The sequence below is a fragment of the Delphinus delphis genome, chromosome 16 (genome assembly GCF_949987515.2).
Source record: "Delphinus delphis chromosome 16, mDelDel1.2, whole genome shotgun sequence".
Taxonomy (NCBI): Eukaryota; Metazoa; Chordata; class Mammalia; order Artiodactyla; family Delphinidae; genus Delphinus; species Delphinus delphis.
This window is the reverse complement of record NC_082698.1, coordinates 62,969,151-63,091,046: the sequence shown is the minus strand read 5'-3', so window position 1 is coordinate 63,091,046 and position 121,896 is coordinate 62,969,151. Positions and strand designations below refer to the sequence as shown.

The window sequence follows — 121,896 nt, the reverse complement described above, 5'->3', positions numbered from 1 at the left end:
TGTCGACGTCTTCACAAGATGATCAAGAATACACATCTAGCGAGTCTGCGCGTGAAAGGACCTTACAAAAGAGAGCAATCTAATATAAAGCACTGAAGGGGCGCTATTCAAAAGCAACTAGAAAGCTTCATTTATCAGGCCGGGGCTGGCGAGAATCTGGGCAGGGTGTGAACGAGAATAAAGCCAGCCTCTGGGTTTCCTACCCTTCTGTAGGTGCCTTTTAGTCCAGGCGCCTCACTCGGCTAATTCAGTGAGTCCAGCCACCTAGAGTGGCAGCTGCTCTGGAACTACCACGTGCGCCCCAGCCTCTCGGCACTTTCCGCTTCCGCAGGATACGCTTTGCTGCCGGAAGTGACGAAAGCTGGGTGGGCTAAAGAGAAACCTGGGCATTTTCTTCCTTTCCACGCGGTAGACGAAAGCGGTCGGCCTGTTCTGCTTGTCCTGAGTGATGCCGGGGAAACTTCTTAGTGAAGCGGATTTGGAGTCGGACACGGCCATGGCGAAAGTGGAGATGCCGCGAAAGCGAAATGAGAAGGTACCGCCGGGGGCCGAGAGACTTGGGGCAAGACAGGACACGGAGTGGGGGGACGGCCGCTAAGAGGAGGGGCCCGGGCTGGGGGCGCGTGGCGCGCCGCGCGAACCCGGCTCGTCCCGAGACCCGCGTGAGTTTCGGCCAAGGGGCGTCCGGGGGTGGTCGGTGCTCTCCGCGGGCGGTGGGCGCGCTGCCCAGAGGTCCGGGCGGATCGGAACTGGAGAGCGGGCCGGGTGTCCCACGTGGTCCCTGAGTCTGGGCGTCCCGCACCCGGTGCACAGAGTAGGACGGTCATGGTTAGGCCCCACGTTTTGCCCCAGACTCAGACCTACCGGCTTTCGACTAAACTGGCGAGACCATAAAGCCATCCGCACACGTGGGCGGCGTCCGTGGTGACATTTTTTTTACCTTAGTAGTGGGAGTACAGTTTTCTGGGAAGCGACCCTTAGACGATAAAGTAGTTCAATTGCTCTTAAGATTTATTGGCCATATTTCCCGTGGAAATGTAGACATGTTGTGGTGATAACTGCGCACCATATTTTTTATATAGGCCGCCAGTGTGCGGAAGTCTTAAGTTACTTCGATAGCTGTCTGCCTCCTTGCTGTTACTTCCTTAGATAGCGATTTAACTTGTGACTGAGTCTGTTCTGAGATAAGGTCAGTGAGAACAAAGATTGTCTCAGAACTTGTGTTGTACGTGACTTAGAATTTTCATTCCTTGCTGTTTCTGGCAAGGAATATTTTGCTGTTGTAGGAAGCCGAGGTAGCTCAGACTTGTCCCCACAGGTGGGGAGGAAGTGGTCTTGGTTTTACCTGCCTTGCATTAGTCAGCGTGTCCTGTTGTGAGATGCTGAAATTAGAAGGGACATGACCAACAAACTCCATTGTATTCCAAAGACCACCGGGATTGGAAATCCACTGATTGGTGGAACCAAGGGATGAAAGAATTGAAGTCTTGGGATGGGGTGGACCAGATTGGTTTTCAGATGTCTGAAGGATGGGTCATATGGGAGAGATTATCGTTCATCCATGATTTAAGAGCAGAGGCCAGGCCTGAAGTTTCATGGAGGCAGACAGTAATAGTAGCTCAATGTAACAGTCCCCATACTTCAGGAATTGGCCTGAGGCTCTGCCACAGAGGTCTTAACAGAGGGTAAAACACGTTTTCAGTAATACTAAGTTTTCAGAAATACGAAAAATTGGAGAGGGTCAGACATTTCAAGTAGGAGCTGTAATCTGGTTTGGTTCTGAGGTTTCACCCATTCCGTTTTCTTGCAACTTGTGCTCTTTGTTTTTCCCTGTAAATTAGGTACACCTTTTTTACACATGGGGTGATAGACTGTGGGTTTTTATAACTTTTTGGTTCATAACATGTCTTTATGTAAATTTATGTGCGTTTGTGAGATTAGCAAGGCAGATACTATGAATTCCTGTCTTACTTGTAGAGGAATTCTAGCAGAGAAAGAAATCTGCTTAACACCATCCGTCTGTGGGTATACATGGTCTTATTACTCTACCAGAATTAAGTTAAATTGTTCTTGATCACTTCCTATATAGTGTGTGTAGTTTACAATATGTTGGAGCATCCCATGAGCCACTCCAAGTCCCATATGAAAAATTGACTTTACAACTAGTTCGACCACCATGAATTGAATAATTACCAAGAAGCGCGTTTTTTTCCAAGCTAATGAAGTTATTGATATATTCTTCTTTCCATATAGCCAAGAAATGGTATTAAAAAACATACCGTTTGATTTTTGCCTTATTTCAAGATGAAAGTACACATGTTGAAAATGCCCCCAAATTGTATTCTTCATAATTATGTGATCTTGAATTAATGCAGAATCGATATATTATACAAATGTATCAATGTTTTGTTCATTGTTTGTATTGTCTTTATTAATTTTTTAGAAAGGTAAAAAAGAGAAGCCAAAATCTAATAAGACTGAAGAGGCAGCAGAAGAAAAGGACGAAACGATTTCTCCCAAAGCTAAAAAGGTTAAAAAGAAAGCAGGGCCTTTTGAGGCTGACATGAGTTCTCCTAAATCCAAAAAGGCAAAAAAGAAAGAGGAGCCATCTCAAGATGACATTATTTCTCCTAAGACCAAAAGTGCGAAAAAATCAAAGGAGCCCCGTGAAAAGACAGTTGTTTCTCCTAAAACCAAAAAACTAATAAAAAATGAGGAGCCTTCTGAGAATGACTTGGGTGCGCCTAAGTCCAAGAAGATGAAGAAAGAAAAAGAAATGAATGGAGAAATTGGAGAGAAAAGCCCCAACCTGAAGAATGGATTCCCTCATTCTGGACCTGACTCCGACTCCAAGGAAGCTGCCAGTGAAGAAAGTAACAGTGAGTTAGAGCAGGTAAAGTGGCATTTTAATATGTAGAATGTATCTTTCGATGTTGTTTCAGGTAAATAAGTACGTAATTATTAAATGAATTATTTAATAATGGGAGGAAATTTGATGTGTCAGCACTTCATGGGGGGGGTGTCCCTTGAGCTGCAGGGTGAGACTTCATCTTAAAAACTGCAGTGTTAGAATGCCTCCTTTGCAACTGAGCAGATCTGTTTAAGTTTTGAGAAAGTCTTCTCTCCACACATGGTCTGCTTATTTGCAAGTCAGAAATCAACAGGAGGGATCTGGTTATGCAAATATGCTCCAGTTTCCCTCTGAGGGGTTTCACCTAATAAATCATGATTAAGTGGAACCACTGAAAAGGTGTTTGCTTGATTGCATAAGTCTTTTTGTATAGGCCATAAACTAACTTGAGTTGAATAAGATACTTAAATGTCCCTTTGGAAGCTAATACTGCTATCTTTCAGAAACTCAGTCATCAAAGAAAAATCCTAAATCTAATAATTTTCTCTTTGCTGTAGGTCATGATCAGCATTTAAAAATTTTTCCTGATTATAAAAAATATATACAGCTTTTTAAAAATCTGATTATGATTGTACTATATGCAATATTGTAGTTTGCCTTTTCCTATCTTGCCTATATTTTTATATAGGCATTTTTCCCACTTTTAAATATTAAATATTTTAAATGGTTACATAATACATCATATAAATGTTTAGAAATTCACTTAATTATTCTTTTGTTGGGCATTCAGATTGTTTATAATCAAATAGTGCCAATGTGATCATTTTGTCATAAATGTTTGTTCCTTACTTTCTGTGGATGTATATATGAAAGATGTTGCTATGAGAAGGGGTTAATAACCTGTTCAACAGTGTATTATTCATTTGGAATGATTGTGGAAAAGTTCTTAGTCGAGACTGAATCTGCTTTCACTAGCTACACATGGTATATATGTGCTGTATATATTTGCTACAAACTTTTCTTTTGTTAGAGTTTTACCTATTACTATGATCTATTTCCATTTCAAATCTTGATTTACCTACCAAAGTTTTTGTGTCTTTTTAGTTGATTTAGAAGAGATGTTTTGGAATAGTTTTTCTCAGAAGGCTTTCTGTATTTAGCTTGTAGGGTAAAGTTATTGATTTCTTTCTGTGGCCCTTTACTTGACAGGAAATAACTGTGGAGCAAAAAGAAGGAGCTTTCTCTAATTTTCCCATATCTGAAGAAACTATTAAACTTCTCAAAGGTAATGTTCTTGGAAATATTGAATAATGTTAGAACATATTATTTGGAAGCACTCCACTGTTTCTGTTGAGATGAACCGGCACATGTTCTTATTGGAGGATGATATAGGCGACCATATAATGAAGTAGATCTGTATATTTGGTATAGGACTAAACTAGTGATGGCCTTTGCTACCTCTTAAACGAGTGATTAAAATTTATTCAATACAATATATATATTCAGAAGTGTAATGACTGATCGTGCTGGTGAAAGTAAACAATGGATACCATGTTGGTATTTTCTTTTTTACCTTCTTCCACTTCTTGAGGCATCTCTAGGTTAATGATACCAGCCTGACTCAGAACTCAGCATAGTGCCTGTGAACCAGGTAGGAAGTCACAGATGCCCAACTTAGGTGTTTTCTGAATCAGGTGTGGCAGTCAGACAGCAAAACACCTGATTTTCAGGCTTATACTGGCCTTTGGATGAGATTTTGTGACAAGGGGCTTAATCTCTTAAGATAAGTATTTACTATAATTTGGTGCTTTAAAATTTATTGATATCTTTTATTCAAGCAGATTCTTGCCAGAATATATTTGAACTTGACTTTGTAGATGTGACCAGAATGTAGAATTCCATAATTCTGCAGGACCAGAAGCATGGCTATGCTTTCATTCTCCAGTATGGCTGGGACTTTTAAGAACTGCAGTGTCAAATAACATGGTTCATTTGTTCACAGCCCGTGGGGTGACCTTCCTGTTTCCTATACAAGCAAAGACGTTTCACCACGTCTATAGTGGGAAGGACTTGATTGCACAGGCACGGACAGGAACTGGGAAGACATTCTCCTTTGCTATCCCTTTGGTTGAGAAACTTCAGGGAGAACTGCAAGACCGGAAGAGAGGCCGTGCCCCTCAGGTAAGTATCTTTAATGCAGTCCTTAGGGGTTCCAAGTCTGCACAGGAAGAGACATTGCTTGAGCATCATTTACATACCCTGTTGTTTTTTATTGGGTTCTCCTTAAGGCCTTTCTCTGGTATTTATTGGAGATCTTTATCTGAAGGTAAACCAGGATAATTCTTTTAAGACTGTTGACTACAAACCTTATATATTTAAATATTGTAATCTGCCCCCATGGTTGTGATCACCGGTATTATTAAAGCTCGCATATTTCTTTCAGACTCTTAGATGTCCCTGGGGCTCACAGGTTTGGTCAGGTTTTGCCTAAAATGGAGAAAGCATTTTTAATAGAGATGCCTGAATAGGAGGGGTATCAGAGGTGAAGAGGCCAGGCCCTGTGATCAGGATGGTGCTCATTGAGCTCATTTCTGGAGAAGCTGGCGTTTGACAAACCTTAACCTCATTGAAATGCCTGTGTTGTCACCTTGGCTTTGGGTTCTTTCACCTAACTTTCTGGTCTCATCTCATTTATTGGCTTTCCAGTGTCCATGCTCCCTCCTAATTAATTGATTTGTTTACTGTTGTATTAATCTACAGTTACAACAGCAGTAAACAAACGAATTATTCTAGCACCTGGAATAGTGCCTGACACATAGTGGATGTTCAGTAAATATCTGTTGGATGGTTATACTAAGTTTTTTTTTTTATTATTTATTTTTACTTACTTTTTGTTTTTTGGCTGCGTTGGGTCTTCGTGGCTGCACGCGGGCTTTCTTTAGTTGCAGTGAGCAGGGGCTACTCTTCGTTGTGGTGCGTGGGCTTCTCATTTCGGTGGCTTCTCTTGTTGCGGAGCACGGGCTCCAGACACGCAGGCTTCAGTAGTTGTGGCATGCGGGCTCGGTAGTTGTGGCTCGCGGGCTCTAGAACGCAGGCTTGGTTGTTGTGGCGCACGGGCTTAGTTCCTCCGTGGCATGTGGGATCTTCCCGGACCAGGACTCGAGCCCGTGTCCCCTGCATTGGCAGGCGGATTCTTAACCTCTTTGCCACCAGGGAAGCCCCTACAAAGTTGTTCTTAAATCATACTTGTTTCATGCTGTTAGCCTATTTGAGGACCTGTAGTGGTTGTGTCGTGTGTCCTGTTAACTGCTGTAGGATTCAAAGCCCCTCACCACGTTGGCCCTGCCTTACTCTTCTGACTTCCATTCTACTTCAGATTCAGTGTAGTGCAGAGGTTCAGACTCTAGGTTTTGTAGCGTGGCTACCTGAATTTAAATCCAGGCTCGCCTTTTGGTTTTAGAGATCTGTTGTATGTTATTGTAGATATTATAATACAATTGTACAGTGTAGTTGTAGGTAACTTCATTGTGAGAAATAAAAATAATGCATATTAAGCATTTAGTAGCTCCTGACACATAATAAAAGCTCAAATATTAGCTGATATTATCATCAGCAGTATTACTCTTTGCTCAAGTTGTTCTTTTCCTGGAATGCTGTTCCTTAAGTACTAGTAGCTCCATGAAACTTATCCCAATTCCTCCAGCTTGCTGTGTACAACCATCCTAGAGCACCATAAATTTGAGTACCTGTTTCTCTTTTGATTGGTAAGATCACAAGCTTTTCTAGTGGGTAGATTTGTCAGAAACCATATTATATTTACTATTCTCCCACACCACAGTGTATTGCAACGCACATAATAGATGTTTTGAAAATAATTATTAGGATAAGTTGAACCTCCTGGTGCATTCCAGATTTGTTAAGAAACAAATACTGCATAATACTTTGGATTCCATTATTAGTTTTTCCTTTTCAGGTACTGGTTCTTACACCCACAAGGGAGTTGGCAGGTCAAGTAAGCAGAGATTTCAGTGACATCACAAAAAAACTGGCAGTGGCTTGTTTTTATGGTGGAACTCCCTACGGAGGACAAAGTAAGTAAATCCAATGTGAGGGAAGGAAAATGCCATCTCCTGTTGGGTGCCCTGATTGGATTTCTTCTGACCTTGACGTCTGGCTTTACCTACCTGATCTAGTCATTTATGGTGGTTTTCTTTTGTTATTATTGTGTAAAGATGGTCAGGCACATGGTCCTGCATGATGATGTATCAAATCCTGTATGTGGTTCTTAGGACTTTTGTATTATTTATCTGTATTTATCTAAAGGCTGCAGTGGTACTTTACTGAGCCCAAGAGGACAGAGTCTAGGAACTAGAAAGTCAGAATTCAAGGTTATTTTTACCTGTCAGGGACCTTGGGTCTCTGCCTCTTTTTACTGTAGACAGGCTTTCTTTTTTCTGGTCCTGCGGGCCAAATCTTGTAGGCTCTGCTGTAGTATTCCATTACTTCCCAGTTCAAGACCTTGAAGCTTTATTTTGTAGATTAGATATGTAATTTGGGAAGGGATTTAAGCATTTTAGAAGTCTTAGCATTGGACAGATAAATGGGTAAAGAAGATGTGGATATATACAGTGGAATATTACTCAGCCATAAAAAAGAAAGAATGCCGTTTGCAGCAACATGGATGCAACTAGAGTTTATCGTACTAAGTGAAGTAAGACAGACAAAGACAAATATCACATGATATCACTTATATATGGAATCTTAAAAAATGATACAAATGAACTTATTTACAAAACAGAAACATACTCCCAGACATAGAAAACAAACTTATGGTTTCCAAAGGGGAAGGGTAGGGGGGTGAATAAATCAGGAGATTGGGATTAACATGTCCACACTACTATATATAAAATAGATAATCAACAAGGACCTACTATATAGCACAGGGAACTCTACTCAATACTCTATAATAACCTACATGGGAAAAGAATCTGAAAAAGAATAGATATATGTATATGTATAACTGAATCACTTTGCTGTATACCTGATACTAAAACAACATTGTAAATCAACTATACTCCAATATAAAATAAAAAATAATATGAAAAGATAAAAGTAGAAGTCTTAATATTGGCACAGAAGGCTTGTGATTGTCTCTTTTCAGCTTTGGTGGAACTAACATAGGCTTTGGCATCAGGACGGCCTGGGTGTGAATCTAAACTCTGCTCACAGAGTAACTGATTTTTCAGTTCAAGTTGCTTGATTTTTTTGTACTTTAGTTTGTTTATGTATAAAGTAGGGTTGCTAAACTCACCCTGCAGTGGTGTTGTGAGGATGAAACTGGGTAAGTAGAGTGCCTAGCAGTAGATCTCTTTTTTTTTTTTTATAAAAAACTTTTATTATAAAAACGTGTATATTATTTAAAAATGTAGCTCATGGTGCGTCAAAGTATTACTTGCTTTATTCTTGCCTTTTCTCGTTAAATCCAGTATGTGGTGAACAGGCTATTTCCTTTTTATTCTTAGGTTTTATAATAATATATAAAGTTACTATTCCATTTGTTCTTTCTGCTCCATATACTACATAGGTCTGGAAACAATAATTTCTTTTTAACTTTTAACCGATTTCATTTCTTTTTATGGTAAGGAGCAGTAATTAGGTCCCCTGATTTAAATTGTTCTAATTTATACTTAAATCGTAATCCTTATACAAACAAACTTTTTTAATTTGCTCACAACTCTCTCTCTCTCTCTCACACACACACACACACACACACACACACACACACACACACACAGTATTTTATTTTTACAAGAGATAAATAAACTGACACCAAGCATTGTAAATGTGACCACAACAAAAGCAACAGTGATTGCAATTACCAAACACGAAACACACTCACACTATGTCATAATATTGACATTCAGTCCAGGAATCCTCCCTAGCAGTAGGCTTCTTTACTGCAGTAGTAACCCAATAGAAAGTTGCATCATTACCATCTCATCCTAGTTATATTGAACTCCATTTTTCTGAACATCTCTGTACCTTCTTGGAATATTTGCCCTTCTATCTTGTCATTCTCCCTATACCTGCTTACCTTATAGAAAGTTCTCATTTCTTTTAAGATTCTTATTTTCACTTTGTGAAATCTTGATACCTTCCTCCAGCAAAGGAAATCATTTCTTTCCTGGTGCTACCATCCCCCATTGGTGCATTTTTCTGTTTTGTCATGTAATACACTGGACTGTCACTTCTTACATGTTTCCCCAGTAGGTCAAGGAGTGCCTCGAGTGTCTTTATCTTCAGTAGTTAACATATTACCTTGTATGTAGTTAATAAATATTTTAGAATAAAAATGTATCTAATTTGGTATCCCAGATTAATAAAAGGAATTAAAAATCCATAATATTTTATCATTGGTGTTCTTATAGTTGAACGCATGCGGAATGGGATTGATATCCTGGTTGGGACACCAGGTCGTATCAAAGACCACCTGCAGAATGGCAAGCTAGAGCTCACCAAACTTAAGCATGTTGTCCTGGATGAAGTTGACCAGATGTTGGACATGGGCTTTGCTGATCAAGTGGAAGAGATTTTATGTGTGGCATACAAGAAAGGTAAACTCCACATTCAAGAACTGGTATAAGGGATTGGAGGAAGGGTGGTGATTAACTATCTCCTGAAAGTTAAATGAAGCCTTAGGAAAGTTGGTAGGTGGCTTATTTTATTCAGGAAAACTTAAATTAAAAAAAATGTCCGGGACTCCCCTGGTGGTCCAGTGGTTAAGACTGTGCTTCCAATGCAGGGGACATGGGTTTGATCCCTGGTCGGGGAACTAAGATCCCATATGCCGCTCAGCGCAGCCAAAAAAAATTTTTTTCCCCCATCAATTGCACATAATTACAATAGGGAAAATAAAAGAAACCAGCTTGGTATACTTTGCTTTTGGTTTATTTCTTCCCGATTTGTGGTATTGTGTGTATGTGTGTGTTAATTGTAATCTTACTGTACATATAAAACTCTGAACTGTTTGTGCCATGATTTAATCCATCTATATATTTTAAGTTTTACATAATATAAATCTGCTTGCAGACATTTTTATGTAGACAGCTTTCTTCAAACATCAGTATTTGGGGGCTTCCCTGGTGGTGCAGTGGTTAAGAATCCACCTGCCAATGCAGGGGACACGGGTTCGAGCCCTGGCTCAGGAAGAGCCCATATGCTGTGGAGCAGCTAAACCTGTGCGCCACAACTACTGATCCTGCGCTCTAGAGCTTGCGTGCCACAACTACTGAGCCCATGTGCCACAACTACTGAAGCCTGCGCACCTAGAGCCCGTGCTCCACAACAAGAGAAGCCACTGCAATGAGAAGCCCGCACGCCACAACGAAGAGTAGCCCCTGCTCGCTGCAACCAGAGGAAGCCCGCACACAGCAACGAAGACCCAACGCAGCCAAAAATAGAAATAAAAAATAAATTTATAAAAAAACAAAAAAAAATAAGTATTTGGCATCAGTTCTTAAAGATAGATTTCCAGAATTGAAATGACTGAATTGAAAGGTATAAATAGTTCATGTTCTTCAATATACTTTGTCAGCTTACTCTCCAGAAGGGTTCTGTCAGTTACGCTGCCATTTGAAATATATGAAAATGCAATGGTATTCTAAGAGCAAACGAAAAAAAATTGGGGTTGGGGAGCTATTTTTAGTACCTGACCTCAAAGGATGAATAGACTAGAATTCTAACCTTAAAGTGTTGAGGAAATGCTAGGGAGTATAGATGACTATAAAATCTGTTCTGGAAATGCTAGGGAGTATAGATGAATAGAAAATCTGTTCCGGTGTTTATTATAGATTATTTATTTAGTGATTTAAGTTGGTTGGTTACTGGGCTTGATTAATTGTTTTCCACTTAGTAGGTCTCATTATAAAGGACAGATTTCCCTCGTGGTTCATATAGGCCAATGGTTAGAAAGCAAAACAACTTGAAAGTACTCTGAGTATTTCAAGGATCCTTTACATAAATTATTTAGGCAGCATTTCTTTGTCCATTGGGTACTTCCCTGTTTTGCGCTTTTTTTTTTAATTAATTTATTTATTTTTGGCTGTGTTGGGTCTTCGTTGCTGTGTGTGGGCTTTCTCAAGTTATGGCGAGCGGGGGCTACTCTTCATTGTGGTTCGCGGCTTCTCATTGCAGTGGCTTCTCTTGTAGAGCACGGGCTCTAGGCACACGGGCTTCAGTAGTTGTGACATGTGGGCTCAGTAGTTGTGGCTCGTGGGCTCTAGAGCACAGGCTCAGTAGTTGTGGTGCATGGGCTTGGTTGCTCCGCGGCATGTGGGATCTTCCCGGACCAGGAATCTGACCCATGTCCCCTGCATTGGCAGGCGGATTCTTAACCACTGCGCCACCAGGGAAGCCCGTGTCTTCCATTTTTGTGTCCTTGATGCCTCGCTTGGCCTCAGGTGTTTTCTGTAGAATGCTGACGAACCCTGGAAGAATTGGGTGAGGTGAAATACTGTGTAGGCTTGTTTGACTTATTCATACTGACTTTTTTTTTTCCCCCCGCAAAGATTCAGAAGACAATCCCCAAACATTGCTTTTTTCTGCAACTTGCCCTCATTGGGTTTATAATGTTGCTAAGAAATACATGAAATCTACATATGAACAAGTGGACCTGATTGGTAAAAAGACCCAGAAAACGGCAATAACTGTAGAGGTAAATGATTCATTCAGTTGCTGGCATTAGTAATAAATTGTATATAATTTTTTTTACCTGTTGGATAGTATTAAGACTGGCAAAAACAAACTTCTTTTCCAAATAAATACTAAATCCATGTCAAAAGCCATGTGAAGTTGTATTTCTATTTGAATTGTATATGGTATCTGTGTTTTCTAAATTTCATCATCTGGTGGCCTGATTGCAGAATCTTTTGGAACCTAAATCTGTCTGAATTAGTAAGCAGAGTGACATTACACCTAGAGTTTATACACTAGAGGGCAGTAGAGAATCCTAGTGTTTATGTTGAAGCTGTTTTTATCTTAGGGTCTGGTACCTAGATGAATTCGTTGCACCCAAGGAATAGACCTGTACGGAAACTGACTACTGACTGCATTTTTAAGTGGATGAAAGGACAAAACACAGAGGCTTTTCTCCTGTCAGTTATTTGGTTTCCTGTAGCAATCTAGGGAATGGTATTTCTTTTCCTACATTACCTGTATTAGGTCAGAAAATGGATAAAGAAGCCAGATGCTCTTTGGAGAAAGGGGAAGGGCTCTCTTCTTTAGTGGTTTAGTTTTTTCCTCTAAACAGTGGTGGCAGAAGTTTGCTCTAGTCAGGCTTAAACAATTGCCTCTAGTATCATTAGGGTTGAGCAGGTGATTTTAGATTCCAGCTAGGCTTTACTAAATAATCTTTTTTTCCTTCTTTCCTAAGCATCTGGCTATCAAGTGCCACTGGACTCAAAGGGCAGCAGTTATTGGGGACGTGATCCGAGTGTACAGTGGTTATCAAGGGCGCACTATCATCTTCTGTGAAACCAAGAAAGAAGCCCAGGAGTTGTCACAGAATGTGTCCATAAGGCAGGTTGGTCCATCCCCTCTCTTCCCTTTTAGGGAGAAAGCATCTTTCAATTAATAGAGTATACATCTTAGCGCTCATCTGATCTGCCCATCTCATCTCACAGATGAAGAAAGGGTAGCTCAAACCCAGCGTTACCCTGACAAAGTAGGTTTGATCACTCATGTTTGGTGTTCTTTATCTTGTAAGTATAGTTGGATACAGTTGATTTCATGACCAAGGGTTGGAAATTTGAGGCTTGTCCATGTAAGGCACGTTTTCCCCTTTGTATTATTTTCAGCAGAAATGTCACCAAAATATGAATGTCTTTATAGGCCTAATTGGTGATTTTAAAAGTACCTGTATTGTAGGATCTGGTATTCTTAAATGAGCTTATTTCTTTGGCAGGATGCCCAGTCATTACACGGAGACATTCCACAGAAGCAAAGGGAAATCACCCTGAAGGGTTTTAGAAATGGTGATTTTGGAGTTTTGGTTGCAACCAATGTCGCTGCACGTGGGTTAGACATCCCCGAGGTTGATCTGGTTGTACAGAGTTCTCCACCAAAGGTAAGTGTTTTACACTTAGATTTTACTTTGTTGTTTCTTTTGGGTGCTAAAACAAATTGGAAGTTGTATCTCTTCCTTTCCCATGATTAGTAATAGCTTTCTCTTGGGTGTTATGTTGCTAAGGGTGATTTTAAAATGAACCTCTTGGGGCTTTCCTGGTGGCACGGTGGTTGAAAGTCCGCCTGCCAATGCAGGAGACGGGTTCGAGCCCCGGTCCGGGAGGATCCCATGTGCCATGGAACAACTGGGCCCGTGCGCCACAACTGCTGAACCTGTGCTCTGGAGCCCGTGAGCCACAACTGCTGAAGCCTGTGCGCCTGGAGCCCATGCTGTGCAACAAGAGAAGCCACAGCAATAAGCCTGCACACCACAGTGAAGAGTAGCCCCCACTCGCCACAACTAGAGAAAACCCTGCGCAGCAACGGAGACCCAACGCAGCCAAAAATAAAATAAATGAATGAATAAATAAATTGAATAAATAAATAAATAGAATGAACCTCCTCAGAACTGACAGTTGAGGGGAAGTGCGGTGAGTGGCCAGAGGTTGGCAAGGTAGTTTCTAGTCAGAGGGAGTCCTGAAAGGCTGCATGGGTGGGGGTAGTACAATTTTGAACTGGACTTTGAAGATAGATAAGACTTAGATGGGGTGGTGGTAGGGTAGATAAACTTGTGAGCTAGAGGACAGAGAAGGGAGAAGAGGCCTGTAGTTAACAGCCTCTGTAGTTAAAACTGCTTGGGTTTGTATATGATAGGAACTGCCCAAACTATGCCCTGAAGCATAGTTTATATGGTGTGGACAATGCTTCACTTACATATAAGTTAGTCTGAAGGAACTTGTTCCCATCACTTCAAGCGTGAAGATGCTATTACCCCCAAATTTGGCAAATCCCTCAGGATTAATGTTCACAGTGATGGAAAAACACATTACTGCGAAGCCACTGTTTCTTGTAAAGAAAGTCCCGTACGTGTGTGCCATCGACTTGTTTAAATAGCCTGTGTACCTGTGCTGTCCAGTATGGTGGCCACAGCCACATGGGACTCTTCAGCACTTGAAAGGCAGCTCGTCTGAATTGACGTGTGTGCTGTAAGTATAAAATATACAGTGGAGTTCTAAAAATTTCAAACTTTCTATTATGCACAGTGGATTTTGAAGACTTGTGGAAAAAGAACGTATAATATTTCATTGATAACTTGTTTTGTAGAGATAGCATACTGAAATGATAAACTTTTGGATATATTGGGTTAAATAATAATAAAGTTAACTTTTTTTAACTTTTTAGTGTGATTACTAGAAAGTTGCCTATTAAAATTACATATATGGTTCTGTTGGACAGTACTATTTAGATAATGCTTTTTGCAGATTTACCCACAGGATAAGGACCATTCTTCTAGAGGTTTTTAAAATGTTTTTATAGTTCTTTAATAAATAAATTAATTTTATTTTTGGCTGCGTTGGGTCTTCGTTGCTGCGCACAGGCTTTTCTCTAGTTGCGGCGAGCGGGAGCTACTCTTCCTTGCGGTGTGCAGGTTGCTCATTGTGGTGGTTTCTCATGTTGTGGAGCACAGGCTCTAGGTGCATGGACTTCAGTCGTTGTGGCATGTGGGCTCAGTAGTTGTGGCTTGTGGGCTCTAGAGCGCAGGCTTAGTAGTTGTGGCGCACGGGCTTAGTTGCTCCGTGGCATGTGGGATGTTCCCGGACCAGAGCTCGAACCCGTGTCCCCTGCATTGGCAGGCGGATTCTTAAACACTGCACCACCAGGGAAGCCCCTACAGTTCTTTAAATTAAAGTGCTTGGGAGCCTCCCCCAACCCCGGTCTATAACCACCACACTTGCCTCTGCCTAGGCTACTCAGGTCTATGTCTCTCTTTGTTGTTCGCTGTCACTGACGTATTTTACATCAATAGGATGTGGAGTCCTACATTCATCGTTCTGGACGAACAGGTAGAGCTGGAAGGACTGGGATTTGCGTCTGCTTTTATCAGCACAAGGAAGAATATCAGTTAGCCCAAGTGGAGCAAAAAGCGGTAAAACTATTTTCTAAGCCTTCACTCAGCAAACGTTGAGTTTTAAAGTCAGTCTTTGGTCTCTTTATTCAGTTTTTATTAACTTGAAATTTTTATTTCTAGCACATGGCCATGACTGAAAGATTGTTGTTAGATATGTGTTTTATATGTTGTCCTATGATATACAGCCCATTTTGAATACTTTGCATTTGAAAACAGTGGTTTTGTCTTCATATTTATAATGACAAGAGGTCTTTTTTATGTTTGAGAGGTGGTTTTCAGTTTTCAGATACACTGTGAACGCACAAGAAATACTTAAGTGTAGATTTAGGGGGTTATAGGAATTGCTTGAAAACCAAAAAGATGAGAATATGTTAAAAGGATAAATTTTTAAATGGGAAAGAAGACATTGATTTTTTTTACAGAAGAATTTTGTAAGGAAATTCTTATGCTGGTACTTCCTCCTCTGGGAAGTAGAGTTTAATCTCCCCGCTTCACTGTCAGTGGACGGTACTTAGTGACTTGCTTACAAAGAGCGGAGTAGGGTCAGGGGGGAGGACTTTCCAGGGCAGAAGGCAGGCGAACACTACCTGGCCAGGGGATCATGGTCAACATCAGTGATAAGCAGGTGCCCCTGGTATGCAACGAAACCAGTCATCTTCCCCCCAAATCCATAACCGCAGTCTAAAGATGTAAAAAACTGATGTTCACGAATTGAGGGACATTCTACAGAATACCTGACGAGCACACCTTAAAACTATCAAGGTCTTGAAAACCAAGGAAAGACAAATTACAGATTAGAGAAGACTAAGAAGACATGTTGACTAAATGTAATGTGGTGTCCTAGGAAAAGGATATTAGTAGAAAAACTAGTGAAATTCGAATGAACTCTGGGGTTCAGTTAATAGTAATGTAACAATGTTGGTTTCTTAGCTGTGACAAATGTACCAAAGTAATAACAAAGTAACAGGTGCAGGTAGACAAGAACTCTATACTATCTTTGCAACTTTTCTATAAATTTAAAACCTTTCTAAGATAAAAAGTTTATCTTTTAAGTATGTAACAAATATGTTTGGTAAATATTAAAAAATTGGGGGAATACTAATCTCAATGGAAACAGTTGATGGCCTCATTGTACATTAAGTTATCGTTCATTTTCTTATAGGGAATTAAATTTAAGAGAATAGGTGTTCCTTCTGCAACAGAGATAATAAAAGCTTCTAGCAAAGATGCCATCAGGTATGTTCCCTACCACTGCTATGGTCTGTTTTAGTGCTTGCTCTATTTATTACATGTTTTTGTGTAGTAATGAGATTTAGCCTTTTAAAATTTATTTTATTTATTCATTGTTTTAAAAATTGATAATCTGCTTGTTAAAAAAATAGGCTGTGCTTAGAAAACAAAAACTCTTGTTTCTACTCATCCCTACCCAATCCTGTTCACCAGAGGAAACCACTATTAGTAGTTTGGTTTGTCTTGGGCATTTTAAGTAACTGTACCTTATATATCGTGTAGGAAAAAGTTATGGTAAATATCTAGATGGTGAGGATTAGATTAAGAGTGTCGTTGGAGGTGCTGCTGGCATGGGGGCAAGAAAATTCTTTATTTTGTGCAATTGTCTTACAAGTTGAAGAATATTTTTTATTGAACTATAGTGATTTACAATATTGTATTAGTTTCAGGTATATAGCAAAGTGATTCAGTTTTGTGTGTGTGTTTGTGTGTGTGTATAATTTTGCAGATTTCTTTTCCATTACAGGTTATTACAAGACATTGAACATAGTTCCCCGTGCCATATAGCAAATCTTTGTTGTTTATTTATTTTATATATAGTAGTATGTATCTGTTAATTCCATACTCCTAATTTATTCCTTCTACCTCTCACTCCCCACCCCCAGCCTTCACCTTTGGTAACCATGTTTGTTTTCTATGTCTGTGTGTCTATTTCTGTTTTGTAAATAGGTTCATTTGCATTACTTTTTAGATTCCACATATAAGTGATATATTTGTTTTTGTGTTGCTTACTTTATTTGTATGATAATCTCTGGGTCTGTCCATGTTGCTGCAAATGGCAATATTTCATTCTTTTTTATGGCTGAGTAAAATTCCATTGTATGTATGTACCACATCTTTATCCAGTCATCTGTTGCTGGACACTTAGGTTGCTTCCATTCTTGGCTATTGTCAGTAGTGCTGCTATGAACGTTAGGGTGCGTGTATCTTTTTTTTTTTTTTTTTGCGGTACGTGGGCCTCTCACTGTTGTGCCCTCTCCCGTTGCGGAGCACAGGCTCCGGACGCGCAGGCTCAGTGACCATGGCTCACGGGCCCAGCCACTCCATGGCATGTGGGATCTTCCTGGACCAGGGCACGAACCCGTGTCCCCTGCATCGGCAGGTGGACTCTCAACCACTGCGCCACCAGGGAAGCCCACGTGTATCTTTTTGAATTAGAGTTTTCTCCAGATATATGCCCAGCAGTGGGAACTATCACATGGTACTTCTATTTTTAGTTTTTTAAGGAACCTTTGTACTGTTTTCCACAGTGGCTGTACCAATTTACATTCCCACGAACAGTGTAGGAGGGTTCCCTTTTCTCCACACCCTCCCCAGCATTTATTGTTTATATAGACTTTTCGATGATGGCCCTTCTGACCACTGTGAGGTGATACCTCATTGTAGTTTTGATTTGCATTTCTCTAGTAATTGGCATTGTTGAGCATTTGTTCATGTGCCTATTGGCCATGCATATGTCTTCTTTGGAGAAGTGTCTGTTTAGGTGTTCTGCCCATTTTTTGATTTGCAAGGATATTTAGCTGTTTAGCATCCCTGGTTGTGCAGTGTATTCCTGGGAGGTGAGTGACGTTGGTATTATGGAGACCAATAAGGTTCCGACTGTTTTCCAAATGTTTCCAGGTGGCGAGCTACATCCTCTGCTTCAGAACCAGAGTCTGAGCAACATTTTTAGAGTGCTTTCCACAATTACTATTATAAATATGTGAGATGCTTATTTAAAAAATAGACAGGGAGGATTCATTATCAAAAGAAATGCTAATAAGTATTATACACTGCATCAAAATGATGTTAGATGTATGCAAGATTTGGTTTCAAAGATATTGATTTATCTTGAGATGATGTTGTCTTGAAAATGAAATCTGTCCACTTTTGTCCTTTCTCCTAACAAATATATTCTCAAACCACAGGCTTTTGGATTCTGTGCCTCCCACTGCGATTGTTCACTTCAAGCAGTCAGCCGAGAAGCTGATCGAGGAGAAGGGAGCCGTGGAAGCCCTGGCAGCAGCCCTGGCCCATATTTCAGGTGCCACGTCAGTCAACCAGCGCTCCTTGATCAACTCAGATGTGGTAAGGGTCCCTGTCAAATTCCTGACACTTCACAATTTAGAGTTTGAGCAGGATTCAAAAGTGTTCCATTGAAACTTCCAGTTGTTTTAACTTTTTCATGAAGGTTGAGATATATACGTAAAAACACAAATCTGTAGGGACAGAAAGTAGATTAGTGGTTGCAGTGTCTCCTCAGAGGAGGGAATGACAGTGACTGCTAACGGGAATGTGGGTTTTTGTATTTGTTGGGGGGGGGGTGGATAATGACATGTTCTGGAATTTGAGATAGTGGTGATGATTGCAAATCTTGTGAATATACTAAAAACCCCTGAACTGTATACATTAAAATGGCAAATTTTATGGTATGTGAATTATATGTCAAGTTTTTTCATCCTAAAAAACCCAATCATGTGGACACATAAGTGCATATGATACATTTAGCCAGCATACTTAGAAACTTAAGAAGGTGATGCTTTTCTTTTTTTTTTTTTAAGTTGAAATCTTTGAGATAATTGTAGGTTCACATAAAGTTTTAAGAGTTAATACGGAGAGATTCCTTGTACACTTTGCCAGTTTCCCCCAGTGGTGACATTTTGCAAAAGTGTACTATCACAGTCTGGATACCAACGCTAGCAGTCCACCAATCTTATTCAGAGTTCCCCAGTTTTACTTGTACTAAAATGGTGGGGTGGGAGGGGTATGCTTTTAGGAAGAGCTTTCCTGTAAATATTTCAGAAACATGAGGACAAGTGCTTATCACTTACGTTTGTTTCTGAGACTTTAATTTTGTTCCCCTTTCTTCCATAGGGTTTTGTGACCATGATCCTGCAGTGCTCAATAGAAATGCCAAATATTAGTTATGCTTGGAAAGAACTTAAAGAGCAGCTGGGTGAGGATATTGATTCCAAAGTGAAGGGAATGGTCTTTCTCAAAGGAAAGCAGGTAAGGCTGGGGCTTCTTTTGTGACTTTGCCTTGGTTCGTTAGCTTCATGCTGGCAATAAAACACTGCACAGTAGCTTCTCCCTGTTCTATGGGGATGCTGTGTGTTTTCACTCTGTATATAGTCTTCTCTGGGCATTGTCATCCATGACCCTCAGTTACCACTTAGTCATTGACAGCTACCTTCTGTGTATCTCTAACCTGAACCATCTGCATGAAGTGCCAGACTTGAAGATCCAGCTGCTTCCCTGACATCTCCACCCAGATTGGGTTTATTAAGCACCTTAATACAAACTTACTCAAAATTGAATTCAGAATTTAAAATCTTGCCTTCCAAGCCTGGTGTTCTTTCTTCTGACTCCTGTTCTCAGTTAATGGCATAGACTAGCACAGCAATTCTCAAACATTTTGGTCTTATGACCTCTTTACATTCTTAACAAATGTTGGGGATAGCAAAAAGCTTTTGTTTAGATGGGTTATATCTATTGATATTTAGAGTATTAGAAATAAAGACTGAAATTCTAATAAAGCGTAAGAATATCATTTTCTGTTAGTCATCTGAGCAATATCACGTGTAATGTAGTGTCTGGTAAACTCCTCTCTACCCTTAATGAGAGTGAAAAGAACAGAAGAGGCCCGTGTACTGCAAAAAAAAAAAAAAATTTGACTTTGTGGACCCCCCCCCAAAAAAAAAATCTCAGGGTTCCAGGGGTGCATGGACTATACTTGGAGAACTACTGGCTTGTGAACCATATCAGGTTTATCTTCAACTCATTGCTTGTCTGACCGTGTTTTTCACCTCCTTAAGCAACTCCACATAATCTATGGGGTAAAGTCCCAACTTTCACATGGAGCTTCTTCACGAGCTGGCTTCTGTCCTCCTTACCAACTTCATCTGTCTCCTCACCACCAATGCCCTCCACTCCCAACAATGCCAAGTACATCTTGCTTTCTTTCATCCTTATGCTCAATCCACTGTTTATATAGTATTTCTTATCTCCATGGTATCCTTTATGACTTGGTCTTAAGTCTTTTTGGAGCTTCCCCTGGCCTCTACATATACTTCACAGTTCTTAAGGCATAGCTTTATTCATGTAAATTTTGCCTTGCTGTGCTTGCTTACTGACTGAGAGCCTCAAGAACACGGTGGCTGAGTCAAGGGCCAAAACTGTTTTCTAGACGTCTCTGTACTGCAATGAGTGCGTGGTATTGAGTACTTAGTAAATATGTGAATGAAGATTCCCACAAATGGCATTAGTACCTGATGCTACCTGTGGTTATAATTGGGTAAATTGTTGGGTGGAAGGGATGTTCCTCAAAGTTGTAATTAAAGACAGCCAGGGGAGAGGAGTGCCTGTGTCAGTTGCGGGGGGAGTTTGATTATTTTGTGGACGCCAAGAAACAGGATTTTTTTATTTTTTATTTTTTGTCTGCACCCCGCAACTTGCAGGATCTTAGTTCCCCAACCAGATATTGCGGACTTCATCGGAGACGATGGTACTGCTTGTTATCAAAGCTAGTGTCCTGTAAAGTATTTAATTTTTAAACTCTTTTCATAGGCGGCTGAATTATAAACATAGAAAACAATACAAGATCATTTATTTTTCTGCTTTTAGTTAGGTCATCCTCACTAGTTCAGTCTTTCTGATGGAAGGCAGTGTATTTTAATGTTTTTAAACCATAGGTATTATTTAAGAGCCATACTGACCAGATTTTTAAAAGCTGCTCTTACCAGCTGTGGGGCCTTCGACAAGTGAGTTAGCCTCTCCAAGCCTCTGTTTCCTCAGCTATAAAATGTAGCTAATAGCTCTGTGAGGATTAGCACAGTGTGAAAGCCAAGAATGATGTCTAGTCGGTTCCAAGTAGTTTTGAGTCCTTCTTTTTAATATCCCTGGCTTTTTATTATTGTGCTTTGGGGAGGTATTATGTGTTGAGGCTTGGTCTAAAGTTTATCTAAAATGGATACCTGGTTTGTTTGGGTTGTTTCTTTTACATAATACCTGGTCTTTTGGAGTATCATTTAAGGTGCATTTTATAATTCTTGTCAAAGTGTGGATTAACTGGCATTTGTTTTGATTTCTAGGGTGTTTGCTTTGATATCCCTACTGCATCAGTAACAGAAGTACAGGTATTCTTTTCTCTTAGATTTTGAAGTTAACATATCTAAACGGTAAAATATTTATTATTTAAAATATAGAATAATAGAACAGGAAGCAATAGCTCTAGTCCCTTTACTAAAAATAACTAAGAATTATATTTTAGTATTTTTTTTCTCCTACCCTCTTTATACTAATATTTTTCTTATTCAGCCTGCCTGTTTTCCTTTTTTCCTTTCTACAGCATTGTGAACAATATCCAGCTTTTTTCACAAACCCTGTGTATGTTACACGAGGTTTATATAGACATTGCTATATCTTTATTCCGTACTGCTGTGAGAAATGTGTTTGCAAGTGGTATATTTATATGTTTACTACCTGACAGCTGTGGATATCCTGTAGTAATTGAATTGAATAAATGATGAGGGTATATCTCATAGTGAAACTTATTTTATTTTTGACCAGTGATCTTTTAAGCACTTAGGTTATCAATCAAGTTTTTCTTCAGAAAAAGGGAAAAAATGTTATCTTTCTCATGCCTTTTTAAACCAAATTCAGTAAAAATCAGAGCAGGTAAAAACGAAACCATCTCTCAACAGGAAAAATGGCATGATTCACGGCGCTGGCAGCTTTCTGTGGCCACAGAGCAACCAGAGCTAGAAGGACCACGGGAAGGATATCGAAGCTTCAGGGGACAGCGGGAAGGAAACAGAAGCTTCAGGGGACAGCGGGAAGGCAATCGAGGTCTCAGGGGACAGCGGGAAAGAAATAGAAGCTTCAGAGGACAGCGATCAGGAGGTGGCAACAAAAGTAACAGATTCCAAAACAAAGGCCAGAAGCGGAATTTTAGTAAAGCATTCGGACAGTAATTTGAGGTAGAGGATTTATGTGGCAAAAACAGAACTATGTTCAGCAACAGGAAACTGAACATTATTTTTCATAACAAAGTTAAAAGCATATTGTATTTCCTTCCTGACCACTTGCCCAGTCCCCATCTCTTCAAGAGAGACAGGCTTCATCTAAATTATTTCATCTGATCATTGTCGTTTATAACTTTGTTGCTACTTCTGTTTCGGGTATTCCTTTGGAAAAGGTGTGTGAATTCAGTACATATTCTAATGCAGTGTCTATAGATTATAAGATAGAAGCAAGCATGTATCTGCTGATACTTGTGAAGTTGACCTGTCTTTATACTTAGAGGTGTCTCTTAATAGTGTCCTTCCTAAATACCATGGGGGAACGCAACAGTTTCTGGAGAAGCACTTTGAGCACTCAAGGCTTTGTTCTGTAATTGGTATTCCTCAACCACTTGTCTAACATTTACTCCTATGGTCCTATAATGTATCTTCTGAGAATTAACACTGAGCAATGTTTTGAAGCAAGATTCAATCTCAGCTGGGATGTAACACAGTTTATGCCAGCATATGCTCTAGATTTGGAGGTGGTGATACATTTGATAGGCGATAGTATATAGATTAGCCATTGTTATGTGCATTTTGATACATTATTAGCTTCTCAATATAAGGTGATTCATGCTTCAGTGAATTCTTCACAGATTTTTAAAAAATATATATGTACATATAGAAGTATTTTACTAGAAAGCAAGTATCCTTAAGGAATTCCAAGTGTATAGCATGGCCCAGTAACTTTCTTCATAAGTAAGGAGACAGGATAAATGGTGCTTGATGATAACATAGTCCACTTCCTATTGGAAGATTAACATTATTTACTAAGGAGGAACTAGAGGAGTAGGGGGCAGAGATTTGCATGGCTGAAGAGTCAAAAAAACCCCACTGAAAATATATTCCACATGCAAGAAGGAAACGTGTATTGAGAGCAAAGAAAAGAACAAGTGAAGGTGTGGGATAAAGCATTCTTTTAATGGTGAAAACTTAATGAGTCATTAATGTTTCTAGAGTTTAACTTCTAACAGGCAAGCTGGGAATTTTAGGTAGAATGATCCAGTTTAGTTTCTCAAGGCCTAGTTCCTATAGCCACGTATAGGATCTCTTTCTTTTTATTAGACGGCTGCTACTCTGTTGATAGGTTGCAGCTACCTAGAGACTTCCTTTTAAGACAAACTCTATATGGTTATTTTTAAGTTGTTACTTTGAGGGAACTGAAGAACTTAATATAGCCCCTGGCCCGATATTGCTCTGAGGTCTCAAGTATTATTTTTCTGGGAAACCTTGTGCAGGAGCTTACGAGTAACATTGTCTTCTTGCCTTAATTCCTAGAAATTCTGTATTGGGAATCTCAGGAAATAAACTATGACAGGAGGAGTTCAAATACATGGCCTGTCTTGTTTTCATTTAATTATTTTGAACAACTGAAATCTTTCTAGGCACTGGTTTCTCTGGCAGGGTCTTTATATCCAACTGGTTCTTAGTCACCTTTGCAGTAAGGGGCTCAGATAGCCAACTCAACTCCTTGATTCTTGAGGCAGCGTCCTTTTTCTATTTGGACTTCATTTCTGTCCTTGCATCCTGACTGGATGTTTCTCTGTTCTCAAATTCGCTTGGCTTTTGTTCCTTGATCCTCTTGACAATTTTATCGCTTGACCTTCTCGTGGTTTCCCATCAAGCCAGAGGCAGTCATGGGGAGGTAGGTATTTGATGACCAACAACTCGTGCCTTGTGGATCATGTTTTATTAAATTCTGGTTTTGCTGAGATGCTGAGCATACTTAAATAACAACCAAAACATTTAAGTTTGGGTAAGAATGGGTTACTTTATCAAGTAGATTAAAAGAACAGTGTACCTGTCCTTTAGGAAGAAATAATCAGGCATAAATCAAGAGTAAGGGGGAAGATTAATGGGAATTTCACTTTACACAACTTAGGACAACATGGCTGTTTTAGTAAATGAAGCTAAAGTTTCTCCTGGGTCCCAGAATTCAAACCATATTTATAAATGTATAATTCAGCTACTGTACGGTTTAAATGGGCTTGTTGTGCTAGCTTGGGAAATGTTAGCATTTTTACTATTTTCTACAGAGAAAATATTTTCCAATTTATGTATCAAACAACTCAGTGAACTTTTAAAATACCAATTTTTATGTTGGAACTATCTGTGCAGCAGTTTCTTTACAGTTATACATAAAGTGTTTTTACTGTAAAATTGAGTTAATGTATAAAAATACAGCTTTATGCCACAATAAAGTTAGTATTTACTATTTATGTTTTTGGTGACTTTTTCCCTAAAATTGAAGCTTGAAATTTTTGTTTTAAACATAATAAGTGATGGGTATAAAAATCCAAACATAGAAAAAACAAGCAAGTCACCACATATCCAACATATTTGTGAGCATCTCTTCCAGGAATTCGTTTACAAAACTGGAATCATTCCTTCAGTTTTGTGAATTGCTTTTCCCTCCATATGTGCATCCTTTACTGTAAGTACAGATCTGTGCCTTTTTTTTTTTCTTTTTTAAGTTCCCCGACCAGGCATCAGACCAGGGATCCAACTGGCACCCCCTGCAGTGGAAATGCAGAGGCTTAACCACTGGACCACCAGGGAAGTCCCTGTGCCACTTTTGATGACTGTGCCATCTCATAGTATCTCACAGTATGAGCATGTTATTTTATCTTTCATTATTATAAACAACCCTAAAATGAATGTCTTTGTGTAATCTTTGTGTATTTGTCTGATTGTCACTTGTAGGAGTGCAGGGTCAAAGTGAATGTATTTTAAATTTTGATGCAAGTTGCTCTCCAAAGCAGTTCCAGTTTACGTTCCTACGCTAAAGCCTAGGAGAGAACCTGTTTCCCCACAGCACTAACATTAGGTGTTGGCTTCCTTTTGTCACTTTGCTAGGTGCAAACTAATACATCGTTTTCATTTGTGTCTTTTAATTGAACGAGGATTAACATCTTACATTTATTGGTCACTTGCATTTCTTGAAAAGATTTTATTTTGAAATAATTTTAAGACTTACATAAATGTTGCAAAAATAGAACAGAAAGTTTGTGTATACTCTACACTGTTTCCACCAGTGTTAATGTTTTCCGTAATCATAGTACAATTATCAAAACGATATTAACATGAAGGGTGCCATCCTATAGATGCTTCTTTGAGCTTTTTTTTCTTAACAGTATATGCTGGAAATCACATCAGTTCATAGCAATCTTATTCTTTGTTTTACAACTGCATCATACTCCACTGTGTGGGTATACTGTAGTTATTCAACCATTTTCTTATTATGTATGGGCACATAGGTTGTTTCCAATATTTTTCAATTACAAACATTGCTGCAGTGAGGAACCTTGTTATATATGTATTTACATACTGTTGGAGGGGTATCTTCAGAGTAGATTCCTAGGAGTGGGACAGCTGAGTCAAAAGATAAGTGCAGGGACTTACCTGGTGGCTCAGTGGTTAAGAATCCGCCTCCCAATGCAGGGGACATGGGTTTGATCCCTGGTCCGGGAAGATCCCACATGTCGCAGAGCAACTAAGCCCATCCGCCACAACTACTGAGCCTGTGCTCTAGAGCCTGCGAGCCACAACTACTGAGCCCGCGTGCTGCAACTACTGAAGCCTGCACACCTAGAGCCCGTGCTCCGCAACAAGAGGAGCCACCGCAATGAAGAGTAGCCCCCGCTCACCGCAACCGGAGAAAGCCTGTGCACAGCAACGAAGACCCAATGCAGCCAAAAATAAAAAATAAATTTATTTTTAAAAAATTTAAAAAAAAAGATAAGTGCATATATAGTTTTTTGGGTTTTTTTTTTTTTTGATGTGGACCATTTTTTAAAGTCTTCATTGAACTTGTTACAACATTGCCTCTGTTCCATGTTTTTGGTTTTTTGGCCCAGTGGTATGTGGGATCCCAGGTCCCCGACCAGGGATCAAACCCACAACCCCTGCATTGGAAGGCAGAGTCCCAACCACTGGACTGCCAGGGAAGTCCCCATTTGTTCTGTAGATTCTGCCACATTCTGAATTTTGCTGAGACATCTCCATCTGTCACTTTACAAGCTCCTTGTCCCCCTGCATCTAACGTAATAGATAATTAGATCGAGAAGTGTACCCAGTGTCCAGTTGTCCCTCTGTCTTTTGATGTTAACAGCAAGAGGTGATCATTGCCTAAATGTCAGGTCACTGTGTTAATGGTGACCTGTACTCTGTGCCATTCATTGGACAATTTCCACAGGGACTGTTCCCCAAATGGCAGGCAGAACTCTCCCATCTTGAGTTTCCTAGTCCCATGTCTTTGTGTTTCTCAGGTGTGTCTGTCTAAGGATTTATCCTCACATTTATAAAAAATCTTTATTTTAATTTTCATCTGGGCTATTTCAGTTTTCATCTGGGCATTTTTCCAGCTAGGTCTTTAGAGGTCAGCACTGTGTATTGCAGTGGTTTATTGAGCTCCTACTACAAGACAGTATTGCATAATGATTAAAAGTGTGGGCTCTGGAGCAAAACTGCCTATTTATTGTACGTGACCTTTGATAAATTATTAATCTCTCTAGACTTCAATTCCTAATCTGCAGAATGGGAATAATAATAGTATCTCACAGAGTTCTGAGGATTAGATAATTTAAATATAGAATGTTAACTGGTTCATAGTAATGATATACCATTATTAACCATGTGCCAATCACTTTCCTAGTCACAAACAGATATATACTGAGCACTTACTATGACTTTTTTTTTACACTACTGATTTTTTAAATAAATTTAATTTATTTTTGGCTGCATTGGGTCTTTGTTGCTGCGTGCAGGCTTCCTCTAGTTGCAGCGAGCAGGGGCTACTCTTCGTTGCGGTGCGCGGGCTTCTCATTGAGGTGGCTTCTCTTGTGGCAGACCACGGGCTCTAGGCACACAGGCTTCAGTAGTTGTGGGAAGATCTCACATACCGCAGAGCAGCTAAGCCCGTGTGCCACAACTACTGAAGCCTGCGCACCTACGGCCTGTGCTCCGCAGCAAGAGAAGCCACTGCAATGAGAAGCCCGCGCACCGCAACGAAGAGTAGCCCCTGCTCGCTGCAACTAGAGGAAGCCTGCGCGCAGCAACAAAGACCCAATGCAGCCAAAAATAAATAAATAAATAAATAAAATAAAAATAGCAACCTTGTCTCACCTGCTAACGTTCCTTATCTCCTCCTTTGTTTCCATAACACTTACCATCTGACATTACTATATAGTTTATTTAATGTCTTTCCCTATACTAGGGCAGAAAGTTTTTTAGTTGCTGAATTTCCAGATCCTAGAACAGTGCCAGGCAAATAACAGGCATTTTAAATATTTATTGAATGAACGAATTAGTTATTTGAAGTGTTGTGGAAAATGCTCTGATAGGAAGCCAGACTGGCAGCAAGAGTACCTGTTAAAAGTAATTCAGAAGATGATGGTGTAAGTCACTGGAGATGAAAAGTAGACCAATGTAAGAGCTTTTTAGAAGGTGGACTGGAGGTGGCTAGTACTGGGTTTTATATTTAAGGATGAGAGAAGAAAGGAGAGTGAGTGTAGGAAATCATCAGCTTGGTGTATGGTGGTGTCACTCACTGAGATGCAGAACTTAAGAGCAAATTTTGGTGTGGGAGGGAAGGGGTATGTGAAGAGGAAACTGATTAGTTCCAATTTGAACATACTGATATACAGGAGTCAGTGGGACATTCAGGAGCGGTTGTTCCAGTTGAGAGATGAATATTACATTCTGGAGCTCCAGAGTGCCATCTGGCCTGGAGACCCAGGTTTTGGAAGTGAGCAGCCCATGTAATGAAAGTCTTGGAAGTGGGTAAGATCTCCCTGGGACAGAATTTAGGAAAGAATCCTGAGGAGCACTAACATTTATAAAGGACAGATGTTTAATTTCATTTATTCCTAATAATTATTCTGTAGAGGTAAGTAATATTATCATTTATGTTTTACTTGAGAAACCCGAAGCTTAGAAAATTAGAAGCTAATCAGTTTGAAGCTGAGATTCAAACTTTGTGTCTATGAGCCTCCAAAATCAGTGCTCCTTTGTGTATCTCAAAGCATTTTATATACCCAGCTCTTGAGAGTAAACCTTCTCCGGCCTGGCCCTCGCCCCTCGTATTTGACGATAATTTTGGAAAGTTATGTAATGAGAAAAGCCTTGCTTGAAGTGTCTTGTCACAGCTCTGGCACTTAACTCTTGTATTACTTTGAGATGTTGTACATATCCCTACAACCTGTATTTCAGGGTTGAAGTGAAAATACTTTTCGATCACTCAGTGCTTTTTACATTCTTTTTTTTTTTTTTTTTTTTGCCCGCGCCATGTGGCATGCGGCATGTGGGATGTGGGATCTTAGTTCCCTGACCAGGGATCAAACCCGTGTTTCCTGCATTGGGAGCGCGGAGTCTTATCCGCTGGACCATCAGGGAAGTCCCGAAGCTATGCATTAATAACAATACACGGATCCTTGTTACATTTTTATCCAGTGATGGGCTGGGTTATATACTGTCAAAAGGTTTCTGCCTTTCAGCTTATATCAATTAACGAGAGTACTTAACCAGCTATGTTTGTAAACAATATTTCCTTGTGATCTGCTGAAGTCAATCGTATTTTTAAGCATCTACAACTTCACCGGGTCAACAAGAGAGAGACTCACCACCGCAGAGGGCGGGGCTGGAGGTGGGACTATCGTCAGTACAGGTTCCTTTCCATGACAACGGTTGCTATGGTGACTACTGCGCCTTCCCATTGGTCACTGCCAAGCATATTGCCTTTCCCCTGGCGGACGTCATTGGATAGCGTTCTGCAGTGCGCAGGCGTAGGGCTCTCGGGGGCCGTAAGTGAAGTGTCGCAAAGCAGAAGGAAGGCGGGAGTCCTGTTTGCAAACACTGAGGAAACCGAGGCTGTGGAGGACGGTATGGCGGATGCTCCGTGGGCCGAGATTCGTGAGAAATTCCAGGCTGCGCTAGCCTTGTCTCGGGTAGAATTGCATAAAAACCCGGAAAAGGAACCGTACAAATCCAAATACAGCGCCCGGGCGCTGCTGGAAGAGGTCAAGGCTCTGTTGGGCCCTGCGCCTGAAGACGAGGATGAGCGACCTCAGGCCGATGACAGCTTGGGCGCAGGGGACCACGCCTTGGGACTGCCGGCTGAATTGGTGGAGGCCGAGGGGCCCGTCGCCCAGGGGGCAGTGAGGCGGGCGGTTATTGAATTCCATCTCGGGGTGAACCACATCGACACGGAGGAGCTGTCGGCGGGGGAGGAGCATCTGGTGAAATGCCTGAGACTACTGCGCAAGTACCGACTGTCGCACGACTGCGTCTCACTCTACATCCAGGCTCAGGTGAGAGCGAGCCCGGCCCTGGTGTTGGCTGGAGGCTAGTGGGTGGCGAGGGGCCCCAACTCTTGCCGAGACCAAAGGCAAACGTATAAGACACGATTTGTCCCCACGTTTTCGCACTTTTGTGATAAGCGGCTTCCAAACTTCCTCTCCACCCTCTTCGCACACTCCACCAGCATTACTTAATTGCTTTGCGTAGTCGTGGTCAACGCGTTGGTTTCCCGAGACCCTCCAACTCTCCACTATTCCAAATCCTGTTCATTCTGTTAAGAAAAATGCAAGGTAATTTACTTCTTAATTTAAGGTCTCAAGGAAATTGTAAAGAATGACCAGAGTACATTCTTAATTTGAAACAAAGTATCTAAAATCTTACGTTTCTGTTCTTGCCGTAGTCATTCGTTTGCTTCCCAGGGAATTCCTGCCTGTTCTTCAAAACCGATCTCAAGACTCACCTGATACTTGTATATAACTTTCTTTGGATCATTTTGTTCTTAACTGACCTCTTCCTCCTACCTTTGAATTCTTAAAATACTTGTTTCCTATTTATATGGTGCTTGGTTTATTAAGAAATAAGTCTGACATTGTGGTCAGGAACATAACAGTTCAGAATACAAATATGTATGAACTTTTTTTTAAGTTATTTATGTATATTTAATTTATTTACTTATTTATTTTTTGGCTGCGTTGGGTGTTTGTTGCTATGCGCGGGCTTTCTCCAGTTTCAGAGAGCGGGGGCTACGCTTCACTACGGTGCACGGGCTTCTCAATGCGGTGGCTTCTCTTGTTGTGGAGCACCGGCTCTGTAGTTGTGGCACGCAGGCTCAGTAGTTGTGGCTCACGGCCTCTAGAGCGCAGGCTCAGTAGTTATGGCTTACGGGCTTAGCTGCTCCACAGCATGTGGGACCTTCCTGGGCCAGAGCTCGAACCCGTGTCCCCTGCATTGGCAGGTGGATTCTTAACCACTGTGCCACCAGGGAAGCCCTTGTATGAACTTCTTGTGTCAGGTACTTTGCTTAAGTAAGCTCACAAACCCTTATATTCAGTAGTTCAAGTTCCTAGGATGTGTGATCCAGGGAACATTTACCACAATTGATCTTATGGTGAGTAGGTCTCAAAGAAAAACTTCAGAATTAAAAAGGAAATTGTATAGGTTATATTCTGTTATCATGGCCCAATTAAATGAAAAGTTACACATATAACAGGAACTATATCTCTTTTTGCTCACTATTTGTAATCTCAGTCCCTGGCACATAATAGGCCCATTCTAAATATTTGTTGAGTGGATGAATGATCTAATGAAATCCATAAGATATTGAATTCAAACAAAATCTCAGTTATTTGAAATTTTCTTCAACCATTTGGCTGCCTAAAATCTTAATGAACATTTAAAAAAAAGTACTTCAATATCTCAAAAATTGAATTAGAAACCTTCCTTAATGTAATATAGGATCTTCAGTATTTGCTGTATTTTATTGATTTTAATATGCATGTTCTTAAATATATTAATATCTCTGAAATCAGGATCCATCTTACAGCTGATTGATTTTGTGTCATAATTTTCTTGGCAGTGTTTTCTTGTTGATACATAAAATAATTGTGTCTTAAAACTTGTGACATCGTACGCTCAATGAATTACAGTATTTTGAACAGTAAGCCTTTTCTGAAGGGTGAATTATTAGAGATATTTTTACTAAAACCAGGAACAAAACCTTGATTAGATGTTCTGGCCGTTGCAATAGTATAGAAAGCAAATAAGAATATCAGTCTTTAAAAATAAAAATCATCTTTTTTTTTTTTTTTTTTTTTGTGGTACGCGGGCCTCTCACTGTTGTGGCCTCTCCCGTTGCGGAGCACAGGCTCCAGATGTGCAGGCTCAGCGGCCATGGCTCACGGGCCCAGCCGCTCTGTGGCATGTGGGATCTTCCCGGACCGGGGCACGAACCCGTGTCCCCTGCATCGGCAGGTGGACTCTCAACCACTGTGCCACCAGGGAAGCCCCCAAAATCATCATTTTTATATGTGATCCTTATATACCTAAAAAACCTAAAGTCATCAACTGTAAAAGTCTTAGAACTATCAGTCTGATAAAACAGGAGGATATAAGGTAAATATATAATATCAGTAATATTCTATATATAAGCAAGAACTTGTTAAAATATTATTTTTAGAAATTGCATTTACAAAGAGAGTATTGGGGTAATAGAACTGATAATCTTAAAAGGAATGATATACCATGTTCCTAGGTGGCAAGATTAAACATATCATTTTCCTGATGTTCATTTATAGGTCTGATGCAATTCCTGTTGAAATCACAATAGGCTTTCTTTTTTCTTAGAACTGGACAAAATGAATATGTTTATCTGAAAGAATAAAGAAAAGTGAATATAAAAATATGAAAAGAAAAGTAATGCACTGGAACTAGCCTGGGAGGTACAACAGTAGTATTTTAATTAGATTGGGCTTATGCTAGTCTGTTTCTGAACTCTACTGTTCAGTTGATCTGTTTATTCCAATGGCATTACCACTCTATAGCATTTTATTACGTTTAATATTTGCTATATATGATGAGAGATTTGACCTCACTACTAATAAAGCAAACTGAAAGAATGAGATAGAAAAATTGTATCACATTGGCAGAAATTATTAAAGATATTGGTTACGTTTATTGTTGGAGAAACAATGAGGAGATGGATACTGCCCATTAGCATTATCGCTAGTGGAAATATAAATTCATAGAACTTTCTGGAGATCAGTAGGTATCAAAACTCTTGAGTCAAGACTTTGACTTAGGGCTTCCCTGGTGTCGCAGTGATTAAGAATCCGCCTGTCAATGCAGGGGATACGGGTTTGAGCCCTGGTCCTTGAAGACCCCACATGCCACAGAGCAGCTAAGCCTGTGCGCCACAACTACTGAGCCTGCGCTCTAGAGCCCGTGAGCCACAACTACTGAGCCCACGAGCCGCAACTACTGAAGCCCGCGCTCCTAGAGCCCGTGCTCCGCAACAAGAGAAGCCACCACAATGAGAGGCCCACGCACCGCAACAAAGAGTAGACCCCGCTTGCCGCAACTAGAGAAAGCCCACGCGCAGCAATGAAGACCCAATGCAGCCAAAAATAAATAAATAAAATAAGTAGTTAAAAAAAAAAAAGACTTAAAAATTCCACATCAATATTCTAAAATAATATTGAGACAGGTATGCAAAGGTAGGTTAACATGGATGTTTGTCACAGCATTGTTAGTTTCAAAAAAGAATAAATTAAACATTAGTGAGATCTATAGTTAAATAAATACTGGTACATCCATACAGAAGAACAATATGCAGCCATTAGAAATAATGATTTATACTTGTTAACCAAAACTATCAATACTAAGAAGAGAGGGAAGACTAAAAGGCATGTTTGGAATTACATAGAGTGATTCTATTTTGGCAAAAGACTACCTGTGTGTGTGTATGTATGTGTAGGAAAAAGTTTGAAAGTATCAGTCCATGGGAATTTGTGATATTCTGACTCTTTTGTCTCAATCTGGTGTCTCCTTCCTGGGAAACTACAGATATACAGGACCTGGACCCACATTAGATTATCAAGGGAGACTGTCCCCATCTACCTTCCCCAGAAGAAGGGGGCCTTAGGAATGGTTTTTATCTGGTTTTCCTTCTAATTTGTGCTATCAGCAATATACACTTGCATTTCCTGAGTGAAATTTAACTTGACAAATTAGTAGATTATTCTCCCCACTGCCAGGATACATATATATAAGGAGGGCGGTTTTTGTGTGTTTATAGCTTTATTGAGGTACAGTTGATGTACAGTAGACTGCACATATCTAAAGTATACAATTTGATGAACTTTGACATCTTTATATTCTCATGAAACAGTTACTGCAATCAAGGTAATGAACATATCCATCACCACTAAAAGTTTCCTTGTGTCCCTTTGTAATTCCTCTCTCACTCCTTTATTCTGTCTCCCTTCTCCTTGCCCTCCTCCACCACATTTTCTAGAATTTCATAATGGAATCATATGGTGTATACTCTTCTTCTGGTCTGACTTCTTTCAATCCGCATCATTATTTCATTGCTGCATCTGAGATGATTTTTTTTCTTCCTTTTTTAGTCTGTTAATATGGTGAATTACATTGATTGATTTTCCAATGTTAAACCAACCTTTCTTTCCTGTGATAAACTCCACTTGGAGTTTTTGCCAAGCCAAACGAGTAAAATATTACTCTTTTATATATTGTTGGACTGGATTTGCTAAAATTTTGTTAATATTTTTTGTCTCTTTGCTCATGAAGGATATCAGTCTGTAGTTTTCTTGTTGTGTCTTTGGTTTGGTATGAGATGGGAAGTGTTCTTTCCTCTTTGCTTTTCTTGATGAATTTGTGTAGAGTTGGTATTATTTTTTCCTTACGTTTTTGGTAGAATTCACCAGTAGTACTTTTTTAGCAGTTTTTGTTTTATATTTATTTTTTTCATTACCTATTCTGTTATCCCAAGGGCAAGAACATGATGTTGCTTTGTGAATGATACAGTACTTTCTGATGTATTATGGGATTTATATTGTAAAAATAATTCATGTAGAATGTCAAAAGCAGTCACCTATGTGGAGTAAACACTGAAAAAAACATTAACACTATTAATTTTGAAAAATCAAATCAGTTCTAGATCCCTTGCATGGTCCTTAACTTCAGGACCTCAATAGGTTATGGTTAAAAAAAGCCTTTAGTCGTTTGTAGACACACTCTAGGGTCTCTACTTGATTTAAGATTTATCACACACCAGAGTTGTTGCTTTCTGTGGCACAGCCTACCCTGGATCTAGCAGCCTAAATGCATCACCATCCCGTCAAAATAGAGTAAATGTGGCTAACCAGTTCCTGGTAGTGGATGTGTCGCTAATCTGTCTAGGCTAGGTACAGTCTGCTGGGGTTGTGCTGGTGTCATGGCCAAATGGAGTATCTCAAGGACTGTTGTCAGAGGAAAAATAAGCTGACCTAGGGAGTGAGAAAAGGTGACTTGTGGATTCATTTCTAAATTCAAGAAATGAATATTAAGGGAGATTATATTCTCTGAGGCTAGGTGGGCAGAATAATCGGTAAATTAGTAGTGGGCCAGAGCCCTTTAAGCTTCCCCAGGGTACCGCAAAGGATTGCATAAGTAATATAGAGGAGAGAACTGCCCAATCTCAGTAATTTATCACTATGACCTACCTGCAGTCCTAGACACTGAGAACTGATCAAGTCACTTAAAAAAAATTATAGAATAGGTATATTACGTGAAGCCATGAGACCAGAGGTCTGTGTTTCAGGGCAGTGATCATGTCACCTTTAAACTGTAGGGTTTCTAAACATGTTTTTTTGTGTCATGTACCCCTTTTGCAATCTACTGAAGCCTGTATTTCATGAAACAGAATAATGATTTTAAATGTATAAAATAAAATGTAGGGGTTATAAAAGAAACCAATAACATAGAAGTTACTAAAATATTTTTTAAAACAAATGTATGATATAGTGATACATGAGCTTCCTTATTAACACATTAAATAACATCTGTGTCTAATAACTTCCATAATTTTAAAGTACTAATGAATATAAATGGTATTTTGAGATATCTGCAAGCTATAATATGAAGATTTTTTTCACTTCTATAGGCCACAGAAATCCCAGGTACTGTAATACTGTTTCATAGGACATAGTGAAAATAAGTTTGTAATAGTTCTCCATCTACATTCATAGACTCTGAATTCTCTTCATGGGTAACTTGTGGGTCCTTGGGCCCAGGTTAAGAATTTGCTTTAAAAACTTTGTTTTCCTTATTCTGTTCCCTTCCCTAGGGAGGTAAGCAAAAGATGTTGGAAGCCCAGCCTCAGAGGTATCCCTGTGCCTGAAAGCCTGTCACAAGCGTTGGGAGGCAGAGTAACCCGTCTAAAGGGGAGCTAGTCTTGAATTCTGACCATGTAAACAGGCCTGATTTTCCCTATACAGAGTCTGATAAAAAGAGTCCTGTGGCAGGGGAAAAACTGGCTTAGTTTTTAAAATGTAACATTGTACCCCTAAATGTAGCAGATTGAAACAACAAACTTTTATTATAACAGGAATCCAGGCATGGCTTAGCTAGTAGCTTCTGGCTCAAGGTCTCTCATCAGATTGTTGGCCTGCTTGGGACTGCACTTGAAGGCTCAGCTTGGGGAGAACCTGCTTACAAGCTCACTCATGTGGTTGCTGGCAGGATTCAGTTTCTTACAGGTTGTTGGTCTGAGGGGCCTCGATTCCTTGCTGGCTGTTGACCTCCCAGACCATGTGAGTCTATCCATAGGGTGGCTCAGAATATGGCATTTGGCTTCCCTCAGAGAGTACAAGCAAGAGGGAGCACCCAAAATGGAACCACAGTGTTTTGTAACCTGATGTTGGAAGAGACCTTCTATCACTTTTGCCATATTCTATTTGTTAGAAGCAAGTCACTAAATCCAGCCCAGACTTAAGGGGAAGAGATTATACTGGGCATGAGCACCAGGAGGCAGGAATCACCAGGGAATCCATCTTAGTGGCTGCCTCCCACGACATAAGGACAGTAGTATTATGAATAATTAATTCATGGTTAATCAGACTGTGGTATTGATACTATCTGATAGGTAAGTATTGACTTTGAAACTATGAAAACTACTTCATTGGAAGATTTATATTGTCATTATTTGTTTTTATTTTCCAGAATAACCTGGGTATCTTGTGGTCTGAAAGAGAAGAAATTGAAACTGCACAAGCTTATCTAGAATCATCAGAAGCTCTATATAATCAGTATATGAAAGAGGTATGTTGCATGTCAGATAAATTTTAATCTTTTTTTTAAAAAAAATATTTGTTTGGCTGCACTGGGTCTTAGTTGTGGCACGTGGGATCTTCATTGCAGTGTGCGGGAACTTCTGGTTGCGGCGTGTGGGATCTAGTTCCCTGACCAGGGATCCAACCTGGGCCCCCTGCATTGGGAGCCTGTAGTCTTAACCGCTGGACCACCAGGGAAGTCCCTAAATTTTAATCTTTGATTGAAACTAGTCAAGAATTGACATTAAGAATTCCTCACTCATAATATTGGAATATGACTTTTCAGTATACTTTGGGACCTCTCTATAGAGCTGTCTAGGTGGTCATCTAATAGCTGAAATTATTTTATATTAAAAACTTCAGAGTTCTTAAAAATAACCCTTGGATAAGGTCTAATGGCAGCCTTAATCCAAATATAATTGTGTAAGAAATATTATTCTAATATCCTAAAATACTGATATTTGCATGTTTTCATCTATAATCTAAAATTTCTGTTTTGATTTCCACTGAGGATAGCAGTGCTTAAAGGAAGGCAAACAACTACCTAAGCACAATATATGAAATATTGGAGGCACTGGTTCTCAAATTTCAGCATGCATCAGAATCACCTGGAGGACTTGTTAACACACAATGCTCATCCCCAGACTCTGATTCAGTAGGTCTGGGTTGGGACTTGAGAATTTGCATTTTTAACAAGGTGCCAGGTGCTGCTGCTAGTTTGAGTACTGCACTTTGAGAACCACTGCTTCAGGGCAGTGATTTTCAATAACTTTTTTTTTTTTTAACTGTAAAACCCTTCTGAAATACAGTATGTAAAAACTGATTGAGGTACTCTGGTTAAAAAGGTCAGAAGAACCCTGAGCCCAATCCACTACAGATACCTTCTTCCCTCCCCATTGTGGTAGTACAAAAGAGATGCTGTAGAACTTCTAGGGCTCTGGAGAGCCTAGATTGAAAACTTTTACTTTAGAGGGTCACGGTCCTACAAAGGTGAACTTTGTAACACCACTGTGTTACCGTTCATTTCCTTAGTAAATTTTACCTACCACTTGGCAACCTGGAGGAGGCTATACATGTTTGGGGGCAAGGAGGTAGATAGGAAATCTCTGTACCTTCCACTCAGCTCTGCTGTGAACCTAACACTGCTCTAAAAAATGAAGTCTATTAAAAAAAACTTGGCAGTCTTCTAAAATTAAAATGGATTTAGTTAATTTTGTTTTGAGGCTATGTGTAGCACTTCTTTCTTTTTTTTAATATTTATTTTTGGCGCTTTGGGTCTTCGTTGCTGCATGTGGGCTTTCTCTAGTTGTGATGAGCGGGGTCTACTCTTCGTTGCAGCACGCAGGCTTCTCATTGCAGTGGCTTCTCTTGTTGCGGAGCATGGGCTCTAAGCATGCAGGCTTCAGTGGTTGTGGCACGCAGGCTTCAGTGGTTGTGGCACACAGGCTTCAGTAGTTGTGGCTCACAGGCTCTAGAGCGCAGGCTCAGTAGTTGTGGCACACGGGCTTAGTTGCTCCACGGCATGTGGGATCTTCGCAGACCAGGGCTAGAACCTGTGTCTCTGGCATTGGTAGGCGGATTCTTAACCACTGCGCCACCAGGGAAGTCCCAAGCACGTCTTTAAATAACCAGATATTTTGAGGTTTTTCAAGCCCACGGTTAAGAATCAATGTCTTATCAAGTTCACCAGTGATTTATACTTTGCCAAATTTAGTGGTAAATTCTTAGTCCTCATCTTATTTGACCTATCGGTAGCATTTGGCATAGTTGATCAATCTAGCCTCTGGCTCAGTTGATTAGTCTCTCTTCCTTGACATACTTTTTAAGTTTAGCTGCTGCTTGTCTGTTTTTCCTTCTTTTCAGTCCTTGTTGCATCCTCCTTATATCCCCAACCTTTGAACAGTGGGGTACCCAGAGTTCAGTGTTCCGATGTCTTCTCTTTCCATCTGCATTCATTCCCTTGTTCTAAATATCATCTCTGTGCTGATGACTCCCAAATTATATCCGCAGTCTGTACCTCTCTAATTGCAGACTTGTCTGTCCAACTGCTGATTTGGCACTTGTACTTTTTATGGGGTAGGTATCTCTAAAACTACTAACACTGAGTTTCTGATAGCCTTCCTCTCCCTACCTTGCTTGCTATAAACACCAGCTTCTTTCTTCAGTTGTTGAGGCCTAAAACCTTGGAGATGCCTCTTCTCCTCACACTATCTAATACGTCAGCAAATTCTGTTGGTTTCACTTTTAAATTCTGTCTAGAATCAGACCACTGCTGTCACCATCATCTCTTGTTGTAGTCTCCTAGTTGGTCTTCCTGCTGTCATACCCCCTTCAGTTCAAAGGTATATTAGACCACATCACTCCTTTCCTCAAAATTTTCAGTGGTTTTCCCATCTTACTCAGACTCCAAAGACCCTTGAAGACCGGCAAGTTCGGCAAGTTCATTTTCTGATCTGGCTACTATTACTTCTCTGATTTCATCTACTATTCTCCCCTGTCTTGTTCTGTTCTAGCTATACTGGCCATCTTGTTCTAAAACACAGCAGACAAGCTCCCAACTCAGGGCCTTTGCCCTTCTCTGTTTCCTCTGCTAATGCCACTCTTCCCCTAGATATCTACCTGGGTCACTCCCTCATTTCTTTCAGATTTTTTTTAAATAAATTTATTTGTTTATTTTTGGCTGCGTTGGGTCTTCATTGCTGCGCGTGTGGGCTTTCTCTAGTTGTGGAGAGCGGGGGCTACTCTTCGTTGAGGTGCACACGGGCTTCAGTAGATGTGATCGCAGGCTCTAGAGCGCAGGCGCACGGGCTTAGTTGCTCCGCGGCATGTGGGATCTTTCTGGACCAGGGCACGAACCCATGTCCCCTGCATTGGCAGGCGGATTCTTAACCACTGCGCCACCAGGGAAGCCCCATTTCTTTTAGATTTTGACTCAGACATCTCCCATCTAGTGAGGACTCGTTGGCCACTCATCTGACACTGTAGACCACCCCTCCGCAGCACTTCCTATCCTATCCCCCTTTCCTGCTGTTTTTGCTTTGCACTTATCACTAACATATTCATTTTAATGATTTATTTATCACCCATCTTCAGTACTGGAAAGATAAGCTCCAGGACAACAAGGATATTTTTACTATTATATTCACTGCAGCATCTAGAACAGTATCTATTTCTTGATAACGAATGATATTCTGCCTTGTTCATCCAGATCAACCAAAAAAAGAACAGTGTTACTACCGTGTGAATGCTTGAATGAATTTAATGGAGGGTTTCAGTTTTAAAATATGTAAGGTAGTGTTCAGTTGGAGAAGTTTAATTGCTTATATGGTTTTCTGCTTGTTTGGTAACAGTCAATAATTAATAATTCTGAATAAAAATATTTTTAATATTTCATAAATTATTGACCTAATGGTGGCAGAAGTTAGAATGTCATTTTTAAAAATCTATAGATACAAAATGTAGTTCTAGATAAAGGAGAGATCTAAACAGTGTGGAGAATCACTGAATTTGAAGATAGGAAACCTGGGATTTCTAGTTTGACTTTGGTTGTAACGAACTGACTTGGGAGAATTCAAATTTTCTGTGCCACCTAGTCCTCATTTGTAAGATGGGGATACCCCTCCTGTCTCAACAATACAGAAGTGTTACGGGGATCAGATAATAAAGTAGTTAATGCAGAGTCACTAAAAATACACTATCTAATAATTGCAGAATGGTTAAATAAATTATGATACTCTTAGCAAGGGAATGTGATATAACCATTAAAATGATAAATATTTAGATCATCAATACATGGAAAAGGTGTATAATATGTACACCTTGATTACAACTATATTAACATTTTTCCTGGTAAGGCCCTGCAAAGATGAACTAGATGATATAAAACTAACATTTTAGTTTCATAAAACTAACATTTTAGTTTTAGACGATGTAACTAATAAAAACTAGTATTTATTGAGTGCTTAAGCAGGCTACATTTTATTCTCACAACAATACTATGAAAGAGGTACTGTTATTCTCATTTATAGGTAAGGAGTTTGTGATTCAATGAGGTTAGCATATACTATGTGACACAATCAGAATTTAAATATGGTTCATCTGACCCCAAACTTTGGTTCTTTCTACTCTACCATGCTACCTTCCAAGGTAATATTATAGTTAAATATTTAGTGTATTAAAGGGATTCTTTTTCTCCATAAAATTGCTCAAATATAGAATAATAAAAAAGAAAATGTAGTTGTGAAGAGTTATTTATTAGTAGGTTTTGGGTGGGGGGGTGGTAAAGAGACACAATCTTATAAGCCAGAGGGATTTTCAACATTGATTCATTCATTTATTTTCAGATTTGAGATATACTTGATGTATATACTACTGTGTACGTTTAAGATGTACAGTGTGATGATTTGATTCACAGATACATTGCAAATGATTACCATAACAGGGTTAGTTAACACCTCCATCACCTCACATAATTACCTTTTTTTTTGTTTTTGTTTTTGTGATGAGAATATTTAAGATTTACTATCTTAGCAACTTTTTTTTTTCAGGTTTTAAAACTTTTTATTTGCATATTAAAAAAATTGTGCATTCCAATAATTAAAATCATTTGAACAACAACAAAAAAAAATGGCACTGATTAAACTGCATTTTACAGCCCGCAGGACACCCTGCACCAGCTTGCTCTTTACTCTAGATTTCACTGTCGTCCCACCCAGCCTCCTTCACCAACATGCAAGTTCTTTTCCTTCCCTGCCAGCCAGACAGGCGGATGGGAAGCAGGCGCGGCCTTCGTTGTCAGTAGTTCTCCATTCTTTGATGTGAAAAAGGGCAGCACAGTCATTTAAACTTGATCCAACCTCTTTGCATCTTACAAAGTTAAACAGCTAAAAGAAGTAAAATAAGAAGGCAATGCTCGTGGAATGTACAGTGCATATTGGCGGCGCACGCCTCATTACGACTCGCCTGCTTGCTTCTCCTGTTCAGTCGTTTCTTGTGAAGGCAGTGGATTTTTCTCTTTCGTTTCTGTTTTCTTCAGTTTCGACTTATCGAATTTCTCAATCTCAGCCATATCGGGTTTGTCAGACATGGCTGCAGAGGAAGCGGAGCGAGTTACGAGCGAACGAGGTCCGACCTGCTCAGTGGTCGCCGCCGAGTCTATCTTAGCAACTTTTGAGTATACAGTACAGTATTTTTTTTTTTAAGATTTATTATTTATTTATTTATTTTTGGCTGCATCGGATCTTAGTTGCGGCACACGGGATCTTTGTTGAGGCATGCGGGATTTTTCATTGCAGTGCACGGGCTTCTCTCTAGTTGTGGCTTGTGGGTTTTCTCTTCTCTAGTTGTGGCGTGCGGGCTCCAGGGCGCGTGGGCTCTGTAGTTGTGGCATGCAGGCTCTCTAGTTGAGGTGCACGAGCTCAGTAGTTGTGGCGTGTGGGCTTAGTTGTTCTGCGGTATGTGGGATCTTAGTTCTCTGACCAGGGATCAGACCCGTGTCCCCTGCATTGGAAGGCAGATTCTTTACCACTGGACCACCAGTGAAGTCCCTACAATACAGAAGTATTAACTGTAGTTAACATGGTGTACAATTAGATCCCCAGAACTTATTAATCTTATAACTGGAAGTTTGTACCCTTTGCCAAACATTTCCCCATTTCCCCCATCACCTCAGCCCCTGGCAACCACCGTTCTACTCTGTTTCTAGTTCACCATTTTTTTTTTTTTTTTTTAAGATTCCACGTACAAGTGATACCATACAGTATTTGGAAGATGACCATTTTAAAAGCATTTGGCACACATTATAAAATTGCTTTCCAAAAAGACTACTAATGTATCCTTACTCCACTAGTGTATGAGAATTCTCGTCTCCTTCACAACTTTTCCTTATATAGCTTTAAAAAAAAGTCTTTGCTAATATAGGCAGAATGGTCTCATTTTAACTCAAATTTCTTTGATTAAAGAGATTAATTTTAAAATATTATTTTCTGTTTGTATTTTCTCTTTTGAAAGTGTTCATGGTTTTTTACATTTATTTACTCATTTGTGTTTTCTTGCTAATTTTTTGCTCTTTTATGTTAAATCTTTTAAAATTGAGTTATAATTGGCATATGACATATTAGTTTAAGGTGTACAACATAATGATTCAAAATATGTATATATTATGAAATGATCACCACAGTAAGTCTTGTTAATACTCATCACCACACATTTTACAATTTTTTCTTGTGAGAACTTTTAAAAGCCACTCTCTTAGCAACTTTCAGATATACAATACAGAATTAAAAAAAAAATTTTATTGGAGTATAGTTGATTTACAGTGCTGTATTAGTTTCAGGTGTACAGCAAAGTGAATCAGTTATACATATGCATATATCCACTCTTTTTTAGATTGTTTTCCCATAAGGGCCATTGCAGAGTATTGAGTAGAGTTCCCTGTGCTGTACAGTAGGTCCTTATTCGTTATCTATTTTATATATAGTAGTGTGTATATGTCAATCCCAATCTTCCAATTTATCCCTTCCCCCCACTTACCCCCTGGTAACCATAAGTTTGTTTTCTACACCTGCAACTCTATTTCTGTTTTGTAGATAAGTACATTTGTATCTTTTTTTTTTTTTTTTGGCCGTGCCCCACGGCGTGCAGGATCTTAGCTCCTTGACCAGGGATTGAACCCATACCCACTGCAGTGGAAATGGTAGAGTCTTAACCACTGGACCCATTGTGTGCAGGATCTTAGTTCCTTGACCAGGGATTGAACCCATTCCCACTTCAGTGGAAACAGTAGAGTCTTAACCACTGGACCACCAGAGAAGTCCTTGTACCCTTTTCTTAGATTCCACATATAAACAATATCATATAATATTTGTCTTTCTCTATCTGACTTACTTCACTCACTATGACAATCTCTAGGTCCATCGATGTTGATGCAAGTGGCATTATTTCGCTCCTTTTTATGGCTAATATTCCATTGTATATATGTACCACATCTTTATCCATTCATCTGTCGATGGACATTTAGGTTGGTTCCATTTCCTGGCTATTGAAAATAGTGCTGCAGTGAACACTGGGGTGCATGTATCTTTTCCAGTTTTGGTTTTCTCTGGATATGTGCCCAGGAGTGGATTGCTGGATCATGCAGAATTATTAACTGTAGTCACCATGCTATACATTATATCCCCAGGCCTTATTTATTTTATAACTGGAAGTTTGAATCTTTTGACTGCCTTCATTTGCCCTTTCTGACCACCCCCCAACCTTTTGCTTCTAGAAACCACAAACCTAATCTGTTCTATGTATCTGTGAGGTGGTTGGTTGAAGATTCCACACGTGAGATCACTGGTAGTATTTGTCTTTCCTTGTCTGACTTACTTCACTTTGCATAACATCCTCAAGTTCTATCCATGTTGCAAGTGGCAAGATTTCCTTCTTTTTTTTTTTTTTTTTTTTGTGGTACGCGGGTCTCTCACTGATGTGGCCTCTCCCGTTGTGGAGCACAGGCTCTGGACGCGCAGGCTCAGCGGCCATGGCTCACGGGCCCAGCCGCTCTGGACACACAGGCTCAGCGGCCATGGCTTACAGGCTCAGCCACTCCGCGGCATGTGGGATCTTCCCGGACCGGGGCACAAACCCGTGTCCCCTGCATCGGCAGGCGGACTCTCAACCACTGCGCCACCAGGGAAGCCCTATTTTGTTCTTTTTTATGGCTAAGTACCTTATAAATCATTTTTCAGTACAGTTTCGTGGCATGAAGTGCAACTCATATTGGGCAATTATGACCACTACTGCGCTTTCTGGGTAGCAGTCTACCAGTTTTCCTTTAAGGAACCACCGACCCCCAAGTCCCTGTCCATGTGGTTTGGTGGGGCTTCCCCTGTTTCAGCTCCAACGGTGCATATGAAATTCATGCCTGGCCAGTGAAAGTTGTCTCCCAGGCCAGAGTAGTTGGCCCAGGGACAGTCTTGGAAGGAAGCTGGGTGAATCAGAGTCAATGCTCATCATCCTGGGTTGTGCTAAAGTACTGGGAGAGGGGACTGCCATGCTGCTAAGCTGGCAGGATGTAAGCCTGGTGATGCGGGGTCCTGTTCATAGAAGGAGGTGCCTGAAAACCAAGAGAGGAAAGTAGATCCAAGAAGTGAAGAAAGACACAGGCCTCAGTTATTTAAGCCAATATATTTCTTTTCTTCTCCTTCTCCTCCCTCTCCCTCTCCTTCTCCGCTTTTGTTTTTGCTTTTGTTATTGTTGTTGTTGTTGTTTGCTTGCAAGGAGTTCCAACTAACTAGCCCAGTATGGCAGGCAGAATAATGGCCTCCCCAAGATGTCTCTGTCCTAATCATCCTAATCCTTGGAACCTGTTACCTTACATGGCCAAGGGCAATTAAGGTTGCAGATGGAATTAATGCTGCTAATCAGGTGATCTTAAAAGAGGGAGTGGCCTGGATTATCCAGGTGGGACCCATGTTATCACAAGCGTCTTTAAAAATGGAAGCCAGAGGCAGAAGGAAAGTTCAGGGTGATGTGGTGTGAGAAGGTGCGGTTTGCCTTTGCTGGCTTTGAAGATGGACTAAAGGGCCCCAAGCCGAGGAATGCAGAAGCCGGAAAAGGTAAGGGAGCAGATTCTCCTCTGGAGTTTCCAGAAAGAAAGGCAGCCCTGCCAACACCTTAGTTTCAGCCCGGTGAGACCCATGTCAGACTTTTAGCCTATAGAACTATAAGGGGACACATTTGGGTCATTTTAAGCCACCAAGTTTTGGGCAGTTCGTTACAGCAGCCACCAACAGTGTGGTGATTTGTTACAGTTAAGCTGAGAAAATTAAACACCGTGCGTTCTACCCGTTGCCTCCCAACGCTGCCCTGTGAAAGCACAGCCGGTGGTTCCACACGCCCGTGGGCCAAGCCCACAGTCCTCACCGGGAATTGAGGGCTTGCGTGGGCCGCCTGGCCGGCCTCAGCCTATTTTTCCAGACTCATGTCTCCATCCGTGCTTCTTTCAGTAGTTTCTTCAGCTAGGGTTACTCTTCTCACTTTCCTCTCCAGGCCCTTGGTGTTGAGTCTGAGCCGCCCCTCCTTTCCAGCCCTCCCCCCACCGATGATGCCTTGCTCTCCTTTCTGCCATTGTAGCACTCCGACACGCCCGTCCCTTCCTTCAGGGCTCAGCTCTCGTCGCACCTGCCCGCACAAACCCTCATTTGGGCCTGGACACTCCTGCCTAAAGCTGTGATAGTTTCAGATGTGCGAGGACTATGGGTTGTCCCCTTGGTGCTGTGTTCCTGGTCCTGGAGGGACCTGCCCAGGCTGGGCATCTGGTGCTCTCAGCACTTCCAAGCCCTGCTTCTTGGGAGAAAACGGGCTCTGAGAGGGCAAGCGATGCCCCCCAAAGCCTCCTAGCCTTCAGTCCATAGGTCTTTCCACTTTTCCCTGCGGCCTTCAGGCCCTCAGTAGAGATGTTGCACGTGTGATTGCTTGATCGTTTCCTCAATGCGGCTGGATGACTCACCAACCTCCACAGGCCAGCCATCCCTGCCTGCGTTCAGCAGGGCTCCCTCCCTCAATGTCCCCAAGCTGAAACCGCAGAAATGCGTCTGGGGTAGGGGGAGCCTCCAAGAACCTCCACTTTTTTATGTCTCAGGGCAGAAAGAATCCATCGAGAGGCAAAGTGATAGAAGTGATTTATTAGAATAGGACACTTGTGAGGCTTACAAGCAGGTGAGCAAGGGAGTGCTGTACCCTGAGAACGTAGTGGGCTACAGTTTTATAATCAAAATTGGGGAGGGGGAGAAGGCCACCTTCTTCCTCGTTCTTTTTTTTTGGGGGGCGGTATGCGGTCCTCTCACTGTTGTGGCCTCTCCTGTTGCGGGGTACAGGCTGCGGATGCGCAGGCTCAGAGGCCATGGCTCACGGGCTCAGCCGCGCCGGACGCGCAGGCTCAGCGGCCATGGCTCACAGGCCCAGCCACTCCGCGGCATGTGGGATCTTCCCGGACCGGGGCACGAACCCGTGTCCCCTGCGTCGGCAGGCGGACTCTCAACCACTGTGCCACCAGGGAAGCCCTCTTCTTCTTTTTTTTAATGGCTGAATGATGCTCCATTGTGTGTGTGTGTATACACATTTTCTTTATCCATTCATCCACTGACAGACACTAAGTTGTTTCCATGTTTGGCTATTGTAAATGTTGCAGTGAACATGGGGTGCAGATAACTTTTCAAGTTAGTGTTTTTGTTTCCCTTGGATAAATAAACAGAAGTGGAATTGCTGGATCACATGGTAGTTCTATTTTTAATTTTTTTTTTGCGGTACGCGGGCCTCTCACTGCTGTGGCCTCTCCCGCTGCGGAGCACAGGCTCCGGACGCACAGGCTCAGCGGCCATGGCTCACAGGCCTAGCCGCTCCGCGGCATGTGGGATCTTCCCGGACCGGGGCACTAACCCGTGTCCCCTGCATCGGCAGGTGGACTCCCAACCACTGTGCCACTAGGGAAGCCCTATTTTTAACTTTTTGAGGAACCTCCAGTTGTTTTCTATAGTGGTGGCACCAATTTGCATTCCAACCAACAGTGCAGCAGGGTTCTCTTTTCTCCACATCCTTGTCAACACTTGTTATTTCTTGTGTTTTTAATAATAGCCATTCTAACAGGTATGAGATAATATTTCATTGTGGTTTTGATTTGCATTTCCCTGATGATTAGTGATGTTGAGCGCGCTTTCATGTGTGTGTTGGCCATCTGTATGTCTCCTTTGGAAAAATTCAGATCTTTTGCCCATGTTCTAATCAGATTTCTTTTTTTTTTGGCTATTGAGTTGAATGAGTTCTTTATATATTTTGGATATTAACCCCTTATTGCATATATGATTTGCACATATTTTCTTCCGTTTGATAGGTTGCCTTTTCATTTTGTTGATGGTTTCCTTTGCTGTGCAGAAGTTTTTTTTTAAATGTTTGATGTATTCCCACTTATTGATACTTTATTTATTTAACAAACATTTATAGTAGCACTTGTGGACACTGTTACAGGTGATTTACAAATTTTAACTCATTTAATTCTCACGACAACTTAAGAGGTAGATTTTTTTTTTTTTTTTTCTGTATGCGGGCCTCTCACTGTTGTGGCCTCTCCTGTTGCGGAGCACAGGCTCCGGACGCACAGGCTCAATGGCCATGGCTCACAGGCCCAGCCGCTCCGTGGCATGTGGGTTCCTCCCAGACCGGGGCACGAACCCGTGTCCCCTGCATCAGCAGGCAGACTCTCAACCACTGCGCCACCAGGGAAGCCCAAGAGGTAGATATTTTTATTATTTTATAGGTGAGGGAACACATGCACAAGAGATTACATGACTTGCCCAAGTCCACACACCAGTAAGTGGCAAAGCTGGGGTTACAACCTATTGTTAACGTGGTCTGACTCCACACCACACACTTTTAACCACTATATCCTACTGCCTCCCTTAGTAGTTGGACTTAGTCTAAAACACAAGTATGAAGTGCTCCTTTAAGAACTGTGTAGTGTAGCGAGGACTCCATATCTGTACCAAAATAATGATGGCAGATAAAAGAAATGTGCTGTAAGCAGAATGCATAGACTAAGCGTTCCTATTTGCTTTGTCGGTTTAATTCACTAGACATTTATTGTTTTTACTTTGTGCCAGGTACTATGCATAATGCAGGGGAATCAAATATGAATAAAATATGGTCCTGACGCATGACAAGCTTCCCCTGGAGGAGAAAGATTGGAGCAAATCAACATGTTAATTACACCCACAAGAAATTTTAAAATGTACTTTTAGGTTTTTTTTTTTTTTGGTTGCGTTGGGTCTTTCTCTAGTTGATGCGTACGGGCTTTCTTTAGTTGGCGGTGAGCAGGGGCTATTCTTCGTTGTGGTGCCCGGGCTTCTCATTGCGGTGGCTTCTCGTTGTGAAGCATGGGCTCTAGGCGTGCGGGCTTCAGTAGTTGTGGGGCGTGGGCTTAGCTCGTAGGCCCTAGAGCGCAGGCTCAGTAGTTGTGGTGCACAGGCTTAGTTGCTCCGTGGCATGTGGGATCTTCCCAGACCAGGGATCGAACCTGTGTCCCCTGCCTTGGCAGGCGGATTCTTAACCACTGCGCCACCAGGGAAGTCCCTAGTTTTTTTTTTAATTTTTATTTATTAAAAAAAAATATATTTTTTAACATTTATTTATTTATTTGGCTGTGCCGGGTCTTAGTTATGGCATGTGTGGGATCTTTAGTTGCAGCATGCAGGATCTAGTTCCCTGACCAGGGACTGAACCCGGGCCCCCTGCATTGGAAGCGCAGAGTCTTAACCACTGGACCACTAGGGAAGTCCCTAATTTTTATTTTATACTGGAGTATCATTGATTAACAATGTTGTGTTAGTTTCAGGTATACAGCAAAGTGATTCAGTTATACAAGTATCTATTCTTTTTCAAATTCTTTTCCCATTTAGGTTATTACAGAATGTTGAGCAGAGTTCCCTGTGCTATACAGTAGGTCCTTGTTGGTTATCTATTTTATTTTTCTTTTTTCTTTCCTTTCCTTTTTTCTTTCTTTTCTTTTCCCTCCCTCCCTCCCTTCCTCCCTTCCTTCCTTTCTTTCTTCCTCCCTCCCTCCCTTCCTCTTATTGAAGTATAGTTAATTTACAGTTGTGCCAATCTGCTGTACAGCAAAGTGACTCAGTTATACACATATATACATTCTTTTAATATTCTTTTAATATTCTTTTCCATTATGGTTTATCACAGGATATTGAATGTATTTCCCTGTGCTATACATTAGGACCTTCTTGTTTATCCATTCTAAATGCAATAGTTTGCATCTACCAATCCCAAACTCCCAGTCCATCCCTCTCCCTCCCCACCCCCTTGGCAACCACAAGTCTGTTCTCTATGTCTGAGTCTGTTTCTGTTTTGTAGGTAGGTTAATTTGTGCCATGTTTTAGATTCCACATGTAAGTGATATCATATGGTATTTGTCTTTCTCTTTCTGACTTACTTCACTTAGTATGGTAATCTCTAGTTGCATCCATCTTGCTCTAGTGACATTATTTCATTCTCTTTCTATGGCTGAGTAGTATTCCATTGTATATATGTACCACCTCTTCTTTATCCATTAATCTGTTGATGGACATTTAGGTTGCTTCCATGTCTTGGCTATTGTAAATAGTGCTGCAGTGAACACTGGGGTGCATGTATCCTTTTGAATTATGGTTTTCTCCAGATATATGCCCAGGAATGGGATTGCTGGATCATATGGTAGCTCTATTTTTAGTTTTTTAAGGAATCTCCATACTGTTCTCCATAGTGGCTGTACCAATTTGCATTCTCACCAACAGTGTAGGAGGGTTCCCTTTTCTCCATACCCTCTCCAGCATTTGTTGTTTGTAGATTTTTTTGATGATGGCCATTCTAACCAGTGTGAGGTGATACCTCATTGTAGTTTTGATTTACATTTCTCTAATAATTAGCGATGTTGAGCATCTTTTCATGTACCTGTTGGCCATTTGTATTTCTTCTTTGGAGAAATGTCTATTTAGGTCTCCTGCCCATTTTTTGATTGGATTAGAATGTACATTTAGAATATGTGTTTATAGCCCTTAATACTTTTTTTCTGAGAAGTATATCCCCAAATTGCAGAATTTTAAAAGTCATGGATCTTCTACCTTGGCGTTTTAACTTTCCTCCTAAAGTGCTAAGAGGAGCAGAACACCACAAAGCCAGACTGAGATGTTAGTTGCCTTTCGTGACTTTAGGCTCACACTCTTACTCATGAAATTGTTAGTTTAAAATGTGAAGAGACCGAACACCTATAATATTTCATTAAAAACTGGTATAAAGGGACTTCCCTGGTGGTGCAGTGCTTAAGAATCTGCCTGCCAATGCAGGGGACACGGGTTTGATCCCTGGCCCGGGAAGATCCCACGTGCTGCGGAGCAACGAAGCCTGTGTGCCACAACCACTGAGCCTGTGCTCTAGAGCCCGCGAGCCACAAGTGCTGAGCCCGCGTGCCACAACTACTCTAGCCTGTGCGCCTAGAGCCCGTGCACCGCAATGAGAAGCTTGCACACTGCAACGAAGAGTAGCGCCCGCTCACCACAACTAGAAAAAGCCTGCGTGCAGCAATAAAGACCCAGTGCAGCCAAATAAACCTGGTATTATTATGGAAACATAAAACACATAGCAAAACTCTTTGTACTTAATTATACCTATATTTTAGTTAAGAGAGGAGACTATTTTGACTGTTAGTGTTACAGGATGAAGTGTGATGGTCATAACAGTGAAGTATGTACATAAAAAATACATTGATTAATTTCCCTCATCAAGATAGGGCTAAGCATACAAAACAGCCCTCAGACTTCTTAAGGAGATCTTTGAAGAACAGTTTATCTATTGTGTTTGCCTTGTGCCTTGCTTCCTGGCTTAGTCATTTTTACTTTTTGTGAATTCTAGGGACCCAAGTTGTGGTGTCCTTTTTTTTTTGTCTGCGCTGGGCCTTAGTTGCGGCAGGTGGGATCTTCACTGCAGCATGCGGACTTCTTAGTTGCAGCATGTGGACTCTTAGTTGCACCATGCACGTGGGATCTAGTTCACCGACCAGAGATCAAATCCGGGTCCCCTGCCTTGGGAGCTCTGAGTCTTACTCACTGGACCACCAGGGAAGTCCCCCAAGTTGTGATGCTTTTAGTGTTTGCATCCAGAATGTAAGGTCACATTTTTTTTTTTTTTAATGGAAACCATGGCTGCTATTTGGAGTTTAGTGAATTCAGTTTAAAGTTGAGGATCCTATCCTCACAGACGTAGAATGAGGCAGTGGTTGAGGCAGTGGTCAAGTAGTTCTGCTTTTTTGGAAGACCTCAGATGGGATTGTATGTGATATACACAACTTGCGGCGAGCAGGGGCTACTCTTAGTTCGGGTGTGTGGGCTTCTCATTGTGGTAGCTTCTCCTGTTGTGGAGCATGGGCTCTAGGCGCGTGGGTTTCAGGTAGTTGTGGCTCGCGGGCTCTAGAGCACAGACTCTGTAGTTGTGGCTCACGGGCTTAGTTGCTCCGCGGCATGTGGGATCTTCCCGGGTCAGGGATCGAACCCGAGTCCCCTGCATTGGCAGACAGGCAGATTCTTTTTTTTTTTGGCTGCGTAGGGTTTTAGTAGTGGCACGCAGGCTTCTCTCTAGTTGCCGCACACAGGCTTAGTTGCCCCGCAGCATGTGAGATCTTAGTTATGCGATCAGGGATCGAACCCGTGTCCCCTGCATTGGAAGGCGGATTCTTTACTGCTGGACCACCGGGGAAGTCCCGGCAGGCAGATTCTTAACCACTGCGCCACCAGGGAAGTCCCATCCTTATTTTATAGATGAGGAAACATAAGCACAAGAGATGGGGTGACTTGCCTAAGGCAATAAACAATGGAATCGCCCCTGTATTGAAAGGGTATAATCTGTATATCATCTTTTGTGCCCTTGAGAATATTAGAATATTAAAAACTTTGATTGGGCTTCCCTGGTGGCTGAGTGGTTGAGAGTCCGCCTGCCGATGCAGGGGACACGGGTTTGTGCCCTGGTCTGGGAAGATCCCACATGCCGCGGAGCAGCTAGGCCCGTGAGCCATGGCCGCTGAGCCTGCGCGTCCGGAGCCTGTGCTCCGCAACGGGAGAGGCCACAACAGTGAGAGGCACGCGTACAGCAAAAAAAAAAAAAAAAAAAAAAAAAAAAAAAAACTTTGATTTTTTAGATGTCATCCTGAAAGTGTCATCTTTTAAGAACAGGTAGCTTGTATTTTATGACATAAACTGGATAGAAAAATGCAGCCCAGTTTGCCAGTGTACTAAAGTGGTCAGTTTAGAACAGTATTGCTCTCAGGATGTATACATTTTTGGTTTTTGTCATGCTTATGTAGGTTTTCAAAAGAGCTTTTCTTTACCAGACAAAATTGAGACTTAAAATACTTAAAGAATTATACATCTCTAAAAGCAAAATGGTAGACTTTTGTGTGTGTGTGTATTTGAAGTTCACCTGCAACAGCAGTTAAAATTTTGTCAGGTGTGAGCTTGTAGGGAAGTCTCCTTTTATTTGTTTGACTCTGATTTTATGGTTAAGAAAATTACTTCTTGGATAATATGAAAGTGAACTAGTAAAAACTGAAGTAAAAATTAAAAATTTTTTAAAATTTTATTTCTCCTTTTCCTCCAGAGGAGGGCGCTTGATGTTTACAGTAAAATTTTAGAGTTTTGTTTTGCTTTAATTACAGATTGGGAGTCCTCCTCTTGATCCTACGGAGCATTTTCTTCCTGAAGAAGAGAAACTTGCTGAACAAGAAAGATCAAAAAGGTGAGTAGGTCTAGAAATCAGCCCTCACAGGTATTTCCACATAGAGTATTTGAGATGATTGCTCAAAAAAAGCACAGTGCTTTCTTTTTCAAGGCACTCAAAGGTTATAGAATGTGGATTCTGGCATGGATTAAAACCTTCATTTGCCACTTCCTAGATAAGTTACCCTGTTCAAATCTGGGGCTCAGTTTCCTTATCTGTCAAATAGATACAAGTCATACCCAACTGAAGGGGTTGGTGGGAGGATCAGTATATTTGAAAGTTCCTTACAAATTGTAAATCGTTACACAAATGTTTTTTCCTTCATAGATTTGAGAAGGTTTATACTCATAACCTGTATTACCTGGCTCAAGTCTACCAGCACATGGAAATGTTTGAGAAGGCTGCCCATTATTGCCATAGTACCCTAAAACGCCAGCTTGAGCACAATGCCTACCATCCTATGGAGTGGGCTATTAATGCTGCTACCTTGTCACAATTTTACATCAATAAGGTAAGCTTCTCAAAGTAGTTATCTAACAGAGTTACCAATAGTGTGTATAAAAATAGAACCAAAAGTACCTTGAAAACGTCATCTTTTAAAAACAGGTAGCTTGTATTTTATGATGTAAACTGGATAGAAAAATGCAGCCCAGTTTGTCAGTGTACTAAAGTCTGTAGCTTTTTGTTGCAGTAATCCTTTTGAATCTTAAAATAATTTTATCATAATTTTATCATGTCCTACGTTGCCTAAGACCAGTTCTTTTTTGATACAGACAGGCTATCTCTATTTTAGTGAGATGTTATTTTAAATTGCAGATTTTATCTTGTAGGCTTAACTATCTTTATGCAGTGACTATGAGAATTTGTCTGAGGAAGTTGACTGTTAAATGTGGGCTTTGATAAAAGCATGTGATGCATTTCAGTTATTCTTTAGAATTAACTCCTTCATAGTACTTTTTCTATGTTGGGAATATCTCTGCTTAATTTCTGAGTTGCAGGTCGTTATACTTTTTCTGGAGTATTACACAGGGACAAATTTGAGCTTCTTAGTTGCTTTCAGAATTCAGAATCATGTTGGTATATTCTTAATTGACCTTTTAAATTTTTTAGTCCTTAAGAGAATTTTTAATGCTAAAACACTTTAAAGCCACCTTTCCCAGCCAGATTTTCTATTAATTCTCAATTAGGTATCTCAGTGATAGAAATTACTTTTATTTGTATTTCTAATTCACAAGCTCTCTGAACTTTTAGTAATTCTTTGCTTATCAGAGTTTCTTCTTAGATCTCTGTTTACCTGCTGCTGTATCCTTACTGGGCCTTTATCCTTTCTAAGTTTTTTTGCTAGTGCTCGTTCTATAAATGCGCCCTATGTTTAAAGTATTGTCCCATGGAATTTCATTCAGAAAAGCTATTAGCAGGAGAGAAAGGGCTGTGGTGACTGCAGCATCGCTTCTAGGACTTTGGTCTAAGATCAAGCGTGTAAGTAACGCTACTGCATCTATATCAGAGCATTCAGTTAAATCTAAATCTCATGAATCCATTTCATTGTGATCATCATCAAAGTGTTACCTGGTGCTTCTGCTTGTGGCACCTTTTTATGGTTTTTTTTTAAAAATAGCTTCCAGAGGCCCTTTGTTTTGTTTAGCAACTTTAAAATTACATATTCACTGTAATTTTAATTAACATTTAAAACTCCATGGATTCTAACAGTACTAAGATATCTAGATATTAAAGTGTAATTAAAAATTTTAAGTTGTTAAGCACTGCTTATGCTGAGCATGCAGTAAATTTCATGAGTACCTCCCCACTCTGTGCTTTTATTTTTTTACCAAAATGTTTTATAAGTTGTGTTATAACTAGCTAAGTTATACTGCAAAAAGAGATTTGATCCATGTTTTTAAAAAATGCAATTGTCATTTATATCACTATCATCTTCATCTGGTTCCATGAGGTTTTGCTACTTAGTGAGTCCCTGCCTTGCAGGTGAAGTCCCACATTTACCAGCCACCTAGAGGGCACAGGGCACTCACTGTTTTCTAACAGTGATTGCTTTCAGATAGCCAATCTGGACAAAGCTGAAGTGATAATGATGAGTAAGGGATTATAGAGCAACAATTAAAACTTCTTTATGTAAGCTGTAACTTTCTTTTGGTTTGAGGTTTAACACCAACATTTTGATCTATAAATACTGCTGGGCTAATACTACACATGGTGCCCAGCTGTTCTCAAGATGGCTTCTGAATTTGCAATAATGGGGAGATACATTTAATGCTGAGATTTTAAAGTCGTAGTCAACCATTAAAAATCCTCTTAGCAAAAATCAGTGTTACTAATATGAAGTAGACATACTTAATGAGGGTGGCTTCCAACTAAAAGTTGGACGTGGTAATTCTGCTGAGTAGTCCTGTGACTTACATGACAAATGTAAAGCGTTAAAGTAACAAGGAGATGTTCTCAAAGTGTTTGAGAAGTTTACCGTGCCCCAGTTTGGATTATGAAGTCTTTAACTGTGTTGGTAAAGCAGTTCCATAGAGTTCATCTGTGGAAATCTGCTGACTTCAGAACTTGGTGGGAAGCCTCGTATTGTAAATTCCAAAGATTTTAGAAGACAGGAATCTCTATCAAAATTTATCCTGTTTGCCTTTGAATGGTAGGATGTAAAAGGGATCTCTAAACCTAAGAAAGATTAAATCTTCAAGTCCTCTGACAGAATGTAAATGGTCTAAAAATTGATCATGTGTGGAACTTTGGCTACTTAGCCTGCACCTAAAAGGACTGTGAGGTACTTTGAGTCTAGGATGATAGCCATTCTTGTATGCTGATTAAAAGTTAGCTCTCCTTCAGTAGTCAATCAGCAGTTGTTTTTCAGCCAGTTTGGATTAAGAGTTTGGGGGTATTGTTATTTTAATCTTTAAGGTAGTTTTTTCAACCAGATAATACTAAAATATATCTTATATACCTTCTTGTTTAGTTACTATACAGGATCTCCTTAGTGGTGGTTTCTACCTGATTTTGTTAAGACTTTATTCTTGTTTATTTCCTCAACAGCAATGCTTTATGGAGGCCAGGCACTGTTTATCAGCTGCTAATGTCATTTTTGGTCAAACTGGAAAGATCCGAACCACAGAAGACAGTAAGTTTAGGTGTGCGTGTTTAATTACATAGCTTTTTAAAATTTTTATTTTAAAATCATGTTAAACTTTAGAAAATTCAAGAACAGAACAAAGAACTACCATACGCCCTTCTAAATTTACCAGTTTTTAGTATTTGCCTCATTTGTAGTCACATTTTTTCTTTCTGAACCATTTGAGAGAAGATTGCATACATTAGGTTCCTTTACCCCCTAATACTTCAGTGTTTTTCCTAAAAATGAGTATTTTCTTATATTATAGAACAGGAAATATAATTGTTATACAATTCTTTTATCTATAATTCATATTTAGTAGCTGTCCCTGTAATGTCCTTTATAGCAATTTCTCTAGTACCAGAGTATCCAGTTCAAGGTTGTATTTAGTTGTCACATCTCTTTTTAAAATTTTTATTGGAATATAGTTGATATACAATGTTATGTTAGTTTCTGCTGTAGAGCAAAGTCAGTCAGTTATACATATATCCACTCTTTTAGATTTTTTTCCCATATAGGGCATTAGAGTATTGAGTTCCCTGTGCTATACAGTAGGTCCTTATTAGTTAATCTGTTTTATATGTAGTAGTGTGTCTATGTCAATCGTAATCTCCTAATTCATCCCACCCCCTCCTTACCCCCCAGTAACTGTAAATTTGTAAATTTTCTACATCTGTAATGCTATTTCTGTTTTGTAAGTAAGTTCATTTGTACCATTTTCTTAGATTCCACATTCCACGTCTAAGCAACATCATGATATTTCTCTTTGACTTACTTTGCTCGGTACAACGATCTCTAGGTCCACCCATGTTGCTGCAAATGGCATTATTTCGTTCTTTTATGTCTGAGTAATACTCCGTTGTATACATGTACCACATCTTTTTTATCCGTTTTTCTGTTGATGGACGTTTAGGTTGCTTCCATGTCCTGGCTACTGTAAGTAGTGCTGCAATGAACACTGAGGTGCATGCGTCATTTCGAATTATGGTTTTCTCTGGATATATGCCCAGGAGTGGGATTGCAGGATCATATGGTAGTTTCTGTATTTAGTTTTTTAAGGAACCTCCATACTATTCTCCATAGTAGTTGTCACATCTCTTTAGTCATCTTTAATCTGGAACAGTTCCTCAGCCTTTCATCACAGATATTTTTGAAAATATATAGGCCAGTTATTTCATAGATTTTTCCAATTGGTGTTCGCTGTTTCTTTACACTAATATTCACGTTATACATTTTTGGTTGGAGTACAATATGTGATATGTCCAAGTATCTAGTTTATAGTGTTTCATTTGGTTTTATAAATCACAGTTAACATGTATATTTGAGCACATCAAAACCACAATGAGCTATCACCTCACGCCTATTAGATTGACTATTATCAAAAAGACAAGAAATAACAAGTGTTGGTCAAGATGTGGAGAAAAGGGGACCCATGTGCACTGTGGTAGGATTGTAAATTGATGTAGCCACTATGAAAAACTGTTTGGAGGTTCCTCAAGAAATTAAAAATAGAGCTATGTATGACCTAGCAGTTCTACTTCTGGTACAGTCATCCCTTGGTATCCATGGGAGATTGGTTCCAGGGCCACCATGGATACCAAAAATCTATGGATGCTACAGTCCCTTATATAAAATGTCATAGTATTTGCATATAACCAATGCACATCCTCTTGTATGCATTAAATCATCTCTAGAGTATACTTATAATACCAAATACAGTGTAAATGCTATGTAAATAATGGGCAGCACATGGCAAATTCAAATTTTGCTTTTTGGAACTTTGTTTTTTTTTTAATTTTTTTGGCCACACTGCACAGCAAGTGGGATCTTCGTTCCCCAATCAGGGATCAAACCCATGCCTCTTGCGTTGGAAGTACGGAGTCTTAACCACTGGACTGCCAGGACGTCCCTTAAAATTTTATTTTATATTGGAATATAGTTGATTAACAATGTTATGTTAGTTTCAGGCGTACAGCAAAGTGATTCAGTTATACATATACATGTATCCTTTATTCAAATTCTTTTCCCATTTAGGTTGTTACAGAGTATTGAGCAGAGTTCCCTGTCCTTGTAGTTAACCTGTTTTAAATATCAGTGTGTACATGTCACTCCCAATCTGTCACCCTCCCCGCCCCCCCATAACCATAAGTTCCTTCTCTGTGAGTCTGTTTATGTTTTGTAAATAAGTTCATTTGTATCTTTTTTTTTTTTTTTTTTTTGCGGTACACGGGCCTCTCACTGTTGTGGCCTCTCCTGTTGCAGAGCACAGGCTCCGGACGCGCAGGCCCAGCAGCCATGGCTCACGGGCCCAGCCGCTCCGCAGCATGTGGGATCTTCCCAGACCAGGGCACGAACCCGTGTTCCCTGCATCGGCAGGCGGACTCTTAACCACTGTGCCACTAGGGAAGCCCTGTATCATTTTTTAAGCTGTATTATATGATATTTGTCTTTCTCCATCTGACTTCCTTCACTTAGTATGATAATCTCCAGGTCCATCCATGTTGCTGCAAATAGCATTATTTCATTCTTTTTAATGGCTGGGTAATATTCCATTGTATATATGCACCTCTTCTTTATCCATTCATCTGTCCAATACTAAGACTTTTAAAATGCTTCAAGTAGCTAACTAATGAGAACCCACTGTATAGCACAGGGAACTCTACTCAGTGCTCTGTGGTGACCTAAATGGGAAGGAAATCTAAGAATGGATATATATTATACATATGACTGATTCCCTTTGCTGTACAGCAAGAAACTAACAACATTGTAAAGCAACTGTATTCCAATAAAAAAAATTTAAAACTGAAAATGGATTAAAGACCTAAATAAGATTGGATACTATAAAACTCTTAGAGGAAAATACAGGCAGAACACTTTGGACATAAATCACTGCAAGATCTTTTTCAATCCAAATCCTTGGGTAATGGAAATAAAAAAAACAAGAATAAACAAATGGGACCCAATTAAACTCAAAAGCTTTGCACAGCAAATGAAACCATAAACAAAAAGACAACCCACAGAATGAGAGAAAACGTTTGCAAATGACACCACAGACAAGGGATTAATCTCCAAAATTTACAAACAGCTCATGTGGCTCAACAACAGAAAAAAACAACCCAGAAGACATAAACAGACATTTCTCCAAAGAAGACATACAGATAGCCAACAGGCACATGAAAAGATGCTCAGCATTGCTAAGTATTAGAAATGCAAATCAAAACTACAATGAGGTATCACCTCACACCAGTCAGAATGGCCATCATCAAAAAGTCTACAAATAAAAAATCCTGGAGAGGGTGTGGAGAAAAGGGAAACCTCCTACACTGTAGGTGGGAATGTAAATTGGTGCAGCTACTGTGGAGCACAGTATGGAAGTTTAAGGAACTAAAAATAGAGCTACCCTGTGACCCAGCAATCCCACTCCTGGGCATATCTCCAGAGAAAATCATGGTTCAAAAGGATACATGCACCCCAGTGTTCACTGCAGTGCTGTTTACAGTAGCAAAGACATGGAAGCACCCTAAATGTTCATCAACAGATGAATGGATAAAGAAGATGTGGTACATATATACAATGGAATATTACCCAGCCATTAAAAAGAATGAAATAATGCCATTTGCAGCAACATGGATTTACCTGGAGATTATCATGCTAAGTGAAGTCAGTCAGATGGAGAAAGACAAATATCATACACTGCTATATTTAAAAGAGATTTACCTACAGGGACTTCCCTAGTGCTCCAGTGGTTAAGCTGCCTTCTAATGCAGGGGGTGCAGGTTCGATCCCTTGTTCGGGAACTAAGATCCAACATGCCATGGGGCATGCCATGGGGCAACTAAGCCTGTTTGCTCTAGAGCCCGCCCGCCACAACTAGAAAGCAGCCCTGTGCACCGCAACAAGAGATCCTGCAGGCTACAATGAAGATCCCATATGCCACAACTAAGACCCAATGCAGCCAAATAAATATTTTTTTAAAAATTAAAGAGGACCTACTCGGTAGCACAGGGAACTCTGCTCAATAGTCTGTAATAACCTGATAGTTATAGTAAGGGACGCAGCCTAGCCCAAACCTGTCTTTTCCAGCTCGTTTGTCACAAAAGCAGTTATTTAAAAATCTGACACCCACCCCCTATCCCCATCTTACCACTTTGGTTTGATTCTCTACTGGGATATTTCAGTTCATTTGGTAGGGGACCAAAGTTCTGTCCCCCACCAAAACTAAGTTCTCAGTTTTGGGTTTTTTGGTTTTGTTTTGTTTTTTTACAGTGTGGAGAAGGGGCTCTTGTCATGTTGGTTTCTAGTGTGTGAGATGCTGTCTGCTGTGTTTTTTTTTTTTATTTTTTGACTAACTGTATGGAAAGTTGTTAGTAAAGCCTTTGTCATAGGATGGATTTAAAAAAAAAAATCTAATAACCTAAATGGGAAAAGAATTTGAAAAAGGATACAAGTATATCCTATGTATAACTGAATCACTCTGCTGTGCACCTGAAACTAACACAACCTTGTTAATTAACTATACTCCAATATAAAATAAACATTCAAAAAAATAAATAAGATCAGTAATATGTCCACCAGGACCTCTGAGCACATTTTAGTAAGGTATACAATCCAGTAACTTTTGCTTCCAAACCTTAAGTCAGTTACCCAGATCCATAAGCTATTTCTGAAAAGGAAAGATCAAGGACTTCATATGTAAGTGCAGGTTCCAAAATAGTCAATCCTCATTATTTGTAGATTCCATATTTATTTATTTTTTTTTTGCAGTACGCGGGCCTCTCACTGTTGTGGGCTCTCCCGCTGCGGAGCACAGGCTCCGGACGCGCAGGCTCAGCGGCCATGGCTCAGGGGCCTAGCCACTCCGCAGCATGTGGGATCCTCCCGGACTGGGGCACGAACCCGTGTCCCTTGCATGGGCAGGCAGACTCTCAACCACTGTGCCACCAGGGAAGCCCTGTATATTCCATATTTTTGAATTTGCCTACTTGGCACAATTTACTCATAACCCCCAAAATCAGTACTCGAGGCACTTGTGTGGTCATTTGCAGACAGCAGAGGATTTGAGGCACCTGAGGTGCACATTACCAGCTGAGGTTAAACAAGGTAATGATCCACCTTATAAACACGTATCCTTTTTGTGGTCTAAGTTACTCAGTGCCACATTTTTCACATTTTTTTTTTGCATTTTGTTGGCGATTTCATTGTTTAAAATGGCCCCCAAGTGTAGTGCTGAAGTGGTATCTAATGTTCCTAAGCACATGAAGGCTGGGATGTGCCCTCTGGAGAAAATACTGTGCTAGTTAAGCTTCATTTAGGCACAAGCTACAGTGCTATTGGCCATGAGTTCAATGTTAATGTCAATGTTAATGAGTCAATTATATATTAAATAAGGTGTCTTTAAACAGAAACACATTAAAATAAGGTTATATATTGATCAGTTGATGAAAATATTGTGACCAGAAGCTCATCAGAACGTAACCCTGTATTTTCCCTAGGAGTGATGTTTTAGCATTCCCAAATTCACTGTTCACAGCAGCTTTATAGAACATAACTACCAGGAACAATGAGAATCAGCTATACATTGTTTCCTTATAAGAGAATCCAGGTACAAAGTTTTACTGTTGGGATTAAAAACCACTTTTTCTATGGAACTGAATGTTCACCTGAAGGAGACAATCCAACTGACTGGTGACTTACATCAGTGTTGTGCTTCTATGTTGCTTCCATGTTGCTTGGGAGGTGAGCGACTTGATTCTTTCCCTGTAGAGCTGGGCGGTGCCTGCTGTACTTGGCATTTGTGTCACACCCATGTTGAGGGAAAAAGGAAGATTATAAAGGCAGAGCAAAGTACACAGATTAATGGCAATACTGCATTAAATCTAACATGACGACTGAAAATGTTACTTCATGTTACAAAGGATTTTTAAATACTAGTGAAAACCAAAATAATTTAAACCATGAAAAATTTAAAAATTGTTCTTTGCAAAAATAAATTCCTTCCACAGATGTAACAGTATTTTGGTAAAACTGGACGTGGGACTCATTACAAAATGAAATATTTGACCCTTCATTAAATCACCCCCATCATTCCAAACATTGTTTTGGGGGGTGCTTTCCACTCAGGACCGCTTTTAATTTATGAAAAATCCATTTCAATTTGGATTCTACTAAATTGGAATTTGACAGATTAATTAGGAGCTGTGCTAACCTTCACCTTGTTCAACACTATTTCTTCATTTACAGAGACCATAGCATAGGCGAGGTGGTAAAAGCAAGTGCTTCAACATTAGAGGAAACTGCTTTCAACAAGCTACCTCTTAAGAACCCGTGTATAGATTCGGGGTTGCCGGGGGGATGGTGTTGGGGAGGGTTGGATTGGGAGTTTGGGACTAGCAGATGCAATCTATTATATATAGAATGGATAAACAGCAAGGTCCTATTGTAACTGTATTCAACATCCTGTAATAAACCATAATGGAAAAGAAAAAAAAGAATCCAAGTAGACATGAATTATGGAATTCTTATCCTAAAGTATTCTAAAAACCTGTATGAGCAATCCTTTTATTAATCTAATTCGATTAATAATGGTATTAATCACCCACATATACCTGTTCTAAGGTCTAAGAAATTGTTTTGGGGTGCCACTAACTGTGTCCATATAAGATGGTGAACTTAATTGGTAAATGTGTGTTCTGACTACTCCACTGACTGGCTGTTCCCCCATGTCTTCCTCCCTCTCCTCCGGCCTCCCTGTTTCCTGAGAACACAACACTATTGAAATTAGGTCAGTTAATAACCCTACAGTGATCTCTAAGTGAAAGGAAGAGTTGCAAATCTCTCACTTTAAATCAAAAGCTAGGAATGATTAAGCTTAGTGAAGAAGGCCTGTCAAAATAGACCAAAAGATACTCCCTCTTGCGCAGGTTAGCCAAGTTATGAATGCAAAGGAAAAGTTCTTGAAGGAAATTGAAAGTGCTACTCCAGTCAACACATCAATGATAAGAAAGCAAAACAGCCTTATTGCTGATATGGAGAAAGTTTTAGTGGTCTGGATAGAAGATTAAACAAGTCACAACATTCCCTTAAACCAAAACCTAATCCAGAGAAAGGCCCTTTCTTCATTTCTGTGGAGGCTGAGAGAGGCGAGAAAGCTGCCAAAGAGAAGTTTGAAGCTAGCAGAGGTTGGTTCATGAGATTTAAGAAGCTGTCTGCATAACGTAAAAGTGCAAGGTGAAGCAGCAAATTATCCAGAAGATCTAGCTAAGATCATTAACGAAGGTGGCTACACTAAACTGATTTTCAGTGTGGATGAAACAGCCTTCTACTGGAAGGAGATGCCATCTAGGACTTTCATAGCTAGAGAGAAGTCAGTGCCTGGCTTCAAAGCTTCAAAGGACAGGCTGACTCTTTTGTTAGGGGCTAGTGCAGCTGGTGACTTTTAACTTGAAGCTAATGCTCATTTACTACTTTGAAAATCCTAGGGCCCGAAAGAATTGTGCTAATTATGCTTTATGCTAGTTATGCTACCTGTGCTTTGTAAATGGAAAAACAAAACCTGGATGACAACACATCTGTTTACAACATGGTTTACTGAATATTTTAAGCCCACTGTTAAGACCTACTGTTCAAAAAAAAAAATTCCTTTCAAAAGATTACTGCTCATTGACAATGTACCTCGGTCATCCAAGAGCTCTGATGGAGATAACAGTGCAATTAATGTTGTTTTTACGTTTGCTAATACAACATCCATTCTGCAGCACATGGATCAAGGAGTAATTTCGACTTTCAAGTCTTACTGTTTGAAGAAAAAAATCATAAGGCTATCACTGCCATAGATGTGATTCCTCTGATGGATCTGGGCAAAGTCAATTGAAAATCTTCTGCAAAGGATTCACTATTCTAGATGCTATTAAGAACATTCATGATTCATGGGAAGAGGTCAAAATATCAACATTAACAGGAGTTTGGAAGAAGCTGACTCCAGCCCTCAGGGATGATTTTGAGGGGTTTAAGACTTCAGTGGAGGAAGTAACTGCAGATGCGGTAGAAATAGTGTGAGAACTAAAAGTCGAGCCTGAAGATGTGACTGAAATGCTGCAATCTCATAAAATTTTGACAGATGAGGATGAGCAAAGAGAATGGTTTCCTGAGATGGAATCTACTCCTGGTGAAGATGCTGTGAAGATTCTTGAAATGACAACAAAGGAGTTAGAATAGTACATAAACTTAGTTGATGAAATAGTGGCAGGGTTTGAGAGGATGGACTCCAATTTTGAAAGAAGTTCTGCGTTGGGTGAAATGCTGTCAAACAGCATTGCACGCTACAGAGAAATTGTTCATGAAAGGAGGAGTCCATCAGCACAGCACACATCACTGCTGTCTTGTTTTAAGAGATTGCCACGGCCCCCCCACCCTTCAGCAACCACCACCCTAATCGGTCAGCAGCCACCAGCACTGAGGCGGGGCTGTCCACCAGCAAAAAAGTTTATGACGCTCTGAAGCCTCAGATGATGGTTAGCATTTTTTAGCAATAAAGTATTTTTTAATTAAGATGTGTACATTTTTAAGACGTGATGCTATTGCACACTTAATAGACTACAGTATAGTGCAAACATAACTTTTATATGCTATGGAAAACAGAAAATTCGTGTAACTCACTTTATCACAGTGGTCTGGAATCAGTCCTGCAATATCTCTGAGGTATGCCTGTATTCAAAATTTAATATACATGGTGACCTTAGTTTTTACCTATAGGTAATACATAAGAAAACACTAGAAAGAAATATGCAAATAATAGTGAGTACCTCTGCGTGGTAGGAATTTTTTTTCCCCCACTGCTTCAGTGAGGACTTGTTACTTTTATAATGGGGGGGGTAAGTAATACAAAAAAGAATGCAGTACACAATGAAAATTCCAATTGTGACCCTTAACTTACACAAATCATGTATCATTTTAGCTACTGAAGCTGAAGGAGATGTGCCAGAGCTTTATCACCAAAGAAAAGGGGAAATAGCAAGATGCTGGATCAAATACTGTTTGACTCTCATGCAGAATGCCCAACTTTCCATGCAGGTAATACAGTCAAAAGTGGTCTTTTCTTTCTTAAATAGCAGGATGTTAAGTAAAAGCTTAAAATGGGGAGTATGCTCATTGGGCTCACTGCATGTGTATTATTCAAGGCATGCAGAATGCTCATATGTATTTGTTTCTTGTTCTCCCCCATCTCAGCCTTTTCAAATCTTACTCATCAATCGAGGCCATCTCACATAACACCTCTTCCTTCAAGACTTCCCTTTGGATAGAGCATAAGCTCCATGAGAGGGAGTCTTCATCGTATTTGTATCATATACTAATCTCCAGACACAACAGGTTCTCAAAAATTATTTTTTTAAATTTATTTTTGGCTGCATTGTCTTTGTTGCTGCACAAGGGCTTTCTCTAGTTGTGGGGAGCACGGGCTTCTCACTGCTGTGGCTTCTCTTGTTGTGGAGCACGGGCTCTAGGTGTGCGGGCTTCAGTAGTTGTGGCACGCGGGCTTCAGTAGTTGTGGCTCATGGGCTCTAGAGCACAGGCTCAGTAGTTGTGGCGCACGGGCTTAGTTGCTCCGCGGCATGTGGGATCTTCCTGGACCAGGGATCAAACCCGTGTCCCCTGCGTTGGCAGGTGGATTCTTAACCACTGCACCACCAGGGAAGCCCCTCTCAAAAATTACTGAATGTATAATTATTCATCCCCTACAGATATCTTCTCCCTCCTTTAAATTCCATAGAACCCTACCTAAGTCACTTGACTTTGTATTATCCCTGTTATCCCCTATTCATATTCTTATCTTATTCCTTTTCCTCTTTTTAGACTATAAGCAACTTGATGGCAGGAAGTCTTACTAATCTTTACATACTTTATGGAGTAAATATATATTTAATAAAAATATAAGTATAAACGTATCTGCAAACAGCCCTGCTAGTTTGTAGCTGTGTATTCATGGCAGTTAACTTCTCTTTGCCTCAATTTCCTCACAAGTAAGATGGGGGTAATAATAGTACTTAATAGTGTTGCTGTGAGAGTTAAATGTATATAAAGGGCTCAGAAAAGTGCCTGAGACATAACCAAGTCCTCAGTAAGTTAACTATCATCATTGGTGTTGTTATTACTGATCCATACCTAATGGATTCTAGTTCCTAACCACTACAGAGGAAAATAAATCATTTGGATGCACCATACTAAGTGTAGATACATTGGAGACTTTCCTGAAGGAGTTATGCTGCTTTTCTATTTACATGCATTAAAGTATAATCAGTTTTAGTCAATATAGACCCTTGTGAAACTACTAAACAAAATAAAAGCAAACAAGCCACAAACTCCTGGAAGCATGGGTCTTTCAAAGATGAGAGCACTTCAGAGGTAGAGGGTAAAGATGAGGCATGTTTGGAAAAGAAAGGAAGTGGGGAGTAAAACTAGGGAGCTTTATGTCGAAAGAAGTTGCCAGGAAAATCTGTCAGCTTTCTTCTCAGAAAGCAGCCTAGAAAGCATGTAAACAAACAAGCAGCCAGGAAGCACATTAAGTAAACAAGATTTAGAGACTTACGGCCTGCATTTGAAGTAATTATGTCAAGCAAAACACCCTGTGTCATTTAACTCTTACCCTTCCTTTAGTTGATGTTTTCCAGACTGGACACTCGAGTTTATCACCTGGTTACTTTAAACTCAAATAGTTGCCATGCTACTAAATTACTCAGATTTTCTTAATCTGGCTTTGTTACTTTTAACTTTATCCTTTGATGATCTGTTTACCTGAAAAGCCTTCTTTAATTCAAGTTTAATAACATACAAATTTAAGTATTTCTGCCAGCTCTATGGTAGTCATTGTACTATGATGAACAAAATTAGACGGTGTTTTTTTTTTTTTTTACTTCGTATGAAAGTGCAATTTTAGTAAGTTCCACAAAGGAGAGATACATGATAAGAGAAGTCATAGTAGCAGGAAGTAACATCTGAACGAAGCTCTGGGAATGAGAAAGCATAGCATTCCAAGGAGCTGAAGCTGCACGTTTAAAAATTCTATGGCGGGGGCTTCCCTGGTGGCGCAGTGGTTGAGAATCTGCCTGCTAATGCAGGGGGACACGGGTTCGAGCCCTGGTCTGGGAGGATCCCACATGCCGCGGAGCAACTAGGCCCGTGAGCCACAACTACTGAGCCTGCGCATCTGGAGCCTGTGCTCCGCAACAAGAGAGGTTGCGATAGTGAGAGGCCCACGCACGGTGATGAAGAGTGGCCCCCGCTTGCCTGTGAGGCTAGAGCAGAGTGAGAGCACATGTGATAAACGATAGAGTTAGAAAGGGATAGAACAGGGACCTCCCTGCTGGCACAGTGGTTAAGAATCCGCCTGCCAATGCAGGGAACACGGGTGCAAGCCCTGGTCCGGGAAGATCCCACATGCCGCGGAGCAACTAATCCTGTGCGCCACAAGAACTGAGCCTGCGCTCTAGAGCCCATGCTCGGCAACAAGAGAAGTCACCGCAACGAAGACCCAACGCAGCCAAAAATTAATTAATTTTAAAAAAAGGATGGGATAGAACAAGCAGGGCCTTCAATGAATGGAAGCCTTGGAGAGTTTTTGGACTCATCACTTATGTAGCAGAATGGAGAATGAATTGAGGGAAAGCAAGAGTGGATGGGGGAAATTAGAAGACCATTGGAACAGTGGAGGTGAGATGTGAAAGGAGCTTGGTCTAGGGTGGTGGCAAAAGATGGTGGAAAAGAATGCATTCAGGAGGTATTTAGGGGGCAAAATGTAAAGGACCTGGTGATGGATTGGAAGTGTGGGGTAAAGGGGAGAGGAGAGGAGAGGAACATCTCAAGGGTGATTCCTCGACTGCTGGCTGTCCAGATCGATGGAGTGTCCTTCACTAAACTACTACTAGAATAGGAATGTGTTTGCTGAAGAGTAAGAGTTCCATTGTGGACATGTTGAGGATCAGGTGTCTGAGTCTTCTGAGAGAAGATGTTGTGTGGGGAGCTGTAGTTATGGGTCTGGAGCTTGAGAAGAGGTCCAGGTCATACCTGTAGATTTGTGAGTCCTCCTCCCATGGATGGCAGTTGCAACCGTGGGTATGGATGGAGTCACCTGTGTAGAGCAGTGCTGTCCAACAGAAATAAAATTACATATGTGGCTGGTATTCCACGTTTTCTAGTGGTTACACTAGAAAAGGAAAAAAGCAGGTGAAATTTATATTTCTTAGCCTAGAATATAAAAAGAAATAATCATTTCTATTTGTCATCAATACTAAAGAGTTGAGCTATTTTAAATTTTGTACTAAGTCTTGGAAATTGGGTATGTATCATTTTACACCGATGACATCTCAGTTTGGACATTTCAGATGCTCAGTAGCCATCCACACGCAGCAAATGGCTACTGTTTTGAACAATGCAGATCTAGAGAGACAACTTCAAATGAAAAGAAGAGAAGGCCTTGGGGCTGTCCACTGAGGGGTCTGATGTTTAATTTTCTTGTCTAGGAAGAAGAGAATGAGCTTAGCCTTTTTTTTTTTTTAACCATCTTAGTTTTTTTTTTTTGGTCCCAGGAGGTGGGGGAGATAACTTTAACTATGAGTAGATTTAACTCTCTTTATTTTAGTATCTTTGAGACTTAGAGCATTTCTCTGTAATATATTTCAGTAAATAACTTAACATAAACATGTTGTTAATTTTAATTGCATTGCTATACAATATTTTTAGGATGTAGATTTCAATCTTACTCTAATGTTAAAATACTACTACTAATGTATTAGATGTATATAATGTTTCACAGCTCTTACAGTTTTCATATGCATTTATCTTACCTTAAAAAGAGTAACTATAAATGAGTTAGTGCCCCAAAGAGGAAATAAGCAGTTTTACTTTTTTTCCTAGTTTCTTTCATTTTTAATATAAGTGGAATATAATTAGAAAGAAGTTTAAAAACATGTGATTTTATCACCTCCCTAAACCAGGCTGGGAAGAGGGTTTTCTTATCTTTACTCTTAAGTTTGCTGTAGTATTGACAGCAGGAGACCAGTGTCTGTCCTCAACCATAATTTATTTTTTTCTTTCAGGACAACATAGGGGAGCTTGATCTTGATAAACAATCTGAACTTAGAGCTTTAAGGAAGAAAGAACTAGATGAGGAAGAAAGTGTTAGGAAAAAAGCTGTGCAGTTTGGAACCGGCGAACTGTGTGATGCCATCTCTGCAGTGGAAGAGAAAGTGAGCTATTTGAGACCTTCAGATTTTGAAGAAGCCAGAGAGCTTTTCTTAATGGGTCAACACTATGTTTCTGAGGCAAAAGAGTTCTTTCAGATTGATGGTTATGTCACTGACCATATTGAAGTTGTCCAGGACCACAGTGCTCTGTTTAAGGTGCTTGCATTCTTTGAAACTGACATGGAGAGAAGGTGCAAGATGCATAAACGCAGAATAGCTATGCTAGAGCCCCTAATTGTGGACCTGAATCCACAGTATTATTTGTTGGTCAACAGACAGATTCAGTTTGAAGTTGCACATGCTTATTATGATATGATGGATTTGAAGATTGCCATAGCTGACAAGCTGAGGGATCCTGATTCACACATCGTGAAAAAAATAAATAGTCTTAATAAGTCAGCATTGAAGTACTACCAGCTCTTCTTAGACTCCCTGAGAGACCCAAATAAAGTATTTCCTGAGCATATAGGGGAAGATGTTCTTCGCCCTGCCATGTTAGCTAAGTTTCGAGTTGCCCGTCTCTATGGCAAAATCATCACTGCAGATCCCAAGAAAGAGCTAGAAAATTTGGCAACATCACTGGAACATTACAAATTTATTGTTGATTACTGTGAGAAGCACCCTGAAGCTGCCCAGGAAATAGAAGTTGAACTAGAACTTAGCAAAGAGATGGTCAGTCTTCTTCCAACAAAAATGGAGAGGTTCAGAACCAAGATGTCCCTGACTTAATAATCCTTGTTTTTAATGACAGAAAAAGTGCACTAATGGATTTTTTTCCCCTTATTCAAACAGGCCCAATTCCATTATGATGTCTACCTTCATAGCCAGATGAGTGCTGTTTGAACTTGAAATAGACCAATTGAGTTTTTGCTAGGACCTTAATCAACAATAATTTATACCTAACTATGTAAATAAATTGCCTTGTTAAAGTGACATGTGATTGGTATTTAGATTGCTCGTTTCCTATTTAAATATAAACCTTTCCTGCCTCATTTTCTAAAAGTAGGTTCTTTGTTGGCTAATACTTGATGGATTCATTATAAAGGAAAAATGCTGGGTAATATACCTGGTGGGCAAGCTGTTACTGTATTAAAGTTGAAAAAATAACTTCTTGTAGTTATTCTTCCCAAAATATTTGCTTTCCTAAATTCCCAAAGAAATTTTTCCCTTCTGGAATATTAAAAAAACTAAGTTATGTTGTAAAATATTGTAGTTTGTTTCATTATAGAGGAAGAAGGCCATGTTGGAAATATAATAAATTGACTTGCTTCACTAATAAAAGCTTCCATTTATTCTTTTGTCTTCTTGTAAGAGTTGGTTTATTTTCGATACTTCAAAGGGTATTAGCTTATTTGAAGCCAGAGAAGAATATTTCTTTGGTAACATTGTATAGAGAGAACACATTAAAACATTCATTGAATACACTTTTTGAAATACTACTATGTTCCAGAAAAATTTTATTGACTGCAGTTTCTCAGAGGATCCTAGTATATCTATTAAGCTTTAAGCACTGTTGAAAAGATATGCAAATAACAGTTAGTATATGTCATTTTAAGTGGTTGCAGAATTGAAATGAAGTCGCTATCCAGTGCAAAAATCAAGATCAGTTGTAAAATTTGATACAGAGAATAGCTTTGTATGTTGACCTAGTCCTAAGCCTTCCAAAGCCAAGTCTAAGATTCGGTAACATGTATGTATGTGTGGTAAATACCTTGCTTTTCCTTTGAGATCAGTTTGCCAGGAAAAGAAGGTCTTTGAGTATAACAGCAGCGTGTAATTCACTCAATATTTAATATTTATTAAATGTCTCCTGTGGATCGGGCACTGTTCTCGGTTTTCTAGGCTTAGAGGATACAATAATGAACAAGATCAGCAAGATCCTATTCTCATGGAGCAGATCAATAGATAAGAGGATTTCAAGTCATGAATGCTATTAAGAAAGGAACCAGAATCCGAGGTTTCATGGGAAGTGGTGCGACAGTGATCTGAAAGGCCGCTGAAAAGGTGGAAAGTGACAGTGAGCCGAGAACTAAACGGCCAGAAAGGGGCAGCAAAGTAAAGATTCTTAGGTAGAGTGTTCCAGAGAATGCTAGGCCCTCAGGCTGGCTCCAGCTTAGGAAGGAGTTTTGCATTTTAGAAGATGGGAAAGGCCAGTGTGGCTGGAGCAGATGAGGTGGGAGTAGAATGGGGTGGGGCAGGAGTAGGGAGTCCAGATGGACAGGGCTTTGTAGATTGTAGCGAGAAGGGAGAGGCACCAAAGGGGAAGCATGGAGACAAGCTCTATTAGGATTAATCCGAATGGTTTGGACCAGGGTCATCAAGTAGGGATGGAGAGAAGTGGATAAGTTCATTATGTGCTTTGGGAGTAGAATCACAGGACATGCCAGAGGATTACGTGGAAGGCATGAAGGGGAAAGGAGAATCAAGAACCATATGAAGTTGGAGTATGCAGGTGAAGCACATTTCTATGAGGGAGATGTGGGGTTAGAATTAAGAGTTCTATTCAGGTCATACTGAGTTTAGGATATTAAGATGCTTGAGATGGGATGATTGCTAACACCCCCCTTTAATCAAACTTTAAAAGGAAAGTGAAGAGGGTCAAGAGGCAAAGAGGGGAGGGAGGTTTGGGGGTAGTGAGATGGACTGATTCTAGAACAAGTCCCCCTGTTATGAGCCTTTCTTGATATAGCCATTTTGCTCTCAACCTTAGTCAACCTCATAACTTCATTTTAAAGTCGCTCATTAGCTTGCTTAACCAATACTGATCTCTTTCTCTATGCTGCTCACTGTGCTAAGCTCTAGAATATGGTCTATAAGGCACAGCCTCTTAAATCCTGATAGCTTTTCCTCTTCCCAACTGTGTTATTCAACTTGAGTTCAAGAGATAAAATTCAAGTGTAACAGGCATTAGTCTTAAAACCAATCTTTATCCTAATAACCATCAACATACTTTGCTGTTTGTCATTTGCTGTCTATAGTGACTTTTCATATTTTAAAACACTGTCTTTAGTTAACAGCAGAAAATCTCACTGGCTGCTTTGCGTCCTGCACTGTATTCATGTAGCCTGTTCCACAAACTGCTTTCCCTGAGCACGGCTTCCTAGAGACATCTGCCCTCCGAGACTTTGTTGCTTCTCTGGATTAGTAGTTCTCAAACTTTTTGGTTGCAAGGCCCCTTTGCACTTAAAATTGAGGATGCCAGAGAGCTTCTGTTTATGTAGGTTATATCTCTCGATGTTTATCCTATTTGAAATTCGATTTAAGGAAATTTTAACAATTTATGTTAATGACAAATCCATTGATTTAAACAATTTTACGAAAAACTTATTTTCCAGAAGTGGCATATTTTACACTTTTGCAAACATCTTTAATATCTGGCTTAATAGGAAACAGGTTGATTCTCATAACTGGTGTGATATGTCATGTAGCCTTTGGAAAACTCCACTGTACATTTATGAGAGTGTGAGTGAAAAAAATAATGTCTTATTATGAAGCTAGTTTCATGGGATCTCCTGTCCCAGTCTGAGGTCCCCTGAACCCCTACCTTAAGAACTGCTGCCCTACTTAATCTCCAAAATATACAAACAGCTCATACAACTCAGCAACACCACCAAAAAAAAATCCTAATCAAAGAATGGGCAGAAGACCTAAATGGACATTTCTCCGAAAAGACTACAGATGGCCAATAGGCACATGAAAAGATGCTCGACATCACCAATTATTAGAGAAATGCAGATCAAAACTACAGTCAGGTACTATCTCACACCAGTCAGAATGGCCATCATTAAAAAGACTACAAAAAAAAGTGTACAAATAACATGCTGGAGAGGGTATAGAGAAAAGGGAACCCTCCTACACTGTTGGTGGGAATGTAAGTTGGTGCAGCCATTGTGGAAAACAGTATGGAGCTTCCTCAGAAAACTAAAAATCGAATTACCGTGATCTAGCAATCCTACTCCTGGGCATATATCCAGAGAAAACCATAATTCAAAAAGACACATGCACCCCAGTGTTCATTGCAGCACTATTTACAATAGCCAGGTCATGGAAGCAACCTAAATGCCCATTGACAGACGAATGGATAAAGAAGTTGTGGTACCTATATACAATGGAATATTACTCAGCCATAAAAAGGAACGAAATTGAGTCATTTGTTGAGATGTGGATGGACCTAGAGACTGTCATACAGAGTGAAGTCAGAGAAACAAATACCGTATATTAATGCATGTATGTGGAACCTAGAAAAATGGTACAGATGAACCGGTTTCTAGGGCAGAAGTTGAGACACAGATGTAGAGAACAAACATATGGACACCAAGGGGGGAAAACTGCAGTGGGGTGGGGATGGTAGTATGCTGAATTGGGCAATTGGGATTGACATGTATACACTGATGTGTATAAAATTGATGGCTAATAAGAACCTGCAGTATAAAACAAAACTAATAAACCTTCTTTGGGTTATTTGTATGGAAATATGTTAATATAAATATTTCAGACATTACATGAAATTTCTAAAAATCTTATGTTCTGGTATAATGTTATAAGTCAATTCTAGTTATTACTTTAAAATGTATATCTCAAATAACTAAAATTTCCTTGTCAATTGCATTATTATCAACTTTCATCAAATCTTTAACCGTGGTCATTTTTAAGTCTTTTGTCATTTACAGACAGTTCTGGGTATACTCTGTTGCTTTTGCAAAAATGTTTCTATAAAAGGGTTTCAGCTTCAAGGAATTCATGGAAAAGACTCTGACAAGTACAGGTTTCTGGTAACTGACTATACTGCTGAACTGAATGAATAAGCATTTTCAGAACTCTAACGGAAAACTGATGAACTCATAAAAGTGCTAACAAAAGATCAAGATGAAAAAAAATTACATGGGACTGAGTGACCTAATGAGGATGATTATAATTTTTGTGACTTTCTGTTTGAATAAAAATAATAATTTTAAAAAATAAAATAAATCCCACAAGGACTCAGAGGCAAAAAATATACAAATCAATTTTCACTGCAAAGTAAAGGAGCTGTTACATTGGAAGGTTCCTGGACTGAATGTCAATATTATGACATAGTATGAGTGTATTTCATGTTTGGTAATTGCAGTCATTGTTGCTTTTGTTGTAGTCATCCATTTACAATGCTTGGTGTCAGTTTATCTCTTGTAAAATAAAATAGTGTGTGTGTGTGTGTGTGTGTGTGTGTGTGTGCGGGGGAAAAAAAAAGAAAAGCTACATATACCCTAATGTACATTGCAGCACTATTTACAATAGCCAGGACATGGAAGCAACCTGAAGGTCTGTCGACAGAGAAATGGATAAAGAAGTTGTAGTGTATATATATATCTATATACACACACACACACACACACACACACACACACACACACACACAATGGACTACCACTCAGCCATAAAAAAGAAGGATATAATGCCATTTGCAGCAACGTGGATACAACTAGAGATGATTATTATGCGAAGTGCAGTAAGTCAGCAAGAGAAAGACAAATACCATATGATATCACTTATATATGGAATCGAAAATATGGCACAAATGAACCTATCTACAAAACAGACTCACAGAACAGACTGGTGGTTGCCAAGGGAGGGCAGGTGGGGCGGGGGGAGGACTGGGAGTTTGGGGTTAGTAGATGCAAACTATTATTTAGAATGGATTAGGGACTTCCCTTGTGGTCCAGTGGTTTAGAGTTCGCCTTCTAATGCAGGGGGTGCAGGTTCGATCCCTGGTCAGGGAGACAAGATCCCACATGCCTCCCGGCCAAAACCACCAAAACATAAAACAGAAGCATTATTGTAACAAATTCAATAAAGACTTTATAATAGAATGGTTAAACAACAAGGTCCTCATGTATAGCACAGGGAACTTTATCCCAATCTCCTGGGATAAACCATAATGGAAAAGAATATAAAAAAGAATGTATACATGTGTCTAATTGAGTCACTTTGCTGTACAGCAGATGTAACACAACACTGTAAATCAACTATATTCCAATTGAAAAAAAACAAACCTGCAGCTCTATAGCCTGCACTGTGTTGGGCAAGGTGCAGCAGAGTGGATGCTGAGAGTTAGTTTAGGAAAGCAATGTGCCTGCAGTGGCTGGTCTAGGTCTCCCAACCAAAGAAAAAATTGACTTCTCTATTATTTAGTGCACATTGGTTTTGGGTGAGTCAAGAGTCATGGCAATGCCATGGCTTTATTATTTTATCATGGAATGTACTGGGTTTCTTGGCAATGCTGGGTTTTGTTTTTTTTTTGACATCTTTATTGGAGTATAATTGCTTTACATTGCTGTGTTAGTTGCTACTGTATAACAAACCGATTCAGCTATATGTATACATATATCCCCATATCCCCCCCCTCTTGCGTCTCCCTCCCTCCCACCCCTCCCTATCGCACACCTCTAGGTGGTCACAAAGCACAGAGCTGATCTCCCTGTGCTATGTCTCTGCTTCCCACTAGCTGTTTTACATTTGGTAGTGTATGTATGTCCATGCCACACTCTCACTTCGTCCCAGCTTACCCTTCCCCCTCCCCGTGTCCTCAAGTCCATTCTCTATGTCTGTGTCTTTATTCCTGTCCTGCCCCTAGGTTCTTCAGAACCTTTTTTTTTTAGATTCCATATATATGTGTTAGCATACAGTATTTGTTTTCCTCTTTCTGCCTTACTTCACTCTGTATGACAGTCTCTAGGTCCATCCACCTCACTACAAATAACTCAATTTTGTTTCTTTTTATGGCTGAGTAATATTCCATTGTATATATGTGCCACATCTTCTTTATCCATTCATCTGTCGATGGACACTTAGGTTTCTTCCATGTCCTGGCTATTGTAAATAGTGCTGCAATGAACAGGCAATGCTGGGTTCTTTAATACTGTTTTATCTGCTTGAATTCTGTCAAAGCTGTTTCATTGTTGTTTTCATCCCTATTACTGTAGAATCACTGAAAGGTAACAGAAGTTCTCCCTTACCTAGACAGTTGGTTCATTATTCTGGGATAGTTTTGCAAAATCTTACATGAAATACATATGCCCAGAACCCTTAGAAGTGTTGGCAGCATGATAGAATTTGGGCAAGAGGCATAGGGTTATTTTAAATAGACTTTTGTTCTTTTGCTCACTCCTAAAACTAATTATTGAGGCAAAGAGTATATACTGAGCTAATAAAAAGTGGGATTTTTTTTTTTTCTTTTTGCAGTACACAGGCCTCTCACTATTGTGGCCTCTCCCGTTGCGGAGCACAGGCTCTGTTCACACAGGCTCAGCGGCCATGGCTCACGGGCCCAGCCACTGCACGGCATGTGGGATCTTCCCGGAACAGGGCACAAACCCGTGTCCCCTGCATCGGCAGGCGGACTCTCAACCACTGCGCCACCAGGGAAGCCCAAAAGTGGGAATTTTTGATACAAGAGTCCTTTGCCATTTTCTTTTCAGTCTTGCTACATTTACATATATACAATGGACAATCACACAGCCATTAGAAAGAATGAAATAATGCCATTTGTAGCAACATGGATCGTCCTAGAGATTACCATACTAAGCGGAGACAAATATCATGTTATCACTTATATGTGGAATCTGAAAAAATGATACAAATGAACTTATTTACAAAACAGAAACAGACTCACAGACTTTGAGAAAAAAATTATGGTTACCAAAGGGGAAAGGTGGGAGGGAGGGATAAATTAGGAGTTTGGGATTAACATATATACACTACTATATATAAAATAATCAACAAGGACCTACTGTATAGCACAGGGAGCTCTACTCAATACTCTGTAACGGCCTATATGGGAAAAGAATCTAAAAAAGAGTGGATAACTTCAGACCTAGAGACACATACAGACTGAAAGTAAGGGGATGGAAAAAGATATTCCATGCAAATGGAAACCAAAAGAAAGCTGGAGTAGCAATTCTCATATCAGACAAAATAGACTTTAAAATGAAGACTATTAGAAGAGACAAAGAAGGACACTACATAATGATTAAGGGATCGGTCCAAGAAGAAGATATAACAATTGTAAATATTTATGCACCCAACATAGGAGCACCTCAATACATAAGGCAAATACTAATAGCCATAAAAGGGGAAATCGACGGTAACACATTCATAGTAGGGGACTTTAACACCCCACTTTCACCAATGGACAGATCATCCAAAATGAAAATAAGGAAACACAACCTTTAAATGATACATTAAACAAGATGGACTTAATTGATATTTATTGATACTTATTGATATTTCTCAAGTGCTCATGGAACATTCTCCAGGATAGATCATATCTTGGGTCACAAGCCTTGGTAAATTTAAGAAAACTGAAATTGTATCAAGTATCTTTTCTGACCACAACTATGAGACTAGATATCAATTACAGGAAAAGAGCTGTAAAAAATACAAACACGTGGAGGCTATACACTACTTAATAACGAAGTGATCACTGAAGAAATCAAAGAGTAAATAAAAAAATACTTAGAAACAAATGACAATGGAGACATAACGACCCAAAACCTATGGGATGCAGCAAAAGCAGTTCTAACAGGGAAGTTTATAGCAATACAATCCTACCTTAAGAAACAGGAAACATCTGGAATAAACAACCTAACCTTGCACCTAAAGCAATTAGAGAAAGAAGAACAAAAAAACCCCAAAGTTAGCAGAAGGAAGGAAATCATAAAAATCAGATCAGAAATAAATGAAAAAGAAATGAAGGAAATAATAGCAAAGCTCAATAAAACTAAAAGCTAGTTCTTTGAGAAGATAAAATAGATAAACCATTAGCCAGACTCATCAAGAAAAAAAGGGAGAAGACTCAAATCAATAGAATTAGAAATGAAAAAGGAGAAGTAACAACTGACACTGCAGAAATACAAAAGATCATGAGAGATTACTACAAGCAACTCTATGCCAATGAAATGGACAACCTGGAAGAAATGGACAAATTCTTAGAAATGCACAACCTGCCAAGACTGAATCAGGAAGAAATAGAAAATATAAACAGACCAATCACAAGCACTGAAATTGAAACTGTGATTAAAAATCTTCCAACAAACAAAAGCCCAGGACCAGGTGGCTTCACAGGCGAATTCTATCAAACATTTAGAGACGAGGTAACACCTATCCTTCTCAAACTCTTGCAAAATATAGCAGAGGGAGGAACACTCCCAAACTCATTCTACGAGGCCACCATAACCTTGATACAAAAACCAGACAAGGATGTCACAAAGAAAGAAAACTACAGGCCAATATCACTGATGAACATAGATGCAAAAATCCTCAACAAAATACTAGCAAACAGAATCCAACAGCACATTAAAAGGATCATACACCATGATCAAGTGGGGTTTATTCCAGGACTGCAAGGATTCGTCAATATATGCAAATCAATCAATGTGATACACCATATTAACAAATTGAAGGAGAAAAACCATATGATCATCTCAATAGATGCAGATAAAGCTTTTGACAAAATTCAACACCCATTTATGATAAAAACCCTGCAGAAAGTAGGCAGAGAGGGAACTTTCCTCAACATAATAAAGGCCATATATGATAAACCTACAGCCAACATCATCCTCAATGGTGAAAAACTGAAAGCATTTCCACGAAGATCAGGAACAAGACAAAGTTGCCCACTCTCACCACTCTTAATTAATATAGTTTTGGAAGTTTTAGCCACAGCAATCAGAGAAGAAAAGGAAATAAAAGGAATCCAAATCGGAAAAGAAGAAGTAAATCTGTCACTGTTTGCAGATGACATGATACTATACATAGAGGATCCTAAAGATGCTACCAGAAAACTACTAGAGCTAATCAATGAATTTGGTAAAGTTGCAGGATACAAAATTAATGCACAGAAATGTCTTGCATTCCTATACACTAATGAAAAAATCTGAAAGTGAAATCAAGAAAACACTCCTATTTACCACTGCAACAAAAAGAATAAAATATCTAGGAATAAACCTACCTAAGGAGACAAAAGGCCTGTATGCAGAAAAGTATAAGACACTGATGAAAGAAATTAAAGATGATACAAATAGATGGAGAGATATACCATGTTCTTGGATTGGAAGAATCAACATTGTGAAAATGACTATACTACCCAAAGCAATCTACAGGTTCAATGCAATCCCTATCAAACTACCACTGGCATTTTTCACAGAACTAGAACAAAAAGTTTCACAATTTGTATGGAAACACAAAAGACCCCAAATAGCCAAAGCAATCTTGAGAAAGAAAACGGAGCTGGAGGAATCAGGCTCCCTGACTTCACACTATACTACAAAGCTACAATAATCAAGACAGTATGGTACTGGCACAAAAACAGATAGATCAATGGAACAGGATAGAAAGCCCAGAGAAAACCACGCACATATGGTCACCTTATCTTTGATAAAGGAAGCAGGAATGTACAGTGGAGAAAGGACAGGCTCTTCAATAAGTGGTGCTGGGAAAACTGGACAGGTACATGTAAAAGTATGAGATTAGATCACCCCCTAACACCATACACAAAAATAAGCTCAAAATGGATTAAAGACCTAAACCTAAGGCCAGACACTATCAAACTCTTAGAGGAAAACATAGGCAGAACACTCTATGACATAAATCACAGCAAGATCCTTTTTGACCCACCTCCTAGAGAAATGGAAATGAAAACAAAAATAAACAAATGGGACCTAATGAAACTTCAAAGCTTTTGCACAGCAAAGGAAACCATAAACACCACCAAAAGACAACCCTCAGAATGGGAGAAAATATTTGCAAATGAAGCAACTGACAAAGGATTAATTTCCAAAATTTACAAGCAGCTCATGCAGCTCAATAACAAACAACCCAATCCAAAAATGGGCAGAAGACCTAAATAGACATTTCTCCAAAGAAGATATACAGACTACCAACAAACACATGAAAGAATGCATCTCATCTAACACCAGTCAGAATGGCCATCATCAAAAAATCTACAAACAATAAATGCTGGAGAGGGTGTGGAGAAAAGGGAACACTCCTGCACTGCTGTTGGGAATGTGAATTGGTACAGCCACTATGGAGAACAGTATGGAGGCTCCTTAAAAAACTACAAATAGAACTACCATATGACCCAGCAATCCCACTACTGGGCATATACCCTGAGAAAACCATAATTCAAAAAGAGTCATGTACCAAAATGTTCATTGCAGCTCTATTTACAATAGCCCGGACATGGTAGCAACCTAAGTGTCCATCAACAGATGAATGGATAAAGAAGATATGGCACATATATACAATGGAATATTACTCAGCCATAAAAAGAAACGAAATTGAGCTATTTGTAATGAGGTGGATAGACCTAGAGTCTGTCATACAGAGTGAAGTAATTCAGAAAGAGACAAATACCGTATGCTAACACATATATATGGAATTTAAGGGAAAAAAAAGCCATGAAGAACCTAGGGTTAAGACAGGAATAAAGACACAGACCTACCTACTGGAGAACGGACTTGAGGATATGGGGAGGGGCAAGGGTGAGCTGTGACAAAGCGAGAGAGAGGCATGGACATATATACACTACCAAACGTAAGGTAGATAGCTAGTGGGAAGCACCCGCTTAGCACAGAGAGATCAGCTCGGTGCTTTGTGACCGCCTGGAGGGGTGGGATAGGGAGGGTGGGAGGGAGGGAGATGCAAGAGGGAAGAGATATGGGAACATATGTATAACTGATTCACTTTGTTATAAAGCAGAAACTAACACACCATTCTAAAGCAATTATACCCCAATAAAGATGTTTTAAAAAAAAATTATTAGCTTCAACATATGGCAGAATCTTAAAATAGGAGATATATTTTGTGATTCTTTGATTCTGTCCTATCCCAGGTCATTATATTATAGCATGACAATAAAAAAAAGAGTGGATATATGTATATGCATAATTGATTCACTTTGCTGTACACCTGAAACTAACACAACATTGTAAATCAACTATACTCCAATATAAAAGAAAATGACATTTAAAAAAACAAAGAACTGGGGCTTCCCTGGTGGCGCACTGGTTGAGAGTCCGCCTGCCGAAGCAGGGGACACAGGTTCGTGCCCCGGTCCGGGAAGATCCCACATGCCGCAGAGCGGCTGGGCCCGTGAGCCATGGCCGCTGAGCCTGCGCGTCCGGAGCCTGTGCTCCGCAACGGGAGGGGCCGCAACAGTGAGAGGCCCGCGTACCGCAAAAAAACAAAACAAAAAAAACAAAGAACCATTTAGGTGGAGACCAGGCAAAAGTCTGTGAAAATTAAAGTATATAATTTAAATAATTATATATTAAATAATTATATAGTTTAAGTAACTGTTCAGGGAAAAGAGTAAGAAATATCCCAGGGTATTGAATGCTTTAACGACTAGGCAAATGACGATCCATGCATAACTTTTGGCTCGTGGGACCTGAACAGGCATTAGAAAGCAATGGAATTAATAACACTGCTGTATGTCGAATATGAAAGTTGTCGAGAGTACACCCCTAAGAGTTCTCATCACAAGGAAAAAATTGTTCCCTTTTATTTTGTGTCTGTATGAGACGATGGATGTTCACTAAACTTATTGTGCTCATCATTTCATGATGTATGTAAATCAAATCATTATGCTGTACACCTTAAATTTTTTTTTTTTTTTTTTTTACACAATTTTTTGGGTTTTTTTTTGGCCATGCTGAGACCAGGCCACATTCAATCCTGACCATGGGTCAAACCCGGGTCCCCCAGCAGTAGAAGCACGGAGTCCTAACCACTTGACCACCAGGGAAGTCCCCTGTACACTTTAAATTTATATAGTGCTTATGTCGATTATAGCTCAATAAAACTAGAAGAAAAAAATCTCCAAAAAAAATCTTGCTAGATTTAGACAACAGACTAAATGCATCATTCCTTCATTCATTCAACAAGTGAATGCCTACTATCAGAAGACTGAATTTTTTACCTGTCACTTCTGAGCAGTTATGTGAGAAAAACACTGACATTTGTCTATGAATTTTAGGGTGTTTCAGATGGTGCAGGCTATCTTTGGGGGAAAAACCTGGTTATTAAGGCTAGGTTTATTTAAATGCCATTCTCAATTCTTGGCTGTTATTCTCAGGGGCCAACACTGGGTGCAGGAGAGACTTCTTCCCTTGAAATTGCCTTGGGGGAAAGTTTTTGCAGTTGCCTGTAATTCAGTGGAGTTTTCTGGGTTATTTACACCATGTTCATCTCTGCTCCTCAGATCAGTTTTAGCCGGTGCTGTTTCTCCCCAGATCATGTGAGAGGGAGGGCTTGATAGATTTTGTATTTTCCTTTTTTCGTTTTTGTTTTTGACTAGAAAATAGCCACATCCCCATTTCGAATGCTACTTTTGTTTTGGCCAATTAAGTTTCTTCTCGTTGTACTTGGGGGTTGGCAAACTCTCTGTAAAGGGCCAGATGGTAAATATTTTAGACTTTTCATGCCATGCAGCCCATTGTAGCTATTCAATGCTGCTGTGAAAGCACCTGCAGGCAATACATAAATGAATGAATGTGGAATGAATGTGGCTCTTACAAAAATTTACTCTTGACAACAGGCGGCAGGCCAGATTTGGCCTAGGGGTGTGGCTTGCCAACTCTTGCTTTTACTGGTTTACTGTTGGAATTTCTTTCTACCTTATATATAAAATGTACTTATAAAAACTAACGTTATTGAGCACTACCTAGTCTATTCCAGGTACTCTGCTAAGCACTTTATATGCATTATTGCATATAACTGTCTTGAAAACTTTAACGTGGATACCATTATCCTCTTTTTTACAGAATGTGCAGCTGAGGCTTAGAGAGCTCCAGTGACTTGCTCAAGGTCATGCAGCTAGGAAGTGGCAGAGCAATTTGTTTTCTGGGGATTTTTTTTTTTTTTTTTTTGGCTACACCGCACAGCTCACAGGATCTTAGCTCCCCTACCAGGAAATAAACCTGGGCCCAAGGCAGTGAAAGCTCTGCGTCCTAACCACCGGACCGCCAGGGAATTCCCCAGAGCTCTTATTTGAACCAAGGTCAATATGAGTATCTTTCACAAAGTTAACAAGCTGCTGGTTCTATTAATTTTAGTTTAAATGGACTATAAGAAAAGACAACCATCCATAGACAGATGAATAAATAAGATGTGAGATATACACACAAATATTACTCAGCCATAAGAAAAGGATAGGAGGGTGGGAGACGCAAGAGGGAAGAGATATGGGGATATATGTATAGGTATAGCTGATTCACTTTGTTATAAAGCAGAAACTAACACACCATTATAAAGCAATTATACTCCAATAAAGATGTTAAAAAAACACCAAAAAAAGAAAAGGATAAAATCTTGCCACTTGCAACAACATGGATGGACCCAGAGGGCATTATGCTAAGTGAAGTAAGTCGGAGAGAGAAAGACCATACCATATGATTTCACTTACATATGGAATCTAAAAAACAAAAACGTGAATAAACAGAAACAGACTCATGGATACAGAGAACCGGTGGTCACCAAAGTGGGGGGGGGGTGGGCAAAACAGGTGAAGGAGATTAAGAGGTACACACTTACAGTTATAAATCACAGGGATGTAACGTACGGCATAGGGAATATAGTCAATAATATTATAGACATAGTATTACCATACAGTAACTTTGTATGGTGGCAGATGGTTACTAGACCTACCTATCGGGGTGACCATTTCATAATGTATATAAATGTCAAATCATGTTTTACACCTGAAACTAATATTGAATATCAGCTGTACATCAATAAAATTGTTTTTTTTTTTTTTTTTTTTTTTACACGGACCTCTCACTGTTGTGGCCCCTTCCGGACGCGCAGCCTCAGCGGCCATGGCTCACGGGCCCAGCCGCTCCACGGCGTGTGGGATCTTCCCGGACCAGGGCACTAACCCGTGTCCCCTGCATCGGCAGGCGGACTCTCAACCACTGCGCCACCAGGGAAGCCCAATAAAAAATTTTTAAAGGGCCAACTACACCTGAAGTAAAATTGCTGACAAGCCATTAAACCAGGCCGTTGAACCATTCCCTTCCTATAATAAGGGAAGATTAACCTAAAATTATGTTGTCCAAATCATAATTGTAGGTATATCTATGTATATAGACATAGATGTTAAAAATTACCCATTTTGTAGCTAAGTAGCTGTTGCAGTATTGCTAAACTTTTCATAGTTACCTGCATTGCAGGTCTGTTCTTGATTATCAGTCAGTCAGTTACTAATCATGAGATATGAAGGGAGAAAACTCAAATATGTTAGGACAACATTTTTTAAATGGTCCAGATGCATTTTTATAGGGTAAGTGTCAGTACACAACTGGGCCTTTTAATCATTTTGCACTTAAGAGAGATGTGATATTTTTGGGGGGAAAAAATCAGTTGGGGGTCATAGTATCCATTCAAGTTGTTTTCATCATTACTTATTTTGGGACTTTGAAAAAACCTAAAATAGGAAATAAATTCAAGAAAGCAACCAGGGGCTTCCCTGGTGGCGCAGTGGTTGAGATTCCGCCTGCCGATGCAGGGGACACGGGTTCGTGCCCCGGTCCAGGAGGATCCCGCATGCCATGGAGCGGCTGGGCCCGTGAGCCATGGCCGCTGAGCCTGCGTGTCCGGAGCCTGTGCTCCGCAGCAGGAGAGGCCACAGCAGTGGGAGGCCTGCGTACCGCAAAAAAAAAAAAAAGAAAAAAGAAAAATAGAAAGCAACCAGGAACTGTGTGTCAAGGAGAAATCCCAGAGAAAGTACAGTTCCCATAAAAAATCTCACCCATACAGCCCAGTCAGACTCTTGTGGTACGCGGGCCTCTCACTGCTGTGGCCTCTTCCGCTCCGCGGCATGTGGGATCTTCTCAGACCGGGGCACGAACCCGCGTCCCACATCGGCAGGCAGACTCTCAACCACTGCGCCACCAGGGAAGCCCTGGACTCTTGAAGCCAGTAACTTCTCAGGGAGGTCACAACCCAGTATTAACTTTTCATCTATAGAAGTGCCAGGAAAGCCTTATTACGTGCGTTGTATGAAATTGGGTTCAAGAATACAGTTAAGAAAAACCAACCAGAAAACCTGCTGGATGATAATGTGTTTCTGAATCTGACATGATCTGCAGCAGTCGTGCACCGGCTATCAGTACAAAGCTCTTTACCCCCTCTTCCTTCTGAATTTTCTCACTCACTTTTCCTCCCCTGGTTATCTTAATCACTTTGCCTTTCCTGTTATCACCCTAAGTCAGGTTTTGTTATCAAGAGACTCATCACCCTCCAAAGTCATCTGTGATCTCCTTTAGATGATGTTTATGCTTTTAATTTTCACCCCAAAGCTATTGCTTGGACCTAAGAAAATGGGGGCTTCCCTGGTGGCGCAGTGGTTGGGAGTCTGCCTGCCGATGCAGGGAACACGGGTTCGTGCCCCTGTCCGGGAAGATCCCACATGGCGCTGAGCCTGTGCTTCCGGAGCCTGTGTTCCGCCAAAAAAAAAGAAAGAAAGAAAATGGTACAATCATGTAAGAAATTATAAAAAATAAAACAGAGTAATTGCCAATCTGCTGATTATGCAAAACTATAGAATGGCTTTATGTTAAAAACGTATTGTCCTTTTAGACTGGGGTTTTGAACTTTGCTTCTGAATAGTTAATCTTTCATTTGTCTTTCTCTGCCTGGAGCCCAGAAAATCTAATTACATTCCACTTAAAAATAAGGAGAAATGATTCCCAAGCTCCTCTGGAAGAATACCTTAAGTTTCACTTACTGAGGATGTGCCAGAGTATCTGTTGCAATTTAATTCAATTCCATGGGCCTGCTTTTGCCTCTCTAATTTGAATATATATCTTATCACACAAACTTAATAGAGCATGTATACTAAATACAGAGGGTATGTTTGCAATGATCGGACTTGATGTATGATTACACGTTAGAAATGAAAGTCACTTTGAGATTGCTTGGTGTGCTTACAGAACTTGGCAGGCACCCTCCATAGCAGCTGATGTTAGAGGCTTTGCTGACCACTGTTCAGCAGAGGTGGCACTAAGCTGCCAGGGACGGAATACAAATAGCTTTCAAATATGAACTCAAAATTCAAGTACCGACTGCTAATTAAGCAGCTTCTCATGTGGGGCAACTCCGCTGTTCCAGGATCAGCAGCAGGAATTTGTTTATAAAATTAGTTAATGATAGTCAATGACTGTTGAATAATTTCGATACTTACACTTAAGATGTTTTTAATAAGTTGTGTTAGCATAAGCTGTAGGGCATTGTTTCCTAGAGTTGAGTCCCAGGGCCCACCTGCATCAGAATCATTTCAAGGCACTTAAAATGCAGATTCCCAGGCTCCAGCCCAGAACTAATCAGAAACTCGGGGTGGGAACCAGGGATCTACATTTGAGTAGAAGCCCATGCGATTCTTATGTACGTAAGTGAAAGAAGCTCTGCTGTAAGAATTAAGAGAAGGAAGCTAGAGCAGCTTCTGTAGGGAGAAGAGTCCTGAACCACAAAGCTACTCTGTGCCTTTGGTTCCCAGGGGGAACCAAGCCTGGGGACAGGGCATTCCCAGCAGCTTTAGGCAGCCAAGGAGCTACAACTCTCTCCTGGTAGTTCTCCAAGCACTTCCTCCTGTGCGAGAACGAGAATTCTGCTGCGTGCACCCAAGTAGGGGGGCTGAGACTGGTAACCACAACACTAGGGCTTTCAGGGCCCACGGGGAACCCTCCTAGATGAAAGCTAAGGATTCCCTAGTGACCCCTGAAGAATGTTCTAGAATACCTCAAGGGAGGTGAGGAAAAAGGAGGTTGTTCTGCAAGGAACACAGACTAGGCAAGCAGCAATTTTGGGGGGATTTGAATGGAAACACTCAAATTGTTGTCCCAGTGGCGTGGTGTTAACTACTCTGCCTAGAGAGCCAGGACCATCTTTCGGGAACTGGACAAGTTTGGGGTAGAGCAAATACTCATTCCCCCACTTTCACATTCCAAGACAGGCTGTGTTCTGGTGACATCTGGTTAAAATGAAAATTGAGTGCCTGCCTGAGGGGATGCAATCGTTTCTCCTATAGTAGAGCATCTCTTCCCTAGGGAAATCCCCAAATTGCAGAACGGAGAAATGCTTCTAACTTGGACCTGCCATTGATACTCTTCCTTGGGACTTCCCCCCTGGTGGCGCAGTGGTTGAGAATCTGCCTACTAATGCAGGGGTACACGGGTTCGAGCCCTGGTCTGGGAGGATCCCACCTGCCGCGGAACAACTAGGCCCGAGAGCCACAACTACTGAGCTTACGCGTCTGGAGCCTGTGCTCTGCAACAAGAGAGGCCACCCCAATGAGAAGCCCGCGCACCACAATGAAGAGTAGCCCCCACTTGCGGCAACTAGAGAAAAGCCCGCATGCAGCAACGAAGACCCAACAGAGTCAACAACAGCAACAAAAAACACTCTTCCTTTGGAGGGGATGAGAGTCACAGCCAGGTGGATGAGAGCTTGGAACCCTGCATGAGAAAAATGCAACCCTCCCCTCATAGTTCTGTAGCTACGCAGTCCAAGACACCAACACTGCATACAGTGCATATAGTCTGATATACCAATGTATGTGCACATGGCACATGGTGGACTTAACCATTGGCCAGAAGTCCAGGGACTTCCATGCTGCTCAGCTCAACGGAAACTTTTCAGTCCTCATTCACTCATTCATTCCTGACCTCTTGACGGCATGGCATTTGACAGACCGAGGCTCCCTCCTTGAAACGCCTCTTCGCTCATCCTTCCACAGCACAGCCTTCTCCCACTCTACCTTGCCAGCAACTTCTTGTGTTTCCTTTAAGGGCTTTTAAAATCACTTAAATATGTGATCCTTAGCATTCTGACCTAGTGTCTTAGTCTCTCCAGGCTCCCCGGGGCAATGTCATCCACTCTTAAGATATAGGTTACCACTGATATGCAGTTCTTGATCTTTTTAGTTCACTTACCCCCAAATTAGTAGAATTTGTTGACTGCTACTTAGACTCACAATTATTGCCTTCATTTCCTTTAAAAAAGTTTTTATTTTAAATACTAAAAAAATTTAAGAAATACCTTTGATTAAAGAAAAATAGCTTCAAGGAGTTTAAAATGAAAAGTAGCAGTTTCGAGTACTGTCTTTCCCTACACCTCCCCGCCCCCCGACCCTCCCTCGCAACCACTCCCAGGAGGGAGCCTGTTCAGACCTGTGTTTTGCTGGTTACCTGGTTATGTGGTAACGACATGCTCAAGTCACTACTTCTTGATTTATCAATTTAAAACATCTATTGACTTTTTCCAGTGATAGTAAAGGATATAGCTCACGACACCCTACTCCCCTCCTCATTTCTTTCAATATAGCTCCAATATTAAAATTGCTTTTGGTTAAAAAAATGTGTGTTCGGGCTTCCCTGGTGGTGCAGTGGTTGAGAATCTGCCTGCCAATGCAGGGGACACGGGTTCGAGCCCTGGTCTGGGAAGATCCCACATGCCGTGGAGCAACTGGGCCTGTGAGCCACAACTACTGAGCTTGTGCGTCTGGAGCCTGAGCTCTGCAACAAGAGAGGCCGTGATAGTGAGAGGCCCACGCACCGCGATGAAGAGTGGCCCCCGCTTGCCACAACTAGAGAAAGCCCTCGCACAGAAACGAAGACCCAACACAGCCATAAATAAATAAATAAAGCAAACTGTCAATAAGTAAAAATAAACACTATAAAAAATAAAATAAAAAATATGTGTTATATACATAATAGTATATAATGAATTTATATATAAATATGTAGGTATACTTATGTAAATAAAATATTTTATACGTGTATATTGTTCTATTTTTTCTATTGTTCCATTTCTTGATCATCCACTAAGGATATTAGTGTCCAAACCCTTGCCTTTAACTTTCCTCAACCTCACAAATCACCTATATTTTCATTTATACATTGGCAGTGTTGATAAATACATTCTATTATGTATACATTTTACTCTGTCATAATCAAATTTCTGTATCTTTGTAGAGGGATTCTAAAAGTTGATGACGAATAAGCTGTATTTACATTACAATGATTATATAAATACCACCCACTGCAGAATTAAGAATATATTATGATTATATTCCTTTCCTGTACAGATTTATATTCTTAGAGCTTCTAACTGCCCCCTGCCTCAGTATTTGCCCTTATATTCTGACTGTCAAATCCACCATCATAGTCATCTATTCGTCCTTTCCCCCCTCAAAGACCTCCCTCCAGGAGCCCTCCCTCCTGCTCTGATCTGCACTGATTGCTCTCCAGATCAGATGCTCCACTACCAGGCTGGGACTCCCCTTCTCTACTCTCCCAGTGTGTAGCTACTCTTTCCTGGAGCCTGTGTCTTCCTTTTTCTTGGTTTATTAAGATTTCTAATTTAAAAAGTATAACATGCTTGTTGTAACAAGTATATAGATATAAAAATCTCCCCTCATTCTCCTCCAACTTTGCACCTCTGAGGGAATCTAAGTTAAAGGTGTGGTGGGTCCCCTTCTACACCTTCATCTATGCTCAAATACACATCCTCGAACATATAAACACATATATGGGTTCCTTCTGTTCTTTTAAAAAATGGAATATTATACATCTTACTCTGCAACTTGCTTCCGCCACCCCTGATTTAATGATTTATCATAAACCTTTCTCCAGCTCAATACAGATTGATGTACGTTTTTAAATAATCTGCTTCAGGTTCCACAGTGTGGATGTACCTTATTTATTCATCTATTTCCTATGATGAACAGTTTATTTTCTGTTTTTATGTCACTGCAAATCAATAAAAATGCTTATGAGGGAATCCTGACATACTGATGCTTTTATTTTTGTAGGATAGATTTCGAAAAATCAAAATTACTGGGTCAAAAGACAAGCATATAGTATTTTAACTATCGGAATATAACATGTACCAAAAAGTGCATCATAAATGTAGTTGTTCATAAATGAATTCTCACAAATACAACACGCAACGTGACCAGTACCCAGATCAAGAGACAGAATATTGCCAGCACCTGAGGCGCCCACCCCATACACCTGTGTCAATACTCCACTCCCAAGGGTACCCTCTCTCCTGACCGCTGACGGCGTGCGCATTTTTCATTTGAAGATATTGCCACACTCTTCTCCCCAATGGCTGTAGGAATTCACATTCCCACAAGTAACGCGCAAAGGTATCAGTTTCCCCCGTAACATTAGATATTACTTTTTACAACTTTTGCTTACCTGATGGGTGAAAATGGTATCTCACTGTTATTCTAATTTGCATGTTTCCTGACTGACCAGTGACCGGTGAGCACTATGGCTCACATTCCTTCATTTACAGATGAGAAAACCAAGGCTCAGAGCAGAGCACTGACATCGCCCAAGTCAGTTTAACACCTGCTTTGCTTCTGTGGTTAGCACAGTATTGTGGGACTCAGCAAAGAATCACAGATCCCTCCCCCATTAGTAAAGTTCTCTAAGCACACCTTATTCAAACTCTAAAGGAAAGCGGGGAGAAGGACACACGCACATTCCATTTTACTCTGCTGGACTGGGAGACGAACACTGTTCGGCTCATAGAAAGCTTCTGTGATTTTGTAGACTTGGCCCAAAGACTGGTTTTGATAGCAATGGAGTAAAGTGACAAAGTAGATGATTAAATAGTTAATCCCACTAGAGGATTGTAAGTAGAGAAAAAGGTATGGGAGACTCCTGTAAGTATGATCACTCAAGAAAGCAGGTTTGCTTAACCACAAAGCCATGCAACAGAAACATGAGACATGCCCCCAAACAATAAGCAAATGGTGGAACGCAAACCACATCCTACCCAGTGAGCTCAGTAAGCTAATGATTCCTAGGATGTGCTCCTCTGTGCACACTAAGAACAAAAACATAAGGAAAAGGTGACATTATACTGAAACCTGAGATGATTTCTGTTTTTAGTATATGTTACCGCCTTTTTGCTCATTTCCATTGCTCCAAGTCAGTCCCCATTTAATCACATAGGGACAAGAAAACTCCCCCGCCTAACCTGGAGGAGGAGTTGATGATGGAGGCATGACATCAACTCAAGAAAAAGGAAGTGGGGCTTCCCTGGTGGTTAAGTGGTTAAGAGTCCGCCTGCCGATGCAGCGGACACGGGTTCGTGCCCCGGTCCGGGAGGATCCCACATGCCGCGGAGCAGCTGGGCCCGTGAGCCATGGCCGCTGAGCCTGCACTCCGCAACGGGAGAGGCCACAACAGTGAGAGGCGACAACATTGAGAGGCCTGCGTACAGCGCAAAAAAAAAAAAAAAATGAAGAAGGCGGCCTTCTCCCCCTCCCCAATTTTGATTATAAAACTGTAGCCCACTACGTTCTCAGGGTACAGCACTCCCTTGCTCACCTGCTTGTAAGCCTCACAAGTGTCCTATTCTAATAAATCACTTCTATCACTTTGCCTCTCGATGGATTCTTTCTGCCCTGAGACATAAAAAAGTGGAGGTTCTTGGAGGCTCCCCCTACCCCAGACGCATTTCTGCGGTTTCAGCTTGGGGACATTGAGGGAGGGAGCCCTGCTGAACGCAGGCAGGGATGGCTGGTCTGTGGAGGTTGGTGAGTCATCCAGCCGGGCTGAGGAAACAATCAAGCAATCACACGTGCAACATCTCTACTGAGGGCCTGAAGGCCGCAGGGAAAAGTGGAAAGACCTGTGGACTGAAAGCTAGGAGGCTTTGGGGGGCATCGCTTGCCCTCTCAGAGCCCGTTTTCTCTCAAGAAGCAGGGCTTGGAAGTGCTGAGAGCACCAGATGCCCAGCCTGGGTAGGTCTCTCTAGGACCAGGAACACAGCACCAAGGGGACAAACCATTGTCCTCGCACATCTGAAACTATCACAGCTTTAGGCAGGAGTGTCCAGGCCCAAATGAGGGTTTGTGCGGGCAGGTGCGACGAGAGCTGAGCCCTGAAGGAAGGGACGGGCGTGTCGGAGTGCTACAATGGCAGAAAGGAGAGCAAGGCATCATCTGTGGGGGGAGGGCTGGAAAGGAGGGGCGGCTCAGACTCAACACCAAGGGCCTGGAGAGGAAAGTGAGAAGAGTAACCCTAGCTGAAGAAACTACTGAAAGGAGCACGGATGGAGACATGAGGCTGGAAGAATAGGCTGAGGCCGGCCAGGCGGCCCACGCAAGCCCTCAATTCCCGGTGAGGACTGTGGGCTTGGCCCGCGGGCGTGTGGAACCACCGGCTGTGCTTTCACAGGGCAGCGTTGGGAGGCAACGGGTAGAACGCACGGTGTTTAATTTTCTAAGCTTAACTGTAACAAGTTACCACACTGTTGGTGGCTGCTGTAACGAACTGCCCAAACCTTGGTGGCTTAAAATGACCCAAATGTGTCCCCTTATAGTTCTATAGGCTAAAGTCTGACATGGGTCTCACCGGGCTGAAACTAAGGTGTTGGCAGGGCTGCCTTTCTTTCTGGAAACTCCAGAGGAGAATCTGCTCCCTTACCTTTTCCGGCTTCTGCATTCCTCGGCTTGGGGCCCTTTAGTCCATCTTCAAAGCCAGCAAAGGCAAACCGCACCTTCTCACACCACATCACCCTGAACTTTCCTTCTGCCTCTGGCTTCCATTTTTAAAGACGCTTGTGATTACATGGGTCCCACCTGGATAATCCAGGCCACTCCCTCTTTTAAGATCACCTGATTAGCAGCATTAATTCCATCTGCAACCTTAATTGCCCTTGGCCATGTAAGGTAACAGGTTCCAAGGATTAGGATGATTAGGACAGAGACATCTTGGGGAGGCCATTATTCTGCCTGCCATACTGGGCTAGTTAGTTGGAACTCCTTGCAAGCAAACAACAACAACAAAAAAAAGCAAAAACAAAAGCGGAGAAGGAGAGGGAGAGGGAGGAGAAGGAGAAGAAAAGAAATATATTGGCTTAAATAACTGAGGCCTGTGTCTTTCTTCACTGCTTGGATCTACTTTCCTCTCTTGGTTTTCAGGCACCTCCTTCTATGAACAGGACCCCGCATCACCAGGCTTACATCCTGCCAGCTTAGCAGCATGGCAGTCCCCTCTCCCAGTACTTTAGCACAACCCAGGATGATGAGCATTGACTCTGATTCACCCAACTTCCTTCCAAGACTGTCCCTGGGCCAACTACTCTGGCCTAGGAGAGAACTTTCACTGGCCAGGCATGAATTTCATATGCACCGTTGGAGCTGAAACAGGGGAAGCCCCACCAAAGCAGATGGACAGGGACTTGGGGGTGGGTGGTTCCTTAAAGGAAAACTGGTAGACTGATACTCAGAAAGCGCAGTAGTGGTCATAATTGCCCAATATGAGTTGCACTTCATGCCACGAAACTGTACTGAAAAATGATTTATAAGGTACTTAGCCATAAAAAAGAACAAAATAGGGCTTCCCTGGTGGCGCAGTGGTTGAGAGTCCGCCTGCCGATGCAGGGGACACGGGTTTGTGCCCCGGTCTGGGAAGATCCCACATACCGCGGAGCGGCTGGGCCCGTGAGCCATGGCCGCTGAGCCTGCGCGTCTGGAGCCTGTGCTGCGCAGCGGGAGGGGCCGCAACAGTGAGAGGCCCACATACCGCAAAAAAAAAAAAAAAAAAAAAAAAAAAAAAAGAACAAAATAATGCCATTTGCAACGACATGGATGGACCTATAGATTGTCATACTGAGTGAAGTAAGTCAGACGGAGAAAGACAAATATATGACATTGTATGTGGAATCTACAAAAAGGCTACAAATGAACCTATCTTCAAAACACAGTAGAGTTACAGATTTAGAAAATAAACTTATGGTAACTGGGGGGTAAAGGGGAAGGGATATATCAGAAGAATGGGATTGACAGCACACACACTACTATATATAAAATGGATAACTGTTAAGAACCTACTGTATAACACAGGGACCTCTACTCAATACTCTGTAATGGCTTATATGGGAAAAGAATCTACAAAAAGAGTGGATATATGTATATGTATAACTGATTCACTTTGCTGTACACCTAAAACTAACACAACATTGTAAGTCAACCATACCCCAATAAAAAGTATTAAAATAAAAAAAAACGATTTACAGGGTATTCCCTGGTGGTCCAGTGGTTAGGACTCCGTGCTTTCACTGCCAAGGGCCCGGGTTTGCTCCCTGGTCGGGGAACTAAGATCCTATAAGCCACCTGGCTGGCCAAGAAAAAAGAAAAAAAAGATTTACAACGGTAAATTTTATGTCATGTATATTTTACCACACGCACACAAATTTTGGAGTTTTGCTAGACCTGTTAGAAAAGAGGATCTTTGTTTTTTCAGACATCGCTAGGCGATGTGAGCCTAGTTTGAAACTGCTGGGGCCACCGTGCCACCATGTGGGGACAGAACCTTGGCTGAGAGCAGAGAACAAAGGTGCAAACAGATTCCTGATGATGATGGTGGCACCTGGACCCAGGTGTGCCTGAAGTCCTGACATGCACAATAAATTACCTCTTATGCTTAGATCACCCCAGTTTGAGTCTCTGTCACTGGTAGTTAAGAGTACTGACTTAAAAAAACACTACACAACACAACACAACAAAATTCCTCATGCCCTGCTGGTGGAAGAAGATAGCAACTGTCAAAAAATCACCCACCTTATTGGAGTTACCTGTGTGTTCTCTCCAAGCTTAACCGTTCACAGGGCCCATTTTGAATGAAAAGATGTGATACTGTTACGTAATGAAGCTCGCACAAAGCAAACTCCCTGTAGAGTGATTCACTTTAATAGAAAATGTAAATTGGGAGTTATTTCCTTAAAATAGTTGTTCTCAAAGTGTGGTCCCTGCAGCAGCAGCAGCATCAACTGGAAACCTGTTGGAAATGCAAACTCTCAGGCCCCACACACCCCAGAGCTGCTGAATCAGGAACTCTGGGGTGAGGCTGCCGAGATGCTGACTAGCCCTCCAGGTGACTCTGCTGCAAGCTCAGGTTTGAGAACCACTGTCTCCAGGGGTTCCTTGTTTTGTTGTTCTCCTGAACATTTTAAACATGATTCACTTTGAACAAATAGACTTAACCGTGGATTTTCAGGGGATAACAAATTATTGCATAAAGTGATATGCAATACACATGGGAACACATGTGTCATATTAAAGTATTTGCCTTAACTTGTTAAATAAAATAAAATATAACTATAATTTTAAAATTTTAAAAATTAAAAAAAGAGAAGAACAGGGAATGTAGGGTAGTAAATGCAAGAGAAATCTACAAATAGGAGCTGCCCGAGAGGGTGGATCAAGGGCAGGCAGCCTGAAGGCCAGAAAACATCTGAAGGTTCTTAAAAATTTTAGATGTGAGATGTTGAGGAAATGGAAAGGAAAGACAACAAGAAAAGCTTTAAATCAATGGTTCTCAATCTTTTTGGTCTTAGGACCACTTTACCTTTTTTTTTAATTATTGAATTTTGTTGCTGTGGGTTATATCCACTGATGTTTACCATAATAGAAATTAAAACTAAGAAAAATCCAAATAACAATAATAAACCCATTTTGTGTTAACTTAGTTAACATATTTTCTGATTGATAGTTATATACTCCAATAACTGAATCACTTTGCTGTATACCTGAAACTAACACAATACTGTAAATTAACTATACTTCAAAACAAAAATCATGATATATTCCAACATGAAAAAAACTAGTGAGAAGGGAGGCATTGTTTACATTTTTTCAGATCTCTTTGATGTCCAGCTTATGAGAAAGACAACTTGTTGGATTCTCATATCCGTTTCTGCATTCAATCTATTGTGATACCAAGTATCACAGTTTCTGAAACTCCACTGTACGCTTATAAGAGAATGAGAGTGAAAAAGGCACATAACTTATTGTGAAAAAAGTTTTGACTTCACAGACCCCTGAAAAGGCCTCAGTGATCCCCAAGGATCCTTGAACACACTGAATAAACCTGCTACTCATTGGAAAGAGACCTGGGTTTGAGTTCCGGTTATGCTTCTTTCTAGCTGTGTGACCTTGAGCAAATTATTTGACCTTTCTGAGCTTCCCTTTTCTCATCTGTGATGGAGCTCACCTCATGGGTTTCTGGGAGGGTTAAATTAGAAAATATATGTGCCTGGAACATATTTAGCCCTCAGTAGATGACCCATTTCTGTTGTTACTGAAGTTTGGGGCTGGGGTGACTGGGTAAGTAGTGGTGTCATTGGCAGGAATAGGGATGCAAAGGTGGGGATTAGGGAGGGTAAGAACACTTTGATCAAGTCCTAGTGAGTTGGGCCATCCAGATGCACCAGCTGGGCTGGAGCTCTGGGGTCAGGTCCCAGCTGGAGGTCAAGATTTGTGAATGGTAGATTCCCATGAAGAAATGGAAGATGTAAAGGCCAAGAATGCCAGCTCTGTGAGGGCAGGAACAGTGTAGGGGGGCCCCTGCTCTGAAAGCAGTGCTGCACACCAAGCAGCTCTAAGTCAGTGTTTGGTGATATGGCTGAATGCTCTCTGGGGGGAAATCCACCGCTCGGGACTGGAGGTGGAAATGAACCAGGGAAAGGGAAGGACAACCAATCCTGGGGCTATGGAGAAGAAGGAACAGCTCTGATGTTGGAGATGAACAGGGATGCCAATCTCCTCTGGAAACATTTGTTTTCAGTCAACAAGGGGATCCTTCCTGAAGCTTTGGTTGAGACACACACCTTTTAAATTGGGACCATTGGGGCTTCCCTGGTGGCGCAGTGGTTAAGAATCCACCTGCCAATGCAGGGGACACGAGTTCGAGCCCTGGTCTGGGAAGATCTCACATGCCCCAGGTCAAATAAGCCTGTGCACCACAACTACTGAGCCTGCACTCTAGAGCCCGCAAGCCACAACTACTGAGGTCTGCACGCCTGGAGCCCATGCTCCACAACAGAAGAGGCCACCACAATGAGAAGCCCGAGCACTGCAATGAAGAGTAGCCCCCGTTCACTGCAACTAGAGAAAGCCCGCGTGCAGCAACGAAGACCCAACTCAGCCACAAATAAATAAATTATTAAAAAAAAAAATTGGGACCACTGAACTTTGGTCCAGATCCAGACAAACAGGTCAGCGAGGGGTCTTGGCTGTGCTCTGGCCCTCCAGGTGTCCCTTCACACTTAGTCTCTCATTTACTTAGGTTACCTTGCCCCTGAGCTGTCTTACTTCATATTGCAGGAGGGAGGGAAGGTGTGTTTTCATGTGATTCTCGAAGTTGGGATTTAAAGTAGAAGATCGCCGACACTCTAGTCTTTCTGTCAGTCCTCCACCCAGAAGAATAAAGAGGAGGTGCAGGACATACTACCATGTCTCTTCTCCACCTGTGTCTGCTCCTGCCCCGGATATGCCGCGGGGTACGGGGATGGGGGCCCTCCATCTCCACCCCCACTTGGCCCAGTGCTCTCCTTTTCCAGAATATGCATGCAGGCCATCGTCTTGGAGGGAGCAGATGTGTGTCCCATAATTTTTCCATCAAACCTGGAATGGACATTTTTAAGGTCAGTATGAGTTTTTAAAAGTCATTCTTAAGTTTAAATTTTATTTCAGGCGTCTTAGGGCAGTGTCAATGGCTGAAAATGACTGGATAATGGAAACCTAGGAACCTATCTAGATTTTGGATTTTAATTCTTAGGGAAATGTTTCCCTTTTACATGTGCGTTTGCTATAAGCTGTCTGTTTTCAGGCTTAACTTTGTCATACAAGATGAACTCTTTGCTGAGGGCCTCCTGGGGATCCTTTCTTGGATGGATGTATCTCATGGCCTGATCCTTCCTCTAAGGTGAGAAGGGACACAGAGACAGGTCACTGGAGCTGGCCTGCCTCGGGATGAAACCTGGTCTTTCTTCAGCTAGTGCATTGGCATCACTGCCCTCAGGATGGAGCTCAAAAGTGACCATGAGTGGACTAAATACCTTCCCAAGACATCTAGACTGGAGTTTGACCAAACAACTGGCATTGTAGCCTAGCCCAGCCCAGCCAAGTCAGGCCATCTAGAGAGAGGCAGCTGACACTTATGGCTTCTGTGTTTCCAGAAGGAATGGGTCATGAATATGCGTCCCTGCCCCAAGCTGCTCTCTAACCTGGCAGAATGCATATACCTGGTTGGAAAGGTGGCTCAGCTGCCACTGCCACTCGCATCAGAGGCCTGGATCCACCCCCCACCCCCCCCACCATACTCTGCTCCCAGGGGTCCCACCCAGACTTGACCGCACTCACCATGTGCCAGACACTGTGCAAAGCGCTGGTGTGTGTACCTTGTCTGACCCTCCCAACACTTTTAGGAAGTAGATGCCATCACTGAGGCCCAAGTCACAATCCAGTAAGTGCCTGAGATGGTTCATTTTATGTGTCAGCTTGGCTAGGCTACACTGCCCAGTTGTTTGGTCAAACCAGTCTAGACGTCATTGGAAAGGTATGTTTTAGAGGATATCTTAGTCCGTTCAGCGTGCTGTAACAAAGTACCATAGACGTGTTGGCTTACAAGCAACAGAAATTTATTTCTCATACTTCTGGAGGCTGGAATTCCGAGATCAGGGTGTCAGCATGGTTGGGTTCTGGTGAGAATCCTCTTCCAAGCTGCAGATGGCCATCTTCGTCCTGTGTCCTCACAGGGTGGAAGCAGAGCAAGCTAGCTCTCTGGACTCTCCTTTTTTTTTTCCATTTGCAGTTTTTTTATTGAATGAGTCTGCATATAATTTTCTACATTAAAAGGTTACTTATATTTATTTTCCTGTAGACTCTCTATTCATACCTTCAGTCACTTTTTTCTATTTGGCTGTTCATCTTTTACTTATTTACATATTCTTTCATTATTAATGTATTTATTGTTGGTATCCTTAATTATTAAACAAAAAAGAGCCTTTTAACAAAGTAGAGAACTATCATTGTAATGCATGTTGGCCTTTTGCTATATTAAGAAAATTAGCCTACATCATATCTATTATATCTATTATTATACCTGCGTTTTTCCCACTTTTTTTGAACTTTGTATGTGGTATTTTTTTCTACAGAGTTCTTTTTTATTACGTCAAATTTGTTGGTTTTGTCTTTTGAGCATCTGGATTTTCTTCCTTGCTTAGCAAAATCCCCCAGTGAAGAAGGCCTTCCTGAGATTATCAGAAATCATCCAGTATTTCCTTCTAGCACTTTCATGCTTCCATGTTCTGTGGTTAAGTCTTGACCTCTTGGAATTTATGTTAGTGTTCACCCAGCTGTCCCAGCATTGTTTACTGAATTCAGCCAAGGTCAGCGGGGACACATGGGGGATCCTGGAAGGAGGAGGGGCCCAGCCAGGTTGGGAGAGAAGAGCAGGGCGGGCACTGGGCCAGGCAGGGCTGGTTGGCCAGGGGCCCCATGGGCTTCTCACTCATTCCCTTCATGTTCACTGGGGGCCTGCCGTGGGGCCGGCACTGTCACAGGCACTGGGGAGACAGCAACCCAAAAGCAAACAAAAAAAAGCATGTTGTAAGCAGCCGCACAGCACAGGGAGATCAGCTCGGTGCTTTGTGACCACCTGGAGGGGTGGGATAGGGAGGGTGGGAGGGAGGGAGACGCAAGAGGGAAGAGATATGGGAACATATGTATATGTATAACTGATTCACTTTGTTATAAAGCAGAAACTAACACACAATTGTAAAGCAATATACTCCAATAAAGATGTAAAAAAAAATTTAAAAAAAATCAGATCAGAAATAAATGAAAAAGAAATGAAGGAAACAATAGCAAAGCTCAATAAAACTAAAAGCTGGTTCTTTGAGAAGATAAACAAAATTGGTAAACCATTAGCCAGACTCATCAAGAAAAAAAGGGAGAACACTCAAATCAATAGAATTAGAAATGAAAAAGGAGAAGTAACAACTGACACTGCAGAAATACAAAGGATCATGACAGATTACTACAAGCAACTATATGCCAATAAAATGGACAACCTGGAAGAAATGGACAAATTCTTAGAAAAGTACAACCTTCTCAGACTGAACCAGGAAGAAACAGAAAATATAAACAGACCAATCACAAGCACTGAAATTGAAACTGTGATTAAAAACCTTCAAACAGGGCTTCCCTGGTGGCGCAGTGGTTGAGAGTCCGCCTGCTGATGCAGGGTACACGGGTTCGTGCCTCGGTCCGGAAAGATCCCACATGCCTCGGAGCGGCTGTGCCTGTGAGCCATGGCCGCTGAGCCTGCGCGTCCGGAGCCTGTTGCTCCGCAATGGGAGAGGCCACAACAGTGAGAGGCCCGCGTACTGCAAAAACAAACAAACAAACAAAACCTTCCAACAAACAAAAGCCCAGGACCAGATGGCTTCACAGGTGAATTCTATCAAACATTTAGAGAAGAGCTAACACCTATCCTTCTCAAACTCTTCCAAAATATAGCAGAGGGAAGAACACTCTCATACTCATTCTACGAGGCCACCATCACCCTGATACCAAAACCAGACAAAGATGTCACAAAAAAAGAAAACTACAGGCCAATATCACTGATGAACATAGATGCAAAAATCCTCAACAAAATACTAGCAAACAGAATCCAACAGCACACTAAAAGGATCATACACCACGATCAAGTGGGGTTTATCCCAGGAATGCAAGGATTCTTCAATATATGCAAATCAATCAATGTGACACACCATATAAACAAATTGAAGAATAAAAACCATATGATCATCTCAATAGATGCAGAAAAGCTTTCGACAAAATTCAACACCCATTTATGATAAAAACCCTTCAGAAAGTAGGCAGAGAGGGAACTTACCTCAACATAATAAAGGCCACATATGACAAACCCACAGCCAACATCGTCTTCAATGGTGAAATACTGAAACCATTTCCACTAAGATTGGGAACAAGATAAGGTTGCCCATTCACACAACTATTATTCAACATTGTTTTGGAAGTTTTAGCCACAACAATCAGAGAAGAAAAAGAAATAAAAGGAATCCAAATAGGAAAAGAAGTAAAGCTGTCACTGTTTTCAGATGACATGATATTATACATAGAGAATACTAAAGATGCTACCAGAAAACTACTAGAGGTAATCAACGAATTTGGTAAAGTAGCAGGATACAAAATTAATGCACAGAAATCTCTTGCATTCCTATACACTAATGATGAAAAATCTGAAAGTGAAATTAAGGAAACACTCCCATTTACCATTGCAACAAAAAGAATAAAATACCTAGGAATAAACCTACCTAAGGAGACAAAAAACCTGTATGCAGGAAACTGTAAGACACTGATGAAAGAAATTAAAGATGATACAAACAGATGGAGAAGTATACCAAGTTCTTGGATTGGAACAGTCAACATTGTGAAAATGACTCTACTACCCAAAGCAATCTACAGATTCAATGCAATCCCTATCAAACTACCACTGGCATTTTTCACAGAATTAGAACAAAAACGTTCACAATTTGTAAGGAAACACAAAAGACCCCAAATAGCCAAAGCAATCTTGAGAAAGAAAAACGGAGCTGGAGGAATCAGGCTCCCTGACTTCAGATTATACTACAAAGCTACAGTAATCAAGACAGTATGGTACTGGCACAAAAACAGAAAGATAGATCAATGGAACAGGATAGAAAGTCCAGAGATAAACCCATGCACATAGGGTCACGTTATCTTTGATAAAGGATGCAAGAATATACAATGGAAAAAAGACAGCCTCTTCAATAAGTGGTGCTGGGAAAACTGGACAGCTACATGTAAAAGAATGAAATTAGAACACTCCCTAACACCATACACAAAAATAAACTCAAAATGGATTAAAGTCCTAAATGTAAGGCCAGACACTATCAAACTCTTAGAGGAAAACATAGGCAGAACACTCTATGACATAAATCACAGCAAGATCCTTTTTGACCCACCTCTTAGAGAAATGGAAATAAAAACAAAAATAAACAAATGGGACCTAATGAAACTTCAAAGCTTTTGCACAGAAAAGGAAACCATAAACAAGACGAAAAGAGAACCCTCAGAATGGGAGAAAATATTTGCAAATGAAGCAACTGACAGAAGATTAACCTCCAAAATTTACAAGCAGCTCATGCAGCTCAATATCAAAAAAACAAACAACCCAATCCAAAAATGGGCAGAAGACCTAAATAGACATTTCTCCAAAGAAGATATATAGATTGCCAACAAACACAAGAAAGAATGCTCAACATCATTAATCATTAGAGAAATGCAAATCAAAACTACAATGAGATATCACCTCACAACGGTCAGAATGGCCATCATCAAAAAATCAACAAACAATAAATGCTGGAGAGGGTGTGGAGAAAAGGGAACCCTCTTGCATTGTTGGTGGGAATGTAAATTGATACAGCCACTATGGAGAACAGTATGGAGGTTCCTTAAAAAACTAAAAATAGAACTACCATATGACCCAGCAATCCCACTACTGGGCATATACCCTGAGAATTATGAATAATTCATAATTCAAAAAGAGTCATGTACCACAATGTTCATTGCAGCTCTATTTACAATAGCCAGGACATGGAAGCAACCTGAGTGTCCATCGACAGATGAATGGATAAAGAGGATGTGGCACATATATACAATGGAATATTACTCAGCCATAAAAAGAAACGAAATTGAGTTATTTGTAGTGAGGTGGATGGACTTAGAGTCTGTCATACAGAGTGAAGTAAGTCAGAAAGAGAAAGACAAATACCGTATGCTAACATATATATATATATGGAATCTAAAAAAAAAAAAAATGGTCATGAAGAACCTAGAGGCAAGACGGGAATAGAGACAAAGACCTACTAGAGAATGGACCTGAGGATACAGGGAGGCGGAAGGGTAAGCTGGGAGAAAGTGAGAGTGACATGTACATATATACACTACCAAATGTAAAATAGATATCTAGTGGGAAGCAGCCATGTAGCACAGGAAGATCAGCTCGACCACCTAGAGTGGTGGGATAGGGAGGGTGGGAGGGAGGCAGACACAAGAGGGAAGAGATATGGGGATATATATATGTATAGCTGATGCACTTTGTTATAAAGCAGAAACTAACACACCATTGTAAAGCAATTATACTACAGTAAAGATATTAAAAAGTAAAATAAAATAAAAATAAAAACCTAAAAGTAGAGCTACCATATGATCCAGGATTCCACTCCTGGGCATATATCCAGAAAAGATGAAAACTCTAATTTGAAAAGATACATGCACCCCAATGTTCATAGCAGCACTATTTACAATAGCCAAGACACGGAAATAACCTAGGTGCCCATTAACAGATTATTAGTTTAAGAAGATGTGGTATATTTATACAATGGAATATTTGTCACACAAAAGAATGAAATATTGCCATTTGCAGCAACAGGGATGGACCTAGAGAATATCATACTAAGTGAAGCAATTCGGACAAAGACAAATACTGTATATCACTTATATGTGGAAAATAAAAAGTAATACAAATGAATACATATATAAAACAGAAACAGACTCACAGATATAGAAAACAAACTTATGGTTACCAAAGGGGAGAGGGAGGGATGGGGAGGGATAAATTAAGAGTTTGGAATTAACAGATACAAACTACTATACATAAAATAGATAAGCAACAAGGATTTACTGTATAACGCAGGGAACTATATTCAATATATTGTAATAACCTATAATGGAAACTAATCTGAAAAATATATATATATATAACTGAATCACTGTGCTGTACACCTGAAACTAACATGACATTGTAAATCAACTATACTTCAATTTAAAAAAAAGATATTGGCATTTTTTAGAGCAGGCTGGCTGAAAGTGACATCTTTTTTAACCATTAACTCCACAGACTCTCTATGAAGACTCACTATGGTACCTTCACTTTCTGCCCCTGACATGTGATTTTGTAGATGTGGTGCCTATGAGTCCACAGGTTGGCATCACCCAGACCTGGGCTTGGGTCCCAGCCATCCATTTGTCAGCTGTGTAATCTTGGCTTCATGACTTAATCTCTTCCAACTTCCCTTTCCTCATCTATAATACTAATACTAATACTAATACTAATACTAATACTAATCTGAGAAAAATAACAGTTCTGTACCTACCTGGTGGGCCTGTTCGGGAATTTAGTGAGATGATATGTACTCTAGTGCCTTGCATAAGTGCTAAAAAAATTTTTTTAATAAATACTTTAATATTTATTTAATAAATAAAAGCTTCCATAATATTATTTTCATCATTGTTACTCATCTCCTTATATATATATATATTCTTGATTCTTCAAGAACCATTTTTTCCCCTTCTCTTTTTACCCTCCACATTATTCTAAATAGAACTTATGGCAAATTTCAGCAGGTTGATGAGAAAAATAAAGGGAAAAATGAAGATGTGAATATAAAACAGAGGCAGTGAAGAGACTGATATAGAAATGGACATCCTCACATTGGTGGGTCACAGGATTGACCCTGAGGTTCCTAGCAACCAATGAGAAAAGGGAAACTAGATCAATTAAATAGTTCAACATTGTGTCCATGAAATAAAATAAGCTAATGACTCAGGAAAAACACACTCTGGGCAGGATTTTTTCCTTCTCAATGTGCTTCATCCTTGACTTTGTGGTTCATTTTGCTTAAGGGAAGCCCATTTATGGAAAAGTGTCTGAATATGACATAGGTTCTAAAACTTAGTAGAGGCCCACCCCTGACTATCTTCAGCTGATCCAATAGAGAAGACCTAGTTCCTGGCCCAGGGAACTAATCTTGCAATAGGCCTGTGTTTCTGAAACCAAACGTGTCACATACAGATAACAAACAAGATATGTGCACACTGCGGTGAGGTTGTTTTGTAGCAACCCCTGTTTCCTCTCTTGTGCAACTTCAGGTTCAATGAAATTCAACGTAAACATGAGTCATGGAGACCCAGTTCTCAGACTGATATAATTTATGTCTGGGCCCTAAGTTAATCTGAATTTCCACTTCCACCTCTTGGAGAGCTTATCTAACTGTACAATTGGCAAAGCTTTATTGAGCATGTCTTTCGTGCAAGGCCCCTGCACTGGGCCCTGCCTGGGAATCCAGGCTTCCAGTAAGAGGTCAAGGCAGAAGTGCAGGTAATCAAGGCTTTGGGAACACAGAAGAGGGAGCTTGCAAACTCGGGGAGCTGGAGAGGCCTGGAAACTTCTTGGAGGAGGTGGGACTAGAAGGGTGAAAAGGGGCAGAGAAAAAAAGAAGGCACGGGTGATGATGAGGACTCAGGCTAGGCTGGGCCAGTGATGTTCAGGCACAAGGAGGAGCCTCATGTACATGGAGTGGAGGTGCATGAATGAGGAAAGGAGAAGAGAGTGTGGATATGAGTCTGTTCTGTGCAGCCAAGCCTGCTGGAGCTGCTCCCTGAGCCCCCCACCATCATCCACCCAGCACAGGGGAGAGGGAAGTACATACTTGTTCCTCATGAAAACCCCCCCGAGGATCTTTGGGAATAATCTAATATGGGACTTTCTGAAACAATTTGTTACTTGGGGGTTTATGGACTTTTTAAAGTACTTGGTCTCACAGCCACATGTAAATCAAGGAAGTTAGAACACACCCTCTCACTATACACAAAAATAAACTCAAAATGGCTTAAAGACTTAAACATAAGTCATGACACCATAAAACTCCTAGAAGAGAGCATAGGGAAAACATTCTCTGATGTAAATCGTACCAATGTTTTCTTAGGTCAATCTCCCAAGGCAAAACAAATAAAACCAAAAATAAACACATGGGGAGCTTCCCTGGTGGCACAGTGGTTAAGAATCCGCCTGCCAATGCAGGGGACATGGGTTTGAGCCCTGGTCCGGGAAGATCCCACATGCTGCAAAACAACTAAGCCCGTGCGCCACAACTACTGAGCCTGTGCTCTAGAACCTGTGAACCACAACTACTGAAGCCTGCACACCACAACTACTGAAGTCCGTGTGCCTATCACCCGTGCTCTGCAACAAGAGAAGCCACTGCAGTGAGAAGCCTGCTCACAAAGAGTAGCCCCCACTCGCCGCAACTAGAGAAAGCCCTCGTGCAGAAACGAAGACACAACGCAGCCAAAAATAAATATTAAATAAATTAAAAAAAAAAAAAAACACACATGGGACCTAATCAAACTTATAAGCTTTTGCACAGCATAGGAAACCATAAACAAAACGAAAAGACAACCTACAGAGTGGGAGTAAATATTTGCAAATGATGTGACCAACGAGGGCTTAATCTCCAAAATATACAAACGGTTCATACAACTCAACAACAAAAAAATGAACAACCCAATCGAAAAATGGGCACAAGACCTTAGTAGACATTTCTTCAAAGAAGAAATGCAGATGGCCAATAGGCATATGAAAAGATGCTCAACATGGCTAATTATTAGAGAAATGCAAATCAAAACTACAATGAGGTATCACCTCACACCGATCAGAATGGCCATAATTAAAAAGTCTACAGGGCTTCCCTGGTGGCGCAGTGGTTGAGAGTTCGCCTGCCGATGCAGGGGACACGGGTTCGTGCCCCGGTCCGGGAGGATCCCACGTGCCGCGGTGCGGCTGGGCCCGTGAGCCATGGCCGCTGAGCCTGCGCGTCCGGAGCCTGTGCTCTGCAATGGGAGAGGCCACAGCGGTGAGAGGCCCGCGTACCGTAAAAAAAAAAAAAAAAAAAAAAAAAAAAAGTCTACAAATAACAAATGCTGGAGAGGGTGTGAAGAAAAGGGAACCCTCCTACACTGTTGGTGGGAATGTAAATTGGTGCAGCCACTATGGAGAACAGTATGGAGGTTCCTCAGAAAACTAAAAATCGAATTATCATATGATCTAACAATTGCACTCCTGGGCATATATCCAGACAAAACTGTAATTCAAAAAGATACATGCACCTCTATCTTTATTCACAATAGCCAAGACATGGAAACAACCTAAATGTCCACTGACAGATGAATGGATAAAGAAGATGTGGTACATATATGCAATGGTATACTACTCAGCCATAAAAAAGAATGAAATGATGCCATTTTCAGCAACACGGATGCAACTAAAGGTTATCATACTAAGTGAAGTTAAGTCAGAAAGAGAAAGACAAATACCATATGATATCACTTACATGTGGAATCTAAAATATGGCACAAATGAACCTATCTATGAAACAAACAGAAATAGAGAACAGACTGGTGGTTGCCAAGGGGCAGGGGGCTGGGGGATGGATGGAGTGGGAGGTTGGGGTGAGCAGATGTAAGCTTTTATATATAGAATGGATAAACAAGGTCCTACTGTTTAGCACAGAGAACTATATTCAATATCCTATGATAAAACCATAATGGAAAAGAATATTTAAAAAAAGATTGTACATATATGTATAACTGAATCACTTTGCTGTACAGCAGAAATTAACACAATATTGTAAATCAACTATATTTCAATTTAAAAGAAAGTACATGGCCTCAAAGGAAAAAGAAAAAAAAAAAAACCTTGTCTCTGAGTGTGGCCGAGGGTCAACATTAACATTTCTGTTGATGGAAATTGCAGGATCCTAGACACTGGCTTTGTGGGAAATCTGTAGTGTCACTTTGGATCATGTCAAGACTGAAATTGGTTGCAGGAATATTCTTTTTCCATTGGGGAGGGGATGGAAATAACTATGATTATCTTTATTTGGGCATCTTGGGAGGAAATTAAGGAAGTGTCTTTACCCTCAATGTGCTGGTGTCTGAAATATTTGGTTCTTCAAGCCACTAGAGCACATTTTTGAAAGAAAGTTCCGAGTTAGATGGGGTGGGGGGAGTGCTGGGCTCAGGAAACTGCATCTGCAGAGCTCTTACAGTGGCTAAAGATTTAATCTCATATTATCTCTATTCTGCATGTAAGGAAATGGAGACTCAGAGAAACTAAAACAAAAACTTGCCCGAAGTCATAGAGCTAGAAAGTGGCAGGAGTCCAGCTTCAAAATTCAGGCCACTGCAAAGCCCAGCCCTCATTCTGGCACCTTCCTTAGGAAGAAGAAACAAATCCAAAGGCAACCACAAATGGAATCACTAGGAGAACTCTATCAATAGAGGATTCCTGGGCCCTTTTCCCAGAGACTTGGGTGTAATGAGTCTGGGGCCCAGGCACCTACAATTTCAACACCCCCAGGTGTTCTGATAACCAGCCAGATTTGGGGACCCTCACTGTATAAGAGCCTTCACTGTAGGTCTGCCCTGGGTGGCGGGTGAAGGGTCACTGCTGGGAACTTCCCTCTGAGCGGCAGGGTGGAGACTCACAGATGATGAACTCTTGACGACGAAGATGTGGCAAGAACAAAAAAAGGAAGATGTTCTTTCCGTGGCAACTTGTATGAGAACGAAGATGAGTGCAGAAGAATGCGTCACACTTGTAAGTGCAAGAAGCTGTGGAAACTACTGCTCACTGACTTCAGCTCCAACCTCCACCCCACTGCTGGTATCACACGAAGAATCTGAGCTGCCCTCCAGGGCTGGGGGCAGAGGTGGCGGGGAAGGAAAACAGGCCCCAGGCATGGCTTCTATTCCGTGCTGTGTTCCTTGAGTGCAGTGCTCCCCCACAGCTCGTCCACAGACTCCTGTGCTGCAAAATGAAGGCATTGGACTCCATCCTCAGCCTATAAATCTGTACCCACTATGGTGGTTCTTAACCTTTTGGGGGACCTCCTTTGAAAATCTAATAAAACTAACTCCTGAGGAAAAAGCACATGTACTCAAATTTTGGCTAGCAATTTCAGGGAAATTAATGGACTTCCCAAAGCTCATTCATGAAGCCCTAGGGGTACATGGCCCCCCCGTTAAGCCCTGCCAGTCTGTCTGGTGCCTCTATGACTGCATTGTCCAGTGCGGCAACCTCTAGCCACACATGGCCACTGAGAGCTCGAAATGTGGATGGTCTGAATAGAGCAGTGCTGTGAGTGCAAAGTGCACACTGAATTTTGAAGACTTTGTATGAAAAAAGAATGAAAATGCCTCAATAATTTTTATATTGAGTATATATTAAAAGAGAAGTTGGATATTTGGGGTTAAATATTTTATTAACATTAATTTTGCCTTTTTCTTTTTACCTTTTAAAAGTGTGACTAGAACATCTGAAATGACATCCGTGACTGTCATGTGTCTATCGGGCAGCGCTGCCCTGTGATGCCATCCTGTTGGCAGGGACTCCCCGCCCTTTTCGCTCAGTCAGCATGTGCCCTTCACAATGTATGCTTGCTTCACTGCAACCCATCACTTCCTCTTTCTAGAAGATGCAGTTACAAGAATGGACAGGGAAATCTTTGCAAGCACAAGCTGTAAGTCATGTCTTCCCAACTAGAAAGAAAGCTCCTTGAGGGCAGGGGTATGTGTCTAGTTCCTTCCAGAGACGGGAACCCAGCAAATAGAGTGATCTATCTTTGGCCATTTAAGAGACTAGAGTTCCAGGTAGCATTGATGTGTTACTTCCTAGGGCTGCCCTAACGAAGCGTCGCAAGCAGAATGGCTTAAAACAGAAAAGTATTCTTTCACAGTCCTAGAGACCAGAAGTCAGAAATCAGGGGTCAGCAGGGTCACGTTCCCTTGGAAGGCTCTAGGGGAGGATCTTTCTTTCCCTTTTCCTGGCTTCTGGGGGTGGCCAGCAATCCTTGGTTTGTAGATGCATCACTCCAATCTCTGCCACTGTGGTCCTATGGCCTTCTCTCTCTGTCTCACATCTTCCTCCTTCTATGTCCTAACTGTCCTCTTCCCACAAGGACAACTGGATTCTCCAGTATGACCTCATTTTAACTAAATTTCATCTGCAAAAACCCTATTTTCAAGCAAGGTCACATTCTGAGGTTCCAGTGGACATGAATTTTGGGGAGACACTATTCAACCCAGTACAACTGGTGAGTATCATTTGTGGGAAAGATATTTCCAAAGAATCTGGTTAGTGATCAGGTATTTTTCCCCAGCATGTTCTAACCCCAAGAAAGGGAAGATCACAGATAAAACTATAATTCAGAAAGATACATGCACCTCTATGCTCGCAGCAGCACTATTTACAATAGCCAAAACATGGAAAAAACCTAAATGTCCATTGACAGATGAATGGATAAAGATGTAGTATATATACAATGGAATATTACTCAGCCATCAAAAAGAATGAAATAATGCCATTTTCAGCAACACGGATGGACCTAGAGATTATTATACTAAGCGAAGTAAGTCAAAAAGAGAAAGAAAAATACCATATAACATTACTTATATGTAGAATCTAAAATATGACACAAATCAATATATCTATGAAACAAAAACAAACTCCCAAATATAGAGAACAGACTTGTGGTTGTCAAGGGGGAGAAGGGGTAAGAGAGGGAAAGATTGGGAGTTTGGGATTAGCAGAGGCAAACTATTATATATAGGTTGGATAAACAATGAGGTCCTACTGTATAGCCTGTGCTATACAGTAGGACCTCATTGTTTATCCATTTATATTCAATGTCCTGTGACAAACCATAATGGAAAAGAATATATGAAATTAAAAAAACACTCCCATTTACCATTGCAACAAAAAGAATAAAATATCTAGGAATAAACCTACCTAAGGAGACAAAAGACCTGTATGCAGAAAATTATAAGACACTGATGAAAGAAATTAAAGATGATACAAACAGATGGAGAGAAATACCATGTTCCTGGATTGAAACAATCAACATTGTGAAAATGACTCTACTACCCAAAGCAATCTACAGATTCAATGCAATCCCTATCAAACTACCACTGGCATTTTTCACAGAACTAGAACAAAAAGTTTCACAATTTGTATGGAAATACAAAAGACCCCAAATAGCCAAAGCAATCTTGAGAAAGAAAAACGGAGCTGGAGGAATCAGGCTCCCTGACTTCAGACTATACTACAAAGCTACAATAATCAAGACAGTATGATACTGGCACAAAAACAGAAAGATAGATCAATGGAACAGGATAGAAAGCCCAGAGATAAACCGACGCACATATGGTCACGTTATCTTTGATAAAAGATGCAAGAATATACAATGGAAAAAAGACAGCCTCTTCAATAAGTGGTGCTGGGAAAACTGGACAGCTACACATAAAAAATGAAATTAGAACACTCCCTAATACCATACACAAAAATAATCTCAAAATGGATTAAAGTCCTAAATGTAAGGCCAGACACTATCAAACTCTTAGAGGAAAACATAGGCAGAACACTCTATGACATAAACCACAGCAAGATCCTTTTTGACCCACCTCCTAGAGAAATGGAAACAAAAATAAACAAATGAGACCTAATGAAACTTCAAAGCTTTTGCACAGAAAAGGAAACCATAAATAAGATGAAAAGACAACACTCAGAATGGGAGAAAATATTTGCAAGTGAAGCAACTGACAAAGGATTAATCTCCAAAATTTACAAGCAGCTCATGCAGCTCAATATCAAAAAAACAAACAACCCAATTCATAAATGGGCAGAAGACCTAAATAGACATTTCTCCAAAGAAGATATACAGATTGACAACAAACACATGAAAAATGCTCAACATCATTAATCATTAGAGAAATGCAAATCAAAACTACAATGAGATATCACCTCACAACGGTCAGAATGGCCATCATCAAAAAATCTACAAACAATAAATGCTGGAGAGGGTGTGGAGAAAAGGGAACCCTCTTGCACTGTTGGTGGGAATGTAAATTGATACAGCCACTATGGAGAACAGTATGGAGGTTCCTTAAAAAACTAAAAATAGAACTACCATATGACCCAGCAATCCCACTACTGGGCATATACCCTGAGAAAACCATAATTCAAAAAGAGTCATGTACCACAATGTTCATTGCAGCTCTATTTACAATAGCCAGGACATGGAAGCAACCTAAGTGTCCATCGACAGATGAATGGATAAAGAAGATGTGGCACATATATACAATGGAATATTACTCAGCCATAAAAAGAAACGAAATTGAGTTATTTGTAGTGAGGTGGATGGACCTAGAGTCTGTCATACAGAGTGAAGTAAGTCAGAAAGAGAAAGACAAATACCATCTGCTAACACATATATAGAATCTAAAAAAAAAAAAGATCATGATGAACCTAGGGGCAAGACAGGAATAAAGACACAGACCTACTAGAGAATGCACCTGAGGATACGGGGAGGGGGAAGGGTAAGCTGGGACAAAGTGAGAGAGTGGCATGTACATATATACACTACCAAACGTAAAATAGATAGCTAGTGGGAAGCAGCCGCATAACAGAGGGAGATCAGCTCGGTGCTTTGTGACCACCTAGAGGGGTGGGATAGGGAGGGTGGGAGGGAGGGAGACACAAGAGGGAAGAGATATGGGGACATACGTATATGTATAACTGATTCATTTTGTTATAAAGCAGAAACTAACACACCATTGTAAAGAAATTATACTCCAATAAAGATGTTTAAAAAAAAAACGAACATATATATATGTATAACTGAGTCACTTTGCTGTACAGAAAAAATTAACACAATACTGTAAATCAACTGTACTTCAATAAAACTTTTAAAAATCAAGAAAAAAGGGCTTCCCTGGTGGCACGGTGGTTGAGAGTCTACCTGCCGATGCAGGGGACACGGGTTCGTGACCCGGTCTGGGAAGATCCCACATTCCGCGGAGTGGCTAGGCCCATGAGCCATGGCCGCTGAGCCTGTGTGTCCGGCGCCTGTGCTCCGCAACGGGAGAGGCCACAACAGTGAGAGGCCCGCGTACCGCAAAAAAAAAAAAAAAAAAAAAGGGCAGAACAGAGTACTTAGCTCATGGAAGGCACTGGTCTAGACTCTAGGGACACAATGATGAGTGTGACAGTCTTTGCCCCATGGAACCCACTTTCTAGTGATGGAGACAAACAATCAATACATCCATACAAGGATGGATGGTGACACAGTGGTTAAGAATCCGCCTGCCAATGCAGGGGCCACGGGTTTGATCCCTGGTCCAGGAAGATCCCACATGTCGCAGAGCAACTAAGCCCGTGTGCCACAACTACTGAGCCTGTGCTCTAGAGCCCGCGAGCCACAACTACTGAAGCCCACGCGCCTAGAGCCCGTGCTCTGCAACAAGAGAAGCCACCACGATGAGAATCCCGCGCACCGCAACGAAGAGTAGCCCCCACTCGCCACAACTAGAGAAAGCCCGCGCGCAGCAATGAAGACACAAAGGAGCCAAAAAGAAATAAATTAATTTAAAAAAACACATCGGTACACAATATCATGTCAGGTTGTGGTAAGCAGGATAGAGGGATAGAGAATAACAGGGTGATAGAGGTGCTGGGCTATTTCTGATAGGATGGGATGGGCAGGGATGACCACTCTGAGGCGACATTTGAGAGAAGAACTGAGGTGACAGTGAGTCACAGAAGTACCTAGGGGCAGAGATTCAGGGCAGAGACGAGAGCAAGTGCAGATTCCCTGAAACAGGACTGTGTTTGATGAGTTCACGGAACACAGGGCGAGCACAGGTGATGTGGGTTGCCCACGAAGGTGCCAGGGCCAGGATGGAGCAGTGAGAAGGCCTGGGCTGGGGGCAGGGCATCTGGACCCTCCGTCCAGAGCTGCTGGACTTGGTTGGGGCTGGCAGTGGGGAGGGGCCTTCCAAGTCCTCTGGCTCAAGTGTTTCACTTCCTCCAGCCCCACTTCCCCCATTGTTTGGCTGGGGTGGAGGTTGGTTATCCCTGGCTCTCACTGAATCAGTGCAATGCCATTGTCATATTGTTTTCTCCAGACAATAAAAACGGAATTGGGTCTTGTCTTTGCTACTTGCTCTTGAAGCTCAAGGTCCTAAAACCCTTTCTTCTATGTCTTCCTTGCTTCCCCCAGGGATTGGCCTGAGACTTTTCACTCCGTGTCTCCATGGTTTGAGGCTGGCTTCTGCTTTTCTCTGGAAGGAGGCAAGTAGCCCCCAGGCTTCTGAACAGGTGGGCTCTCCACCTGCCTCACTCCTCCACCTCCTTTGAATCTTCACTCAGATGCCATCTTCTCAGGTGAGCCCCTTGAATTATTAAGAAGTGTGCATCCCACTGCAAACTGCCTGCCCTCTTCACTTTGTTCATTTCCCCTATAGCACACTGTGCAATTTCCCTGAGCGTGCTGTGTCACTTAGTGCCTCCCCGGACTCCCCACTCCCATCCTGCTAAACTGTAAACTCCATGAGGGCAAAGATGAGTACATTTTCTTCACTGATATAGACCAAGCACCTGGTAGAGTGCCTGGCACGTGGTAGGTATTCAAATATTTTGGATTGAAATGAATAAACAAGTGAATGTGCTGTGGAAAAGAATCTTAAATGGCTGAATTAGTAGAGCCCAGAATAATTACTGCCTTGTACATTCCCCTACAAGGGAAATGAGATGCAGAGAATAGGAAGGAATTCTTTAGGATACTTCCAGAGTGTGCCAGGCTTGGCGCCAGAAGCAGAGAGGCGGCGGGGAGTAGAGCTGAATGCAGAGCCTGCCCTCAGGGGTTCACATTCTAATTGGGGTGGGTAGGTCCCCTCCTTGCACAACTCCAGGGAGCACAATTTTCATAGAACACGATATAAGTGGTGCCCTTGGCGTTCTTTCAAGATAGTTTCCTGGGGGTGAGGTAGGTGGGAGAGGCTGGGGATGGACCATGTTATAGGGCTCACAAGAAAGAGGGGACACAATTGTGCAGGATGTGACAGCTCAGAGGGAGGGCCCAGCCCAAGAGCATCACCAGTCCAAGGCCAGGAGGAGCACGGGTCAAGGATGGCCTCTATGGTGTTCTCTGTGCCCAGCATAAGGCCTAGCCAGGGCCAGCACCCAGTAGCTGAAGGCTTGATGAGTGGGCAGTGATGTCCAGGCTCCTGTCTTGCTCTTGTGCCTGGCCCCCTAACCCAGTGGGGCTCACTCCCCTTGATTCTGTTCCAAGTGGCATGTAGTAGAAACAATAACTTGATCTCTTGTCCTGTGTGGCCTTCCAGCAAAATCACACCATTCGTGGTCAGAGCTATCTGACCTGCCCTTGGGTTGGGCGCCCTGGCTCATCACCCCATGTCCCATCTCTTGGCAAAAGTGCCCCTTCACCCCCCTTGGCAGCCCTGGAGGAGGCCCGCCTGTTGATGCCGGGCTGAGGCTGTCCTTTCTGCTGCATCAGCCCACTGGGGAGGGGGCAACCCAGACAGCGAGGAAACGAGAAGAGCTTGGACTGGAAGAGAGCAATTGTTCCCTGAGCCTTGGCTAGTGCGTGTGGACCACTGGCTCCTTGCTGCCTTCTCACCACTCCTTCTTACACCTATTGTTAGTGTATGGTGCTGCAGGGCTGTTGGTGGGTTGCTCAGTGGGACCAAGGCTGTTTAGTGGAAATGAGAAGTAGAGGCGCAGGCAAGAGCTGGAAAGAGGAGTCTGGGCCCACTTCCTGGGCTGCTCAGCTCATGCTGAGAAGACACCATTTCCAGGCAGCCTGTGTGGCTGCGGCCTACTTTCCATTCAGATTTCAGCGACCTCGGGAGGGTGGGAGGGAGGGAGATGCAAGAGGGAAGAGATATGGGAACATATGTATATGTATAACTGATTCACTTTGTTATAAAGCAGAAACTAACACACCATTGTAAAGTAATTACACCCCAATAAAGATGTTAAAAAAAAAAAAAAAAAGATTTCAGCGACCTCGAACGCTCCAGGTCACCATGGTTCGGTTCTTGTTAAAATCCTGAACATTTTCTCTGCTTGAGGAAGGTCTTGGATAAGAAGCGGCTGGAGTGTTAGCTGCCCAGCTCACACAGTGTCCCTGGGGCCCATCCCCCGCCCCATGGACATGCGCACTGTGGATGGCATGCACGCTGTGGATGGCATGCACGCTGGTGACCAGTCGGTGAGAGGTGGCAGTTTCACCATGTGGGAACTTGACTTCTTGGCTCCACAGTCAAAAACAAGGCATTGTGAAACCACAAGAATAGTAGTTGTTGGTGGCAGGCAGTCTGGAGGGGGGTCAGAGAGCTCGGGGCAGATGTCTGAGCTGGGAGTGGGAGGTCCCTGAGATAAGAGCCTGCATAAAACCCTGTCAAATGGCGTGGCCAGGAAATGGCCCCCATGGGGCCCAGAGTCAGAGAACAGGGCCCTCAGACATGACCTGCCTCCTCAGGGGATCAGGGAATTATTTCAGCCCCTGGTGAAAGTTACAGACACTTCTCTGCAGGAGAATGCATGTGCACCATGTAAATCTGCACAGCATTCAGAGGTTCTCAACCAAAGGGTGGAAACCCCATGTCTGCAGGAGAAAGACATAAAGCCAGAGGTGTGGAATGAATTCCCCACGACCCATTGCACGGCTGGTGGCAGAACCAGGACCCCAGGTCTGACGCCCTTTCCCCTCCCTACACTGTCTCCTTTGGAGGGGAACTGGGATGGATAGCAGGCCACACTTCTGGTTCCACACCACACCCAGGAGACTACTTGGTAGAAATACACACAGGATGTCACAGGCACCAAAGGTGGCAGAGGCCTCTAGTTCTCCCAGTTCTCACTCTCCTTCCGAATACTTGATTTCACTGCAAAACACCAACAGGTTTTCTCCCTGAGGCATAACCTGGGGATGTTATAAAGAGTCTTCTAGCCTCTTCTGTAGTCAATACCTTCCTCCTCAAGCATAGAAAGTTTTCAGAATTTTAACAAGAACCAAACAACGGTGACCCCACAGTGTCCTCTTTGCTGAAAACTGGGAGGAAAGTGGGCCAAAGCCTTCACTCCAGGGCTGCCTGGAAGTGGTGTCTTCTCAGCATGAGCTGAGCAGTGGAGGACAGATTCCCCTCCCCACACACCCTCCTCGGCAATGGTGGAGGGGCTGCTGGTGACAAAAGGAACCTGTAGAGGACCGCCCACAATCTCTCAACTGCCTCTACCTACAAACAAGGACGAAAGGGTAGGGAATGTGCTTCTAGGGAGCTAATCCCTCCCAGAGTTGGGGCTGATCCCCAAAGGGCTCAAGAGTGATTCAGGCTACAGGTATCTGAGGCTGGGGTTCGAGAGGGCTATGCCCAGATGTCCTGGATTTTCTGAGTCAGTGTTCATTTCAGATTTGCTATTTCCTTTCAGCTGCTGTGTCCTGGTTATTGATTCAGAAAACATGTCATTATAAAGGGGCTAGGGCAAAGTCCTGGGATGTCTGCCATGGGCAGGGCTCAGTGGTGTCCATTGGAGTGCGTGGATTCTACAGTTCTGCCCCCAGCATTCACTCTCTGGGTCTGATTGCTTTCTGATTAATTTCAGTTCAGCGTGGACCAGTTCATTCCTCTTCTCTGTTTTCTCTCTTCCTTCTCTCTCTTTTCTTCTGTGTTGCCTAATTTTAGCCACGATCAAAGGGAAGTCACCTCCCTCTTCCTGCGTCCAACCATCAATTTTTTATTTTATGGTCAAATTTGACCAATTTGGGGCAAAATATAGACTGATTAGTGAAGAATCTATCTTACAGAATATTTGAAAAGGGGACTCTAGATAAGAATAATCTATAATTGGCATGTCCCTTGACTAGTCTGGAGTCTTAAGAGAGTTTATTCTCTTTAGCTTTTCTTAAATCATTAAGAACCCCCCCAATCCTGGATCTCATTTGCATAATTTATTTGCTCTCTCTCAGGAGTTTACCAAGGGAAAGTAGATTTCAGATCCACCCCTGCCAAAATGAGTGAGATTTCTCTGAGTTCTGAATTTTATTTGGGGACTCCTTCTGTACAAAATTCTCCTGGTTTGTAAGTGCCTTTGAATACAAAACCGACATGAAGGAGAAGCTGCCATGACCCCTTTTCAACACCCCAGGAAGCTCAGGTACCATGATGAGACTTGCAGAGATGATAAGCCTCCCCACATAGCTGCTGCTTCTCGGAATTGCCACAGAAAAAAATTGGAAAGTCACTTAAAAATATATATATATATATATATGTATATATATATATATATATATACATATATATATATATATATATATATATATATACACACACACACACACATACACATGACTTTTATTTTTGAATTCTTGCTCATTGCAATAGAAACATTCTGTGAGCACTTTTTTTTTTTTTTTTTGTGGTATGCGGGCCTCTCATTGTTGCGGCCCCTCCCGCTGCGGAGCACAGGCTCTGGACGCGCAGGCCCAGCGGCCATGGCTCACAGGCCTAGCCACTCCGCAGCACGTGGGATCTTCCCAGACCGGGGCACGAACCCCTGTCCCCTGCATCGGCAGGCGGACTCTCAACCACTGCGCCACCAGGGAAGCCCTGTGAGCACTTCTGATACAAATAAGCAGCTCATCCTTAATGAAGCCCACATGAAGAAAAGACACTTTTCAAAGGCAAACATATTATTCCTCGTGTGCTTCTGAAGATTAACTATGAAAAAAAAAAGATTAAATATGGGACATGCACTGCTGGTGTGTGGTCCCCTTTGCAGGGCACCATCGAGTTGGAGGAATTTTTAATGTCCTCTGTCATAACTCTTAGGTAATGTGTTAAAGTCAATCCAGGAAACTTCCTGGGAACAGAGCACAGTTTAGGAGTTTTAGTATTTTTTGGACGGGTGGGCTTATGATGAGGCATGGCAGTTTGGGAATTACACAATTTCTGCTCACATGCATTTCTTAATAGTTCACTGAATACAGTTAAATGAATACTTTTTGTTCCTGTTGTTGCTTCATAAAAAGAGCAAAAGAAGCATCTATGAGGTTAGGAGAGGAAAAAAGCCCAAACAGCAAATTCTGTTCCACTCAACCCAACGTATGTGATAGTGATCAGAGGACATCTGTGAGAACTCATTTTCCTTTTGACCTTGTGTACTTCCTGTACTCCACTACCTCAGCTGCGTGTGCTGCCCCTGCTAGGCTCCAGCTCCTCTGCAGTACTGCCATGATGAGATTGGTGGCAAGCATGGGCTATGGGTGTCTTCCTGGCACAAGTAAGGCACTTCTGCAGCTCACTACAGATCCACCATGGCTCTGAGAGGCCGCTGCCCCACCAGCATTTCACAGATGAGAATAGGAGGCTCGGCCACCTGCCCAGGGCAGGCGGCTCTTGGTGGAGGAGAAGAGCTTAGGACCCAGGTCTGTCTGGTTCCAGAGCTTGTGCTCCTGCAGCCCAACCACCCACTCAGTGACTCGGCCTCCATTTGTTTTTCTCACCAAAATTTTTTTAGCAGTACGGAAGTGAGAATGTCTGGCTTCAAGATGCCCACAATCTGGTTAAGGAGAAAAGATGGATAAAAAGCATTTCCTTCTCTGTACTATGAGGAACCTGGCCTTCAGGGATTCTAACTGGGGCACCAAACCAGATGAGCTGAACTGCAGGCCGCCCCTGGAACAGAGCACTGTGGGAATTCTACTTCATTCTGGCCAGAGCTGTGTGTACAGGGCAGTGGTAGGGAAATGCAGTGGGAAACAGAGCAAGTTGGAGGAACTAGAATTTGTACTCCTGAATGATGGGCAAAGTATACAGTATAATAGCAACCTCAACAGTATTTATTTAGTATTTAGTATTTATTTGAGCTTTACTAGGGCCAGGTTTTAAGTGCTTTATAGATTTTGATGCATTGAATCCACCTTACACCCCTCAGAGTAGGTACTATTACTCTGTCCATTTTCCATATGAGAAACGGAGGCATAGTGGGTAGGGAACTTGCTCAAGTCCCCCAGCTGGTATGTGGGGAGCAGGGATTTGAATCTGGGATGGCTGGCTCCAAGCCTAAGCTCTTCCTCACTACTCAAAGAACAGGCTAAGATAAGGCATACCCTCTCATAGACTTCACCATTACGCTTGCCCAAACTGTAATTACTTGCTGTTTTCCCCACTAGACTATATCTCTGAGAAAGCAAGGATTAGGTCTATCTTTCTCTGGGAGGTAATTTCAGTGCATAAGCTAGTGACTAGCACATAGAATGAGACTCAAAAGTTTTGAAGAATGGATGAAATGCTTTGGAAAGAGGATTCCTTTTCATGAGCAACCCTCACGCATCCCCTGGGTCCACCATTCAATGCTGGGGAGTACGAGCAAATCACCTCACTTCCTCCCCACCTCAGCTTCCTCATCAGCAAAGTGAGGATGATGACAAAGGTGAAACTTGAGAAGACAGTCTGGCAGTTCCTCAAGGAGCTCAACACATAGTTACCATATGACAGCAATTCTACTTGGTATATACCCAAGAGAATCGAAAATACAGTTTATGTCCACATGAAAATTTGTACATGAATATTCATAGCAGCATTACCATAATAGCCAAAAAGTAGGAACAACTCAAATGTCCAACATCAGATGAATGGATAAATGAGGTATATGCATCCATACAACGGAATATCATTCGGCTATTAAAGGGAAAGAGGTACTGATACATGTTACAACATGGGTAAACTTCAAAAAGTGATTCTAAGAAGCCAGTCACAGAAGGCCACATACTGTTTGATTCCACTTATATGAAAATGTCCAGAATAGACAAATCCACAGAGGCAGAAAGTAGATTAGTGGTTGACAGGGGCTGGGTGGAAGGAGGGATGGAGAGTGACTGCTAATCAGTGTAGGGTTTCTTTTTGGACTGATGCAAATGTTCTGGAATCAGATAGTGGTGATGATACTAAAAAACGACTGAATTTTAAAGGGTGAATATTATGGTATGTGAATTATATCTCAAAAAAATAATGGAAGTGAAAACAATATACTAAGCTCTGCATAAATTTAGGTGGGCTATTTTTTACGTTTAGTAGGAACTTGGAAGTCTGAGCATAACTCTCAAAATTTAAGTTTCTGTTTGTTTGTTTTTTTGTTTTTGCGTTTGATCTAGTTCAGGTGTTGATATTAAATCGAAAGGCAAGAAGGAGACAGGAAAGATGCAGGTTTTAGACTGGGTTCCGCAGGCCTAATATGGGGGGGATGGTGAAAAGAACACTTGGGCTGGGGACCGGCCGGCTCTAGACTTGCTCAGCCTAACATTCCAGAACTCTCACTGCCCTTTGCCACCATCTCCTCTGCCACGCTTTTACAAGCCACCGTCATCTTGTGTCTGAGCTACTGCATTTGCCTCTTAATTGCTTCAGTCACTCCAGAAATATTTACTGAACACCTACTAGTTTTGTTTTTTTGTTTGTTTTGTCCACACTGAGCGGCTTGTGGGATCTTAGGATCTTAGTTCCCTGACCAGGGATTGAACCTGGGCCCTTGGCAGTGAAAGTGGAGTCCTAACCACGGCACCACCAGGGAATTCCCCTGAACACCTACTAGTGTTGGCACTGTTCAGGTACTGGGGATCAGCAGTGAACAAAACATACAAAAATCCCTGCCCTAAAGCAGCTGACATTTCAGCAGAGACAGACAATAAACAAATATGCAAATTATTTGATGTGTTAGAAGATGGTAAGTACTCTGGAGATAAATAAAGCAAGGATGGAGATGGGGAGTGGTGGGCTGAGGAGTTACAACTTTAAATTTGGAGGTGGGGAAGGCCTCATTGAGAAGATACCATTTGAGCCAAGATTGACAAAGAGGGAGTGAGCCATGTGGCTTTCTGGGGGAAAAGCGCCTAGGCAGAGGGAACAGCCAGTGTGAAGGACTCAGGTAAGAGTAGTCTGGAGTGGTCCTGTTTCTAGAAAAGCAAGGAGGCCAGCAGTGTGGTTGGGGGAAGGGAAGGAAGCAATGAAGTCAAAGAGGTAAGGGGAAGGGGAGCCACTAGGGTCTGAAAGGCAACCATTCTTTCCTTTCTGCAAAACCTTCCAGTGGCTTCTAGCTCCTACTCTATAAGCATCTCAGACCCCAGCGCCCCCTCACTGCTTTGCCAAGTTCTTTCCCACCTCAAGATCTTTCCCTTGCTGTTCCCTCTGCCTGGAAAGCCCTTCCCCCCATCTTCTCCTGGCTG

General features: G+C 41.2%; 3 protein-coding genes across 4 annotated transcripts; 2 read left to right on the top strand and 1 right to left on the bottom strand.

The window, feature by feature from the left end:
- The first annotated feature begins 371 nt into the window (after positions 1–371).
- DDX21 (DExD-box helicase 21) lies at positions 372–24,531 on the top strand. Its single transcript, XM_060034892.1, has 15 exons — positions 372–535; positions 2,444–2,893; positions 4,061–4,136; positions 4,854–5,032; positions 6,825–6,942; positions 9,280–9,465; positions 11,419–11,564; positions 12,282–12,431; positions 12,813–12,974; positions 14,880–14,999; positions 16,144–16,217; positions 18,179–18,338; positions 19,125–19,259; positions 21,341–21,385; positions 21,953–24,531. The coding sequence occupies exons 1-15, from the start codon at positions 449–451 to the stop codon at positions 22,220–22,222; spliced, it is 2,358 nt and encodes a 785-aa protein (XP_059890875.1). The 5' UTR covers positions 372–448; the 3' UTR covers positions 22,223–24,531.
- Positions 24,532–29,136: 4,605 nt separating this feature from the next.
- KIFBP (kinesin family binding protein) lies at positions 29,137–70,369 on the top strand. 2 transcript variants are annotated; one of them, XM_060034891.1, is made up of 7 exons: positions 29,137–29,619; positions 36,326–36,424; positions 52,664–52,743; positions 53,053–53,236; positions 55,774–55,858; positions 64,803–64,918; positions 68,938–70,369. In XM_060034891.1, exons 1-7 carry the CDS (start codon positions 29,194–29,196, stop codon positions 69,811–69,813), a joined length of 1,866 nt encoding a protein of 621 aa, XP_059890874.1. In that variant the 5' UTR covers positions 29,137–29,193; the 3' UTR covers positions 69,814–70,369. The 2 variants fall into 2 exon arrangements, with proteins under 2 accessions (XP_059890874.1, XP_059890872.1); XM_060034889.1 differs by having other exon boundaries at positions 55,774–55,870.
- LOC132439451 (thymosin beta-4-like) lies at positions 40,970–41,574 on the bottom strand. The gene has a single exon (XM_060033746.1). It carries the CDS (start codon positions 41,519–41,521, stop codon positions 41,387–41,389), a length of 135 nt encoding a protein of 44 aa, XP_059889729.1. The 5' UTR covers positions 41,522–41,574; the 3' UTR covers positions 40,970–41,386.
- Positions 70,370–121,896: the final 51,527 nt, after the last annotated feature.

Bases quoted from the DNA above. Each gene is read 5' to 3' on its own strand.
- DDX21 (XM_060034892.1), top strand. From the start codon at position 449: ATGCCGGGGAAACTTCTTAGTGAAGCGGATTTGGAGTCGGACACGGCC. The intron at 5,033-6,824 runs GTAAGTATCTTT...TTTCCTTTTCAG, and splicing joins AGAGAGGCCGTGCCCCTCAG to GTACTGGTTCTTACACCCAC. The intron at 19,260-21,340 runs GTAAGGCTGGGG...TTTGATTTCTAG, and splicing joins TCTTTCTCAAAGGAAAGCAG to GGTGTTTGCTTTGATATCCC.
- KIFBP (XM_060034889.1), top strand. From the start codon at position 29,194: ATGGCGGATGCTCCGTGGGCCGAGATTCGTGAGAAATTCCAGGCTGCG. The intron at 29,620-36,325 runs GTGAGAGCGAGC...TTTATTTTCCAG, and splicing joins CACTCTACATCCAGGCTCAG to AATAACCTGGGTATCTTGTG. The intron at 64,919-68,937 runs GTAATACAGTCA...TTTTTCTTTCAG, and splicing joins ATGCCCAACTTTCCATGCAG to GACAACATAGGGGAGCTTGA.
- LOC132439451 (XM_060033746.1), bottom strand. From the start codon at position 41,521: ATGTCTGACAAACCCGATATGGCTGAGATTGAGAAATTCGATAAGTCG.